General features: G+C 46.5%; 3 pseudogenes; all 3 read left to right on the top strand.

The window, feature by feature from the left end:
* The first annotated feature begins 15424 nt into the window (after positions 1–15424).
* LOC127033504 (rac GTPase-activating protein 1-like) lies at positions 15425–27647 on the top strand (annotated as a pseudogene).
* A 13766-nt stretch (positions 27648–41413) lies between these two features.
* Positions 41414–106660, top strand: LOC127033795 (anomalous homeobox protein-like; annotated as a pseudogene).
* On the top strand, positions 61181–67735 carry LOC127033789 (DNA ligase 4-like; annotated as a pseudogene).
* Positions 106661–144179: the final 37519 nt, after the last annotated feature.

Below are 144179 nucleotides of genomic sequence, written 5' to 3'. Positions count from 1 at the left end.
GTATTCATTTTATCTCATTTTTAAGAACAGAATTATGTTTTATGTTTGCCTCACAAGTTTCAAAAGATTTCAAGTTCTCCCCCACTCAACCACATCCCCCAAACCCAAACATATGCAGCTGCTTTGCAAAAAGTTCTCTTTCTGGGTGTCACATTTCAGGGTGCCTTACACTTATATTGTTATTTTCTTGTTTTTAAAAACCATAAAGGCAGGAAGCATAAGATTGGGTTTTTCCCTGTCTTTGAAACTTCATTTTTGCCCCACTTGAAGATACACAGATAATGAACGGGCGGGGCAGATTGCCACGTTGTAATTTAACGGATGGGATTTTGGAATGACCTCTAAGCCATGGTAGCATTATCAACCGCTGCCCATTCATCCACGATTACTCCATTTAAGAACAAATATTTTGTGAATATAGCCTCAGAAATAAACAGCCATCTTGTTTGGGGCGGGTAGTGTAGAGAAGGAAAATTGGAGATAAAGATATCCCTTTCTTCCTAAATTAAAGAAAAATAATCATAATAATAATTAGGGATCACATGAACTATTTTTACTGGATTTACTGTTTGGTTTTGTAATTATTACTAGGCTGTTCTGTTCTAAAGATAGTTAAGGAATAAGTGATTTTCTTTTAAATATTCTCCACTGTTAAAGTACTACACTCAGGAAGAGGGCAAAAATCAAATGTACAACTATAAAATGGGAAATAATTGGTAAGACAGTAGTACTGCTGAAAAGGATCTAGGGCATACAGTGGATCACAAATTGAATGAGTTAACAACATGAAGCTGCAAAAAAGGCTAAATCTCATTTTAAAGTGCACTAACCACAATACTGTATGTAAGACATGGGAGGCAATTGTTAATTCTACTCAGCATAGGTAAGGCCTCAGCTGGAGTACTGCGTCCAGTTCTGGGCACCACACTTTAGGAAAGATGTGGACAAATTGGATTGTCCAGAGGAGAACAATAACAATTATGAAAAGTTCAGAAAAACCTGGCCTAGGAGAAAAGGTTACAAAACTCGGCACGTTTAGTCTTGAGAAAAGATAACAGAGGGAACCTGATACCAGTCTTTAAATATGTTAAGGACTGTTACAAAGAGGATGATGATCAATTGGTGTCCATGTCCACTGAAGGTAAGATGAGAAGTAACGGGCTTAATCTGCAGCAAGGGAAATTTAAGTTAGATATTAGGAAAAACTTTAACTATAAGGATACTTAGGTTCTGGAATAGGCTTACAAAGGGAAGCTTTAGAATCTCCATCATTGGAGGCTTTTAAAAACCAGTTGGACAAACATTTGTCAGGGATGGCTTAGGTTTACTTGGTCCTGTCTCTGCACAGGGGCCAGACTTGATGATCTCTTGAAGTCCAGTCTGGCCCTACATTTTATGATTCTATATACCTGGGCAGGGGAAAAGAGAGAATATATGGCCCTGAAAGTTTACACTTGTGGAATATTTGGCAGTTAGTGCCACTGTTAAGTCGTAAACAAGTGGTAAAGGTGGGTCTGTAGGACCGTAACATTTTCAATGGAGCAACCTTCAAACTATATTGATTTTTAAAATATATTATATGCACGTAAAATTTGAGAAGGTGCTGTGCTTGGTGGAGATGATTTATTCGGGTGATTAGTTTACCTTATTGGCACTATAGAAGAAAGTGTCCAATTGTGAGCTACATTCCAATCTTCTTTAAATACCAGTGTCAGGGTTCCTTACCCACTCTCAACTCTGGGGTACAGATGTGAGGACACATACGAAAGATCCCCAAGACTGATTTCTACCAGCTTAGGTTAAAACTTCCCTGTGATGATGCAGTTCTGGTGGGACCCAACTGAGAGTTCCAATTCTGGACCAATTGCTCAAACAGGGTAATCACAGCCCAAGGTTCGGGTTTTTCCACCTCTAAGGTAAACCAAACCAGCCAAACAAAAAGGACTTCGGTTTCACCCCTCCGGCTAACCACAAGTCACACAAGCAATTTCCTTAGACACTCCAGTCTCCCAGTATCACCACCAGTCCCACTTGTCCTGGGGATGAATGGTTATGAAAACCAACACCCCAGTAAAAGAAAAAGGCTCTCTCAATCCCAAAGGACCAAGCCCCAGACCCAGGTCAATATACACATCAGATCTTACCCACAAATCACGCTGTTGCCAATCCCTTAGAATCTAAAATCTAAAGGTTTATTCATAAATGGAAAAAGATAGAGATGAGAGCTAGAATTGGTTAAATGGAATCAATTATATACAGTAATGGCAAAGTTCTTAGTTCAGGCTTGTAGCAGTGATGGAGTAAACTGCAGGTTCAAATCAAGTCTCCGGAGAACATCCCCCGCTGGGATGGGTCATCAGTCCCTTGTGTAGATCTTCAGCTTGTAGCCAAGTCCCTCCAGAGGTAGGAAGCAGGACTGAAGACAAGATGGAGATGAGGCATCAGCCTTATATAGGCACTTCCAGGTGTAAGAACACTTCTTTGTTCTTACTGTGGAAAATTACAGCAAAATGGAGTTTGCAGTCACATGGGCCAGTTTCTGCACACCCTGCTGAGTCACAAGGCGCATCTGCCTCCTCTCAATGGGTCAGTTGTGTAGCTGATGGTCCTTAATGGGCCATCAAGCAGGCTAAGCAGAGCTAACACCCACTTGTCTGGGATCTTTCCCAGTAACACAGCACAAGTTTGAAATATAGACGTATCATAAACAGATAAGAAAAGTTAATAGCACAGAAGTACTTTATATCTCTTTGACTATAAAGAGTTAACAAGTTCAGTAAGCCTGGCTGTCACCTGACCAGAGGACCAATCAGGAGACAGGATACTTTCAAATCTTGAGGGAAGGAAGTTTTTGTGCTGTGCTGTTAGTTTTGGTTGTTGTTCACTCTGGGGGCTCAGAGGGAGCAGATGTGCAACCAGGTTTCTCTCCAATCTCCCTGATACAGTTTCTTATAGATCCAGAATAGTGAGTACAAGGTAGATAAAGCGAGTTAGGCTTATGTTTGTTTTCTTTATTTGCAAATGTGTATTTGGTTGGAAGGAGTTCAAATGTGCATTTGACTGAAAGGAGTTCAAATTGGTATTTTGCTGAAAAGATTTTAATTTGTATTTGTATACTTAGGCTGGAGAGTATTCCCAGTGTCTATTGCTGAAAGACCGTGTACCTATTACATTTTAAATTTACAAAGATAATTTTTACTGTTTTTTTCTCTTTAATTAAAAGCTTTTCTTGTTTAAGAACCTGATTGTTTTTTTTTATTCTGGTGAGACCCCAGGGGACTGGGTCTGGATTCACCAGGGATTGGTGGGAGAAAGGAGAGAAGAGGGAGAGAGAGGCTGATTTCTCTCTGTGCCAGGATTACTTTATCTCAGGAAGAGTCTGGGAGGGGGAAAGAGAAGGAAGGAGGAAGGTGAATTGTCCTCTCTGTTTTGTGATTCAAGGAGTTTGAATCACACAGTGCTCTTCCAGGGTAACCCAGGGACGGGAAGCCTGGGAGAGGCAACGGTGGGGAAAGGGTTTACTTTCCTTGTGTTAAGATCCAGAGGATCTGGGTCTTGGGGTTCCCCTGGCAAGGTTTTGGGGGGACCAGAGTGTACCAGGCACTGGAATTCCTGGTTGGTGTCAGCGCTACAGGTTCTAAGCTGGTAGTTGAGCTTAGAGGAATTCATGCTGGTACCCCATCTTTTGGATGCTAAGGTTCAGAGTGGGGAATTATACCATGACATTGGTGGGCAGCATGTGGGATATATAGATAGATAGATAGATAAGATAAGATAGAATCCAAAAGCCAGTGAGGTTTTTATTTCTCTCCCTGCTAGCTATCTGCAGGCAGACTGAGAGATTTGGGTTTAGAAGCAAAAGCCAGTAGGATTTTTTCTTTCTCTTTTCCTGCTAGCTGTGTGTAACACAGGCTAGAGGAGATTGTTTTTAAAAGCAAAGGTCTGCAAGTTTTTTTGGTCTCTCCCTTCTGAGTACTCTGAAGGCATAGGCATTAAATTTAAAAAGGGTCTTTTGTTAAACAAAGGGACTCCAGTTGTGAGTCACCATACACCAGCAAAAACACATTTGAAAATGAATGGTTTTTTTTTTCTTTCTAACTCTGTCGGAATAGCTAGGTAGAAGGAGTTAAAAAAAAAGACTCTGTAGCTAAGCAACCTGAAGAAGGCAACAGAAAAGCAGCATTTCAAGCAGTAAACAGCAGAGGGCACCCCAGCACAAGGAAGCACAGGCCGAAGCATGAGTTCCAAGGAACGGGCAAAACTGGAGGCAGAAGAACAAATCAAAGACACAGACCACAGGCGAGACATGGAAAAAAAACTACAAGAGATGGAGCTGAAAGAAAGAGAAAGAGAGGCAGCCCAAGGAGAGAGTTGGAACTCCTGAGGAGGCCCACCGGCAGGCCCTGGAATTAGAACAGGCTAAGCAGAAGAACGCAGCCGATCTTAGCAACCCTTCGCCAGTTATTGTTCCACATCCCAAGAAATTTCCCACCTACAAGGCAGGTGATGACACTGAAGCCTTCTTAGAGAATTTTGAAAGAGCCTGTCTTGGGTACAACATCCTTGAAGACTAGTACATGATAGAACTGAGGCCACAGCTCAGTGGACCCTTAGCAGAGTGGCGGCTGAAATGCCTAAGGAGAACATGAATGACTATAAACTTTTTCAAACCAAGGCCAGATACAGAATGGGTAACACCTGAACAGGCCGTCGGCGGTTCAGAACCCTAAAATGGAAACCAGATGTGTCATTTCCCCGACACGCCTACCACATTGCAAAGAATTATGAAGCCTGGATATCAGGAGCCAATGTTAAATCTCTGGACGACATGCACCTCCTAATACAACTGGAGCAGTTCTTAGAGGGTGTTCCGGAGGAAATCGAAAGGTACATCCTAGATGGGAAGCCAAAACTGTAACTGAGGCGGGAGATTGGAGCCAAATGGATGGAAGTGGCAGAAAAGAAAAGAGCTACTGTCAAGGATAGCGACTACCCCAGGGGGCACACCAACAATAAACCCTATCACCGAGGGCAACCCAGGACCCCACCTACAACCCAAGGAAAGCCGCCAACGCCCTATTCTCTCACCTCACCAATCTCCAATAACCCACCTCGGCCCAGTGACAAGTCAGCTGGAAGATGCTTCAAGTGTAATGAACTGGGACATATAAAGGCCAACTGCCCCAGGAACCCCAACCGAGTGCAGTTCATTTTATCTCCATCACTCCAAAGATCCCCAGACCCAGATGTCTCTCAAATACCCTCGGAGCGAAGGGAAATTTTGAGAGTGGGCAGAAAGAAGGTTATCGCGTGGAGAGACACAGAGGCACAAGTGTCAGCTATCCACCAATCCTTAGTGGACCCCAAATTCATCAACCCAAAGGCCCATGACAATTTACCACTTCATGTCACAAGCGGTAAACTTGCCTACAGCTAAACTGCCTGTCCAGTACAAAGGCTGGTCAGGAATGTGGACTTTTGCAGTCTATAACAATTATCACATCCCCATGCTACTGAGGGAAGACTTGGCCAACCAGGTAATTGGGCCAAGAGGGTGGGAATGGTTACATGCAGCCAAGCCAGGCAAGCTTCCAGATCCATCCCTGTTCCTGAACCGTCCACAGAGGCCCCGTCTGTGTTGGCAGAGACCCTGACAAAGGTAGTGGACCCGGATTCCCTGCCAATGACTGCAACAGCCACAGTACTTCCAGTCCCAGACCCGGACCTGGAAACGCAGCCAGCACCAGAACTATTGCCAGCACTGACGCCAGCGCTTGCAAACACACCTTCAACCCCAATGCCAGAGGGCGCCAGCGAGCCTGAACTGACAGAAGCAGCAAACAGCCAGACCCATGAGGCTCAGCCAGAGCCTGAAATACCACCTGGTGCACCAGCGGAGATCGGTTCACCAGCCACGAAAACAACCCCATCACCTACATCGCTTCCCGAAGGACCAAGCCGAAGTCCACAGTCTGAGGAGGAACTTGTGTCTCCAACTTCCAGGAAACAGTTCCAGACTGAGCTGGAAGCAGATGACAGCCTTCAGAAAGCTTGGGCAGCAGAACGGAGCACCTCACCGCCTCTCAGTTCTTCTAACAGGTCTCGGTTTGTTATAGAACAAGGACTTTTATATAGAGAGACTCTTTCTGGTGGACACCGGAAGACTGGCATCCACAAAAACAGTTGGTGGTTCCAACTAAGTATCAGGGGAAGCTCTTAAGCTTAGCCCATGATCATCCCAGTGGCCATGCTGGGGTGAACAGAACCAAAGACAGGTTGGGGAAGTCCTTCCACTGGGAGGGGATGGGCAAGGATGTTGCCAAGTATGTCCAGTCTTGTGAGGTGTGCCAAAGAGTGAGAAAGCCCAAGACCAGGTTAAGGCCCCTCTTCAGCACTCCCCATAACAGAGGTCCCATTTCAGCGAGTAGCTGTGGATATTCTGGGTCCTTTCCCAAAAAAGACCCCCAGAGGAAAGCAGTACGTACTGACTTTCGTGGACTTTGCTACCCGATGGCCAGAAGCAGTAGCTCTAGGCAACACTAGGGCTAAAACTGTGTGCCAGGCCTAACAGACATTTTTACCAGGGTAGGTTGGCCCTCCGATATCCTTACGGATTCAGGAACTAATTTCCTGTCAGGGACCATGAAAGAACTGTGGGAAACTGATGGGGTGAATCACTTAGTTGCCACCCGTACTACCATCAAACCAATGGCCTGGTGGAAAGGTTTAATGGAACTTTGGGGGCCATGATACGTAAATTTGTGAATGAAAATTCCAATGACTTGGATCTAGTGTTGCAGCAGTTGCTCTTTGCTTCCAGGGCTGTACCACATCCCAGTTTAGGGTTCTCACCGTTTGAGCTTGTGTATGGCCAGGAGGTTAAGGGGCCATTGCAGTTGGTGAAGCAGCAATGGAGGGGTTTACCCCCTCTCTAGGAACTAACATTTTGGATTTTGTAAGCAACCTACAAAACACACTCCGAAACTCTTTAGCCCTTGCTAAAGAAAACATAAAGGATGCTCAAAAGAGCAAAAGGCCTGGTATGATAGACATACCAGAGAGCGTTCCTTCAAGGTAGGAGACCAGGTTATGGTCTTGAAGGCGCAACAGGCCCATAAAATGGAAGCATCATGGAAAGGGCCATTCACGGTCCAAGAGCGCCTGGGAGCTGTTAACTACCTCATAGCATTTCCCAATTCTCCCCTAAAGCCCAAAGTGTACCACGTTAATTCTCTCAAGCCCTTTTATTACAGAGATTTACAGGTTTGTCCGTTCACAGCCCGGGAGGAGATGACGCTGAGTGGCCTGGAAGTGTCTACGACAAAGGGAAAAGTAACGTTGGCATGGGAGAGGTAACCCTCTCCACAACCTGGAAACGTCTGCAGCAGCAACAGATCAAGAAGTTGATGCACTCTCCCCTGAAAGTTCCCTTACATCAACTGGTTAAAAATTGTCCTTGCAATGTGAAGAATCTTGTAGTTTTACATAATTAGTGGCATATGTAAGGATGCATGTGTTTATTGATCTGTTTATTTTAAAGTTCTAGGAGAAATCACTGCCCGTGTGGTTCCACACTGTCAGCGATTTGGGGGCGTGTCATAAACAGATAAGAAAAGTTAATAGCACAGAAGTACTTTATATCTCTTTGACTATAAAGAGTTAACAAGTTCAGTAAGCCTGGCTGTCACCTGACCAGAGGACCAATCAGGAGACAGGATACTTTCAAATCTTGAGGGAGGGAAGTTTTTGTGCTGTGCTGTTAGTTTTGGTTGTTGTTCACTCTGGGGGCTCAGAGGGAGCAGATGTGCAACCAGGTTTCTCTCCAATCTTCCTGATACAGTTTCTTATAGATCCAGAATAGTGAGTACAAGGTAGATAAAGCGAGTTAGGCTTATGTTTGTTTTCTTTATTTGCAAATGTGTATTTGGTTGGAAGGAGTTCAAATGTGCATTTGACTGAAAGGAGTTCAAATTGGTATTTTGCTGAAAAGATTTTAATTTGTATTTGTATACTTAGGCTGGGAGAGTATTCCAGTGTCTATAGCTGAAAGACCGTGTACCTATTACATTTTAAATTTACAAAGATAATTTTTACTGTTTTTTTCTCTTTAATTAAAAGCTTTTCTTGTTTAAGAACTTGATTGTTTTTTTTTATTCTGGTGAGACCCAGGGGACTGGGTCTGGATTCACCAGGGAATTGGTGGGGAGAAAGGAGAGAAGAGGGAGAGAGAGGCTGATTTCTCTCTGTGCCAGGATTACTTTATCTCAGGAAGAGTCTGGGAGGGGGAAAGAGAAGGAGGGAGGAAGGTGAATTGTCCTCTCTGTTTTGTGATTCAAAGAGTTTGAATCACACAGTGCTCTTCCAGGGTAACCCAGGGACGGGAAGCCTGGGAGAGGCAACGGTGGGGGAAAGGGTTTACTTTCCTTGTGTTAAGATCCAGAGGATCTGGGTCTTGGGGTTCCCCAGGCAAGGCTTTGGGGGGACCAGAGTGTACCAGGCACTGGAATTCCTGATTGGTGTCAGCGCTACAGGTTCTAAGCTGATAATTGAGCTTAGAGAATTCATGCTGGTACCCCATCTTTTGGACGCTAAGGTTCAGAGTGGGGAATTATACCATGACAAGACAGTATACAGCCAATATTCATAACTTCAACTACAAAATGATACAGACATACAGACAGCATAATCATAATCAGTGACCCATACCCTGGTCTTAGACACCTTATATGACCCCCTTTACATAGGATTTGGTGCCACTACAGGACCTTGGTTGCAAACCATGCTCTATATGGTCCCAGTTTATATCAATAATGTCACACCCCCAATGCAAAATTGATGCAGGAAGGGATGACACAGACATCACTGACTGCATCCCAAGAGCTCCCCATCCTGGTTCTGTCTTACTACAGCTTTTCCTGGGTTTGAAGCTATATTAATGTATAACAGAAATGCTTTACCAAACTTACGTTTAATAACACGATTGAATTTCTTTTACAAACTTAAGGTAAAACTGGTTAGAATAATAGTGGATTTGGATTTCCTTTTGCAGCAGGATTCCTGTATGTCTCATGTGATCTTGCCAAGAGCTAAAGAACATAGCTACTTTATTCATACACACTCTGGCAAATGTTTGGAACCCAATTAACATTAAATCAACATAGATATTAATGTTATTTACAGTGTAGGAATCTTGGCATTTAGCCATGAAATCAATATGGTAGTGTGCCTCAGTTTCCCCTTCCTAGTGCACGTCAGGTCTGGAATGTCTTTTCCCCTGTGAAAAGTTTCCAATACTGTTTACAGGCATTAACTGTGAAACATTAGTATAGCAAGGCCTTTTACTATAAAGTGTGTTCTCATGTACTGCTTTCAACACGTTTCAAGGGACTTTCCAAAGGATTGGGCACATGGTACATTCTTACAATTCTGGGTAATAGCAACACATTAGTTACAAAAATCACCATTAGCAATAATAACAAATTCATTGCAAGTGTCCATTTACAATTATGTTTATTATGCCACACCTTTGGCTCAATACCCTTGGAATTTGGGAATTTTAGAGTTAACTTTTGGCTTCTCTTTGCAAAATTCAGTTTTCTTTTTTTCTCCTTGTCCTGCAGGATCAAACCCTGATTCCTCTTGCTTAACCACATTTACTGGCTGTTGGGGTGGGCTCCTCTGTGCTAATAGCTATTAGCAAGTCTTTTTTCTCCCTTCCAGCCAGGTAATTTGCATTAACACAAACACTAGCTTTTAATTTCTTAGCTGCTACCAATTCCAAGGCTGGACTCTGTCTTACAGAGATACTACACAAATTCAAAGGGTCCTAAGAGTGAGAGTTTGCTTGCTCTTCCCTGCATCCTCAAGCCTTTATCGATAAAAACTATTTTGCTTCGAAACAACCAGTAACCCAATCTGTTCTCCAGATCCTGAAGCACAGGTTGCTGGCTTACAGAATTGGCATGGAGATATTCCTGTTCCAACACCATTGTCTTCCCAACAAGCTGGCCAAACCCAGGCACTTGGTCATAGGGCTGTTTTAAATTCCTTAACAACTTTTATTCCATCTGAGACCGTCTCAAGCTATCCACACTGGATTTTTCAAAAGGAAGTCAGTGGATCCATTCACAACAGAAAATTTTTGGCTGTTAGGAACTGAACTTCATTGATTAATCACTTTTACACCCTTCAGTTTGCAGCAAACTGCTTGCACAGATTACCCTGAGAATTTCTTTTCCAGGAGCTTTTCTAAGCAGCAATTTCACCCCTCTCAGAAATTCTGCCCTTATCCTCTTCACCTAGGGCTTGCTCTAAAGGAACACTTTCCCAAGCAACCACAGACTCTTTCTGGTCTCATTTACATTTAGAATCACCTCTGGCCCACCAGGCAGATTTTTACACAACTCCCTTTCAGGCAAACTTACAGACTTTCTAGATAACAGGTTAGAAGCATTTTTCTTCCTTGGCCATGAACAAGTTCAGGAATCTTTTCCTTTTTGCTACAAGTTGTCCAACTGTCAGTAGGTAACACAATTAAATCACCTTTTTGCTCTCCTTGTGTCCTGGCTAGGGTATCACCCTGATTAGACAGAATTGCGACACCCTTTTCCAACCACCACATTAGCAACTGGCAAACTACAAGCACCAGAATTGTCTGATCTCTGGGATGTTTGCTAAGACACTAACTGGGATGCCATTCTTCCCAGCAGACACAAACTTAGGACCATTCCCTTCCTGGGCTTTAGCTGTATTTACAACCAACTCCGAGACAACTGAACTATTCTCAACCGTCACAGGCTGAAAGGCACCTTCTGTCTGCTCCACAGACAAAGAAGAGCCAGAGACACATTCTCCTTTACCAGACACACAGCTTAGGATTTCATTTCCCTTGTCCCCAGCACACAGGGCTGTTCACAGACAACTGCTTGGAGACCGGGGTAGCTTCCTCCATAGGCAAGTCAATACCCCTGACAGACACAGGCACAATTCCTTCACTGTCACATATCTCCGCACAGGAAACAGGTAAGGGATAGGGACACTCATTTTCCACTATCCTTGTCTTTCCACACTGCTGAGCTAGACAAAGCCCTTGGCTCACAAGGCTGCCTAGGCTCCTCCAAACTTTTCCTACCAGGCAACATTGCCATTTCCAACAGGTAAGCTGCTGCTTTTTTCATTATACTGAGCTACTTCCAGCAAATCATAGTTACCCATTTCAGGTTTACTTTTACAAGCTGCACTAGCCGCCAATCCATTACCCATTACAAATCTACCCTTTCCTTCCTCAGTTAGGGCTTCCACCTGACCATTTACTTGAATTTGCTCCTGAGAAACATTTTCCTCCCCAATGAGATCTTTTTGCTCTTGATCCAACTCCAGATTCACTTCAGAGACATTAGACAGACATTCAGAAACTTCATCCCCAGACACACTTCTTTCTTGGACAGACAAACAGCTATTACCCACCAGGTTAGACTCCCCCTCTCCCTGGCCATAGCAAAATTGGTTACACACAGAAAAACTGCCCAGAGTAATACCACATATCAACAGAGTTATAAACTGGATTGTTAAGAGGATACAGTTTCTGCTGTTCTTCCCTTGCTTCTTAGGACTTGGAGCTGAAGTCTGGCAGTTTCTTGTTGCATCTTGTGAGTCTCCTGTTCCATCTTGTGAGTCTCCTGTTGCCTCTGTGGAGCTCTCTCCTCAGCAGCCAGTAATTCCAGACTCCCCTTACGAGCTCTGTCTTCTAATTCAGCTATTTTCTGCCTTTCCAGCAATCGCAGGTCTGCTAGTTTCTGTTCATGCTCGAATTGCAGTTTATTCGCTGCCTCTTTCATTCGAATGCTTCTGCCATTTCTGTAGTATCAGGTAAGGGCTGTCCTCCTGCCTCCTGATCACTGGCCATTAACAGATCTCTCAGTTCTTGATTTGTAGCTTTCTTTCTAACGCTTAGTCCCTTTTCTGAACACAAATCTTCCAGGGCTTTTTTGTCAAGACCCTCATATGCCCTTTGCTCATCCATTGCAACTGCTCTTCAACCAACCAAACTCTCCATCCCAAATTTCAGATTTGGATAGCGTGGGGTTCTGACCCAAAGCTTAATTTGACCTGGTTCTATGGAGTCTAGCACGACTACGCCACTGTGACGATGCGGTTCTGGCGGGACCCAACTGAGAGTGCCAATTCAGGACCAATTGCTCAAACAGGGCAGTTACAGCCCTAGGCTGTGGTTTTTCCACCTCTAAGGCAAACCAAACCAGCCAGACAAAAAGGACTTTGGTTTCACCCCACTGGCTAACCACAAGTCACAACAAGCAATTTCCTTAGACACTCCAGTCTCCCAGTATCACCACCAGTCCCACTCATCCTGGGATGAATGGTTATGAAAACCAAACACCCCAGTAAAAGAAAAAGGTTCTCTCGATCCCAAAGGACCAAGCCCCAGATCCAGGTCAATATACACATCAGATCTTACCCACAAATCACGCCGTTGCCAATCCTTTAGAATCTAAAATCTAAAGGTTTATTCATAAATGGAAAAAGATAGAGATGAGAGCTAGAATTGGTTAAATGGAATCAATTACATATAGTAATGGCACAGTTCTTAGTTCAGGCTTGTTAGCAGTGATGGAGTAAACTGCAGGTTCAAATCAAGTTTCTGGAGAACATCCCCCGCTGGGATGGGTCATCAGTCCCTTGTGTAGAGCTTCAGCTTGTAGCAAAGTCCCTCCAGAGGTAAGAAGCAGGACTGAAGACAAGATGGAGATGAGGCATCAGCCTTATATAGGCACTTCCAGGTGTAAGAAACAGTTCTATGTTCTTACTGTGGAAAATTACAGCAAAATGGAGTTTGCAGTCACATGGGCCAGTTTTCTGCACACCCTGCTGAGTCACAAGGCATATCTGCCTCCTCTCAATGGGTCAATTGTGTAGCTGATGGTCCTTAATGGCCATCAAGCAGGCTAAGCAGAGCTAACACCCACTTGGTCTGGGATCTTTCCCAGTAACACAGCACAAGTTTGAAATATAGACAGTATACAGCCAATATTCATAACTTCAACTACAAAATGATACAGACATACGGACAACATAATCATAATCAGTGACCCATACCCTGGTCTTAGACACCTTATATGACCCCCTTTACATAGGATTTGGTGCCATTACAGGACCTTGGTTGCAAACCATGTTCTATATGGTCCCAGTTTATATCAATAACCGTCACATTCCCCAAGGCGCAAATTCTCCCCTGTATCTTAGATTAGGTAACGATGCCACCAACTAGTGATTCAAACATACATTTAGGAAGGACCACTTGGAGCCCTATCACTCCCCCCTAATATCTCCCCCCCCAACAGCCCTACATCCCCTTTCCCTGGGGAGGTTTGAGAATAAACAAAATGAACAACAGACCAACCACCTTGGGTTTTTAGGACACTAAAAAAAACCCAATCGGATTCTTAAAAAACAGAGCTTTCTTAAAAAGAAAAAAAGTATAACAAGTACCTCATGTCAAATAACTATTATTGGGTTTTACTGTATCACAGAGCATGTTACTCCCAGAGCAGACATTAAGATATTCTCCTCTGGGAAAAAGGGTTTGTAAAAGAGATCCAAGACCAAGTCAGATATCCTAAACAACATATAAACTGCACATATCATCTCATCACTGGGACATCAGTTATCAATTTACTGTCATTCCATTCGGAGTATTTAGATATGAAAAAAAACAGTGGAAAAAAGTGTATGATACCTCATCCCTTCAAGCCAGCTTCCCATGTATTCCAAAATTCTGATCAGCTATAAACTTGAGATTCAAGGACCCTTTAAGACTGTTTCTAATTTCACTATATGTGCTTTCAAGTTTTAGGGGAATCTGTTACCCAAACTATTTAAGCCTATAAAAGCAGCGTGTGCTGTGGAAAGCATATGTTCCCCACCCCCTCCGCAATCACCCCTCTCCTCCACAAAAAAGTAAATGAGACAAGGAGGGTGAGAGAGACCAGCAGAAGTTGGCCCAATAAAAACTCTCTCTCACCTTCTGTCTCTAATATCCTGGGACCGACAGGGCTACAACAACACTGCATTTTTTTTAAAAAAAAGCAATACACATTTCCCATCTCACAGGTCTGACCAGAAGGCAGATTCACAATCACACTCTTTGTTTATGTGTACTAATTTCCCCACCACAAACACAAAAATTTTAAAAAATGCACCACCATCTTTTGAAGGAAGCAATGGACCCCATGACAACTTTTCACCTTCTTTTAGGTTAGCAAAAATAGATGTTAGATCCCTAAAGTCAATACTTCTTCCTCTGAAATGGAAAAACTTTACAATCCCAAGTGAACTGTTGAGAATATTGGTGGGTCTTTTAGTGGTTCAGCGCCAATGAGACTGTAAAAGTTTATAGCTAGCGCTCTTACAGAAATCAAACCACCCTCACGGGGACGAGAAACAACTGACACCAAATGGAAGTAGAAGGGTTAGATCTCCTCTCTAGCCCGCCTTTGCTTAAGGCAGGAGGGGGCAGTTGAGACGGGAAGCCTCCCGAACAGGACAGTCGAAAGCAAACCAGCAATTCTCCCTGTCAACCAGGACACAAGTTCTTCCCCAGAAACCTAAGGCTCACCCGGCTTTCAGGCCCATCCCGAAATGCTGGTTCTGAACGCAAAGATGCTCTCGGAGTTTGCCGTAGCCAGCGTTACACAAGAGACACTTTGCTCTTCCACTCCTGATTCTGATGGCAAACCCGCCCCGGGGTATTTGCAAGGGCTAACGGCGATCGCCAGCCTAAGGGAGCGGAGAGGGGACCCGCCGGCTGGGGTGAGCCCTGGCCGGGTGCAGGCGGAGGGGCCCCGCAAGAGCACCCAGCGGGGAGAAGGGCGAGCGGGCAGCCGGCAGGGGGGAGGTTCGAAGGCAGCTCCCCGAGAGTAGCGGGGCAGGAGGGGTCCGGGAAGGAAGAGGCAGCCCCGAGTTGCCCAGGGCGAGGGCAGGGCTCACCTCGTCACCGTGGTGCTGGCAGTACCTGGCCCGGTCGGGGAAGAAGGCGGGCGAAGTTTCCGTAGGGCTCGGCGGCCGGCGAGGGGTGGGGCGCCCGGCCGAAGCGCTCGATGAAGTGGTCCATGGTGCGGCTGTCGCCCCGAGCTCCGGCCAGTCCAGGCAGCGGGAGCTGGCAGCGTTGCGCCAGTTCCAGGAGTTGCAGGGGGGCTCCCCCTGCCGGCTGTGCGGCCCCCGGAGCAGCAGCGGGGCTGGGGCGGCCGCAGAGGCTGCGGCGGGGGCCGAGCCGCTGCTGGACCGGCGGTGCCGCTGCTGGCACGGGAGGGGAGCGGGGCCCCAGGCGCTGTGGTGCTGCTCCTCCGCGGCGGCCCCCACCGCGTCCTGCAGGCTGCTGAGGAGGAAGCTGGAGGAGGGCAGCGCGTCCATGCCCCAGGGCTCGGAGAGCGTCGCCTTCTGCTCGCAGAGGGAGCAACGCCGATCGGGCGCGGGCAAGGCGGCCGCGGGCAGGGCGCTGCGCCTCCGGGCACTGGCAGCAGACGGCGTGCAGGCAGGGCAGGACCCGCAGGCGGCGAGTCCGGCCGTACAGCTCCTGGCACAGCGGCAGCGCTGAAAGTCTGCCTCGGAGACGAAGCCATTTGCAAGCGGCCTGGCTGCGGGGGCAGGCGGGCGCCTCAGCAGCAGGGACGCGTGCAGAAGCCGGGCTGCGAATCACTTGCCGGCCCCGACGATTAGTCCATGTCTGCGGGGAGCCGGATCCTCGGACCGCCCGGGGGTCGTGTCCAGTTCGCTGCTGCGCAACAGACTCTGCCCGGCCGCCTCTAGTTAGCGCCCCCGCCAGGGAGCGCCCTGGCCATCCTGGAGCCAGTCCCCAGAACGAGGCTGGCTGCCGCAGAGTCTGCGTGTCCCCCCTACCCGGCTTCGACAACGTGGTGGCCACGTGCCTCTTCCAGTGCGCAGGCCGCCGCTCCTGCCCTCCCTCCAGTGTGCACGTAAGGAGTGGGTGCAAGGATTCTAGGATTAGGATTTAAGAGCTCGTTAAGAAGAGAAGTAAATACACCAAACTAACCTTAATGTAATATGAAGATTGCAAAAGACAGAAGAAATAAAGAAATAAAAAGTTTGTTGTTTTAACCAAACTCTCAAAAGGCAGGAAATTCCAAGAGTTAAAGTTACTGTTAGCTCAACTAGATTGCTTGTCCTCTGTAGATATAGTGTGCTTGAGACATGAAAATATACATGATGCTTTACATATAGTAAAGAAAAGAGAAAATACCGCAGATATTTTAAAACATGAAAAGGAGGTAGGGTTAGAGTTAGAAATGAGCTACAAGGCCAGAAAGGGTCCAAATCTATAAATGAAAATGTTAGGAAAGTGCTGAAACTGTCAAAACCTGACCTAAACAGGGTATGAAACAAACAGCTAAAAGGCAAACGCTAATAAAATAAATGAGCAAAATAGGAAAGAGAAAAACAGGGTAAACAGATGGTATGCCGTTCAGCCTCCTCTTTTAGCTCTGTCCTGCAAATATTTATGCACGTTTTCCTTTTGTGCCAAGAAGTAAGCACATGTTTAAGTATTTGGAGAACAGGGGCTTTGCTCTGTATGGTCCTGGGTGCTGCAAAGAGATTTGCAAAGGAGAAGGACCTTCTCTCTTGCACAGTCTCATTGACAAGAGTGGGACTCCCTGAGAACATAGAAGTCCACACATACAGATCAGATAAGAGTGTCCACCAGCTTCCTCAGTGGAACTTGTCAGCTTCTTCATTTGGAAATAATCATCTAATCAGACGGAATTTCCAAGGTGGACTATTTCCATGTACAGCTCACACCCATGCTTTGCACATTGACACTAGTTGGCTTTTTCAGCTAACAAACTTGAACAAAGGAATTTTGCCCCTTCATCCTCCAAGTGCCTCTAACAGGGTCCCGGTGCTACACACACATTCTGTAAACTCCTCAACACTTACAAGGTCCACTGCATTTGTGCTAATCCTTCTAATCCTTACAGCACAGTTTCTTCCTGTTTCAGCAACAGAGCTTGTACATTGCTGTAAACAATTAGCTATCTACAGGGTTTCTTAGGCCACGATCATCATCTACAGAGCTGAACACCTACAATTTATTTTAAATTTAAATTCTATCTCCCCCCAGCCCTTTAAAGATCAGAGCAAGGTGCTTCTTTTGATTAAGCGTGGGTTCTTATTTTGAGTACAAAAATTATTGAAGTAAAGCTAAACTTAGTTTTGCATTTAACTCTAAAAGTGGTGAGATCCACACTCCAGTATTAGCTAACTGATCATTCATATACACCTCATCTATCTTTAACTGCGTGACTGGATTTTTCTGCTGAGCATGCTTGCCCCCACATTTTTGAGTCAGCAACCTTTTGTTACATTAAAAACATTTCTTCCCCCAATGTGTTAAGTCATCTACTATTCACTAAAACCCTCATCTTGCAAAAGTGGATGTAATAGTCTAAAGGTAATGGCTGCAGCTTAAGAACTTCCACTTTCCTGGGTAGAAAGCTGGATTGGAAACATTTTTCTATTAATTTTTTCATAGAAAGATAATTAAAATTTGCTTATGCAAATTGTCCTAATTTTCAGGCCATAATCTCATTTGCTTCTGCTATCATATTATGTTCTCCCCTTACCCTTACCAAGAGCATTTTAATGAAAATTAGATCTCTGAGGAGTCATCTGCTTCTGATGCTGGTTTGGTATCTGAACTCATAATTCAGATCCAGTCCTCACAAAGCCTTACTACTGTAACTAAAGATTACTTACTAATAAGCCTTTGCTGCACCGTACCACTGGTTTGACATCAGACATGGTGAAACTAAGAGAATTAAGCAGGAGAACATATTAACATTTAAAAACTGATGTCCCCCTTTCTCGTAGGTGTCCCTACTAATGAAGAGTGTAGAGTGAAAGAACAAAAAGATAGAAGAGCATTCTTTCAGTAGAATTTTTCTTCTATGAGGCATCAGCAGATTTCTATAAAGTTTGAATTTTCCTTGCTGAATGAGATTAAAGCATGCCCATTCACAGTGCCTTATATGTGAACTGCTTTTACCCTTCTAATTGTGGAGGTGGTGCGTTGTGTAGCTTGGATGCCAGGACATACTACTGTGTAATCATCGGCCTGTACTTGGTATTAACATATTAGCCAGAGTTCCCATAAGCATTCCAGCAGAAACCTGCATTAGAGAAGTAATTTCTGCTCTGCTGAAATAGCAAATTTCTGTATTAATCTCTGCTGTGATGTAATTGGTACTGCCATTGCCAGCATTTTTAAAGATCTTTTCCATAAGAATAGTCATTTAAAAAACAAAGTAAAATCCAGATCTATCCAAAGCTCTCCCAAGAACATCTCTGTTTTATTTTTTATGTCTTTAGCTCTGAAAGTGTATGGATAATGGTGTCCTTTGAAGAGTTATCTTACTCCTAGGCTGGAATTGGAACAAGATTGTATACCCTCAAAATAATAAATTGGCAAGAAATCCCTCATTGTCTTGTTGGGGTATGAGGCCCTACAGTATATTGCAAGTTACCTGAAGCATTGGAGTGTGTGGAGGGAATGTGGATGGGAAATGTAGTGCTTCTGTACAAGCTGTCCTGACCATCTTTAGTTCACAGGGATGCCTGAAGACTTTTTCTTCCAAGAATAAGATGAGAAACATACAGCTCATGAAACTGCATTCTTGAGACACTTTTGTGTTTGGCTGCAAATGTTAAGTCAGAGACTTTTGAGCACAGGTTTGTCTTAGGCTGGCGATGATCCCTGTGTCTGGAGGGTTGGATAGAACTGGATAGATCACTTTAACTCTCTTGATTTCTTGGCAGGAAGATGAAGACTGCAATGCTGAAACATACAGAAGTTGTTTGACCAACTCATGCGTCAGTCAGAATTTCTAAATGAAGGAAATGAATACCGCAACTCATGTCACAGTTAACTCATGTATGTTGTTCAGAGCAAGAATTGACAACTGCTAGCTCATTTCGACTTCAGCCCTGAGTACTAAAGAGCCCACCGATGATTTTGTAGGTAGTGGTCCTTTTCCAGGTGCATAGATTTGGGAGGAAACTTGTTTTATGTGCTCTGACTGGACACAAAGTGACTGTCTGAACTTGTGGGATGAGTGCATCATGCTGTAGCATCCTGATTTTCTTGCACACACAATTTCATAGTTGAAGTTTCTAAGGTGTAGGGGTGTGCGTGCATGCGCGTGTGTGTGCGAAGCTAATTAGTACCAAAGAGGGGTTGAGAACCTTAGCGGGACCCAACAGTTAGCTTTCTTTGACATGGGCCCAAGGACTGGGACTAACCACTTCCATGAATAGCAGGCTGGCTGCAGGCAAAGTTCTGAAATCTTTTGCTGTAACTTTACAGGGTGGATCATGTATAAGTAATATAAGGCCTTGCCATCAATCAAAACCTAACCTCCCCTGTTGACCGCTTAAGCCCCGCCCCTTTATCCCAAGCCATCCCACTGTCACCGGGAGTCTGCCCCATGACGGTATTACTTTTGGGGTCAAGGTGGCCCCATGACCAGAAGCAAGGTGTGTCATGTGACCCTCTAAGAACTCCTCCCACTGCCCTCTACCAAATAGGATTGGTTTTGCCCTGATAGGAAATTTTGACCAATCATGGCAAGTTCTAGGGTGGCGTAACCCAACCGGAAGTGGGCTGTATGATCCCCCTAAGAACTCCTCCCAAGGCCATCTGCCAATCAGAGTGCAGCACCATTGCCCCATAAGTCCCAGCGCTGGACAGAGGAGGCCATCTCTTACCAAGGACATGTGTTTTAGAAATCTTGGAAAGGCTGCTGAGAAGAAACATGGACTCCTTCACCATCCCCATGAGAACTTTGGACTTTGTTTTAGCCCCAAGGGTCTTTGACCATCCGCAGAGAAAGCACTACATCAGCGACAGTTCTGAGGAAGAGGAGGGAGCGACCAAGGGGAGCCCTTTGGCCCAGCCATTGATAGATATGCCGGAACCAGAACCCAAAACCCAACTGCTTGTGAGACACCCCAATGAGCATGGTGCCCTCTCCTTGTTCACCCCCTTAGAGGTGGAATGCAATTGCGGCTCAGGGAAGTCACCAGCGGACAAGATGAATGGAAAAGATGGCGCTCAGGTAAAGGAATGATTAAGAAGCAACGGTCAAGGAGGGAAGAGTAATGGAGCTAGGAATCAGTGCTTGTGTAAATTAAAAAGAAGCCATGGGTTTCTTACACTGTTTCTTTTCTGAAAATCTCTCAACAGCTCGACGATGCCTTTCTAGAGGACCCAGAGGCCCTAGACAGCATTGCATCAAGCAGGGAAGGTGAACTGGGCCCATCTTGTTTTTTTCAATGCCGATACAGATTGTTGAAGAGGACTCTGAGGATGATGGCTATGAGGAGTTTTAGGAGGAGGCTTGGCATAGAACTAACTGAGCCAGTGCCAAGTCGTGAGCGTAAAAAAGTCATGCAGACTATTGTACGTGTTGCTGTTTATGCTGTCCTTAAACACTGCCTTAGGGAAAAGCTTCTTGAAGATTGTGAGGGCTATCAGGTATCAGAGGGGTAGCCGTGTTAGTCTGGATCTGTAAAAGCAGTAAAGAATCCTGTGGCACCATATAGACTAACAGATGTTTTGGAGCATGAGCTTTCGCGGGTGAATACCCACTTCCTCAGATGCATGTAGTGGAAATTTCCAGGGGCAGGTATATATATGCTAGCAAGCAAGCTAGAGATAATGAGGTCAGTTCAATCAGGGAGGATGAGGCCCTGTTCTAGCAGTTGAGGTGTGAAAACCAAGAGAGGAGAAACTGGTTCTGTAGTTGGCAAGCCATTCACAGTCTTTGTTCAATCCTGAGCTGATGGTGTCAAATTTGCAGATGAACTGAAGCTCAGCAGTTTCTCTTTGAAGTCTGGTCCTTAAAGTCTTTTTGCTGCAGGATGGCCACCTTAAGGTCTGCTATAGTGTGGCCATGGAGGTTGAAGTGCTCTCCTACAGGTTTTTGTATATTGCCATTCCTAATGTCTGATTTGTGTCCATTTATCCTTTTTGTAGAGACTGTCCAGTTTGGCCGATGTACATAGCAGAGGGGCATTGCTGGCATATGATGGCGTATATTACATTGGTGGATGTGCAGGTGAATGAACCAGTGATGGTGTGGCTGATCTGGTTAGGTCCTGTGATGGTGTCGCTGGTGTAGATATGTGGGCAGAGTTGGCATCGAGGTTTGTTGCATGGATTGGTTCCTGAGCTAGAGTTATTATGGTGCGGTGTGCAGTTACTGGTGAGAATATGTTTCAGGTTGGCAGGTTGTCTGTGGGCAAGGACTGGCCTGCCACCCAAGGCCTGTGAAAGTGTGGGATCATTGTCCAGGATGGGTTGTAGATCCTTGATGATGCGTTGGAGGGGTTTTAGCTGGGGGGCTGTATGTGATGACCAGTGGAGTCCTGTTGGTTTCTTTCTTGGGTTTGTCTTGCAGTAGGAGGCTTCTGGGTACACATCTGGCTCTGTTGATCTGTTTCCTTATTTCCTCGTGTGGGTATTGTAGTTTTGAGAATGCTTGGTGGAGGTTTTGTAGATGTTGGTCTCTGTCTGAGGGGTTAGAGCAGATGCGGTTGTACCTCAGTGCTTGGCTATAGACAATGGATCGTGTGATGTGTCCGGGATGGAAGCTGGAGGCATGAAGGTAGGCATAGCGGTCGGTAGGTTTTCGATATAGGGTGGTGTTAATGTGACCATCACTTATTTGCACCGTGGTGTCAAGAAAGTGGACCTCCCTTGTAGATTGGTCCAGGCTGAGGTTGGTGGTGGGGTGGAAGCTGTTGAAAATCGTGGTGGAATTTTTCCAGTGTCTCCTTCCCATGGGTCCAGATGATGAAGATGTCATCAATGTAGCTTAGGTAGACAAGGGGCGTGAGTGGACGAGAGCTGAGGAAGCGTTGTTCCAGGTCGGCCATAAAGATATTGGCATATTGTGGGGCCATGTGGGTGCCCATAGCAGTGCCACTGATCTAGAGATATATATTGTCATCAAATTTGAAATAGTTGTGTGTAAGTATAAAGGCACAGAGCTCAGCAGCCAGTTGTGCTGTGGCATCATCAGGGATAGTGTTCCTGACAGCTTGTATTCCATCTGTGTGTGGGATGTTTGTGTAGAGAGCCTCTACGTCCATGGTGGCTAGGATGGTGTTTTCTGGGAGGTGACCAATGCATTGTAGTTTCCTCAGGAAATCAGTGGTGTCACGAAGATAGCTGGGAGTGCTGGTGGCATAGGGTCTGAATAGAGAGTCCATATATCCAGACAGTCCTTCAGTGAGAGTGCCAATGCCCAAGATGATGGGGCGTCCAGGATTTCCGGGTTTGTGATCTTGGGTAGTAGATAGAATAACCCTGGTCGGGGCTCTAGGGGTATGTTGATTTCTTCTGGTGTTAGTGTAGGGAGTGTCCTGAGTAGATGCTGTAGTTTCTTAGTGTATTCCTCAGTGGGATCTGAGGGAAGTGGCCTGTAGAATTTGGTATTGGAGAATTGTCTGGCGGCCTCCTTTTGGTAGTCAGACCTGTTCATGATGACAACAGCACCTCCTTTTCAGCCTCTTTGATGATAATATCAGGGTGGTTTCTGAGGCTGTGGATGGCATTGCGTTCTGCACAACTTAGGTTGTGAGGCAAGCGATGTTGTTGTTCCACGATTACTGCCTGTGCACACCGGCGGAAGCATTCAATGTATAGGTCCAGACTGTCATTTCGACCCTCAGGAGGAGTCCATGTGGAGTTCTTCTTCTTGTGCTGTTGGTGGGAGGGCACCTGTGTATCAGTGCACTGTTCAGTGTTGTCCTGGAAGTATTCTTTGAGTCGGAGACGGCGAAAGTAGGCTTCCAGATCGCCACAGAACTGTATCATGTTGGTGGGGGTGGCAGGGCAGAAAGAGAGTCCCCGAGATAGGACAGACTTTTCTTCTGGGCTGAGTGTGTAGTTGGATAGATTGACGATATTGCTGGGTGGGTTAGGGGTGGGGCTATGTCATAGATGCGCCAGCCCAATGGCCCCATGACTGTGTGACTTGGACTTCTGTGGATATAAACTGCAAGCTCCGAGGTCTGTGTGCTGAGCTGTATTTGGAAAGCTTATTAAACACTGTTATTGCCATAGGTTATGCTATGCAATATCTGTGCCTAACCCAAGAACATGTAGCGCAAGGGGTCACCTTGATAAATGCTGTGCAATTCAGTGGAGAACCTGACTGTGTTTTAAAGAAAATAACCAAACCAGAAGATACTTGCTTACAGCGTTATATTGACCATCTAGTCCGCACAAAAAGTTACAGAACCCTGCTTAAGAAAAAGACTATTTGTAAGAAATCTAAAAGGATTAAGTTAGAAAATGGTGAGGGGACAAACCTGCAATATAAAGCGTGCTAGCTGTAAATTAAAAAAACATAGAAAATCCTATTGAAAAGGACTTTGTGACTATCTGTCTTTCTGTTAGAAGGCCTTTGGCCCTTAAGCAAGCTAGAAGTTTTAATGAAGCATCTTGGTTTGTTTTCAAGGAGCTGAATGCCTTTAAAATAAAAAATAAATAGTTTGTGAGAACCTAGCTCTTGTTGGGGTGTGTGTGTAAAAGAGACCCATTCACAGCAAAAAGCTGAAATGTATGTTGTGGGAGGGGAAAAAAATCCTAAAAAATGAGCTTACAATAAAACAAACAGGGCTTGTTCAGACATGTATTTGAGTAAAATAGAGTTTACTTATCCTGTTGAACTGAATGGTTAACCAAACACCCCACTCACTGGATAGTCAGGGTGACTGCGATTACTTACCATTGTTGCCATAGGGTTAAATTTGATGGGGGTGCACCCATAGTAAGGTAGGGGTGTGTGTGTGTGTGTGTGTGTGTGGTGAGTTCTGATTAATATGAAATGAAATAAAACCTCAGAAATTCACAGATGCTATTGGCCAGTTGAAATATAACCCCTGGAGTTGGCAGAACTGTATTGGACAGTTTAAATATGGCCCTGGAGCTGGTTGAATGCTATGGGTCATTCTTTCTAGAAAACACTCCCACCCCAGACTTTAAGCATGTGTAAGCAGAGTCAGGATGAGCTCTACCCTGACATCCGGCGGTGAATTATGGGGAGTGTGGAAAGAATTTCAGGGAGTGTGAAAAGGAATTTCAGGTATTTGCACTGGCACACCCACCCCACCTAGCATAGCCCACGGAAGCCTGGGATGGTTATTTTGACAGCTCTGGGATCACCAATTTCTTTATTATTGGGGCAGGAGGAATAAAGTGTTGTCACCCTGATTATGTGAATGAGGAACTATGAGACTGCTTTATGACAGAGACGACTCAACCTCAATTAAGTAGTACTTGCTAGACAAGGGACATGGGTTCCAAAAAGCAGTGAATGGAGAGAGGTTGGGGACTGGTGTGTGTACTTGATGCTATGTTCCCTTTTTGAGGGCCTGGAACACCAGTTGCACATCCTCCTCTCTTCACTGTTAAAGAGTAGAGCTAATTTTGATTCCATTAGGAATCCATCTAGAGGCGGCTGAGCTGAATTCACGTTGAATGGTGCACCAACACCGGGGCTCCCCTACTACAAGCTAAAATCACTAAGAGCTGAGCTGAGATCACTGAGTGCTGTGTTAACTAGTGGGGGAGCCTGAAGACCTATCGCTAAGCGGAGCAGTTTGCAGCATGTTGGAGCAGCCCATGGAACAGTGAGCAGAGTGGAACGGTTTGCGGGGACAGCTGGCGTGACTCACGGGTTGGCTGGAGGAAGCGGCACAGCTGGTGTAATGGAGCTGGTTGTGGCGAAGGCTGCAGCAGAATTCCACAGAGAAATGGAGCAGTTGGCCCTGAACCCTTAACACCCTGTGTGGGTCCTCCCCCATTTCCACCCAGGCTGGGGGGGTAAAACTGCAGATAAACTTTTGAACTCTGGAGTGACACTGACCAGAGACTTTCGGGTTGTTGGACTTTGGGGTGATTGGACTTGAGACCCTAAGGGGGAAAGGACATTGCCAAAAGTACTTGGAGGTGGGTTTTTGCTTATGGTTTGTGTTATAATCCTGTTTGTGGTGTTTCTCCAATGTGATGCTGCACTGTTTCCCTCCTTTATTAAAAGGATTTTGCTACACTCAGACTCTGTGCCTTGCGAGAGGGGAAGTATTGCCTCCTAGAGGTTCCCGGGGAGGTGGTATGTAAGTGTCCCAGGTCACTGGGTGGGGGCTCGAGCCGGTTATGCATTGTGTTATTGAAGCGGAACCCCTGGATACTGAACCCGGTCCTTGTTGCTGCCAACTCAGAGGGGCAGAAGGGTTACATGTGAAAGAAACATGTTTAAAAAAAAACAAGCCCCAAACATTAATTGATATCTGCAAAGGGGGCCCCCCACTTGGAAATGGGTACTGTTTAATACTGTAAGAAGGCCCTGCAGAAAAATGTATATTAACTTACAGAAAGAAAAAAAAAAGCCCTGTTGTGCAGACAACTTGGTTCCCCCACCCCAGATCACAAAAGGGTATGCTATGAGGGTCGTGCCTAGAGTCCTTAAGGATCTATTACTTCAGAGCCTGCGGTGATTAAATTAACCTGCTAGCTGCTATGTTGAAACAATGGGCTAAGATGGTATAAAAACCTCAGGTATACTGGAGACTGTCATTTTTAAACAGAAACTTTCTTGAATGGCTGATGCTGGACTGCAAGAGATGGTATATACACTGTTTCTAACTCTGAAAATATATATTATATATTGCCACTCTTTGCCCATGCTGTCTTAGTAAAATAATGGCGCCTATCTTAACTGCAGTGTGATCTGCTTAGCATGGAACCAGTAACTTTAAGCTGCAGTTTTCCACCAGGCCAAGGTAAAAACCATTTTAACTATAGTTGTGATTAATACTGTTTTAAAAAACTTGGACCCCTCACCCTCTCCGGCACCCCAACGCCCTGCCCCAGCCCAGTGAAAGTGAGTGAGGGTGGGGGAGAGGGAGGGGGGATGGAGTGAGTGGGGCAGGGTCTTGGGGAAGGGGCGGGGCCTCAGGGAAAGGGCAGAGTAGGTCCTGGGTTGCTCTTAGATTCAAAAAGTGATCTTGGACGTAAAAAGGTTGGAGACCACTGAGCTAGCATCTAGGCTCTTCTGCAGACTCTTTCTCTTCAGCTGATTTGCCAACAGGTCAGCTGATCTGTTATCTTTACTTGAAGGCAATCATTAATGGAAGGTTTCTTCCTGCATAAGAGGGACAGATGCTGTATTTCTTCTGCTTCTATTCTTCACTGTTGTTAAGACTGAGCATCCTCTTCCCAGAGTTTATCCAGTTGGCGAAGAACTTTGAAGAGTTCCGAAAGAAGTGGCAGAAGGCAGATCATGAGCTGGACAGGTACAAGGATCTTCTGATGAAAGCAGAAACTGAACGTAGTGCACTGGATGTGAAGCTGAAACATGCTCGAAGTCAGGTGGATGTGGAGATCAAGCGAAGACAGCCAGCTGAAGCAGACTGTGAGAAGCTGGTAGGTATCATGCTACCTGTGATGTGACTCCTGTATGGAACAGGCTTTGCTCTAATTCCTTACAGATTGACCTAAATGAGTGTTTCCATGCTATAGATACATCCACTCAGATAAGGATTTGGAAAGTTACAAAAAGGACTTCTATGTACCTAAATGTGTTGGCACAAAAATATTAATTCCTGTAGTATAGTTAATAGCTATACATGTCTCCCACAGTACCATCACCTTCAAATATAACAACATGGAAGACTCCACTGATTTTAATGACACTGGGCAATAGGAAATGGCACATGAGGCACTTTTATCTGATTACAATATTAGGAATGTTCAGTGTGGTTCTATGACTGCTTGAGTTCATGGATTTGCAGAGAACCACGTGACTTCTTGCATCACTCCAACCTTGTGAGACATCCACAAATTCCAGGAAATTCTATTGGAAATCTTTGACTTTCTGTGAGGTCGTTTGCTGCAGTGACTCTCCAGCTCTTTAGGGTTTAGTAACTACAGACATTTATAACCATGCAGGTAGGAATTGAAGCATATTGGCAAGACTAGTATGGAGTTTAATTCACCCTAATGTATTGTTTGGAAGATTCCATATGGGCTTCCTCAGCAGACTGGAATTGTTCGACACTATGCCATCCTTTTGTGCATTTCTCAGCAGTCTAAAAAGAATTTATGGAAGACAATGACTGGCACCTAATAAGACATCAATAAATTGTTTTCTACTGCAAGGGAGTATAGCCTTCATTTGAATAGTGGTTTAATTCAGAAGAATCTCACTGCTGTTACTTTAAATTGAGTTTGTTACCTGTTGGAAGCTGGGACACCAGTTTCTGCTTTATGGGATTTTAATATGCTGCTGGAGTAGCAAACTTCCTCAAAGCCTACCTGCATTAGCTGTATTAAATGTCTTATGGTCTGCCTGTCTCCCATCAATCTGAAGTGAAGCTTTCTTTCCGACTTACTACTGATGTTTTCCGCTTTACAGGAGCGGCAGATCCAACTGATTTGAGAGCTATTGATGTGTGATGCATCTGGCAGTATTCAGCTAAGTGAAGAACAGAAATCTGCCCTGGCCTTCCTTAACAGGCCTCAACTTTCCACGGGGGTTCTGGAAGCATAAGGTAGGGAAGGTAGCATCCTGACCATCAGGGAAACAACTGATTAGCACAAATACTTAAACTCTTGGATATCTAGTCCTTAGATTTACAGTAATCTTAGACTATGGTAGGGGTTTTTGACTTTTCCTTTGCAATACCCCCAATATCCATCCCATACCCACTCCAGGGGTAGTCATGTTTTGGGGAATAACTCAGGACAACAATTTCCCACCTAAATAAGGACAAATCTCTGCAGATAAAAAGGTTGGGGAAATCTGCCACATTGGAGAGATTGTAAAATGAGACTTGAGAAGTATGGAGAGACCAGGGCAAAATCAGAGATTAGAGAGCTGATCATTCGGGGGGAATCTCCCTGGATTTTATAGGCATGTATGATAATGAGAGAAAAGAGGAAAACCATGAGAGACTTTGTATGTGGGAGGAAGTGGCACAAACAGGAAAGGATGCAGTGAACTCACCTTCCCCACAGCCATGGGTGGCAGGTTTGTATAATTTTTGGTGATGCCCAAGTGGATCCATCCCATCCATAGGATAGACCGGGGCAACTGCCCCAGGCCCTGTGCTTTGGGGAGCCCTGTGCTTCAGGGGGACATGGGGTCCAGGGTGGTCTGAGGGATTAGTGGGGTGCCTGGTGCCAACAGCAGTGAGCAACCCTGCTCCGCCCTGCCTCTTCCCACCTGCCCCTACTCCACTTCTTCCCCGAAGCCCCTGCCCCTGAGCAATACCGGGAGCTGGTGAGTGGAGCAGAGTGGGCTAGGGCCAGGTCGCTTGCTGCTGCCAGTGCCAGGCCCCTGCTAACTCCCCAGGCCGCCCTGGACCCTGTGACCCCCTAAAGCACAAGGCAGGGGTAGGCACCACATCATGTGACGAACACTTGACAAAATTACCGGACTTAGTGACGGACAATGGGGGCAGGTGGGTATTACGTCATTCTATCATTCAATCCATAAAATAGCACACATTTTGCCACACTGAAAAAAAACCAAAACAAAACCAGTAACCTAGCTAATAATAATAACAATAAATTCAACTCATGTCACGACAGGATTCTTTGCTGCTTTGTGTGTATACTGTATATGAGATTATATGAGAAATGAAACTGAGCTTGCTTTGGGATTTTACAAGGCACTTATATCATTTAAACACATTTGGTACCTTGAGTAATGATAACACTTCTTGCAAATCACATAACTAGGGAACCCAGGGTCCCCTTCCCTCACCCCATTGCCAAGGCCCAGGGGTTATTGCTGGCTGCCCTAGGGCTGCAGAAAACCCTATGGGCAAAACATATTAAAAGAAGAGGATCAACTTATACAGTGGGCTGAAGGGGACTCCCATAGTGCATTAATTAACACTTAATAAATACATCAAAATTAAATACATTACAGAGATAAGAACCTGTCATCACAGACTTTACTTCATGAGAAGCTCCAGAGAAAGAAGACACAAAGGGAGTAATGGGAGGAGGAATCCTAGGGAGAACAAAGGGGCTGGTAGGGGGAGCAGACAGAGAACAAAGGTAGAGGCAGAGTCACTGCAGGGTTGAACTGGTCTTCTGCCTCTCCCCTGTGGGTGGAAACACTGATCACTATCGCTGTAGGAGGGACAAGTGGAATGGAATGCCCAGAAGAATGAATGACTTGAGGACAGTTTCTGGAGGGACCCATACCCTTGCAGAGCTTTTCTGGCTCTGACATTTACATTTCTACACTGGGTGGTTTGGCGGACAGAACTAAAAATCTGCACATCTTCCATGTGTTTTTGGACCAATGGGAAAAACCAGGTACAATTCAAATGACTTACAATTGCCTATGAAACAGAATTAACAAAATAAATGACCTTATGAACAACCAGAACATATACTTCTCAGGTGAAAAAACTATAAATGGACTTCATGGCAAATGTTTTCTTACAGGAAAAGCCACAAACTGTTTGGAAAGGAAGAGTAGACTGAATTACTCACCTCAGTGAAATTAATTACCCAGAGAATTGCTGGGCCTGCGATGATGATGGTCAGGGCTTGCTCCCCTGTGGCTCCCCCTCCCCATTTTGTGGTAACACTGGCCAGGCAGGTCTGCATCTGCAAGCAGGGACCCTGCCTCAGGTGCAGCTCCCATTGGCCACGCTGGGCCAATAGACTGGGACCTTCCTGGCCAAAGGGCTGGGGGGGAGGCAAAGGGGGAGATTGTAGGGAGCTCTGGAGCAGGGGAGGCAGTGTGGGAGGGGAGTTGTTTGGCACAAGGAAGGAGCTCTCCGGAGGGGGTGACAGGGGCCATTGGGGGTCTCTTGGTGGGGCAGAAGGTTGTGTGGGTCTCTGTGGGGTTGGGGGGAGGGATGGACAGAGCCAGCCGCAGCCTGGTTCTGCTCTGCAGGGGGGGGAGTGTTTCTGTAGCCCCCTCAGGAAGCCCCCTCTGTCCTGTGTATTTTATGCCAGCCCCGGGGTGCCCATCCCTGCTCCTTTCCCCCACCCCTGACTTACCCTGTGACTGTGCCTCCATCTGACAGGGACAGACTCCTGAGTCTCTCTCTGCCTGCGACTCCCTCCCACTCCCTGCTGTGGAGGCGCAGCCAGGCAGCTCTGGCTTCTGCCCCTGCCGTTCCCATTGCCAATGGGCTGGGAGCCAGCTCAGCGCTGAGCTGCCCGGGCTGTTTTCCTAAGTCGCTGTGCAGGGGAAGCAGCAAGTTCCTACCACATGAGTATCATGAGAGGCCCACTTGTCACAGGAGAGATTGGGGCATGATTTCCTGCTGGGAAAGCTGCAATTTTGACCCTAAGGATATGTATACAATGCAATTAAAATGTGTGGCTGGCCCAGGCCAGCTGACCTGGAGTTGCAGGGCTTGTCTGGAATGAGACTGAACAGCTGCAATATTTAAATCAATGGTATTCTTTTATTGTTTAATAGTGTGATTAAAAATGCGATTAATCATCTTTTTTAAATTTCACAATTAAGTGTGTTTAATTTTTTTTCATTGCTTCACAGCCCTAGTTTTTAATATAAGAATAGTGAACTCAAGCTAGCTAGCTCCCTGGAAAATCCTAGTGGAGTCAAGGTCCAGGTAAATTTAACCTCCATGTACCCAGTTGAAGTCACTCCTAGTTCCCCCACCTGCGGCTCATGGACATTCCTATAGGAGGGACACACACTGCCATGACATAGCACAAAGGAGTTGATGAAAAAGAGTGTGAGACTCCTCCCAAACAAAGGTGATCTGCAAAAGGAAAAAGTAGACAACTCAGGTGGAGGAGCTGAGAGACCATGGTGACACAAATGCTGCCTTAAAGTACAGTATGTGGGAATTAGAAAAGGAAAGCAAAAATTTTTTTAGCCCTAGACAAGGTTTTTATGGTCTTTAACGCCCCTTGCAGCTTCTCGGATGACAAATAAGGGCTGAGCTCTGACAGAAGAATTGCCCACACTCTCAACATCCAGAGGGTTTCTCCCCTGATGTGGATGCTCTCATGTCCAAAAAGGTGTGAGTTCCTACTGATGCTTTTCCCACACTCAACACACGTGCTATTTCTCTCTCCCATGGGGATTCTCTGCTGGGCTGTGGTTTCCCTGAGAGGTTTGTGAGTTCCCTGATAATAAACAGATTGACCAACTTTCGGTGTTGGCTGGTTTCCCTGCCACCTCTCTGGAATGTGCTGACTCTCATGGGCTTTTCCCTGATCACAATTCCTGAACACACTCCCTTTGCATCTTTGCAATAATGTGCCATGTGCTTCCACTTCCTCCTCATCTTCCTCCTGAGGATTCTGCTCCATGGTCTCACTCCCTAGCCCAGCACCTGCTGGGACAGAGAAAGAAAAACATCAGGAACAGAAAAGGGGAGAACAAGCTGGAAGGACACCTGGAGATTCCCACTCACATACTCAGGGAGAAGGGAATGCAGAGAGGGAGATACTGCAGCTCGTCAGAACAAAGAGGAAGTAGGGCTGTCAAATAATTGCATTTAAGTCAAGTGATTAATCATGACTTTTTTTCAATCTAGTTAATTTGTTTTGAGTTAATGGCAGTTTTAATCCCATGGTTAAACACTCAAAACCAAAATAATATAAAACCTTAGACCCTACAAGTCCACTCAGTCCTACTTCTTGTTCAGCCAACCACTAAGATAAACAAGTTTGTTTCACTTATAGGAAATGTATTATTTACAGTGTCACCTGACATTGGGAATAGGTATTCACAGGGCAGTTTTGTAACTGGTGTTGCAAGGTGTGTCAGATTGTCGTGCCCAGGGTGCAGACTGGTAGCCATAGGAATTGCTTTGCCCCCGTAACCATTAAGCTGGGCAGGTCTCGCTCACACTGCTCTGCTGGTTATTCAGCCAGACTCTCCAGGCCCTTTCATCACCCAACATGACAGCAGGTGGCGCTACACACATGCCTGAGCTACCTCAAGGCTCCTCTAGAAGTTCACTCTGATGGGTAGAAACCTTTGTCTAATTTCAGCCTAAACGTGTTGATGACCAGTTTCTATGCTTTTGTTCTTGTGCCAGCATTGGCCTCTAGCTTAAATAACTCCTCTCCCTCCCTGGCATGTATCCCTCTAACCATGTATTTATAGAAAGCCATCCTATCCCCCCGACCCTTCATTTGGCTAGGCTAAACAGGAGAGGAGACTCAAAGAGTTTGGCTTAGGTAGGTCTTCCATTCTTCTGACCAGCCTACTAGCCCTTCTCTGCACCTATTCCAGTTTTATTTCATCTTAAATGTGGGAGACGAGAACTGCACACAGTATTCCAGATGAGGTCTCACTAGTGCCTTCTAGAACGGTAATAACATTTCCCTGTCTCTCATGGAAATACCTTGCCTGATGCATAGAGCCTTGCACGGATACAAAAATGTGGATCCGCATCCACCAGAATCAATGTGCAGCCGACCTGCCATCCGCTGGCCTGTCTTATGTAGTATCTGCACCTGCAGCACCAAGCTGTGTCTCCAGGGCAAGGGCTAGCGACAGAGGGGAAGTGGAGATGAGCAAGCAGGGGTTAAAATCAAGTCTAGAACAGCTTCCCCCCAGTACCTTTTTCAATCTTCTGGAATAAAGAGTTGTCTGCAATGTAGTAGACTCCTAGCATGACATCACCCTTGTTTTTTATCCCTTTTAGCATAACCCAGAGACTCTCAACACTTCTGTCTCCTATGTCCATCTCCACCCCAGTCCAAGTGTGTCCATTTTTAGTATATAAGGCAACACCTCCTCCCTTTTTCTCCTGTCTATCCTTCCTGAGCAAGCTGTGTAAATAACCTCCAGAGCCCCGCTGCTGCTACCCCAGGGCTCCGGCAGCAAGGATCTGGTGGCAATTTAAAAGGCTTGGTGCTCCAGCCAATTCTGGGAGCCCAGGCCCTTTAAATTGCCTCCTAAGGAAGCCTGGCCACCCTGGTACCATGCACTGGCTCTTCCCGGTACGCTGTACTGGGGCGCACCAGCTTCCTTTCACCTCTGTCTCTCACATAAAATCAAGAGCATTAGCGCAGTCCCTAGTAAGTTACATGGACAATCTGACACTTCACCCTTTTCAGTGTGAAAACTCTGCTTGGGGGAGAGTGATTGTTTTTTGGAGGGTGTGATGGAGTAGGGGCTGTCTGTGTGGGGAATGGGAGAGCAGGGGAGGACTTTAGGGGATGGACGATACCGGAGCCTGTAACCTGAGCTAGGTAAGGGAGGGGAAAGGTCAGCACCTTGGCCCGGGAAGAAGGACAAAGGAAGGGAGTGGCAGGAGGGAAGCAGTTTTGAGTTTGGCCTTGGGGCTGTGTGGGCGGAATTCAGGGTATCCTAGCTAGGATCCAAGCACCCTGAAAGCCCAGAAGGACTCGATGGAGGGGTCCTGACTGTGCCTGCAAGCTCTGCTGTAACCTGTGTTCCCGTTGTCCAATAAACCTTCTGTTTTACTGGCTGGCTAAAAGTCACTGTGGGTCCCAGGAAGAGGGGTGCAGGACCGGACTCCCCCACACTCCGTGACAGAGGGGTTTTTATAGTTGCTATTAGTTGACTTCATTAATTACTGGTTTGGGGTGTCTGCTTTGAGTGTCATTCCTTTGGAAACAGGTTTCAGAGTGATAGCCACGTTAGTCTGTATCCGCAAAAAGAACAAGGAGTACTTGTGGCACCTGAAAGACTAACACATTTATTTCTTCCGACTGTATGTTCCACTCTATACATCTGATGAAGTGGGTTCTAGCCCATGAAAGCTTATGGCCAGATAAATGTGTTAGTCTCTCAGGTGCCACAAGCAGTAGCATAGCTAGAGGGGAGCAGGGAGAGCAGCCGCTCCTCCTGAGCACATTTTCCAAAAGTGGCACCTTTCAGGGAAGCCACCACCGGGCTCTGGACTCGGAGTCCAGAGACAGGTTTTGAGTGCTGCCACAGGCTGGCTCTGGGTTCCACACCACCTTCCTGCATCCCCAGCTCTGCTTGCTCACTCTGGGGCTGCAGGCCACGTCGGCTGGTTGCCTGGCTCCCTGGGGCTGAGGAGGCTCCCGCCCGCCCACAGCTGCCTGGCTCGTTAAGCCAAGCCCCGCTTGGCACATGCCACCCAGGTTGGGGTGGGCTCTGCTGGGAGGAGAAGAGGTGGCAGCGCAGCCCCCCAGTGCACCGGGGGACTGAGGAGCAGCAGCCCTGTTGGCTCCCGGCAAGCCCATGCAGAGCGAGGCGGCTGCATAGCGGGAAGGCAAACTCCTCTTGAGCTGCCAGTCTCGCTAATATATCACCCCATCTAGCGCTCACTCAGCCTAATCTAGTTGGAAGAACCTCCTGCAAACTCCCCATAGACGTGAGCTGTCGCTAAGGCTCCCTGGAATCCTAGCTGCGCAGTTCTTAAAGCCACAGTGCTCTCCGTCTGCCCCGGGATCCCGGCGGAGGGTCTCTCCACTGTTAGGACCCTCGTTGGCCTCTTGCCCTCTCTGCTCCTCTTGCTGGAGGAAGAAATGTCTTTTTGTACCAGCACTGGCTCTTACCATCACAGTCCTAAACCAATCAGTGCCCTCACCCCCCAAACTTTCCCCCAAACCCAGTGATTTATTCCGTGCACAGTATTAGCTCTTTGACCAGCTACGTGATCCGTTAAGCCCCAAAAATTTAAAAAAACATATTTCAGAGACTAATCTAAATAGATCAAATTCTTTCCGGTCTTCTGCAAAGCAGATCTATGCATCTATTCCCCTCCTCTCCCCAGCGCAGGCGCAGAATAGCATTTTGCACAGGAATGGTTACTTCTGCTGGGTACACTCACTGTACTAGAAACACAAGGAAGACGCTGCGCCTTTCAACTTGCTTATCTATTGGGAGATATAAACGTGTTCCCATTTCACTGAGATCCTACACTTTTAAGCCTGTGGACAAGCAGTTTTAGTGTTGATGTTTCTGAAGCACGTTTTAAGGGGGGAAATCTGCTTCGGGGTGTAGTTCCTAGGAAGTCAAAGAATATTTGGTAACAAAAATGAAACCTTTCTTGTATGCTCCTCTGCCATGCTGCAAGAGGCAGCCCACCTCCCTGGCTCACCATGGCCTGTGTTATCACAAAGGTTTGAGATTGATAGAGGTGGCCTTGATTTGAGTTCATCGGGCAGCAGAGCTCAGAAACAGCAGATAAATATTGGACACCCAGTGACTTTTGTTGTTGTTTTTCCCTCCACGTGTCTGAGTGGAAATAATCAAGGGCTGATTTCTCTTCTGATTTACACACCTGGACTTGGGGCTCGTCAGGTAGAGCAGGCTGCAGCCCAGATCTGTTCCTTACTAGTTGGTGTGGAACAAACACAGCACAAGGTTTCCACACCAAGGTCATTCCCAGCCTCCCGGGTCAGGCTGGGGTGCTGGGAAAGGAGGCGAGGAGTGAATTCTGGAATCCGGGGTGGTGGGGAATTTTCTATGGCCCTGTGGTTTGAAAGCTACAGATATGAAGCGATTCCCTTTGCTTTGGGGTTTATAACATCGACTCGTAGTAGCCTGGCACCCATTTTTGAGCAGTCCTCATTAAAGCGCTGCACGATGCGTTTGGCTGGAAACAGGCAGGTCTCAAGTTCTCTGGCTCTGCCTGTTGGTCCTAATATCTCTGGCAGGAGGGTGTGGTGTCACTTTAGTCACTAAATAACGAGTTGTTTACAGATCTAGTAAACAATCCAATCCTCCTGAACTTCCCCCCTACAGAGGCCTTCTTGTTAGGAGCCTCCGCTAGAGCTAGTAAAACAGCCCCACTCTCTCTGGGTTGGCACAAACCAGTCCCATTGGGGTCTCTCTCTGTCCTTTTCTTGCTGTTTCTTAAAAGAGGAACAACTGATCCCCCCGCCCCATGCTTGGTGGATGAGCCTTCCATCTAAGGCATCTAGAGGGACTCAGTACTCAGTGTTTCAAAAATGTTAGACTGCCAACCCGTGTCGTAGAGATGTCTTTTGTTTAAAACCCCCCATGAAAAAAGCTACTTTAAGGGAAATTACTGCTTCGTCCAACCCCCAAGAGCTATGAGAACTTTGCTCACCAATTTTCATAAAACTCGTATTTGTCATGCGTTTTTGGTGGCTTTAATATTACGATCTATTATAAATAAAGTGCATTTCACTGATTGATTTTAAAATAAAATTAGTAACTGGAAAAAATGGTCAGTATTTTTTTTAAACCTGGGACAATTATGAACTACTGTATTCTGTCATTTACTTTCTAGAATCTCTAAAGTATATCCAAGTATAATCTAAAGTTCTCCTGTGAAATTCAGGCTGTGCAAACCCTTCCATGGCTGGATCATTCTTGTGTTTTTATTTGAAGTACAGATAAATATGTATAACAAATTTAAAAGTAAGTAATTAGTAATTTGATATGTCGGGTGGCACCTTATTTATGTGTTCGTTCCCCCGGATGTTAGAACCTGGCTACGCCACTGGCCACAAGTACTCCTCATTCCCATGGAAGAAATTCTGTATGCTCGGACCCTGGTTGTTTTCTAAGATTGAAATTAGGTTTTATTTGGCACTGGGTGAAGATTGCTTAACTTGCTTAGTTTCCTGTTTGTCCCGCATTGGTCATTTTGTTGCAGTAAACCTTCATGAATTATTAAACATATAGGAAATAATCACAACAAACAATCCTGAAATAGACTCATTTTTATACTTCTATTCTTCAAATAATCGAAGAACTTCCAGGAACCTAAACGGCCTCTGGATTCCTGCTGAAAGTTGCCCCCTCCCCATTGAAATCTGAAAGGGCACTGCTGCTTTAACAATCCTATACAATTATATAACAGGGTTATCATTATTTATTGTATTTGCTAGTATAGTTCAAAAACATGATGGAAAAGTTTCTGATTTCTATTAAATTCTATGACATTGTCACAAGGAGAGAGAATTGCCATGCATAACCATGTAGCTGACCTGGTTTTGGATTTGCCTATCTGAATGTACTGTGCTCAGCATCGGGATAACGGAGTGCCTTACACGTTTTGAAATTTGTATTACCATTTTCCTTCTGTAATCCCACTTGCATGAGCAAAATAGGAATTTTTTTCTTTAAGGTTGGGCAAATCAAGGTGGATTTCCACCATAATTCCAAGAAGCACATATTCAACCTGGGAGTTGTGGTTTTGATGCAATCCAGGATTGGGCCCCAAACTACCCAGGTCCTAGAACCGTTTGAAACAGCTCAGGCTTCGTTATGCTAACAGAAATGTTTCCTCTCCAATTTCACTTTAAAATAAATACAGACAAACACTGGCATTGCGCAGAGGCCAGAGGGGGGAAGTTTCAGGGCTCCTCAATGCAAAGTTGCAAACAACTGAAAAGGGGGATGAGATGGAAACATTGGTTGGATTTGAATTATAGGGGGCACAGCAGGCGCCCCTCAGCTTTGTGACCCACTCTCCCCTGGTGCAAATAGTTTAATCCTCCATCACCCCCTCGGCCCCTCCTTCCCAGCGCAGATGGCTTAACTCTCTCAATTGGCCTAACCCAACCCTCTCCATAGTTTAATCCCACTCCTGACACCTCCCTGGTGCACGTGGGTTAAGCCTCTGCTCACAGTGCAGCTAGGGCCTCGCGTGCTTCCCTTGCAGCACTGGGCAAGGGGGCTGTTGTCTCTCCCCCATGCTGGGCTGTGGGGTGGGAAGAGCGCTCCGGCCCTTGTCCGTGCAGCTTTTACACGTGACAGCCCAGCAGGAAGTCGGGCTGAACCGAGGTGGGTCCTGCGGGCGCCTGGCCGGGGGGGGTGGCGTGTGGCCTGGAGCTCCTCCCCGCGGCAGGTCCTGGCGCCGCTTGGCATCGGTGGACCCAGAGGGACTGGGAGCGGCGCCAAGGCAGCGATGTCCGACCCCGGGAGGTACGGCTTCCCCGGCCGGGATCCCGGACACGTGTGCTGCACACCCCGGCCCGTGCCAGCCTTGCTGTGGGGAGAGGGGGCAGGAGTGGGCAGCGGCACCGGCCATTCCGCTGGCGCTTGAGAAGCGTCTGGACAAGAGGCTGTTCCAGACCCACCCAACTACCTTGGTGGGCTTCTGCCTGCGGGTCCTGGATGCGTCTGAGACCCCTGCCCCCGCTGCCAGCATTAGCTTCCCTGCTGTGCCAGGCCACGGGGGCTGCTTCACACCCTGCCCCTCCGTCCCCGCGGGGTGCGAGGCCTCCACCGCATCACAGGAGAAGCTTCTTGGGCCTAAGTGCGTGGCTGTCACGTGGGAAACTACTGTGCCTCCACCAGACCAGTATGAGCTGTGTGACCCCACTGGTGGGGTGGGGGGTTCCCAGGGCCGGCCTTCCCCGTAGGCAGCTGCTCCAGCCCCTGCTGCAGCTCTTCCCCAGTGCCCCCACTCCTCTGAAGACTGCAGCCAGGCCTGACCCTGCACCCATCGCATGGGCAGTGGAGCGACCCACTCCCCTGGCTCCCAGCCCCGCCACCCACGAGTGCTGGGGGGTTCCCCCTGAGCCGGGAGCAGAGCGGGCTGGGGCCCCAGGCCTCCAGGGGGAATGAGGGCTGGCTAATTCCTGCAGGAAGTGGAGTGACTCGGCCCCAGCCTGCTCTGTTCCCCTGGCTCCCAGCTGTGCCCCCTACGAGTGCTGGGGGAGGTTCCCCCCAAGCTGGGGAGCAGAGAAAGCTGGGGCCCCAGGCCTCTGAGGGGGCTGGGGGCTGGCTAATTCCTGCGGGAAGTGGAGTGACCCGGCCCCAGCCTGCTCCACTCCCCTGGCTCCCAGGCTTGGGGGGAGTGGGGAACCACTCCCCAGGACTTGCCAACCCTCCCCCCCCCGCGCCAAAATAGCTAGGGACGGCCCTGGGTTTCCCTATTGTGCCCTGGAGAACCAGGAAACTGTTCTTGGCCCACAGCATGTGGAACTTCCAACCACTGGACAGGCACCACACCATTCTTTCACAACTTTGAACATAGTCAAAGACACAATTTCAGATGTGCATTCTGTTTTAATCACTGTGGCCGCAAGTAGGATGACTTCTTCCTCCCACCTGGTTTTTTTTTTGGGGGGAGGTTGTTTTGATTTGTAAGTGATCCCTTTATTTGCTTTTAGGTTTATATTTTAGTTTTCACCTTTTGTTTGTAGGCTGGGAAGCTCTTTTTAAGGTGACTTGTTCAAGGACAGCTGGGATCGACAGCATGGTTGTCTGATGATGAAGTGTTTATCCTGATTATTTTTGGAGCCAAAATGAGTTATTAAAATGAATCTGTTGTATGGATATTGCACGTCCTACCTCAAAGGACAAGCTGCTGAGCCAATCAGCACTTACAATTCCTGTGCATGCTGAGGGCCTGGTCCAGTGCCCCTTGAAGTCAGTAGAGAGATTCCTATTGACTTCAGTTGGTGTTGGATTTGTTCCTGTCTGACTTGAGGTTGAAAATGAAAACTGGACGCCCATTTCATAACGTAAATGCAGCCAGGGCTTTGTCTCCACTAGGAAAAGAAAAGTGCATTTTTAACCCATGTTAAGCTAACCTGTGTTTAAAATCTTGGTGAAGACAAGGGTGTTGTAGTTTTAACTCATGTTAGCTAGTCATGGTAAACTTGAATGTCCTAATCTTCAAGCAATAGATTAAAAATAAAATATAAAACTAATGCTAAGCAGCCAAATAAAGGCATCATTTAAATAAAAAGGTGGAGGAGAAAGGGGAGGGAGAAGACTTAAGAATGGGCCAACGATGGTTCAATGCTAGGGTTTACCTTGACCAGCTAATACGTTTAAAACCTACAACTGCCTTGTCTTCCCTAGGATTTTAACACAGATTAGTTAACAGATTTAAAAATACATCCTTTTCCTCATCAAGAAAGGGGATACAGTTTTGTCTTCACTGCAGTAAAAAGTGTGTGCTTAAATCAGTGTAGTTATCTCAGTGTAAAATCCTAATAGAGATCAGGCTCTGAAGTTTTCACCTCAATGAAACCTGAGATCAACCCCAGCTAGCTGCATCGACGTAAAAGTCCCTGTGCCTTATCTCCACTAGGATTATACGGTGAGATGGCCAACTGAATGCAAAAACACACCTTTTTTGCAGTGAAGACAAAGCCTGAGGGTCCACAATGGATGACTTGCCCATGTGGTCTAGTCTACTAAGCTAAACTCTTTCTCTGGTTCTTAGCCAGTTGCATTCTATCCCAGGGGTTCTCAAATGTTATTGCACTGTGACACTCTTCGGACAACAAAAATTACTACATGACCCCAGGAAGGGGGACCGAAGCCTGAGCCCACCCAAGCCCCGCTGCCACAGGTGGCAAGGGCAAAGGCAAAGCCAGAGCCAAAGCCTGGGCCGTGGGGTTCGGGCTTCGGCCCTGGGCTCTAGCAAGTCTAACGCCAGCCCTGGCGATCCCATTAAAATGAGTCCGCAACACACTTTGGGGTCCCAACCCACAGTTTGAGAACCATTGTTCTATCCTATCCTTCAAGAGGCGCATATATGGCTAATTCTGTAGGTACTCCTTCCAAAGTCCAGTGTGCAGGGCAGTTATCACTTGATGGCATTTACAAGAATACAAGCAGCAAAGAGTCCTGTGGCACCTTATAGACTAACAGACGTATTGGAGCATGAGCTTTTGTGGATGAATACCCACTTCGTCGGATGCATCTGACGAAGTGGGTATTCACATCCGACAAAGTGGGTATTCACCCACGAAAGTTCATGCTCCAATACATCTGTTAGTCTATAAGGTGCCACAGGACTCTTTGCTGCTTTCACAGATCCAGACTAACACGGCTACCCCTCTGATACTTGACAAGAATACAAGAGACCAGTGAATCAGCTACAGGCCACGTGTCCCTGTAATTTATTGCACTGTGGAATTTTAGATGCTCCAAGTCAGTGTTTTTCCAGTGGGCAGCCAGTAACTTGATCTCACGTATCCGGACTGAGGTTTTAGTTATCCCATTCTGCTGGATAATTAGATTTTGCACCACCTGGTCGGTGATTATAATTATGTAGCAGACCAAGTGTTTTGGGGGAGGATCATTTTTATAAATAATTATTTGAAAGATCCCACATGTTCAATGTTTGCTCTCTCTAACTTTTACTGATGCTCCTTTGCCCTGTCTTTTAGCAAGAAAGGGCTTTTGTTCTCTAAGTTTGATGATTACAAAGTGTTCCACTGTCTTGTCATTTGGGGCAAGTCACTGCACCTCTCTGTGTCTCCGTTTTCCCACTTGCAAACCTGGAACGCTTCTTGTCTTAACAGGAAGATTGAGAGGCTTAATTACTCTTTGTAATTTGAGACAGTCAGGTAGAAAGTGCTATAGAAGTGCAGTGAAGTATTTTAACATATAGCATAAGGGAGAATTAGAAGCTAGCAATGTGTCTTGATAGGGAGGGGAGTGTTTGTCTGGCAGCTCGCACATCAGATGCTGTTTCATTGTTGCATAAAAGAGGTGTCTGGACGAATGTAAGCATGAAGCGATTCATGGCGCTGCTTAGTAAGAATGAAAACAAGGACCCTCCACAGGCCAAGCTGCTGGATCTAGCAGGACAACTCTGTGGCGATCTTCAGAGCGTGTCTCGCAGCCTGGAGAAGCTGGTCGAGGCAACGATGGGGTGCAAACTTCAGGAATATTTCCTCACCAACATCAATATAGTCAGAGCCTGTGTGCTTGTCCTTATCCACAAGGGACAGCATGACACAGCCTGCAGACTCCTGGAGGTAGGAATGTGCAATCAGTGGTCACTTCAGTGGAACTACAGGGAAGGTGGAGAAGTGATGTTAGACAAGCTCTGATAACATATATATCAGGAGTCAGAACATCCCTGTTGAGGTCCCTGAGGAGTTTGGGGGAGGGGTACACAGTGCTGAGCTCTGTAGGGAAATCATGGACAAAACATATCTTAGCAAAAGAAAGCATTTTTTGGAATGTAAAAGACTCCAGGGACCACACAAGTGCAATTCCCATTGGAATTGAGATTCTTCTTGTGCTTAAAGCTCATCATGTCCTTAAGTGTCTTGCTGGATCAGGTACTGAGTGCTCAACCCCTTGTAGGATGAAGCCCATGGGTGGGATGGTGTGAGGAAGCTTGGGCTGCTAGTGATCGTGCTGTGTGTGTTCTGCAGCGAGAAGAGACTTCAGTTTCCAGAGCTGTTGGCTTTGGACCATTCATGAGGTCTAAATTTGCTGTTTTTTTTTTAAAAAAGCCACAGGTGCATAATGAGCTCTTTTCTTGCATGGAGTGCCCTGTGCAGGGTTGAGAAGTAAGAGTGGTCCATGCAAGAGACTCATACTTTTGGGGAAGGCTACCAACTCAGCTGATCCAGCGTGAATCCCTTTCAGTACTTTCAGGGTACAGAGGGGTTTTATCCCTTCTGTAAAAGACATTGGTTGACTGTCTGGAGAGGGTGTGCTCAGCCCTTGCTATTGTCTTAGTGTTGCAGGGTGAAAGAGAAGAAGGAGCTGGTGCAACTTTGGAATGAGATCCACTACCACGAAGACATGGAGAAAAACCACACAGATTCCCTGACATCGATGCAGAAATTCCGGTGCAGGAAGAGGTACCTTGGCAGGGGGATGATCTGGTGCTCTTCCTTTACTGTAATTTGGGGGTGTGGTGGATGGAAACTAAAAGGCTGTATTCACATCCTAAGATGGACCTTTCTTGGGGAACAGGTTTCACTGTTAACTTGAAACTTTGGCCTACTCCTATTGCAATCAATGGCAAAACTTCCATTGAGTTTAATGGCGCAGTTTTGGGACCTTGGTGATTATACTTTCTTTTCTGCACAGGAATCCTCCATCAGTTTCCCTCTGTCCTGAAGCACAACGAAGCAAAACTATCCAAAAAAAGTGCGCCGAATGCTGCGCAGATTTGCTGCAAATGTGACAATGAATCCAAACATTGATCAGCTGGTATGGATGCTATATGCTACAATGTTACTCGGGCTGTTGATGAATGTTGCCTTGCACAGGAACAGCAGCAGCTACTGTGATCAAGGTGACATAAATGTTTCCGATCTAATTCCTTGTTTCAGTCCGGTTTCGGACTGCAGTTTCTCATCTTTGATCATTGCCCAAAGGGGTGTGTGTTCTAATTTTTTTTAAGCTTAAGCAAAAGAAACTCAGTCGTTCTGTAGAGCAAAGAAGTGGGAGAAAATGTCTTCCCTGTTATAATAGTGTTTTAGCAGCTCTAGTGTTGAAATGACTGGGTGAAATTTGGCAGAGAAATAGCTCTCCCTGAGAAGCACTGTAGGTGTTCTGGTGCTAACTGATTGTGATTTGGCTGAGTTATAACCCATTTAAAAGTGCACTGAGTTTTCTTGCTAGGCTTGTAAAGTTTGCAGCCAAAATAGTCAGCCCTGTGCATGTGTGTATCTAGCTTAGCTGGACAGAGACAAATGTAGTGAAAGTGGCCTCTGAATGAACCAGGACTTGTCAGGAATCCTTGTCTGATTCGAAGAGTCCTGTGGCATGTTATAGACTAACAGATGTATTGGAGCATGAGCTTTCGTGAGCGAATACCCACTTCATCGGATGCGTGCATGCACCCAGAAAAGCTCATGCTCCAATACATCTGTTAGTCTATAAGGTGCCATAGGACTCTTTGCTGCTTTTACAGATTCAGACTAACATGGCTACCCCTCTGATACTTGTCTGATTCCCGGTTTTATAAGGTAAAAACTGCAGCACTCCTAAAATTTTCACTCAAGGGGCTCCCTCCTTCAAGCCCCCTTGGTGTATGGGGAACAGGTTATTCTGGACATGTTTAGCTTAGTTCTGCATTGTGAAATATGTTTTTTAATATATATTTTCATTAAAACAGCAGCAATATGCAAAAATGTTTATTAAGAGAATGCTATGGTTGCTCAGTTAAGCGCTTAGAAGTCAGGAAATGACAGTGGAAAGTAGGACACTAGACCATAACTGTGTCCTGTTGTGTGTGAGCATTATGCTACATGATCTTGTAATTTATCAAGTAGTTTAATGTAATAATTTTTCTACAACCTTAGATATGTGCCTGTGTACTACTTCGAATCTCTTAAAGTTATTTTATGCAATGCACACAGCAAGCCATTCTCACACAGTATGCCACTGATTAAATACGACAACATAGAGTAACAGTGAAATTTGATAGCATGTATAAGGCCCCCAAGTTTGTGACTAAATTTGCTTTGTAGTTAACTTCCTTGAATTATACCCAAGGAAGGTTGCTCTTCTGATTGAAAACAAAATATATAATACATGTATGTTGACTAAATTTTTAAACTACTTACTTGAGAAAGAGGAAAATCTATTATATAAATAGCCAAAATCAATAAAGACATAGTTTCATTGTCACAATGATAGTATAGTAAGTTTAAAAGTAGGAAAATATATTGCAAGATGCTACACATATATCTAACAGAGAAAAATTGTTGTACTGTATTTAAGAAATCTATGATCATTTAACGAAAGATTATAGTAATGAATATATACAAGGGAGAAGAGTAAAGGTTACATGTGAAACCTTAGCTGGCACATCTGGACTTTTGATTGCTTAAATCAAATGTTCTCTTAATGTAGATATTTAATGTAATACACAAGAGATTTTAAAGTCCTGTCATAGATTATTTTTTAAGGCGAGAATAGACCATTATGAGAGTTTAGTCTGCATAAGGCAGGCCATAGAATGTCACCCAGTGATTCCTGCGCTGAGCCCAATAATTTGTGTTCCAATGGTAAATTACCTTCACTTCTAAAAATGTGCTTATTTCCATTAGTTGATTATTTATAGCCGTTAAATTACAAATAAGGCAAAAATCCATTGGGATTCTTCAGGTTCCCTTTCTCTCGTAGGATGTCAAGGGAGAATTAGCTTTTTCTGCTCTCTTCCTCTTCATGAGCTGATCAATCAGTGGGAGCTATGCATGTTCTCCAGGGACCTGCATGAGGGTCTGGAAGCTCATATTGTCTGATTGCTTTTGGAACTGGAGGGACGAGCATGGTTATTTGGATGTGGTTTATTCTTTTTCCCCTGGTTACCTGGATTTGCAGGACACTTTGGCTCAGGATACGAACTTGAAGTCAGATCAGGTCTATTACTGGTTTGCCAATTACCATCGTCGTCAAAGAGCCCAGCTCAGGCGGCTGGAAAAGCTCATCAGTTCAACCTATGAGGAGCCTTCAACTCGCCAAGCAAAACATCAGCCTGATAGTAGATCCTGCATTCCACAAGCTGCAGGTTGGTCTCCTCCCAGTGGTCTTGGGATGTGGTCCAGGCAAATGGAAGCCTGTTTTAGGATCACCTCTTGATAAACAGAGGGGCAGTATTAGCTACCCCTGCTTCCTTGGGATCAGTAACTCAGCATTACTGAATCAAGCAGACATGGCAGGATTATGCTCTGGAACACAGGCCTCCTCTTTGCGCTGTTAGAATCACAGAATATCAGGGTTGGAAGGGACCTCAGGAGGTATCTAGTCCAATCCCCTGCTCAAAGCAGGACCAACACCAACTAAATCATCCCAGCCAGGGCTTTGTCAAGCCGGGCCTTAAAAACCTTGAAGGAAAGAGATTCCACCACCTCCCTCGATAACCCATTCCAGTGCTTCACCACCCTCCTAGTGAAATAGTGTTTCCTAATATCCAACCTAGACCTCCCCCACTGCAACTTGAGATCATTGCTCCTTGTTCACTCATCTGCCACAACTGAGAACAGCCGAGCTCCATCCTCTTTGGAACACCCCCCTTAGCCATCTGTGTGGAAATAAGGAGTTTGTATCAGTCACTCCTCCCTGCAATGAGGGCAGCACTCTATTCCTGTTGGGCATCATTGTTGACACAGTGAGTGTCAAAAGGGTTATAGCAGAGTAGCCCCCTACTGCTGCATCCAACTGTTATCATGGTAGATACCACTCTGGAGAGGGTATAACCGGTGTCATGGCAGTTGACAGTGCTTACTCATTGGTGAAGTTGGCATCTGGTTCCTTCCAACCCCACACCTCCATAGAGGTAAGTAGTATGACCTTGATAGCTTTCATCACCATGCATTTTTGCCAGGTTTCCATGCCTCCTGTGGGGCTTTTGTCCCAGCCTTCCATCCCATTTCTATTGGCTCCGAAATTTGGTGCCATTGGCCACTTTGAAAAAAAATGTTGTGTTTGAATGGGGGAAGTGTTGTGCTTGGATACACTGAGAGAAAAAAAGACTAGAGTGAGAGAAGTTTAAAGTTTGGGGAAGGTTTATTGAAAAAAGGTGGCTCGTAAAGGTATGCTATAAAAGAATAGAAAATTCGATACATTGAAAGTTTAGAGTGAGAGATGTTCAGGTAAGTTTATTGGATGCGAGTGAGTAAGGAGCTTTGTTATTAAAAAATAGAGTGTTCGTATTACTGAACAGAGGCAGAGCGAAACATTTTACCCCACCGTGTGTTTGTGCTTAGATACATTGAGTAAGGCTTGCTGTTGGTAAAGGGCAGGTTATTAACGAATAGAATGCTGGTGTTGCTGAACACAGGGAGAGCAAAACATCCTGCCCCCTTGACTGTTGGTAGTGAAATGATAGCTATTTTGGGCCACGCTCCTGGGAAGCTAGCCCCTTCTTTCGGTGGACCACTCAGAGGCTGTTTTACAATTAGGTCACAGAATGAACTTGTTGAACCAATCCTGTAGTCCCAATGCACTTTACCTTACATTAAAAGCTATAAAAACAGGATTAAAAAGAAAAATTAGTAAGCACATGATAAAGTGAATACCAAAAGCATTAAACAGTATTAAAAACTAAGACAAAACCTATTTAGTAAGCACGTAGTGAAAAACTGACAAAAAACAAAACTAGATTTAAAAAGAAAATTTACTAAGCACAGAGCCAAAAACTGGCTAAAAACATTAAAAGCTAGGTTTAAAAAGGAAATGTACTAAGCACATGACTAAAAAGTAAATAAAAGCTATAAAAACAGGATTAAAAAGGAAATGTAGTAAGCACAGAGCCAAAAAACTGGCTAAAAACATTAAAACTAGGTTTAAAAAGGAAATTTACCAAGCACTTAATAAAAAAGAGAATAAAAAAGTAAATAAAAACATTAAAAGCTAGGAAATTTAGCAAGCACATAATAAAAAAGCATTCAGTATCAGAGTAAGTTAAGAAAAAAGAGGGGCTAAAAGAAAGAACAAAGGAAAGAGAAAAAGCACATGGTTGAATCGGAGAGAGCGAGAGCTTTACCTTGACTGTTTTTCTGTAAAATGAGGCAATGGCACAGCTTAGAAACTTTCAGGCTGTTTATCAAATCGCCCTTGGATTGGGCCAATCAGAGGTGGTTTTACAACCGCGTTATAAAATTTATTTTCTGAACCAATTTTAGTGGCCCAAGATTTTAAACAAGAGCCAACTCCCTTTTCTCCCCCTTCCCCTTCCCTCCACCTTCCTTGTAACTGCCAATCAGACCTACTTTTTTTACAAAGGGATTTCAATAAAAGTTTAGTAACAAACAATTTTAAAGGTTTTTTTCTAGGTTTTAGGCTAGCACTGGTTATTTTTTGTGTTTTGTAAGCCCAATATAAAACAATGGGCTTTTGCAGATGATAGCTGTGATTAAAAAGGAGGCTGATTTTTAACCAACATAAGTTAGTTACATTAAGTTTTGTAATGGAATAAAGCTCTGCTTTATATTGACTTAATGACACAGCCCTTTATTTACAGGGGTGTTTTAATAAAATAGAGCACCCCAGGTTTAAAACCCCACGATTTAGTAACAGTTTATATATTTTTTATTTTGTTAACCACTAAATTAGAGAGAAGAAGCTTGTTTTTTTCCCACTTTTTAACAAAGAGGTGAAAGTTTTGTAAAGGAATAAACACTTATTTATTTAGCCCCACGGTTTAAAAATCTGTTTATAAAAGTTTTTCTTCTAGGTTTTAGGCTAACAGGATTAGTAAGAACAATGTAAAGAAAGAAGCTTTTGTAATTAGAGATAAGAAAGCCTTGTACTAAAAAGAACAGGAACGTTAAGTGTAAATAAGCTTACTATATAAAATGAAAGCGTTTTTACCCTTAACGTTTAAAAAAGCGAAGGTATGGAGCCTACGATTTTTGCCTTTTGTTTTTTTAAGAGGCCACCTGCTTTGCTCTAAACTAAACCAACAAAACCCTGTCACAAATGCTAACTAGCACACACTAGTAAAGGTGCGTTTATTTGTAAAGTAATGGCTAAAATTCCCTCTGTTTTAACTTATTAAATAAACACTTTAGAAGAAAAACCCCACCTAAAGACACTCCTTTACTTACAGGGGTGTTTCAATAAAAAAACACCCCTGGTCTAAACCTGACAAGAAGAAGGTTTTAGTAAGAAGCACTTAAAACAGCCTTCTGAAGGTAGTGATTAGAAAAGAAGACCCCTTTGAAAAATAGGCTGTATGGCCCCTTTAGCATAGATGTTTTAATAAAATGTAAGTCTGCAGAAACAGTTTAAGGTTAAAAAACTGTTTATAAAAGTAAAAAAAGTTTTAGACTAATGTGGTTATTTTTTAGTCAGAACAATTTGAAGGTAGTGGATTAGAGAGAAGATGACCCCTTTGAAAAACAGGCTATCTGAAAACACATTTCTTTATTTATGAGGATATTTCAATAAAAAAAAAGACCATGCAGAAGCATCCCAGGCCTAAACCCACAAACCCTTACTAAGAAAAAGGTTTTAAAAGTTTTTTCCCTATGGGGATTTTAGTGAGAACCACTTGTAACATCCCCGTGAAGACAGTGGATTAGAAAAGAAGAAAACCCCTTTGAAAAGCAGGCTTCATGAAGACACTTTTTTCATTTAGCCATAAGAACATAAGAATGGCCTTACTGGGTCAGACCAAAGGTCCATCTAGCGCAGTATCTGTCTACCGACAGTGGTCAGTGCCAGGTGCCACAGAGGGAGTAAAGCTAGCAGGCAATGATCAAGTGATCTCTCTCCTGCCATCCATCTCCATCCTCTGATGAACAGAGGCTAGGGACACCATTCTTTACCCTTCCTGGCTAATAGCCATTTATGGACTTAGCCACCATGAATTTATCCAGTTCCCTTTTAAACATTGTTATAGTCCCAGCCTTCACAACCTCCTCAGGTAAGGAGTTCCACAAGTTGACTGTGCGCTGTGTTAAGAACTTCCTTTTATTTGTTTTAAACCTGCTACCTATTAATTTCATTTGGTGATCCCTAGTTCTTGTATTATGGGAATAAGTAAATAACTTTTCCTTATCCACTTTCTCCACATCACTCATGATTTTATATACCTCTATCATATCCCCCCTTAGTCTCCTCTTTTCCAAGCTGAAGAGGCCTAGCCTCTTTAATCTTTCCTCATATCGGACCCTCTCCAAACCCCTAATCATTTCAGTTGACCTTTTCTGAACCTTTTCTAGTGCTAGAATATCTTTTTTGAGGTGAGGACACCACATGTGTACACAGTATTCGAGATGTGGGCGTACAATGGATTTATATAAGGGCAATAATATATTCTCCGTCTTATTCTCTATCCCCTTTTTAATGATTCCTAACATCCTGTTTGCTTTTTTGACTGCCTCTGCGACTGCATGGACATCTTCAGAGAACTATCCAGGATGACGCCAAGATCTTTTTCCTGACTCTTTGCAGCTAAATTAGCCCCCAACATATTGTATGTATAGTTGAGGTTATTTTTTCCAATGTGCATTACTTTACATTTATCCATATTAAATTTCATTTGCCATTTTGTTGCCCAATCACTTAGTTTTTGTGAGATCTTTTTGAAGTTCTTCACAATTTGCTTTGGTCTAACTATCTGGAGCAGTTTAGTATCATCTGCAAACTTTGCCACCTCACTGTTTACCCCTTTCTGCAGGTCATTTATGAATAAATTGAATAGGATTGGTCCTAGGACTGACCCTTGGGGAACACCACTAGTTACTCCTCTCCATTCTGAGAATTTACCATTAATTCCTACCCATTGTTCCCTGTCTTTTAACCAGTTCTCAATCCATGAAAGGACCTTCCCTTTTATCCCATAACAGCTTAATTTACGTAAGAGCCTTTGGTGAGGGACCTTGTCAAAGGCTTTCTGGAAATCTAAGTACACTATGTCCACTGGATCCCCCTTGTCAACATGTTTGTTGACCTCTTCAAAGAACTCTAATAGATTAGTAAGACACGATTTCCCTTTACAGAAACTATGTTGACTATTGCTCAACAGTTTATGTTTTTCTATGGGTCTGACAATTTTATTCTTAACTATTGTTTTGACCAATTTGCCCGGTACTGACGTTAGACTTACCGGTCTGTAATTGCCGGGATCACCTCTAGAGCCCTTTTTAAATATTGGTGTTACATTAGCTAACTTCCAGTCATTGGGTACCGAAGCCGATTTAAAGCACAGGTTACAAACCTTAGTTAATAGTTCCGCAACTTCACATTTGAGTTCTTTCAGAACTCTTGGGTGAATGCCATCTGGTTCTGGTGACTTGTTAATATTGAGTTTATCAATTAATTCCAAAATGTCCTCTAGTGACACTTCAATTTGTGACAGTTCCTCACATTTGTCACCTACAAAAACCAGCTCAGGTTTGGGAATCTCCGTAACATCCTCAGCCATGAAGACTGAAGCAAAGAATCCATTTAGTTTCGTCACAATGACTTTATTGTCTTTAAGTGCTCCTTTTGTATTTCGATCGTCAAGGGGCCCCACTGGTTGTTTAGCAGGCTTCCTGCTTCCGATGCACTTAAAAACATTTTGTTATTACCTTTGGAGTTTTTGTCTAGCCGTTCTTCAAACTCCTCTTTGGCTTTTCTTATTACACTCTTGCACTTAAGCTGGCAATGTTTGTGCTCCTTTCTATTTGCCTCACTAGGATTTGACTTCCACTTTTTAAAGGAAGTCTTTTTATCTCTCACTGCTTCTTTTACATGGTTGTTAAGCCACAGTGGCTCTTTTTTAGTTCTTTTACTGTGTTTCTTAATTTGGGGTATACATTGAAGTTGGGCCTCTATTATGGTGTCTTTGAAAAGGGCCCATGCAACTTGCAGGGATTTCACTTTAGTCACTGTACCTTTTAACTTTTGTTTAACTAACCCCCTCATTTTTGTATAGTTCCCTCTTTTGAAATTAAATGCCACAGTGTTGGGCTGTTGAGGTGTTCTTCCCCCCACAGGGATGTTGAATGCTATTGTATTATGGTCACTATTTCCAAGCGGTCCTGCTATAGTTACCTCTTGGACCAGCTCCTGTGCTCCACTCAGGATTAAATCTAGAGTTGCCTCTCCTCTTGTGGGTTCCCGTACCAGCTGCTCCATGAAGCAGTCATTTAAAGTATCGAGAAATTTTATCTCTGCATTTCGTCCTGAAGTGAAATGTTCCCAGTCAATATGGGGATAATTGAAATCCCCCACTATTATTGGGTTCTTAATTTTGATAGCCTCTCTAATTTCCCTTAGCATTTCATCATCACTATTACTGTCCTGGTCAGGTGGTCGATAATAGATCCCTAATGTTATATTTTTATTAGAGCATGACATTTCTATCCATAGCGATTCTATGGAACATGTGGATTCGCTTAAGATTTTTACTTCAGGTGAATCTACATTTTCTTTCACATATAGTGCCACTCCTCCCGCTGCACGACCTGTTCTGTCCTTTTGATATATTTTGTACCCCAGAATGATTGTGTCTCATTGATTGCTCTCAGTCCACCAGGTTTCTGTGTTGCCTATTATATCAATATCCTCCTTTATCACAAGGCACTCTAGTTCACCCATCTTATTATTTAGACTTCTAGCTTTTGTGTACAAGCACTTTAAAAACTTGTCCCTGTTTATTTGTCTGCCCTTTTCTGATGTGCCAGAGTCTTTTTTATGTGACTGTTTATCATCTGATCCAGCCCTTACATTATCCTCTTCCGTCCTCTGTTCCTGACTATAACCTGGAGATTTTCTATCATTAGACTCTCCCCTAAGAGAAGCCTGTGTCCGATTCACATGCTCCTCTGCAGCAGTTGGCTTTCCCCCATCTCCTAGTTTAAAAAATGCTCTACAACCTTTTTAATGTTTAGTGCCATCAGTCTGGTTCCACTTTGGTTTAGGTGGAGCCCATCTCTCCTGTACAGGCTCCCCCCATCCCAAAAGTTTCCCCAGTTTCTAATGAACGTAAACCCCTCCTCTCTACATCATTGTCTCATCCGTGCATTGAGACTCTGAAGCTCTGCCTGCCTACCTGGCCCTGCGCATGGAACTGGGAGCATTTCTGAGAATGCCACCATAGAGGTCTTGGATTTCAGTCTCTTCCTTAGCAGCCTAAATTTGGCTTCCAGGACATCTCTCCTACCCTTCCCTATGTCACTGGTACCTACATGTACCACGACCACCGGCTCCTCCCCAGCACTACACATAAGTCTGTCTAGATGCCTCGAGAGATCCGCAACCTTCACACCAGGCAGGCAAGTCACCATACGGTTCTCCCGGTCATCACAAACCCAGCTATGTTTCTGATGATGAAATCTTCCATTACTAACACCTGCCATTTCTCTCACTCTAGTCTTTTAACCCTTCTCTCAGTGTATCCAAGCACAACACTTCCCCCATTCAAACACACACAAAAATAATAATAATAAAAAAAAATTGAAAATGGCCAACAGTGCTAAAGTTCGGCGCCAACGGAAATGAGGTGGAAGGGCAGGACAAAAGTCCCACACAGGGCATGGAAACCTGTCAAAAAATACATGGTGATGAAAGCAATCAAGGTCATGCTCCTGAGGTAGCATGTCACTTTCCTAATGTCTTGCCCTTCACCAGCCTGGCAAGTGAAAATCCAAAGGTTGCACCTACATCTCTCACGCTACCCAAATGCCTTGTCATGGTTGGACTGGGTGCAAAGCACCAAGCTAGGTTATGAATACTAAGAGTTGCTAGCAACATAATAATAGTTTATAAGTAGAGGAATCTTGCTCCCCAAGCTAATAAGTGGGGTAGCCCAGTGCAGCCATGTGACCCTGAACCCGCAATTCACTTCAGTAAAACTCAATACGAAACCTGAACATTTCCATTGCACCATTCCAGGGTCATAACTGGCATTCAGTCATTAATAATGACGGGGAGAGCTCTGTTGTGTTTGCCCACTAGCACCAACCTTTGTTAGTTTCCTTTCCGAGTCACACCTGTACTGATCCTAGGGCTCCCAGGAGTCTCAGGTCACCTGCCCTGTTCTGTGTCTTGCAGATGCATTTCATGCAGGCGTTGGCTCAGAACAGAAAGAGATTAATACCCTCATGCCCTGTGATCCAGGGTGGGAGCAATCAGCTGTGGGTCTGGACTATTCTGCTGATGGGACCTGTTCAACCTCGCTGGAATCCAGGTGATGTATGAGGCAGTCTCATCATTACAGCAGAAGTGCAGTGACTGTGTGACTTTAGCCTCCCTCACAGGACTGACATTCCCATCAAGCTAGCAGTGCCCAGAGAGGCCACTTTGGAGCCTTGACTCCTTTCACAGATGGGAGTGATCAGTGCCCCAAAGTCAGCTTCAGCCTTTCTGAGCAGCTGGCACAGACTCCCCATCCCCCTGGATTGGTGCTCCGGGGTTCAGCTGGCAGTGATTCCTTTCTAGGAGAGAGGAGTCTTGGGGGCGTGGCTGGTATCGGTACTGAGCAGCTGTCTCTCCCATTAAGAGATGATGATGCTCTTTGTAGAGCAGTAAAGTCAAGCCTCCCATTCACTGCATCACTATAGCTTTCTGCAGAGCAGTGTGTTACAGGAAATGAGCTCAACTAAAACTTCTGTGACCCCTGTCAACATGGAAGAGCCAGCAGCCTTCTGCACTACGGCTGAGAGTAGCATAAGCCTTAGTTCTGCCACCATGGAGACCGGACAGACGTCATATTACACTGCCACTGACCCCTGGCTGGAGAACTTTGTCCTGTACTCCTGTGTCTCGCTTCCCTTCCAAACCAAACATCTGGACACAAGGCAGCCAGCTCCCAATGCAGAAGGAGTCTCCGGCGAGAGCAGCCAGGGTCCCTTGTGGAGCCTAGGAACAGCAGGTTAGTGGAACTGCTCTCTCTTCCGAGCCATTGTTGGTTTGAAAACTCCTTGATTTTTTGTCTTAGACCTTCCTGTTTCCACAGGCAGCCTCCTCTGTCTAGTGACAAGCAGGGGAGCTGGGCTTAACCTGAGCTCTTGGGTCCTGCTCCCAAAAGGTCAGGGAGCAAGGCTGAAAATCTAGACCACTTGACTTGACCAGGGTTATTTTTACCTTGTACCTCTTTGCTCAGGCTGCAGGCCCTCCAGCCACTTACGCTTAATCCTTAGCTGCTCCTCTGGCCAACTCCCTTCAGCTGTTTGATGTTCACCTTACTTGGCTGCTGGCTTTTAAATATTTAACCCCCCCTGGTTCTCAACAGCCAGGTGCTGCTTGCCCTGGCACTGGCTGGGCAATCCCAGAGCAGGCACTCACCTCCTGGCTGTGTGTCACTCCAGGGCACCCAAACCCTCCTGCTAGCAGGGAGTATCAGTCCTTCAGAAACCCGGCCTTTTTCACTTTCTTTTGTCTTTACTTGCTCCTCCTTGTCTTTCACACCTCTCCCTTCCTTTCCCCTGCCTTCTCACTGGCTCCTTCCAGTCCCACCTCAAGTAGTTCACTGATCCCTCGTCTTCTTCCCCTTCTCTGGAATTGGACACATTCATTCATGTCTCCAGAGCTGAGAAGGGAAGTTGGATGGAAGCGGGTGATGAGAGGAGCAGCCAGTTGTGCAGCAGCTAGGTGCTAGCTAATTACTGTGACTGGCCATAATTGCGGGTGTGGGATTGTGGTGCATCTGTCACTCAGCCTCTGATGAGGGGGGCTGGGGTTTGTGGGCTTAGCTTTGTTCTCTGCAGTTCTCTTAACATTGACATTTACTCCAGCAGGTGTCAGAGCGTCTATGAGCAGGGTCCCTGGAGGTGGCTGTATTGAGGACAGTTCAGAAAGCATCAGTCACCAGGCAGATTTAGAGCTTGAAAGTTTTGTGCTTAGAGAAGGACAGCTAGGGTCCCTGGAAGCCATTCTTCCCCACAGGTAACGGGAGTGGAGGACACAAGTGAGAATGGAGTTCTGTGCTCAGTCCTTTCCCTGGTCTCCAGGCTCCCTGCCTTTGAGTATGGCTTAGGGAGCTGTGTGAAGATAATTCCCGCTCCCTGTCTTTGAGTATGGCTTAGGGAGCTGTGTGAAGATACTTCCCACACCAGGGACCTGATTCTCCCAGTGCCCTGGCCTTGTATGGACGTCTTCAGCTGTGCACTTAATGTGTGAAATGCTACATAATTGCACTCACTGTGTGCAGCGTAAGTGGCTCCACATGGTGCAAGGCAAAGGAGAATCAGGCCCCCAGTACGAGAAGGGATGAATTTATCCCACCCTGTCTGAACAGAGTTCAGGGTGCGAACTGCCTACCCAGCTTGTTTCTAACACTGGATGCCACCTGTCCTGAGTGTGATGGACCCGTTCTAAATCCTGACAACTGGGTTTATGGAGCCTGTGAATCATCCTGAAATAACTTTTGATGAAGCACAGCATCAGATCAAGTTTGTTCCATACAGCAGGCTTTCAAGGGTGGCAGCCCCTGAACTCCAGCTGCGCTGTCTGTCTCTTTTCTGTGCTAGGATTTCTGACTGTACCAGATACCTCATGGTTGCAGGTTTTCCGTGGTAGGTTTTGCAGCTCATGGGATGCAAAAAATGCCCTGGTACCAGTATGATGTTACATAGCAGTAGATGTCACAGAGGAAATACCATGAAGTTGCTTTTGTTTACTGACCTGCAGGACAAAATAGAAGCAGCAACCTCCTAGCCCAGTCCTTCCCCTCCATTCCTACCATTTGTGTAATAATGACATTATCAAATACTATGTAATTAATTCTCACAGAAGTCCTAGTAGGTAGGTAAGCATTATTATCCCCATTTTATGGATGAGGGTACTGAGGCATGGTGAGGTTGTGATGTGCCAAGGGCACAGAGGGAGTCAGTGTGAGGGTTGGGAATAGAACTCAAACCTTCTCATTCCCAGTCCCCTGCTGAAACCTCTTGACACTTTTCCTGTCTTCCCCAGTTGGCCTGGTGCCTGCAGCTTATGCCAGGACTAGCATTTCAAATATCCCATGCTGGGTGGGGTTTGGGATTGCCCAGGCCTGGGGATTGTAATAGACACAATGGGGCAGGACTGCAGGCTGAGTTCTGGGATTCACATGGTCTTAAATAGCAACTAAAGGTCAAGAAGGCTCACAGAGGAGCCGCTGGTGACGTTATGGCTGTGTGGAAGAGCAGACTCACCCCTGTGGCGCCTCTTGCTGGTGACTTCTGGGAATTAGCTCATTACCTCCCAGGGCTGTTTTTAACCCTTCAGGGCAGGAGCTGGGGTCCACCCTGCTAAAGGCTGGATTTAAATCCATATGTTCTGTTTCTAGACTGGATCATATTTATTTTTAAAATATGTTCTGCAGTTGGGGGAAATATACGGTAAATGTCTCCTTGTTGCGATATGTGACTTGGGAACATAACCGATGTCAAGAAGCTGCATGCCATCCCTCCTTATCATACTCCTGGCTGTGGTAACTCTTGCTGATTGCAAGGACACCTAGACATGAGGACAGGGCTAGTTTCCACTTCTCCTATCCCTGCTGCTACTGCTGCACATTGACTTATTACCCGCCTCAGTTTCTCCCAGGAGGATCCTGATATTGGCACAAGATGTAGACTTTTCAAAAGCGACGCAGGCATTTGGGGACCTGAGTCTCATTAAAAGCCAGGGGGACTTGGGGCTCCTTCATCACTTAGGTGTTACCCATGGAGACTGGAAGCCACAGAAGATTCTCCTTAATTGTTATGGGCTAGACCTCTATTCAGTGGACATCTGGCCCAATGGTAAGAGGGGAATATCTTTGTGCTTGGTGGGCCACTGTAACCCCAGCTAATCTTTGCCTCAGAGGAAAAGCTCCAGTTCCTTCCATCTACTTGTCATAGCATTCCCTCTCAGATCTAAACCTTAGAGTTCAGAAAATGAGATACTAGCACCTGAATCCTCTAAGCTTAATTACCAGCTTAGATCTGATAGCACTGCCACCACCCAAAAATATAGTGTTTTGGGGCACTCTGACCTCCCCAACCTTCCCTGGGGACCCCAAGAACCCAGATCCCTTGGGTTCTTAAAACAAGGAGAAATAAACCATTCCCCCACCTTTCCACCTCCCCAAATTTCCCTCCCTGGGCTATCCTGAGAGATACTGATCCAACCTCTTAAATCACCATACAGAAAAGCATCTCCCTTCCCTTCCACAAAGAGGCAAACAGATTCAAGGAAAACAGAGAGAGATTCTATCTCTCCCCCCTCCCATCTCCCCCACCCATCCTGGTAAGTTATCCCAATCCCCTGGAATAAAACAAGGGAAACAAGAAAAAAAAATCAATCAGGTTCTCTAAAAAGAAATCTTTTAATAAAAGAAAGGAAAAAGTAAAGAATTATCTCTGTAACTTCAAGATGTAAATATTACAGAGTCCTATAGCTCACAGACATCAGAAAGAGACTTTCCCCCCAGTACCAATACAAATCAAAATATTCCCAGCAACTACACATATAAAAGTTAACCAGCCAGATCCACAATTGCAAATAGAGTAAAACAATCAAAAAGCCTAAACTGCCTGTTTTTACTTACTATTTGAACAGAAACTTAGACAGCCTGTAGTAATGTCTGGTCCCTCTCAGATCCTCTGAGAGAAGAACACCACAACGGACAAAGAACACACACAAAAGCTTCCCTCCACCCAAATTTAAAAGTATCTTGTCTTCTGATTGGTCTTCTGGTCAGGTGTCCAGTTCCTTGCTTGTAACCCTTTACAGGTAGAAGGGACATTAACCCTTAACAATCTGTTTATGACACTACTAATAACAACAGTAATTAATAATAATATCGCACTAAACTCCTTCCATCCGAGGATCTCAGGTATTAATGAAAGGAGCCTCTCAAACACCCTGTAAGGCAGGTCAATGGCATTGTCCCCACTTTACAGATGAGAAAAATGAGGCCAAGAAAGGGACATGACTTACCCAAGGTCACATGCAGTCAGTGCCTGGAAGGCACTTCAAACCACATGCTCTCACTACCAGATCACCCTCTGTCCCTTATTGGTTGGTGACAATTGCAGGGGCAGATCTACAGGTCGACCGAGGGAGCCTCAGTCTGTTTCTGGTGCTCACCCTGACTGGACTTGGCCTGAAAGCTCATTAGAACAACTCCAGTAGATTTCCTGCATCTTTTTATAGTCTGTCTTAAACCCCTGGCTGTATCCAAATCCGGCTTTGTGATTTTCAGGGCCCAGGGCTGCGAGGAAGGAGTGTGGGGGAGGAATTGGACTATCTGGTCATGCTGCTGGGTGGGAAGAGTTGTGTCCAGCAAGTAAACTGTGGCTCCGTTGGGGCCCCAAGCCATTGCTTGTTCAGACCAACCTTGCTGTGTCCTCCTTGCTCCTCTGGTTGGAGTGGATGAAATTTGGCGCATGATTCCTGCAGAGCAAAACTCCCTAGTGATGGGCATTTGAAAGAGAAAAGCCCACTCACCTTCATGGAGCAAGAAAACCTGGGTTTTCCAGACAGCATATTGGTTTGGGATGTACAAATGCTTCGATGCTCATTGCAAATTGTGGGGACCCTGGCTCAGGCTGCTGGGAATGCTTCTAGCAATGGGTCCTCTGCTCTGCATCTGCTGTAAGCCAAGTGACAGTGAGGAGTGTTGCTGGGAGCAGCATGGACAGCGCTGCTAACCCAGCAGGCAGTATCTGCAGGTACCTCTGAGACTTTGAGATGGTTATTGAGAGAAAGAGACGCCCTCGCGCCTCCCTGCGTGTCTGTCACTCACTCAGACGCGCCGCGCTGCCGGGACCTCTCCCAGGCTGAAATCAGGCTCAGCGGGGCCCCCGCGCCTCATTCTCCTGTGCAGCCGGAGCTTGGGACAAATGATACATAAACTTAATACAATAGGTTCCTCTAAAGATACTCCATGTGGTTGAAAGGGCTGGTCTACACTACGGGGGAAATCGATATCAGATACGCAACTTCAGCTACATGAATAATGTAGCTGAAGTCGAATAGCTAAGATCGGATTAGTCACCCGTCCTCACCACGCGGGATCGATGTCTGCGGCTCCCCCTGTCCATTCCGCAACTCCGTTGGGGTTGGTGGAGTTCCAGAATAGATATAAGTGCGCTAGATGAGACGCGATATATCGATCCCCGAGCAACTGATTTTAATCCGCCGATATGGCGGGTAGTCTAGACGTAGCCCAAGTGTCCACCAGGCTTCTGATCAGGTGAGTTACTTTGATAATTGAGACATCAAGGTGCTGATGGGAATGTGGGAGAATCTAATGTGACTGAAACAACAAAAAGTGACAGACACACCCTATTACTGCTCAAACTAATGTACTAACTGAAAACTGAGATAGATGCTCCTCAGCCAAACTATCGTTGAAATAAATTTGGTTTTTGCAGTGCAAAATTTAAAGGATACACTTACATTAAACAGTTTCAGGTTGCGTGCTCAGTAGGAAACCTTCATAGATAAAAGTCAGAATATTTTCAAAATAAAATCAGGACTTTTTCAGCTCACAAAATAATTCGAAAGACAAAAAAGCAGACTGAAAGCGTCCTGCCACTGTTGCCAGCTCTTACTCAAGAGCACCACATGCTCTTTCCTTGAGCACAGGAGTGTCCCAGTCATTTAATATCCTGAATGAGTCTGACACACTCAACAAGGATTGTTAACCGTCATTCCATGCAAATCAGGAGCTTTGAGAGGACCCACTTCCGGGAACGAAACCACCGTCGCAGCCACTTCCGCTTCCGGGGTCAAAGGCATCCTTGTGGCGCCTCCCCCGAGCTGATGCAAGGACGACGAATTATTGCGTAGGACGGGGGGAGGGAGGTAGAACGGGATGAACCAACCCACGGCCAGGACTGAGCCACTGCGCGCGGGGAGGGGCCGCGACCTCCCCCTCCCCCCACCTCTCCCCCGAATGGGCGAGTCCGAGGAATGAGCTTCCGGGGCGTGCCCCCCCCAGTGATGTGTGGCGATGTGTGGCGGGGCGGGGGTTGGTTTCGTTGCTGGTGGTGGGTGAGTTGGTGGAAGGGGGGAGCGGCGGCAGGTCAGGGGGCGCTGGGACCGTTGTGACGCGGCCGCTGGTGTGTAGGTTGGAGCCCCCCTTCCCCCCGAATGGGCGGGTCCGAGGAATGAGCTTCCAGGGCGGGGCGTGCCCCCCAGTGCTGGTCGCGACGCGACGTGTGGGGGGGCGGGGGTTGGTTTCGTGTCGGTGGTGCGTGAGTTGGGCTAAAGGGGAGGTGGCGGCGGGTCAGGGGGTGCTGGGACCGTTGTGATGCGGCCGGGTTACCCGTAGCGGCCGCTGGGTGTGTAGGTTGCAGCCCTCCCGTGTCGCGCCGCCCTCCCATCCCCCGCCATGGCAGGGATTCCCCGTGGCCCCCCTCAGTCCGAGTCCCCCTCTACCGAGAACCCTACAGCTGCGGGGGGGGGGTGTCCCCATGACCCCGCCACCCCCGTGCGAGGTCCGCCGTCACGCTCCTCCCCCTGGGCTGGAGCTGTGTGTGCACCCACCTCTCCCCTTCCCCCGCTCTTGCCCCCCTTGTATTATTATCTGTAAATAACTCCGGGTGTCTGTCTTGGGAGCACAGGCCCGGCGATTGTTATGCTGGGAAGTGTTCATGAGGCCATCATCTGGTGGTTTGCTGGCCAGACCACTTTCGAAGGTGATTGAAGCCCTGGCTGTGCTAAAAACAAGAGAGCGGCGGGTGCTGTGTGTCCCTGATTTCTTCCCCAAATCAAGAGGCGTCTGCTCGCTTATGCCGACAACATTCTTAGGTGTTTTGAAATTGATCGGATGCAGCATTACCTCACCCACTCAGCTTGATGGCATTTCGGCCTGTCTGTGTGTAATATCTTTATGGTTCCAACTTCTGTTGGTGAGAGAGAGGGCGGTTTACTTACAGCTCTTCTTGAAGTCTGTGTAAGTTCTAACGCTTGTCTCTTACCAACAGAAGCTGGTCCAGTAAATGATGATCTCCCACCCACTTTGTCTCTACCAATAGAGCTGTAACAACACTGTGTACATCAAGCAGAATGTAAGACTTTGCAAGCTTGGCTAATTATTATTAATTTGTGTTGCAGTGGATTGGGTCCCAAAGTGCCAAGTGCTGGACACACAACGCAGAAGGTCGTTCTTACCCTGAGAATCTTTGGACATGTCCACACAACAGAGTAAGCCTGGGTCTGAGCCTGAGTTCAAGAAAAACCTGTGTGTCCACACTGCAGTTGTGCTAAACTAGAGCTCAGGCCCAGGACGCTGCAGGGTAGGAGGGTCTGAGCCCATGTTAAGCCAGGACCTAGGGTCCCTACTGGTTTCCTATGTACATGTGGCCCTGGCTTGGCTCACATCTCGGGAGTCCTCCAGATGTATCTCGTGGTTCCTGGCAGCAGAGTGGCTGTGCTATGCAGCAGGCCAGAATCACCATTAATGCCTGGCCAAGTCCACTGTCCCTTCGTGCTCTTCCCACCATCTCCTGTTCGCTGCTGTGTGGAACTTTCCCAGACCAGGGAGCAAAGTTTCAAAGTGGGAGTCAGCTTCCAGGATGCTGGGGCTCATCCCTCCCTGGGCCAGGCTGAGCCAGGAGTTCTACTGCTTTCCTTCCCTTGCAGGGCAGTGGTTAGTCCCTGCTCTACTCTCTGGCCCTTGCTCCAGTGCTCCCCCAGCCTTCTCTGGGGCTGGCGGGTGGTGTGTGTGCCCAGGTTGTGTGCACTTTCAGGACTGTGAGTGGGTGCCAGCCCCAAAATTTGCCTGCAGCAGTGCCAGCAGCTCTGGATCCTCGCTGAAGCATGGAACTTGCCTGAAGCAAGGAGCAAAATTTGACAAAGGAGAGGTAGCTCTTAGCTGCTGGAATGTTGGGGGTCATCCTATTCTGAGCTGCACTGAGCCAGGAGGTTTACCACTCCCTGTCCCTGCAGGGCAGCATTTGATCCCCGTTCTTCTGCTTTTTGGCCCTTGCGCCCGGGCTTCCCTTGCCCTCCCTGGGGCTGTGTGTGCAGTAGGGTGACCAGATGTCCCGATTTTATAGGGACAGACCCAATTTTTGGGTCTTTTTCTTATATAGGCTCCTATTATCCTACCCCCCCACACACACACTCTCTCTCTCTCTCTCCCCCGGTTTTTCACATTTTCTGACTGATCACCCTAGTGTGCAGGGACACTTATTTTATGTCAGACTTCAAAACAAACAGGAATGAATGAACAAATAAACACATCTTCATTGAACATCCAGTTTTAAAAATTAGAATTGCAAATTTTAAGTTTAATAGTTAACAGGCCTGGAGACTGATGTTGTAATTATACTCCAAACAGGTGCTCGTGGGGATTTTCATGCCACTATGACTCAGCCTAGAGCTATACAGCCCAATTCTCAGATTAGATGATAGTTCAGTATAAAGCCTTCTCAAACTGCGGTCGGTCTACTGACACAGCCACCAAAGGAGCTAATTATGTGGTTTGTGTACTCATGCTCCTTGTGGCCATGAGTCCCATCAATAGCACCATCACAGTTAGAAAACAGAATGGGCAATAGAGGTTTCCCGCAATGCACATGTTCCTAGGGCTAGAGTGTCGATACTGGGGAGTAGGGGTCTGGATACTATGACTTGGGACTGCGCACTGCAGTGTGGATGCCAGAGCCCTAGGTTGGAGCATGAGTCAGAAAATTCTTAATCTGCAGTTAAAATGCAATGTAGATGCTCAAGCCCCAGGTTCCATGACACAGGTCAGCTGACTCAAGTGCCATTAGCACTAGGCTTACATTCTGTGTAGATGTAGCCACAGTGTAAGACCGGAGATAATAGGCATATACGTGCAACAGTCTGGGATGTGTGTGTATGTGTGTAGTTGTAATAATGCATGACTGTAGTGCTCGAACTCCCTAACCACTTGTCCACTAGAAGAAGTAAAGAGTAAAATTTGAATCCTACTGGTTTTTGTGCTGGAGTCAAAATTACACTCCCCAAATAAAGAGCATCATTAACCGCTATTAGTGTCCCCAAAAATAACAGAACCCAGCACATTTTGACACTGGAAAAATACAGAGCAGGGAGTGGACATGCAGATTTCTGTGTCTCCTTCTCCAAAGTTGGGTTTTAGGTGATGGAATTAGGGGGCTTTGGTGCCAAATTTGGCAGGATGCATCATTTTCTGTTGGGCTGTGGCTTTTAGTCATGCCTCAACGTGCTCAGTAGTAACTACCTAAGAACCATCTAATCATGTACTACTAACCTGCACTATATTTAAATCTGTCACAGAGATGGAAGACTGTAATTCATTACTGTCCCTTGAACCATCTGATACCTCAGTTTAATTGAAAATAAGAAATGATTAAATATCCTAGACAGTCCTGTTATATGATGCAGTATTTCCTCTCAAGTGTGGGAGTCTGGATAGAAGAGAGAGAGGATGGTTTGAGGCTAACGCTGGGTGGCAGGAGATGTTGGATCAATCTGAAGATCTGCCACAGACTTTTGTGTGTCCTTGGGTTAATGGGATTTATGTTCCTAAGTGCCTCAGGATATGTCTACACTACAAGTGCAATGACGGCACAACTGTAAATGCTGCAGTTATGCCGCTGTAGTGTTGACACTCACTTTAGTGACAGAAGAGGTTTTTCTATTGCTGTAGGAAATTCTTCCTCTCAAGAGGTGGTAGGTTATCCTATGTTGAACAGATTATGAAATTTTTCATAGGCCTGAGCGATGTAGCTATATTGACCTATGTTTTAGGTATAGACCAAGCCTTAGTAACTTTTGATAGTGGCCCTTATGCTCCTAAAACACTTAGGCACTTCCAAACATTTTACCTGTAATCTCATGGTGTCTCCGTTCCCCATCAGTAAAAATTGGATAATATTTCCTTTTTCCATTATTTTAACTGTCTTGTCAATGTAAAATGTATTCTTTTTAGGGATTTACTGCATTTTTTTTCTAGAGCCTAGCACAGGAGGGCCCTGATTTCAGTTGCGGTTGTGGGGTGTGTGGCAAGGCACCTCCTCAGTCTCCCTAGTCTCTGCTGCTTTCAGCCCTGGTGAGACAGGCTCAGGTAATGCGGTCCCCCTTGGGACACAAGGGAAATTTGCTCCCTGTATCTCCACTAGTCCTGGTTAGTGAATTCTTACCCCCCTTTTGGGAGAAAGTACGGCCTCTCCTCCTGGAGGGTCTCGCTGTTTTTCTGCTCCTGCACTCCTGGCAGCAGGGCTTCTTCTCTCTCCACTCTCCTCCCTTTCCTTCCACAGGGAAGGGTTTAAAAAAAGGTCTCAGGCAGCCCCAAGTTGGAATCAGCTGGTCCCAATTAACCTCAGGTAGCTCCCCCCTCAGCTGATTCTAATTTACTACCTTGGTAACTTTTCCCAGCTGAACTTGATTGACCTGTGGTTGCCTCTCAGTTGATAAGGAGGAGGGCCTTTTAACCTTCTGTTACTGATTCCTACCCCTCGCTTGCAGCTATCTGTCCTGAGTTTATCACAGGTGGTATAGTAATATAGGTGATGATAATAATGGTAGTTAAACTAAGTGTAGCAATAGCTACAGATTGTTCTATGCAAAAGTAATTTTTAAAAACCTACCTAATTCTTTTGAGAAATAGGGCAATTTGGTGGTATGTTTTCTTTCACTTGAAATATTTTTGGTTTTTATTATAGTGAAAAAGTGAATCTTGATGTCTTCCTCACCTACTTCACCATCTTCCCCTAAACAAACTGTGGCCTCAGTAGTTCCTTTTGCAGATCTGTGTTCAATTTTAGAACGAATACAGAAATGTAAATTCCGGCCAGAGAAAATCAAGAATTTCAAGGAATTTTTAGATTCATGGAGGAAATTTCATGATGCTCTTCATAAAAAAGAGGAAGATGTCACAGACTCTTTTTATCCAGCAATGCGACTTATTCTTCCACAATTGGAAAGAGAGAGAATGGCTTATGGAATTAAAGAAATCGTGCTTGCGAAGCTGTATATTGAACTGCTCAATTTACCCAAAGAAGGAAAAGATGCCCTAAAACTTTTAAATTATAGAACACCCACTGGCTCCCATGGAGATGCTGGAGACTTTGCAATGATTGCCTATTTTGTATTGAAACCGAGGTGCCCAAAACAAGGCAGACTGACCATACAACAGGTGAATGAGTTCCTGGATTCAGTTGCTCGTAATAATGCTGCCAAAAGGAAGGACCTAGTAAAGAAAAGTCTTCTTCAGTTAATAACTCAGAGCTCAGCACTTGAACAAAAGTGGCTGATCTGGATGATTATAAAGGATCTAAAACTTGGTGTTAGTCAGCAAACCATATTTTCCCTTTTCCATCCTGATGCTGCTGAGTTATACAGTGTCACAACTGACCTGGAGAAAGTTTGTAGACAACTGCATGACCCTTCTGTATCACTCAGTGATGTTTCCATCATGTTGTTTTCTGCCTTTAAACCTATGCTTGCTGCTATTGCTAATGTCCAGCAAATTGAGAAACAAATGAACCACCAAAGTTTTTACATAGAAACTAAACTAGATGGTGAACGTATGCAGATGCACAAAGATGGAGATGTATACAAGTATTTCTCTCGTAATGGGTTTGAGTATACTCAGCAGTTTGGTGCTTCTCCCTTGAAGGTTCATTAACTCCATTTATTCATAATGTGTTTAAAAATAGTATACAAAACTGCATTCTTGATGGTGAAATGATGGCCTACAATCCCAATACACAAACTTTTATGCAGAAGGGAAACAAATTTGACATAAAAAGAATGGTAGATGATCCTGATCTGCAGACATGCTTTTGTGTGTTTGATGTATTAATGGTTAATGATCAGAAGTTGGGTCATGAGATACTAAGCAAAAGAGGTGAGATTCTAAATGAGCTGTTTACACCAATAATAGGCAGAATACACCTAGTGCATAAAACACAGGCTAGCACCAGGAAAGAAGTAGTTGATGCTCTAAATGAAGCAATAGATAACAGAGAAGAAGGAATCATGATAAAAGATCCTGTGTCCATTTACAAGCCAGACAAACGTGGGGAAGGGTGGTTAAAAATCAAACCTGAGTATGTCAATGGGCTCATGGATGAACTAGACCTATTAATTATTGGCGGTTACTGGGGGAAAGGTTTGCGTGGTAGCATGATGTCTCATTTTTTGTGTGCTGTTGCTGAGAGTTCCCCTCCTGGTGAAAAACCATCTGTCTTTTATTCTATTTATCGTGTTGGTTCTGGTTACACTATGAAGGAGCTATACGATCTTGGTTTGAAATTGGCCAAACACTGGAAGCCTTACCGTAAAAGAGATCCTCCTTGTAATATTTTATGTGGAACTGAGAAGCCTGAAGGCTACATAGAGCCTTGTAACTCAGTCATAGTTCAGATTAAGGCAGCAGAGATTGTTACTAGTAATATGTACAAAACTGATTGCACTTTGCGATTCCCTCGAATTGAGGAAATAAGAGAGGACAAAGAGTGGCATGAATGTATGACTTTGGATTTCTTAGAACAGCTCAGAGGTAAAGCATCAGGGAAGTTAGCATCTAAGCACCTTGACATGGGTGATGATGAACCACAAGAAAAGAAACGGAAAACTGTATCAAAGATTACGAAAATAATTGGAATCATGGATCATTTTAAAGCCCCTGATCTTTCCAATGTAAATAAGATTTCTAATATATTTGAAGATGTTGAGTTTTGTGTTATGACTGGAACAGAAAACCATTCAAAATCTGAACTGGAAAGTAAAGTAGCAGAAAGTGGTGGTTATGTGGTACAAAACCCTGGACCAGACACTTACTGTGTTGTTGCAGGAATTAAGAATGTCACAGTAAAAAATATTATATCTTCCAACAAGCACGATGTTGTGAGAGCAGAGTGGCTTTTACAGTGTTTTGAAATGAAAATGTTCGTACCATGGCAGCCTGCCTTCATGATTCACATGTCTCCAGATACAAAACAACATTTCGCATGTGAGTACGATCATTATGGTGACAGCTACACAGCAAATACAGATGTGACCCAACTAAAGGAAGTATTCTCAAGAATTAGTAATAAAAATGATGAGAAGATGCCTCTGGACATGATTGTTGACTTAGAAGAACGTTATTTGTGGAATAGCTCTCCACTCTGTATGTTCAGGCAAAATACCATTTATCTGGACCTTTATGCTGTTGTTAATGACCACAGTACCAAGACCCATGGAACAATGCTATCAATTAGAGCTTTGGAGCTCCGTTTTCATGGAGCAAAAATAGTCTCGCAGCTAAAGGAGGGTGTGTCCCATGTAACTATGGGAGAAGATCATTCCCATGTGAAAGAGATGAAAGCACTTAGGAGAACATTTGAGAAAAAATTTAAAACCCTATCTGAGCTGTGGGTAACAGATTCAATAAAGGAGGGAAAGTTACAGAATGAAAATCCATACCTAATTTAAAGCACGTTTTAACTAGAAGTAAAGGCATTGTAATTAACTTGGTGGACTCAAGATTTGGTGAGGTCTTCCTGCATGTTTCCAGGTGTATACCTAACCTATGGTTAAAGAGTAGCTCTAATTTTTATATATTGGAAAAGGAAAGGTAGCATCTCCTGTGCTTGGGAATGAGGGAAAGACTTCAGGCTACATTACACTGTGGGAGGAAATGTCCAGTGCTAAAGAAATAATTGCATGCTTTGTGTTTTACAAAGATCTCCCATAGGAAATTGTTTTACTTAGCTATGAAGATAATCTTATACCACTGACAAAACTTTGCCTTTATTTAAATACTGGCTATTTTATACCATTTGATCTTTCTGAGGTGTGAGATTAAACTTTTAAATCAATAATATTTAAAGAGAATATGCTGTTCAATAAAGAAATTACAAAGAGCCTCTTAAACCAAAGCATTAACACAGTTAAATGTTTTATACAGTTCTACATTAATCATTAAATAGTGATAGTACTATATAAATTTTAACATTCTGAAGTAGATATTTAACATGTTTGAAAACTTTCGGAAACTATGCTGTGTGTAAATTTAGAGAAAGTGAGTTTCATGCATTTTAAGGATATTTTTTTCAATTGTTTAAAACAGATCTGTAGAACTTTCATTAAGTGTTAAACATAACATCAATCATAATTGTATAGTCATAACTACAATTTTTTTTTAAAAAATTGTATATACTCTAAAAGCTGTGAAATTTGTCATCCCTTCATTGTATTGCAACTGTAATTGTTTTTGTACAATTACAAATAGGGGTTGCAAACTGGGTCCTTTAAGTAACACTTCATTTTCAATAAGACTCCTTGTATGAGTGCTACTGTGTGAGTAGACGTAGACCTGGATCCAAAGATTTAGTTGAAGGGTGAATAAAATATCAAAGTAACTTGTATATTGAAAATGTACACATATTTAAAAACGTGGGTGACATCCTGGCCCCATAGAAGTCTAAGGCAAATTGCCTATTGACCTCAATGAAGTTAGGATTTCTTCCCTGGTTTCAGCTTACCTTTCTATAAGTGATGATATGAGTTACTTTAAGGTATTCAGTAATGTATAGCGTTTTATTTCCAAATACACTTTAGTTTTAATCAAGACTTTGTATTGAATTATTGAAATAAAGATCGATTTTTTTTTTATTCCAGTCTGAAATGTTATTGTAATGGGAAAATATTTCTCTAGTGGAGGGAAAAAATATGTGAACCTTTAGTGGCTGATCCTGCCCTATTAACGTAAATAAGACTTTAGCCATTAACTTCGATGGAATCATGATCAGGTGCCACATAACAGTATTTGACCATATGGATTTTTCAAGAACAGTTACATAAATAATTAGGAACATTATATCAAAAACCAAAGAGGAAGAAAGTAAGTTTCTCATTTTTTGCTTCCTTTTTATTAGTATAAACATGAAGGGCTAACTTTACAAATTATTCTTTAGTTAATTTAGTTTTTTAAATAAACATTATAAGAAAAAATGTGTGTTTATAATGTAGTTTACCAGATGAATCATTAAAGTGTAGAATACATGAATCCATTGGTTTTTGTGCACTAAAAATACTAAGACAATGGATTTATTAAAATGGAAAAGTTGTATACCAGCAGAAAATAGATATTCGTTCATAAGCCAAATACTTTTGGTAAAAAAGTGAGGCATCAAAGAGCAGGGGTCCGCTTATAAACAGGTCCACACTAAAATTTGATGATTTTAAACTCTGTGGAATCATTGAATATCTAATACATTGTCATTTTGTTTACCTGGAGCATCTGCAGGCATGGAGCCCCTCAGCTCCCTGTGGCCGGGAATGGGTTGGGAATGTCGAACCACGGCCACAGGGAGCTGAGGAGCTCCATGCCTGCAGAAGCGCCAAGTAAACAAAATGTCCCAGCTCACCAGTGGCTTACCCTAACGGGCTGGGAGCCAAAATTTTCCAACTCCTGAAACATAGGGTCACCTTATGAAAGGATCATACAGATTTTTGTTATTTTTACCTAGCCATTTTGGGGGGTCAGCTTATAAACGAACGGGCTAATGGAGTTTATACGGTACATAACACTCGTAACACACAATCATCTTAAAAAGTCCCTTACAATGCAATACGATTTACTTTATTAGCTCATGATTAATGGTAATGTATAATAGAAAGCATCATAGCAGATTTAATACATGAGAATTTCCAACATCAAAATGTTTGTTCTCATTTTTTTAAAATCTGAATGTATTTAAATTTTTTTGCTCCACCTTCTCTATTATTAAGCTATTTTTAACTTGTCTTTCAAGAAAAATATTTTACCTTAATCCCAAGTATGATATACTACAAACAAAAAAGGGAGGAGTGTGGTCTTGAAGGTCAAAAATAAAACTTGGAACAATCTGCTGGCATCTCTTCCATGGAGTTGCTACTGGAAACATCATAATGCATAAAGATATTCCAGACTGAATCACTGTTTGTAGGTTTTTTGACCCCATTAAGGGTTTATCTCTATATTCATTTCACACTCGTACAATGAAATACAAAGTGCAATACAATCAGTTTAATCCTAATTGTAGTTCACTTTCACCCAAGCTGCCTTCCACTTTCAAATTCTCAACCAGTTCCTCCCTATTTGTCAAAATCAAATCTAGAACCGCTTCTTCCCCAGTAGCTTTCTCCACCTTCTGAACTAAATATATATGAGGGCCATCAAGCCCCCAGGAATGGTTTATCACTCATTGCAAGTAGTACTTTCAGAGGAAGACCTGGTAGAGAGGATTTTGTTGCTGCTTAGGTTCAAGTATGGTACAAGAGCAAATCCTGGGTGTTTTAACAGGAGTGTTGTGATGTTTGGGGGTCACCCAGATCAGTAAGACATTTGGTCACTTCTAGCCTGATTTTGGGTATGCTTATGCTATGCTACTATAGCTGAGAGCTCTGATAATAGTAGCAAGCTTTTACGCAAAAAAATCTAACACGCTTCCACCTGCCTAGTTACTCCTTGCAGAGTGACTCCAACAGCCCTTCTGGTCCTGAGTCTCCCCAGATTAATCCCCCAAATTCTTAACTACCTTGCATTCCCTTCTGCTTTGTCACCCCCTATGATGTAAAACCTGTTCCCAGCTATCTGTCCACTTGGGGCCACCCACCCAGATTGTACAACAGAAACCTGCTTAGGATAAAAATAACAAAAGGTTTATTTAATAGAAAAACCATGGTTTTAAAAATGAAATAATAAGGAAAAGCAAACACATACAAGGTACACAGAAAATAATAATAAAGATGCAACCTATATTAGCTAAATTCCCTTCTCTAACAAGTTACCTATTGCCTTTGAACAGTTTTCAAGTGTGCTGTTTATCAGAGAGGATGTGGTACTAGCAGCTAACTGAGCTCAGGTTAAGATCTCAAGGCAGTGTTAAGTGTCCCAATTCACTTGTCTGTTAAATGTTAACATTATTGCCTACCATTGTCTGTAACCAGCTGAATGCTATTTACATTGTTTATGTATCCTGTATGATGTATATTAATGCAACTAAATTAACCTGTTGTTGTGATGTCCTTTTTCATGTCCGTATCCTGTGCTTAATTAAATTTAAATCAAAGGATGTATTAGCATTTAGATGATTTAATTAATGTACGAAAACTAGTGAAATGCTAATGTTGTCTTTATTTACCTGAAACTTGTTGATTTACCTGTAGACTATTTTACTTTTCATAGTCTGAATGGCCTTTACAAAATACATTATCTTTGAATGGCTGTTGATTATTAAACAATGATGATCACAAACTATCTGCATTTGCTATTCATCGAAGCCCATGCAGAGAAGATGCCTGTCAGCTTGCTAGCTTATTTCAATCATAAAGGGGTAGCCTTGGGAGCAATCCTTACCTCTGATCCATCTGAATGCTGACAGGGAGGCTCCAAGTGTCAGATTGATATGACCCAGTAAGGCCATTCTTATGTTCTAAGGTCCATCTAGCCCAGTATCCTGTCTTCCAACAATGGCCAGTGCCAGGTGCCCCAGTGGGAATGAACAGAACAGATAATCATGAAATGATCCAACCTCTGTTGCCCATTCCCAGCTTCTGGCAAACAGAGGCTAGAGACGCCATCCCTACCCATCCTGACTAATAGCCATTGATGGACCTATCCTCCATGAATTTACCTAGTTCTTTTTTGAACCCTGTTATAGTCTTGGCCTTCACAACATCCTCTGGCAAGGAGTTCCACAGGTTGACTTTGCATTATGTGAAAAAATAATTCCTTTTGTTAATTTCATTGGTGACCCCTAGTTCTTGTGTTACGAGTAGTAAATAATACTTCCTTATGTACTTTCTCCACACCAGTCATGATTGTATAGACCTTTATCATATCCCCCTTTAGTCGTCTTTTATCCAAGCTAAACTCCCAGTCTTATTAGTCTCTCCTCATATGGCAAACGCTCATACCCCTAATAATTTTTGTTGCCCTTTTCTGAACCTTTTCCAGTTCCAATATATCTGTTTTGAGATGTGATGACCATGTCTGCATGCAGTATTCAAGATGTGGGTGTACCATGGATTTATATAGAGGCAATGTGATATTTTCTGTCTTCTTATCTATCTCTTTTTTAATGATTCCCAACATTCTATTCACTTTTTTGATGGCCACTGCACATTGAGTGGATGTTTTCAGAGAACTCTTTCATGAGTGCTAACAGCTAATTTAAACCATATCACAGGGGTCAGCAACCTCTGGCACATGGCTCACCAGGGTAAGCACCCTGGCAGGCCAGACAAGTTTGTTTACCTGCCACCTTTGCAGGTTCGGCCAATTGCAGCTCCCACTGGCCATGATTAACCACTCCGGGCCAATGGGGGCTACGGGAAGTCACGGCCAACACATCCATTGGTCTGCACCACTTCCTGCCACCCCCATTGGCCCGGAGTGGCGATCAGCTGAACGTGCTGACGCAGCAGGTAAACAAACTGGCCCAGGCCACTAGGGTGCTTACCTTGGCGAGCCGCATGCCAGAGGTTGCCGACCCCTGCCATACCATTTTATATGTATAGTTGGGATTATATTTTCCAGTGTGCATTACTTTGCATTTATCCACATTGAATTTCATCTGCCATTTTGTTGCCCAGTCACCCAGTTTTGAGAAGTCCTTTTGTAGCTCTTCGCAGTCTGCCTGGGACTTAACTATCTTGAATAGTTTTGTGCCATCTTCAAATTTTGCCACCTCACTGTTAATCCTTTTTCCAGATCATTTATGAATAGGACTGGGCCCAGTACAGACCCCTGGGGGAAACCACTATTTATTGCTCTCCATTCTGAAAACTGGCCATTAATTCCTACTCTTTGTTTTCTATCTTTTAACCACTTACTGATCCATGAAAGGGCCTTCCTCCTTATCTCATGACTGCTTACTTTGCTTAAGAGCCTTTAATGAGGGACCTTGTCAAAGGCTTTCTGAAAATCTAAATACATTATATCCACTGAATCCCCCTTGTCCACATGCTTGCTGACCCCTTCAAAGAATTCCAGTAGATTGGTGATGAATGATTTCCCTTTACAAAAACCACATTGACCCTTCCCCCACAAATTATGTTCTCCTACGTGTCTGACAATTTTGTTCTTTATTATAGTTTCAACCAGTTTGCTGGGAACTGAAGTCAGGTTTACTGGCCTGTAATTGCTGGGGTCATCTCTGGATCCCTTTTTAAAAATTGGCTTCACATTAGCTATCCTCCAGCCATTTGGTACAGAAGTTGATTTAAATGATAAGTTACAGACTACAGTTAGTAGTCCTGCAATTTCACACTTGAGTTCCTTCAGAGCTCTTGGGTGAATACCATCTGGTTCTGGTGACTTATTACTGTAGTTTATCTATTTGTTCCAAAACCTCCCATAATGACACCTCAATCTAGGACAGTTCCTCAGATTTGTCACTTAAAAAGAAGTCAGATAGGGGTCCAAAAAAGTCATTTTGGGGAAGCTCTGAGAGAATTTTTGAAGAGACTCTGAGTCTGGCAGATTGCTACATCTCTGCTTTTATTTTGAACCTACAAATGCTAATTTACCTGTAATGTATTTTATTTGCTTTAACCTTGCTATAACTCTCATTATTTTTTCTAATTAATAAATCTTTAGTTTTAGTTTACTATAGGATTGGCTACAGTGTTGTCTTTAATGAAACTAGGGTAACTGACTGGCCCTTTGGGGTTGGAAGTAAATTAATTTTGGTTTTAATAACCTTTCATCATAAATTCCAGTTTGTGTGGGTGGTAAAGAGAAGTTACAGACCATAAAAGGACTGTCTGTGGCTCCATGGTAAAATCAATATTGTGATCCAAGAAAACATCGGTTCCTGGCTTGGTGAAATCTAATGATAGACTATATCACCTGTCTGAGGTGTCTACCCTGTTTTCTGAAAATCTGACCAGAGTTTGGCACCATTGCGGAGGGAATCTAGTATTTCATGGACCACACCCAGTTTAGATGCATGCCTTCCATTTTTTGATAGCCTTAGCTTCAAAATCCTTCCCTGTTAAGAGAGCTTTCTTTTCTTTCATGGTTAGAGTTAATCCTTCCTTAGTTTTCCAAGATTTGGGTTTTCTTTTCAGTTACAGTGTCCTTCCATTAACTTTAATCGTCCACCAATGCCTTTCTATGGGTCTTCCTGTGCTGGGTGCTTGGAATTAATTTTGTGCAAATAACTAGCCTGGGAAGTGCCCCTCCCTGTCTGATTGCTGTGAGGTAATGTAGTTGCACCCTTGTAACAATTATAGTGTTCTACACAGCTATACGTGCATAAATTCAAAACCATAATCTGCATATGTATCTCCTAATGACCATCAAGTTCATTACACTACACACTTTAATAAAAGATCTTACTTGACATATTTATACACAATAACATTGTATATAACACATTGATTCAATTACTTATTCTTTGGGGTTCAGACCCCCATTCTGTCCTTAGGAAGTTTGGACCCTGATTGAGACACGGGAAGTAACTGTCCCACTCTCCTCAGCACTGGTGAGGCCATTTTTGGGTGCCACATTTTAAGAAAGATGTGGGCAAACTGGAGAGGGTCCACAGAAAGGCAACAAAAATGATGATAGGGCTTAGAAAATTGATTTATGAGAAAGGGCTTAAAAAACCTGGATATGTTAAGGCTTAAGAAAAGACTGATAAGTCTTCAGCTTCATTAACGGCTGTTGTAAAAAGGATGGTGACTAACTGTTCTCCATATCCACTGAAGGTAGGACAATACGTAATGGGCTTAAGCTGTAGCAAGGGAGATTTAGGCTAGACTTAAGGAAAATCTTTCTAGCTATAAGAATATTGGGATAAGCTATCAAAGAAGATTGTGGAATCCCTGTCACTGGAGGTTTTTAAAAACAGGCAATCACCTGTCAAGTATGGTCTAGGTATACATGGTCCTGCCTCAGCATGGTGAGGATGGACTGGATGACCTGTTGAGGTCCTTTCCAACTATATTTCTATGATTCCATAGCTCAGACCATGGAGTTTCACCCAGTAATTCCTACATCAAACCCATAACTTTTAATTGTGATAACGCGTATCTTTTAGAAAAGCACCTAGTCTTGATTTAGACTCCAAATGTCAGGGAATCCACGACTTGTGAGGCAGGCCAGATTCTCTGGCCTGACTGGTAAGACCGACATTGACATTCAACTTTTGTAAGGTGGTTGTTAAAGCTTGATTTAACCTTTAATGCAAACTTTTATTAATATGCTTTTATTTTTAAGATCTAGCTACCACTGCTACAAATCTTTCAATGGAAGTTTCTAAGAAGCACTGTATTAAAAGAAATGTCTATTTCTTTTTGTGTTGTAGTATAACTGGACTGTAGTTAGCCTCCTACTGTGGGTGGTGTTAAGGAGATTAATTGTTTATAAAAATTAACCAAATTTTGCTGAACATTTTTCATGTTTATGTGGAACTGACAAAATTCTTACATTTTCTGGTGTTCAATATTGAGAAGTGAGGAACTGCAGAACTCCAAAACAAAAAAATCCAAAGGGCAAAGTATTTTTATAATCTACAAGCAAGGCCTAGAAATTGTGAATATCATTCAACCCACTGAAAAAACTATTGCCACATCCAGACAGAAAAGTAATAAGTCAAGTTGATTAAAAAACAAAGTAAAGTGTAATTGTGACAGAATGCACCCAGGTTTACAAGCTATACACTATTACAACAATCTTTGTACAAAGTATGCCTTTTCAAGGTATCATTTAAAAACTCATAATTTAGTCATGAGTATCATCCTGATAAACTATGTGTGGCAACATTGTATGTGAAGTTAGATTCTACTGTATGGCATTATTAACACCTTACAAACAGAAGTTGGCAAACAAGTGTGTCTCAAACAAAGGGATGCTCTGCTTAATTTGCATTTAAGCAGTAAACAGAATCATCAAGGAAGAAGGGAAACAAAAGAAGCTCAAACACATGAGGAAAAAGCAGCAGGGAACATCCATCCTCATAGACTTTTGGTCTCCTGGTGCCCAGCTAGAAATTTTTTTCAAGAGCGGGATTGAAACTATAAAGAGAAGGAACAAATAGCTCAAGCCACCCGCACCGCCCGCCCTCTGCCCCATACCACCACCCATTGATTCACTGCACCTGAAGTGACAAAGTAAGTAGCCGTTGGACTGGGGATGGGGTTCTGACCTAAGAAGTTTGGTCAGTAAGACTGCTGAAAGTCTGTGGTAATGAATTGAACATAATTTGTTATGTTATGTGCCAATTGCATTTTAGCTTTATTTTTTCTTGTAATCACTTCTGACTTCTATGCCTCATTACTTGTACTCACTTAAAATCTATCTCTTTGTAGGTAATAAACTTGTTTTGTTGTTTTATCTAATCCAATGTGTTTAAATTGAAGTGTCTGGGAAACTCCATTTACGGTGGTAAGTTGTGCTCATATTATTCCTATTAAAGAAATAACAGACTCCATATAAACTTGTACTGTCCCAGAGACATACATTTCTGGGAGAAAATGTAAGACTGGTGGTGTGTTGGGGTCACCCTGTGGTATAACCAAGGCTGGTGAGAGCCAGAGTGTAACCCAAGTGTGGCTGGCAGGCTGCAGTTACACACAAACTCAGGGTGTGGCTTGCATGCTCAAAGGCTGTTTATGAGCCACGTGGGAGCTACTTCAGCAAGGCATTGTAAGGCTCCCAAGGTGTCATGGTATAATTCCCCACTCTGAACCTTAGCGTCCAAAAGATGGGGTACCAGCATGAATTCCTCTAAGCTCAATTACCAGCTTAGAACCTGTAGCGCTGCCACCAACCAGGAATTCCAGTGCCTGGTACACTCCGGTCCCCACAAAACCCTGCCCAGGGACCCCCAAGACCCAGACCCTCTGGATCTTAACACAAGGAAAGTAAACCCTTTCCCTCACATTTGCCTCTCCCAGGCTTCCCCTCCCTGGGTTACCCTGGAAGATCACTGTGTGATTCAAACTCCTTGAACCACAAAACAGAGAGGACAATTCACCTTCCTCTCTCCTTCTCTTTCCCCCTCCCAGACTCTTCCTGAGAGAAAGTAATCCTGGCACAGAGAGAAATCAGCCTCTCTCTCCCTCTTCCCTCCTTTCTCCCCACCAATTCCCTGGTGAATCCAGACCCAGGCCCCTGGGGTCTCACCAGTATAAAAAAAAAATCAGGTTCTTAAACAAGAAAAGCTTTTAATTAAAGAAAGAAAAACAGTAAAAATTATCTTTGTAAATTTAAGATGGAATAAGTACAGGGTCTTTCAGCTATAGACACTGGGAACACCCTCCCAGCTTAAGTATACAAGTACAAATTTAAAATCTTTTCAGCAAAATATCAATTTGAACTCCTTTCAGCCAATGGACATTTGAACTCCTTCCAACCAAATACACATTTGCAAATAAAGCAAACAACCATAAGCCTAACTCGCTTTATCTACCTAGTACTCACTAGTCTGAACTTATAAGAGCCTGTATTGGAGAGATTGGAGAGAAACCAGGTTGCACATCTGCTCCCTCTGAGCCCTCAGAGTGAACAACAACCAAAACTAACAGCACAACACAAAAACTTCCCTCCCTCAAGATTTGAAAGTATCCTGTCCTCTGATTGGTCCTCTGGTCAGGTGACAGCCAGGCTCACTGTTCTTGTTAACTCTTTCCAGACAAAGAGATATGAAGCACTTCTGTTCTATTAACTCTTACTTATCTGTTTATGACACAAGGTTACAGAGCAAGGGTGGCACAACTGCTCCTTAGTCTAAATTGTACCCTGCTATGTCACAGTAATCATATAAAGGGTCTTGCTTTATTTCAGAAATAAATTTCAGAAATAGCTAGCAGCAGTCTGGTGTTTCAGTGTTAAAGTATTAATCTGATGTTTCAATATCAAAAGATCCTACTTTAGTACTGAAACATCAGCCTATCTGCTGCTGTTGTGCTTCTTGTCAAAATAAGTAAAGCCAGGTTTTTGTTACATTTTAACTTGTATCTGGATTGTCTTTTGGGTATAGAGGAAATTTGTAGGAGGAGATTACCTTTAGTTTTATTTCCTTAGACTTTTTATATTTGGCATAAATTTTATATCCATGTTTTCAACAAATATTGTGCTTGCAAGGAAACCTCCTAAGAGATCGCTGTAATGCAATGGTTTTATGTTTATTTTAAGATGATTTTAATGCTGTGATATCTGGCCATGCTGTTTCTTATGGAAAGAGGAAAAAAGAAGGAAAAATACATAATGAAAGATGCTGTTGGGGAAACTTTTTCCTGTTCACTGGCTTGTGACAAGCATTTTCCAGATAGGCCGTCAGTGGAGAAAAAGAAAGCGGAACAGTGCAGCTTGCAGGATTTGTTGTAACGGAACACCTGACATACAGATGGACTAAAGCAATTTAATGTAAAATCTATGGTGGTGTAGTTTCTTGGTCAGCTACAAGGGCAGTTCTGTTGCACAAATAACTAACTGCACAAAGTATCAGGTATCTTTTAAGTTGCTTTTGATAAGAGAATATTTAGAACAATTTAATAAAGAAAACCACACCAAAACAGCTCCTTCTCCACTCCACGCACACACACACCCTCCTAATAGGCTCAGATCCAGCTTTTTTCCTTTCCCAGGATCATACAATCCAAAAGGCAACTGATCCAGTGAAGGCCTACTGAGCAAGGAGAATATGCGGTGTGAACCCATGCAAGGGGTACAGATGTCCTTATGTGCTTTGGAGAAGTATTTTATGGAAGTTTTATCAGTTCTATTCCTTTCAGGGAGTTAGAAACAGCAGCCACTGCACAACATGAAATCAATTAAATCAGAGTTGTGCATACACATCTAACACTGTTCTGTCAGAAATCAACAGTAGACCTTGCTATTTAGCTATTGGTCAAGCATCTTGAAATATGTGTAAATGTTTAGATCTCGGATATTTATAAAATGAAAGGGTATGATTTTTTCACTGTCCTGTGATTAGTGTATTCATGTATACACGTGCAAGTGGGCGTCAAAATTATTTTACGCCTACTCTGCACTCATTTAAATGACTACACAAGTAGTAGGGCAGCAGATAATCAGGTGTAATGTCACTTGTCATCTGTAACAACTGGAAGCATTTGACTAAGGATGGTGGGAAAGGTAAAATTCTGTGACTAGTGATTTGTTTTCAAATAAATAACATTTCTACTTTTTTAGCTCTATCCTCCAAAGTATTGGCAACCCCCCAGCTTTGTGTCATCTGCAAACTTGATCACTATACTCACTATACCTACAGCCAAGTTGTTAATAAAAACCAGACCTAGAACAGATCCCTGTGGAATCCTACTTGAGATCTCCCTCTAATCTGACATCATTCCATTAATAGTTACTCTTTTTTTGCAGTTGTTTAACCAATTATATATCCACTTAATGGTAGTTCTGTCAAGCCCACATTTCTCCAGCTTACTTATCAGAATGTCATGTGTAACTGGGTCAAAAGCCTTGCTGAAGTCCAGGTATATTTTGTGCATTGCATTCTCCCTATCCAGCAGATCAGTCACCCTATCAAAGAAGGAAATCCAGCTGGTTTGGCATGATTGTCCTTAGTAAATCCATGCTGGCTCCTAGTGATTACCCCTTCATCTTCCAGGTATTCACAAATTGAATGTTTCATTCCTTGCTCTAGTGACTTCCCAGGTATGCAAGTCATGCTGGCTGGTCTGTAGTTTCCTGGCTCTTTTTTTCCCCTATTGAAGGATGGACATTATGTTAGCCCTTCTCCAGTCTTCTGGGACTTCTCCTGTCATCCATGAGTTTGTAAATATTATTGCTAGTGGCTCTGAGATTTCTTTAGCTAATTCCTTCAGTACCCTCAGGTTAATAGCATCTGGCCTCACTGATTTAAATTCATTCACATTGATTAGTATCAGAGGGTAGCCGTGTTAGTCTGGATCTGTAAAAGCAGCAAAGAATCCTGTGGCACCTTATAGACTAACAGACGTTTTGGAACATGAGCTTTCATGGGTGAATACCCACTTCCTCAGATGCATGCATTCCTCAGACATGCATCTGAGGAAGTGGGTATTCACCCACGAAAGATCATGCTCCAAAACGTCTGTTAGTCTATAAGGTGCCACAGGATTCTTTGCTGCTTTCACATTGATTAGAAGATCTCTGTCATGTTCTTTACTTAACCCAATCTGCATCCCTTCCCCTTCATTGTCTATGGTAACTTTGCTAGTCATTCGGTAAAATGTTCTTATTTTTGCGAGAAGACGGAAACAAAGTAGGCATTGAGCAGCTTTGCTTTCCTATCATCTTCTGATACCAGCTCACCTTCTCCATTGAGCAGTGGACCCACACCATCCTTGATCTTTCTTGTTTGTCTGACATATCTGTAGAATGCCTAACTGTTGTCTCTAACATTCCTTGCCACCTGTAACTCATTCTTTGCCTTTCTTTCCTGATTTCCCCCCTATGCGCTTGTGCTGTTTCCATATTTACTTTCTTTGTGACATGCCCTTCCTTCCATTTCCTGTATGTATCTCTTTTGGGTTTTAGGTAGCTAAAAAGCTTCTTGTGCAGCCACATTGGCCTCCTGTAGTTCTTCTTCTTTTCCCTCTGCATCAGAATAGCTTGATACTGAGCCTCTAGTATTACATCTTTTAAGAACTGCCAGCTCCCTTCAACTACTTTTCTTCCTAATTGGTCTTCCCATGGGACTTTGCCTACTATTTCTCTGAGGCAGCTGAAATCTGTCTTCCTGAAGTCCTTATTTTGCTGTTCTATGTCCTCCTTTCCTTAAGATCTTGAATTCTATCAGGTTGTGATGACTTCTTCCCAAGTTCCTGACCACCTTCACTTTCACAACTAATTCAGCCCTGTTGGTCAAAATGGACTACTTGTTTCCTCAACTTTCTGAATCAATAAGCTGTCCCCTGTACATGTTAAGAATTTGCAGAACCTATGATGTTTTGCTGCAGTCGTCTTCCAACAGATATCAATCAAGGAAGTTAAAATCCCCCATTAATACTAGCTCCTGTGTATTAGCTAATCTTGTTACTTCCTTGCAGAATGACCCATCTGTTTCCTATTTCTGATTTGGTGGTCTATAACAGACCCACACCCTAGCATCGCTACTGTTCTTTTCCCTTCTTATTGTCACCCAGAGACTCTCAGTAGGTCTGTTGCTCACTTCTCTTTGGCCCTCGCAGCAAGTGTACACATTCTTGATGTACAGTGCAAGACCTCCTCTTTTTTTCCCCATAGAACAAGCTATATCCCTCAATGCTGGTACTCCAATCATGGGAATTGTTTTATCAGCTCTCTGTGATGCCAATTAAGTCATAATTTTCTTCATATACCATGACTTCCAGTTCATCCTGCTTGTTCCCTATACTCCTTACATTTGTATACAGGTATCAAAGATATTTTGCAGACTGCCCTGTTGTTTTTCTTTTTGCCTTTTTAATACAGCTGTGATTCCTAGAACCTTCTCCAGAAATTAGCCCCTTCCCCTTGTCTTCACTACTAGAGCCTTCATTAGGTCAATTTGCAGCCATTGTAGTAATTACTGCACTGATGCATGTCCACACTACCCTCCTTGGGTCAGTGGTGCGCATCTTCACCAGGAGTGCCCTCACCGACCTGAGAGGGGCAGTGTGGGGAGCTGAAAGCCCAGTCTCTCAGCTCAGCTGGCAGCTTCCTGCTGGGAGCCCAGCTACACAAAAGGCTCCCAGCAGGAATCCCCGCTTCCCATTCCCTGTTCCCCATGGGGAGCTAGGAGGAAGTTGTGTTGTCTGGGGCTTCTCACCCTGGGGGGCAGGGTCCACCTGCCTCTGCATTTTGGTTCCATCCCTCTTTCTCCTCCCCACTGGAAGCTGGGCAGCCTTGTCAATTTCTTGGCTCAGAGCCAGGAAATTGACAAGACAGGCCCCAGCTCCCACCTGGGAGTGGGGGAAAGGTGGGGAAGCAGCCTGGGCTTCTTGCCCCGGCTCCCTATGTGTAGACACTGCGTCACCCTAACTACACTGATGTACGTCCTATGCCTCTCATGGAGGTGGAGTTATTATGTCGCTGTAGTAGTGCTCTTACATCGGCCGGAGCAAGACTGTAGTAAAGTCACTCACATAATTAGGTCAACGTAAGCTGCCTTACATCAACCGAACTGTGTAGTGTAGACCAGCCCTCTGAGTATGACTATGAAAATACAGTGGGTTGCAGCCTGGTGTGCATATACATGTTACATGCATTTGTGTAATGTTGGACAAATTCAACCTCATTGATAAATTGCTATGTGCTGGTCTCTGTTGTATTTAGTGACAACAACATACTTTATCAATGGCATTTTAGTCGCTTTTAATGTGTTTCTATAACTGTAATTTAATGTCAGTGTAGTGATAATAAAAGAACCTTCCTGTTTTCAACCCAACCCTTTAGAAAGATATATTTGCAGAAAAAAAAAAGAAGAGGCAGGAAGAAACAGTGAGTCAACACAGGATACCATCTGTTTTCTCACATAGTGTTCTGTATCCATGTTACATGAAAAATGATCAACTATTTAAATAAAAATATTAATCAGACAGGTGGATTGAACTGTCCTTTTGCATAGGGTCAATAGGGGGGATATGCTTGCTTTTTATAGGGGGGATATGCTTGCTCTTTATAAATATATCAGAGGGATTAATATTAGGGAGGGAGAGGAATTATTTAAGCTTAGTACCAATGTAGACACAAGAACAAATGGGTATAAACTGGACACTAGGAAGTTTAGACTTGAAATTAGACGAAGGTTTCTAACCATTAGAGGAGTGAAGTTCTGGAACAGCCTTCCAAGGGGAGTAGTGGGGGCAAAAGACATATCTGGCTTTAAGACTAAGCTTGATAAGTTTATGGAAGGGATGGTATGATGGGATAGCTTAATTTTGGCAATTGATCTTTGATTATCAGCAGATAAGTATGCCCAGTGGTTGGTGATGGGATGTTGGATGGGATGGGATCTGAGTTACTGCAGAGAATTCTTTTCTGAGTGCTGGCTGGTGAGTCTTGCCCACATGCTCAGGGTTTAGCTGATCACCATATTTGGGGTCAGGAGGGAATTTTCCTCTGGGGCGGATTGGCAGAGGCCCTGGAGGTTTTTCGCCTTCCTCTGCAGCATGGGGCATGGGTCACTTGCTGGTGGATTCTCTGCAGCTTGTGGTCTTCAAACCACAATTTGAAGACTTCAGTAACTCGGACATAGGTTAGGGGTTTGTTATAGACATGGATGGGTAGGGTTCTGTGGCCTGCTTTGTGCTGGGGGTTGGACTAGATGATCACGTTGGTCCCTTCTGACCCTGGAGTCTATGAGTTAATGATTTAATTAATGATATTAGTAAAATTCCATTCCATTTTAGTTACTGAACTAGCTTTTTTAAGGTTTTTTTTGCTTTGATCAAGTCTACCCAACAAAAAAGTTTCATGTATATATGCTGATTAGAAAAATGATATACTTGCTGGATTTGTTTTAATCCTTTGAAAATATCATGGGATGGTGAACTAACTGAAAAGAACACCTATAACACGGATGAGGCTAAGCTATTTCCTTTGCTAGAACAATTCTGAGGAGAATCAAGTTCCAGGAGCCCAAAGTGCATGCACAATCATATTTTGAACTCCTGTACAGAGGCGCTGACTTCTTCTGGTGCCGGTGGGTGCTCAAACCCTCCTCTGCCCCTTGTCCCTCCCAGATTCCATCCCTGCCCACCCCTCCTGCCCCTCTTCCAACACCTTCCTCAAAGTCCCCCCCAACTCCACCTCTTCCCTGCCTCCTCCCTGAGCGCACCACATTCCTGCTCCTCCCCCTCCCTCCCAGACCTTGCTACAGTTGTTTGAAGGCAGCAAGTACTGGGAGGGAGGAAGAAACAGAGACAAAACATGCTCAGGGGAGGAGGAGGAGGTGAGGAGGTGGGGCGGGAGGGGGAGCTTGGCTGCAGGTGGGTGCAGAGTACCCACAATTTTTTCCCTTTGGGTGCTCCAGCCCCGGAGCACCCCTGGTGTCGGTGCCTATGCTCCTGTATAATCTCTAGTGAGTGGTGACTCATGTGGATGAAGTTTATTTTGTGGTCAGAGCTTGGAAGTGTTCTACCATGGGTTTTTTCCTAACCTGGGCCCTATTGTGCATATGTAACCCACACACCTTCTCGGTGTGTGTTCTGTCCCATCTAGTGGCACTGAGACATCTTAGAGAGAAAGATAAAAATGAGTGTGCTCTGCAATCTTAGCTAATAGTCAGTTGGCTTTTAGCTCATGTGGTAGAGGCTCAGGCACTAAGCTCCAAAAATCCCAGGTTCAATCCCACTTGAAGACAACTGGTGTCTGTTGGTGTTACACATGCACGCACCCATATGTATGAATCAACTTTCAGGATTGGGGCCCCAGTTTCAACCACTGTGAACACTTGGTAAGTTTGCACCATAACAGATTTATTAATCACATGCCTAAATACCTTTAGATCCTTGTCAAATCTTCAGTTATGTGCACAAAGAATCAGAACGTATTTTATACACATTGGTTCTTTGAGAATTAATTTTGTGACATGGAATTAAAGAGCCGAAGGAAAATAAATTAATGGGAGAAAAAGAAACAAAAGTTTGATTTCTGTCAATGCTCAAAAAAATTGGATAATTTGTATTGTTATTTTCATGGAACGCCAGTATAATAATCAAATTGCAGATCTTGAAGAGCTTTTCAGTTCCAGTGTTAATGCAGTTGACACGCTATCCATTGGGATGTTCAACCTCAATCTAGATAAGAACTATGTGATTATCTTACAAATCTTGTGTGTAACTTCAGTATGAATGCTTTCAAAAGAAGAACTTAAAGGTCAGTTGAAAACTGCACTGTGTAGAAACAAGTATGTTCACTAGAAGGTAATCAATAAAGTCACTTTAGAGACATTCTGTTGGATCAACCAAGCACAAAACATCTGCGCTGGAGGTAACAGCTGTTGTACTACCATTGAACAAAACCATAAAATGTCACTCTCATTTGGCTTTGCTAATGAGTGAAAATGGCTGCACTAAAGGGGCAGTCTATAATGATCAGTTATCACAGAAGCCTGATAGGAGAGGTGGAGTTTGTGTGCATAATTAAAATTACTCTCAAATTTGAAAATAATATAAAAATGAAAAGACATGTACAGCTGAAAGTGTTTTCTTTTAGATACAATTTATTTTGCAGCTAAGCTGAGAAACTGTTATGAAGTGTAACTTTCCATCTGTCCCTTTTATATAATTTCATTTTGTAATATAAGGTGGAAAGACTAAGTGGGAGGGCACTTTCAATTTTAAGTTTGAATTGCAACTAGTTTCTACTTCCTTAAAATGTGCTTTTGGCCGTATAGTTTTTAAAAAAGATACTAATCTCTTTTGCGCTAATTTCAAAAGTTTTTCATATAAAGAATGACAAAAAGAATGATGATTCAGCATGTTAACTTAGTATAGAATTATTCTTTGAAAAAATGGTTCAGCTGACCAGTGCCTATGCATATCCACAGCTATAATGGTTTTAGTGACAAAATAAATTTTACTCCTTCTCACTCCGGTTAACACTACTGTGATTTTTATTACTAATTTGTATTAACATGGTGCCTAGGAGTCCTAGTCATGGACCAGTACCCTACTGTGTTAGGCACTGTACAAACACAGAACAAAGATTCGATTTTGACAAATAGGGAGGAACTGGTTGAGAATTTGAAAGTGGAAGGCAGCTTAGGTGAAAGTGATCATGAAAGGACTGATTCTAAGGAATGGTAAGAGGGAAAACAGCATAATAAAAAATGGATTTCAAGAAGGCAGACTTTAGCAAATTCAGGGAGTTGGTAGGTAAGATTTCCATGGAAAGCAAGTCTAAAAGGAAAAACTGTTCAAGAGAGTTGGCAGTTTTTCAAAAAGACTTTATTAAGAGCACAAGAGAAAACTATCCCACTGTGCAGAAAATATAGGAAGAATGGCAAAAGGCGACTCTGGCTTACCAAAAGATCTTCAGTTATCTGAAACTCAGAAAAGACTCCAACAAAAAGTGGAAACTAGGTCAAATTACAAAAGATTAACATAAAGAAACAGCACACACATGTAGAGACAAAATTAGAAAGGCCAAGGTACAAAACAAGGTTAAACTAGCTAGAGACATAAAGGGTATAAATATTCTAAAAATACATTAGAAGAAAGAAGAAACTAAGGACAGGGTAGGCCTATTGCTCAATGAGGATGGAAAAACAATAATAGAACATGTGGAAATGACAGAAGTGCTAAATGACTTTTTAGTTTCAGTTTTCACCAAAAAAATTCATAGCAATTGGACAGCCAACTTAATGAATGCCAGTGAAAATGATGTAGGATCAGAGGCTAAAATAGGGAAAGAAAAAGTTAAAAATTACTTAGACAAGTTAGAGACAATGGATTTCAGGAAGGCGGATTTTGGTAAGCTCAGAGAGCTGATAGGTAAGGTCCCATGGGAATCAAGACCGAGGGGAAAAACAACTGAGGAGTGTTGGCAGTTTTTCAAAGGGACACTATTAAGGGCCCAAAAGCAAGCTATTCCGATGGTTAGGAAAGATAGAAAATGTGGCAAAAGACCACCTTGGCTTAACCACGAGATCTTGCGTGACCTACAAAATAAAAAGGCATCATATAAAAAATGGAAACTAGGTCAGATTACAAAGGACGAATATAGGCAAATAACATAGGAATGCAGAGGCAAGATTAGAAAGGCAAAGGCACAAAATGAGCTCAAACTAGCTATGGGAATAAAGGGAAACAAGAAGACTTTTTATCAATACATTAGAAGCAAGAGGAAGACCAAGGACAGGGTAGGCCCACTGCTCAGTGAGGAGGGGGAAACAGTAAAGGGAGACTTGAAAATGGCAGAGATGCTTAATGACTTCTTTGTTTCGGTCTTCACTGAGAAGTCTGAAGGAATGTCTAATATAGTGAATGCTTACGGGAAGAGGGTAGGTTTAGAAGATAAAATAAAAAAAGAGCAAGTAAAAAATCACTTAGAAAAGTTAGACGCCTGCAAGTCACCAGGGCCTGATGAAATGCATCCTAGAATACTCAAGGAGTTAATAGAGGAGGTATCTGAGCCTCTAGCTATTATCTTTGGGAAATCATGGGAGACGGGGGAGATTCCAGAAGACTGGAAGGGGGCAAATATAGTGCCCATCTATAAAAAGGGAAATAAAAACAACCCAGGAAACTGCAGACCAGTTAGTTTAACTTCTGTGCCAGGGAAGATAATGGAGCAAGTAATTAAAGAAATCATCTGCAAACACTTGGAAGGTGGTAAGGTGATAGGGAATAGCCAGCATGGATTTGTAAAGAACAAATCATGTCAAACTAATCTGATAGCATTCTTTGATAGGATAACGAGCCTTGTGGATAAAGGAGAAGCGGTGGATGTGATATACCTAGACTTTAGTAAGGCATTTGATACGGTCTCGCATGATATTCTTATAGATAAACTAGGAAAGTACAATTTAGATGGGGCTACTATAAGGTGGGTGAATAACTGGCTGGATAACCATACTCAGAGAGTAGTTATTAATGGCTCCCAATCCTGCTGGAAATATATAACCAGTGGGGTTCCGCAGGGGTCTGTTTTGGGACCGGCTCTGTTCAATACCTTCATCAACGATTTAGAAGTTGGCATAGAAAGTACGCTTATTAAGTTTGCGGACAATACCAAACTGGGAGGGATTGCAACTGCTTTGGAGGACAGGGTCAAAATTCAAAACGATCTGGACAAATTGGAGAAATGGTCTGAGGTAAATAGGATGAAGTTCAATAAAGATAAATGCAAAGTGCTCCACTTAGGAAGGAACAATCAGTTTCACACATACAGAACAGGAAGAGACTGTCTAGGAAGGAGTATGGCAGAAAGAGATCTAGGGGTCATAGTAGACCACAGGCTTAATATGAGTCAACAGTGTGATACTGTTGCAAAAAAAGCAAACGTGATTCTGGGATGCATTAACAGGTGTGTTGTAAACAAGACACGAGAAGTCATTCTTCCGCTTTACTCTGCGCTGGTTAGGCCTCAACTGGAGTATTGTGTCCAGTTCTGGGCACCACATTTCAAGAAAGATGTGGAGAAATTGGAGAGGGTCCAGAGAAGAGCAACAAGAATGATTAAAGGTCTTGAGAACATGACCTATGAAGGAAGGCTGAAGGAATTGGGTTTGTTTAGTTTGGAAAAGAGAAGACTGAGAGGGGACATGATAGCAGTTTTCAGGTGTCTAAAAGGGTGTCATCAGGAGGCAGGAGAAAACTTGTTCACCTTAGCCTCCAATGATAGAACAAGAAGCAATGGGCTTAAACTGCAGCAAGGGAGATTTAGGCTGGACATTAGGAAAAAGTTCGTAACCGTCAGGGTAGTTAAACACTGGAATAGATTGCCTAGGGAAGTTGTGGAATCTCCATCTCTGGAGATATTTAAGAGTAGGTTAGATAAATGTCTATTAGGGATGGTCTAGACAGTATTTGGTCCTGCCATGAGGGCAGGGGACTGGACTCGATGACCTCTCGAGGTCCCTTCCAGTCCTAGAGTCTATGAGAGTCTATGAGATGTCTTCAAGTCACCAGGGCCTAATAAAATACATCCTAGAATAATCAAGATGCTGAGGAGATATCTGAGCCACTTGTGATTATCTTCAAAAAGTCATGGAAGAGGGGAGAGATTCCAGAGGACTGGAAAAAGGCAAATATAGTGGAAATCTATAAAAAGGGGAATAAGGACAACCCAGGGAATTACAGACAATCAGCTTAACTTCCGTATCTGTAAAGATAATAGAGCAAATAATTAAGCAATTAATTTGTAAACAGCTAAAAGATAACAAGGTGATAAGTAAAAGTCAGCATGGATTTGTCAAGAACAAAGTATGTCAAACAACCTGTGACATTCTGTACCTCAGGGGAACACCCAGCACCCTGATGTTCATCCTTATAAAATGATTGTGTGATATCTAATGCAAAGTTTGTCATGTTGGGTGTCTTCGGAAGGCTCTTGATGCACTGAGTATTGTTGTTATAGTGATGTTATAGTAATTGTTGTTACAGTAACGTTATAGGTTGTAGTTTCATGTATATAGTTCTGAGGCTGAAAATGTGTCCTCATGGCTTAAAACAGGTCCAGGCAAAATTCTTCAAGAGCAGAGGGGCAGTTCACACCTCATCAGGGCATGTATGGGACAAACCCAGCCCAGTCTCACAGGAACAAAGGACACTGTCCGAGGCAGCAACAAAGGATCTGTTGGACTCTCGAGTGAGTCATCTCCCCTTCCTTTGGTCAGTTTGGAACTATGATGAGGTAATGCTCACCTGACTTTGGGGGGGGGGGCAAAGCTAAGAGGGAAGAAAGGACACGATAAAAGGGAGAGATGTTTGCTATGCTTTTCCTTTCTTTTCCACCTCCATCTACAGATATCATCACCAAGTGACTGAAGCACTGAACAAAGAGGAGAGCCTGGCTGAAGGGCAACCAGCCAGCCTGTGACGAGAATCGTCTAAGTTTGTATGTGCATTGAAAGTGTTAAGATCATCTTAGAATGGGTTTTGATTTTACTTAATTTGGCCAAATCTGACTTGTTGTGCTTTGACTTAGAATCGCTTAAAATCTGTCTTTGTAGTGAATAAATTGGTTTGTCTATTGTACATGAAGCAGTGCATTTGGTCTGAAGTGTGTCAGAGAATCCCCTTGGAATAACAAGCCTGGTGCATATCAATTTCTTCGTTAAATTGAGGAACTTATATAAGCTTGCAGCGTCCAGCAGGCATAACTGGACACGGCAAGATGGAGGTTCCTAGGGTTGTGTCTGGGACTGGAGATATTGGCTAGTGTCATTCGATTGCATAATCCAAGAAGCAGCTTACATGCCAGAGGCTGTGCGTGACCAGCCCAGGAGTGGGGGTTCTCACAGCAGAGCTGGGTCCGTCTGGCTCCCAGAGTCAAGGATTGGAGTGACCTAGCAGATCACCAGTCCAGATAACACCAGGGGAACGTAAAACCAACCTAATAGCTTTCTTTCACAGGGTAAGAAGCCTTACAGATAGAGGGGAAGTGGCAGATGTGGTATATCTTGACTTTAGTAAGGCTTTTGATACAGTCTCACATGACTTTCTCATAAACAAACTAGGGAAATAGGACCTAGATGGAGCTATTATAAGATGGGTGCATAACTGGTTGGAAAAGTGTTCCCAGGGAGTAGTTAACAGTGGTTCCCAGTCATGCTGGAAGGGCATATAATGTGGGGTTCCTCAGGGATCAATTCTTTTTCTGTTCAATATCTTCATCAATAACTTGGCATAGAGAGTACACTTATAAAGTTTGCGGACAATACCAAGCTGAGAGGGGTTGCAAGTGCTTTGGAGGCTAGGGTTAAAATTTGAAATGGTCTGAAATAATGAAGGATGAAATTCAATAAGGACAAATGCAAAATACTCCACTTAGGAAGGAACGATCAGTTGGACACATACAAAATGGGCAATGACTGCCTAGGAAGGAGCACTGCAAAAAGGGATCTAGGGATCATAGTAGATCACAAGCTCAGTATGAATCAATTGTCTAACACTGCTGCAAAAAAAGCAAATATTATTCTGGGAGGCATTAGCAGGAGTGTTGCAAGCAAGACATCAGCAGTAATTCTTCCACTCTACTATGTGCTGATTAGTCCTCAAATGGAGTATTGTGTCCAGTTCTGGGTGCCATGTTTCAGGAAAGATGAGGACTAATTGGAGAAAGTCCAGAGGAGAGCAACAAAAATGATTAAAGGTCTAGAAAACATGACCCATAAGGGAAGACTGAGAAAATTGGGTTTGTTTAGTCTAGACAAGAGAAGACTGAGGGGGGCATGATAATAGCTTATAAGTACATAAAAGGAATGAGGAGAGAGAAAAATTATTTTCCTTAAAGTGGGAGGACAGGGCAAGAAGCAATGGGCTTAAATTGCAGCCAGGACAGTTTAGGTTGGACATTAGGAAAAACTTCTTAACTGTCAGGAGAGGTAAGCACTGGAATAAGTTGCTTAGAGAGGTTGTAGAACCTCCATCATTGGAAATTTTTAAAAGCAGGTTAGACAAACATCTGTCAGAGTGGTCTAGATCAGGGGTTCCCAAACTTGGTTTGGGGCCTGTTCAGGGTAAGCCCCAGGTAAGCTATGAGACATTTTGTTTACCTGAGCATCCACAGGTATGGCCACTCACAGCTCCCAGTGACCGTGGTTCACCATTCCTGGCCACTAGGAGCTGCAGGAAGTGGTGGTCCGGCCCATGTCACTTCTCGCAGCTCCCATTGGCCAGGAATGGTGAACCAGTCAACTGGTCTAGATAATACTTAGTCCTGCCATGAGTGCAGGGAACTGGACTAGAAGACTTCTCAAAGTCCCTTCCAGTCCTATGATTCTATGAAAAAGATGGTACCTGCCCCAAAGGGGCGTATAATTTAAGAGACAACAGGTGATACAGACTGATATGATAGTACAGGAAGAGTGAGACAATACTGATCAGCATGATAGGCAGTGGTCTCTGTACTTCTGCAACTTAAATGTTCTCAAGTTATTGCAGGCATCATGAAAAATGATCATTTTAAGGAGGAATTTGAAAGTGATTGTCACTAATTAGAGCAAATGCACATGTGTTTCCCCTCACTGGTTCAGTGAGGGCACCTATGGCAATTTAAAACCCATGCTTTAATCCAAAAATCTTCTTGGTTGTCTCTGGAGAATCCAGTGTGAATGAGTACATGCACATCTCCTCATGGAAGATGGAAGTTGCTTCAAAGCTTAACTGAGTAATTTCATTAGCATCACTCCCTCTCTACTTGAAATAGTGTATACAACATACACTGTAGCAAGGCCTGGCTGGGAGGAGCCCATGCTATTAAGCTTTCCAGGGACTGATGGCCCCGATCAGGTAGGACCAGAGGGGGAGATAGGAAGTAGCCCGGGGGCAGCTGCCCCAGTCAGACTGCAAGTATGCCGGAACCAATGTCAGTGTGTTTCGGTCAGGATTCCCCACTGACCTTTGACAGCGTTAACCACTGCTAGGGTCCCAGGCTGGAACACAGTGGAGTAGGTGGGCCTGCGTTCCCCCTGCCCACCGTACCCGGGTGGCAGAATCCCTCTCTCCCCAGCCTAAGGAGGCCACCAATGCCTGAACTGATAACTGCTTGGCCCTAACTCACAAGGGTCTGAGCTAGTGTACCTGTGGGTTTGGTCCCCCGCCCGAACCAAGGGCTGGGCCCCCTTTGACTGTGCCACTGCTCGGTCCTGTCTACAGGGCCCGAGCTGCCTGAACTGATAACTGCTTGGCCCTGAGTCACAAGGGTCTGGGCTAGTGTACCTGTGAGTTTGGTGCCCCACCTGAACCAAGGGCTGGGCCCTCTTTGACTATGCCGATGTTCAGTCCTGCCTACAGGGTCCGAGCTACCCGAACTGTTGACCGTTCAACCTCGAGGGCAGAGGCCCTCAGACGACGTGTAGCGAGGCGGTGTGGCTCCCCTCCTCCCCAGGGAGGGTAGAGCCCCGGCTGCGCACCATTACAACACACAATTACCTTTTTAATACGTTGCTTCTAAACACTGTAGTCCCTAATTCAGTAAGGATTAATTTAACTCAGTAAAGCTGGTCTTAATTCCAAAAGGCTTGTACAGGATATTGTCAGTCTGTCACAGTGATAATCAGGTAGCTTTATGGATATTTACAGGGAGAGCCTTCTAAGCGTATGGGGCAGCATGGGAGAAAACATGAAGATGTTTGTTTGCAAATTTAACCAGTGGTCAGTGGAGGCTGGCGAAATCTCTCTCTCTCTTTTTCTCTCAAATGGAAACTATTCCACTGTATATAAATAAATAATCATTGGAGCAGGGGGATTGGGTAATGGTTTTCCTACTTCCCTGGTGGGGACCCTAACCAACAGGCTATAAAGTCATTCTCACTTACTCTCTCTGTCCCAATGACTATTTAAATACTTATACAAAGTGAACAGCTTCAACAGAAGAGATTGAGGGAGACCCACATCTGAACCCCCCATAGCTCAGTGGCATGGCCATTCTTCTCAAGAGTGGGAGACTCCCTGTTTCAATCCCTTCTAAGCTGAGACGGGCATTGAATTTGAGTTTCCCATATCCCAAGTGAGTGTTCTATTCTATGTATGGTTCTACACCACGCTCATCACCATAGCCTCTGAGCATAGATTTATCCTGAGCAAGGACGTGAAACACTGAACAAAACATGAATTCACAGAGCCTTGTAAATATGCAAAATATGTAGCTATTAGAGAAAAGAAAGTAGGGAAGTTAGCAACATGCGACAGACAGCGTGTATGTGGTGTTTGAATAGCTCATGGTCTGTATGGAGACCAGTTCCCAGAAAATAATGAACCAGTCATAGGGTTCATGACCAAGAATAAAGGGCACATGTGGCAGGTTGTTTTAGAATGTGTATATAACCTAATTAATGATATTGTACTTGGAGTGTGGTATGCCCTTGGCTTTAGTCTAATCAACTCAGCATAGCTTTGCTGGATGCCGAATAAAGGAATCTGAGTGATGAGATGAGAGTTAAACTAAATTCTTGGGGAACCAAGTGGAAAAGGTCTCGGGGAACCCCAGCACTGGGTGCCTTGCAGCAGTGCATTAAGCAATGTAACTAAACATCTGTCATGTGTTTCTTCTCTCAACTTCTCCCCAGAGGGAGAAGCATGTGTAGTGGAGTTTCTTGTCTTGGTAGTTTTTTTTTTATTTGTTAAACATGTTGCTATGTGTTTCTATTGGAGAAAACAAGATCAAAGAAATGTGCTTTGCCCTTGGAGCAGAAAGTGGTGAGGTTTGTGATGGCCCTTAGTTCCTGGGGGACTTCATTCCACAGTCTTGGATCAGTACCCAGAGAAAGTGTTGTCACATGCACAAAGGACCCTACTCTTATTGCTGAGCATTCCACTGTGCCAGAGGAGGGAAGTTGTCAACAACAGTCTTTGTCCTAGAGTTTTAGATAGTCTTTTAGGTAACAGGGCTCAGGCCATGGAATACATTGAAGATAAGATCAAAATCTTGAACTTTATTTGATATTCTTTGGGGAGCCAGTGTGGAGTGTAGAGGACAGGCATGATGTGTGCACGGTAGCCTGTGTTGCTGAGAAGATGTGCTGAAGTGTTTTGTAGTAGCTGGAATGTCATAAGCATTGAAGGTTTCATGCCCAGCTATTCTGTACTGTTGTAGAGTTGATGAAGGCATGAATGACTGAGGCCAGGTCTTTGTCCACCAGGATGCGATGGAGGCTCCTAGCCTACTGGAGAAGATAGAAAACCTGTTACTTACAGCCACTGCAAGGTGAAAGCTCAGCATTAGTGAGGACTCCAGGAGTATTCTTAGGCTATGGACTGAACTGACCAAGTGTGGATGTGGATTTTCAATCAAAGGAGGCTGCAAACTCCTTAGAATCCTTTTCTCTGCCCACTGGTGTCATCTCTGTTTTTCTTAGGTTCAGCTTCAGGCAGCTGTTATTTAGCTACTGGGCTAAACTTTATAAGGGAAGCACGACCACCATTACCACGTCTGGCTGGATTTTGAATGGGGCCCAATCCAGTAGGGACACTCAGAGCATGCCCTGCAGTAAGATAGGTGCTCCTCTGCCTATCTTCCCCCTGGTTTGTAGATCACACTGATAGATAGGTGTCTGGCTGTCTAGAGTGAGGGAGTAATGTGCATGCCCAGGGGCAGAAACTTAGGTGCCTAGGGAATTTTTTTTAGCAGAAATATAGGCGCAGAATGAATTTAGCCATGTACCACGTTAGGTGGGAGCCGAGTGGGGGTTTTGCGGATTGGAATGATGTTTAGGGCTGGGGTTTAGATGCCCAAGCACCTTTGTGGATGTAGGTCCTGGAGCCTACCCAGATGAACTTAAAAGCTCATGGATCCCGTGTGTGGGACAAAATACAGAATTCTGGTGAATGCCTAGCAGGGAGAGATTGACCAGAACTGTAGTGTGTGTGAACACATGTGTATTAATAACCTTTTACCCTCTGATTAAATGCCAGCATAAATGATTTGTGTGAAAGATATGTTAGGACTCTTAATTTCTCTCCTCAAGATCATGATGCCAAAAATTATTGTTTATGTTACATCCAGTGATGGGCACTTCTGAAAATTATGCCCATACTCTATATGCATGACCAGGAATAGTCTCAATCCCATTTTCAAAAGTGATTCAAGCATTAGGAGCCATTGACTTTCACTGAAACCAAGGCTCATGTGTGCCTAAGTCATTTTTGAAAATGGAAATTAGTTTTGCTCATGGAATAATAATATTGGCACTTATCATTGATGTCAGTTGTGCATGCATATTGCAGGAAAAATATGGTCCTTATGCAGGCAACAACATATCATCAGCCTAAGCACTTTGCAGTAGGAATTAGGCATCATGTAGGAGGGGCCTGTACTGAGCTGCCTTATCACTACATATCAGTTATTTCGTTTCACATTTTAGTTCCTTTAGAATTCTTTTGTTCTGGAGATTTAATACGCTCATTTTTCTCAAGATGCTTTCTGGTCTCTTCCTTAGAGACTTCAGAGCCAGATCCTCATATATGCTCTGGCCCTATTGTGCCACTGTAGGAATTATTATTATTGACCCACAAGAAGTACCACCCATACTCATTTTATTTCAGTGGTGGGTATGGAGCTCTTATGTAATCTAAGAATACTGATCTATAAAGGTTTTGTGAATACTATATGGGATCTGGTCAGTGAGCTAGACTTTCCTGGATGACTGTATTCTTCTTTGGTATGGATTGGTAGGTAGCAACAATTACAAATTTATATTTAAGTTTGATAGCCAGCACATTGCTGCAGCAATGAGACAGTGAATGTCCTTCAGACCCCCGGCAAAAGAACAAAGGGGACATTCAGATATGCTGGTCTCCATGGTTTGTGCCTGGTGACCACAGTCGCATACAGGTGTTTGCCTCATTTTCCATTTAAAGAGGGTTTGTCCACATCTCCCATGAGATGTCCCGATGTGATTCAATCTGCACCAGTCTTTCCTACATAAATCAAAACCAGTGGTTCCTCAACAGGATCAACAACGAGCTGTTTGTTCTGTGTGATCAAAGTGCTCCATGTGACTCTCCATTGAGCCTCAGCATCAAAGTTGTGTGTAAGGATATTGATACAGTTCCATAGAGAGTTGCAGGATTTTAATCTTGTCTTTGGCGGGTTCTACAGGTCATGATGTAGTGGGATCCTCATATTTCCACTGACATGATTAAGAAAATGAGATGTTGAGCAGCTCTTCTAATCTGTGGAGGCTGGATGTGCAATAGGACTGAAAGTCAGTCAACTGGAGTAGATTTGCGTGTCCCCGACACTACGCCCATAGCATTATTGAGTTGAGTGTCAAGGAGTTTAGTTTCAGAGTGATAGCCGTGTTAGTCTGTATCAGCAAAAAAAACTGGGAGTACTTGTGGCACCTTAGAGGCTAACAAATTTATCTGAGCATAAACTTTCGTGGGCTAAAACCCACTTCATCGGATGCATGCAGTGGAAAGTATAGTAGAAAGATATATATACATACAGAGAACATGAAAAAATGGGTGTTGCCATACCAACTGTAACAAGAGTAATTAATTAAGGTGAACTATTACATGAGCTATTATCAGCAGGAGAAAAAAGACTTTTCTAGTGATAATCAGGATGTCCCATTTCCAACAATTGACAAGACGATGTGAGTAACAATAGGGGGGGGAAATTAGTATGGGGAAACATCATAGAACCTAATCACATCAATCACACTATCAGAAGCTCTTTCACCTGCACATCTACCAATGTGATATATGCCATCATGAGCCAGCAATGCCCCTCTGCCATGTACATTGGCCAAATCAGACAGTCTCTATGCAAAAACAAAATGGACACAAATCAGACGTCAAGAATTATAACATTCAAAAACCAGTTAGAGAACACTTCAGCCTCCCTGGTCACTCAATTACAGATCTCAATGATGCAATACTCTAACAAAAATACTTCAAAAACAGACTCCAATGAGAAACTGCAGAATTGCAATTAATTTGCAAACTAGACACCATTACGTTAGGCTTGAATAAAGACTAGGAGCGGGTGGGTCATTATACAAAGTAAAAACTGTTTCCCCATGCTAATTTTTCCCCTATTGTTACTCACACCTTCTTGTCAACTGTTGGAAATGAGACATCCTGATTATCACTACAATTTTTTTTCTCCTGCTGATAATAGCTTACCTAATAGCTCACCTTAATTAATTACTCTTGTTACAATTGGTATGGCAACACCCATTTTTTCATGTTCTCTGTGTATATATATCTTCCTACTAAATTTTCCACTGCATGCATCTGATGAAGTGGGTTTTAGCCCATGAAAGCTTATGCTCAAATAAATTTGTTAGTCTCAAAGGAGTTTAGTGTGATTGTTGTGACACCACACTCATGCACAATATTCAGCTTCAGAATACACCAAGGAAATTGTTGCGGTTCATAAAGTCCATGAACTGGAGCCTCATGATGTTCCAGACAATTTTCTGATAAGCACAACTCAAGACCTGACCTATCATGAGGTGTTGTGGAAAGGTCAAACTCCAGTCCAGTGTAATGCCAAGATACTTTGGATTAGCCTCATGACTGATGCTCTCACCTCAGAACTGCACATCAAGTTTGGTATTAACCATTTTATTCTTCATATGGAGAGCAGTAACCATAGTTTTTTGGGGGAGGGGGCAGTTAGGCCTAAGTTTTCAGTATTGGAAATAATCAGCCATTGTGCTAAGATCTCAGGTTAGGGTGCAGCTGATGGTATGGAGGATTGTATGCTGAACAGCTAGGGCAATATCATCCACATACATTAATTTCCTTGACTCTGTTGCTGGTATATCCCTGGTGTATAGATTAAAAGGTACTGGGATCAGGACAGAGCCCTGCGATATGCCCAAGTTAAGAGTTCTTGGTCTACTGATCTTGTCATTAAGGTGTACCTTAAAGCAATGGTCCCCAGTCATTGCCACCAGGAAGCGGATCGTTCACTGGCAGTGAATGACTAGGAGACCTTGAAGAGGAGGCCCTGACTCCAGACAGTGTCATATGCTGAGGACAGATCAACAAGGGAAATTCCTGCCTTCAACTTATGTTGGAATCCTGCCTCAGTGTGGCCAGTAAGTGAAGCTACTTGGTCACAGCAGTTCTTCTTCAGGCAAAATCCTGCCTGCTCCACTAGGAGGATGTCTTTGATGATATCAGAGAGTCAAAGGAGCAGCACCCATTCCATGGGCTTGCTGGTGGTTGAGAGAAGAGAGATGGGGCAGTAGCTGGCTGATTCCTCTGGGAGTTTTCCAGGCTTCAGTAGGGCAACCACTGTTGCTTGTGGCCAGCTTGTTGGCATTTCTCCAGGTCTATGCATGGCAGTAAAAAGTGCCACCAGTCATTCCTGTGCCCGGCTCCCCAGTTTCTTGAGAAACTTTAGAGGAATGCCATTAATCTCTGCAGCTTTCTGGCTTTTTGTTTCCAACAGCGCAACATTGATCTCCTCAACAGAATATGGAGAGAAGAGTGGGGATTCCTTCGGGCATTGTTGAAAGTTTCTGCGGAATTCTCACTGGACCTCCTGAGGTGTAATCTTGTCCGTTGGCATCTTGTTGTTAGAAAGAAAGGCACCAGCATTTGATGTCATTTTGCTGAGCATTGTGTTACTGACTGGGATCCTCAATGTTGCTGCAAAAGAGCCCATGACTTATGGCTCAAAATCAGGGCTTTCAACAATCTCTTTCCTCTTTCCAGGTGCACCAAATTCAAGGACCCAAGCAGCACAGTGGCATTATTTGGGTAGCTGCTCTTTTCATATTCCCTCAAGAGAGACTTCTTAGCAGTTGATTTTAGGATGTTTGTAAAATGACCAAAGTTTCTAGGTATCGGTTCAAACCGTAGGATTCGAGATTCTGTTTCTGAAGTGTAGGCAGACCAGTCAGCCTTGTGGAAATGCCAGTGCAGGCTAATCTGGAGGATGATTGGCCGATGTTGGCTATGCGGAAAGTGACTCAGGATGGTTCTTGTTATGGCTAATGGGACATGGGCACTATTATGGGTCACAAAACACATGTCAGGGTTGTGATCCATTGTCCACCTTGTAGACCGAAAAGATCCAGATTGGTTCAAATCATAGAGCAGGTGAAAGTCTTTGAGGGGGGCATTCTGTGATCTGCTCCCTGGCTGTGTCATTTGAGCAATATCCCCAGTCTTCATGATGGCTGTTAAAGTCGTCTATGTAGATGGCCGGATGACAAAGGGAAGGTAAGATGGGATCAGGCTCCATGATGCTGGATGTCTTGTGTGTATTTACTATAGTAATGCCCCTAATTCTAGCTATGTTGATCTCTCTTCCACTGGTCAATGATTCTTCCAAAACTTCCACATCCTCTAATCCATTTCACATGTACACTGCTAACTCGTGTTTTGGATGGTTGACAGCAATGATTTTGATATAGCCATAGATTTTATGTCTGGCAGCTTTATCTTCTTCTTTCACTTGTGTTTCTTGAAGGGCACAATGTCAATGTGATAGTTGTTAAGGCAGGGTCCTCGAGAGGTAATCCGCTTTTTCCCTTGGCATCCCTTCTGCATTAAGTTGGTATATTCACAGGACTGGCCCAACTGTTCTTTTTTGGTCCTGAAAGGTTGGTTTCAGGAAGTATAATTGTTGCTATGTTCACTGGGAGGTCATTAAAATGACAGCCAGTGGCCAATTGATGACATTGGTATGTGGTGGATTTGCACAAAACACAGAGCACAAAAAAACACCAGCACTTAACAGAAGCACCATGTGAAGGTTGCTGCCTTGCTCCCGATGACAATATTCATGTAACTTAATAGGGAGCTGCTGGATAAACAAGCAGGAAAGGAACATAATGATTCATAAATAGGAACATTGCAGCATACACTTGAAAGTGCTGGGAGTTAACAGATGAAAGGGTTGCAAATAGTTAAAGGGACTTGTTCTCTGAGAATAGAGATGATAAAAAAAACAACTGAGTAGCTCCTGAATGAGATAGAGTGAACTGGTTTGTGAGTTAGGGGAAAAGACTCTTACCCAGATCCTAGAGGTTTGGAGTGCCTGTAGGAAGCTCCTCATGTGAAACATAATAATACATCTGGCAAGCTAGACATGCATAGTTATAGGCTTTTAAGTTGTCTCTTCTCTGAAATGTTTTTATTCAAAGAAATACTTTACTTTTGGAAAGACTGGTCACTGGGTATCACTGATCACATCTCAAAGAAGGAAAAGAACTTCAGGTGTTGAACATATATCAGGCCTGCTGAGATAATCATGATTAGTGCCCAGGGACTGCAGCCCAAGGCTTGGTCTGAGTGAGGGAGAATCATATGATTCCATCCCAAAGGAGGTGATGGCATGAGACCTGATGGGAGGTGCACTCACAATGACCAGTAGGGATTAGAGGTGCAGTTCACATGGGAACTATGACAATAACTGTCTCTTAAATTACTGCTTTTTAAAAACAATTATTTGAATTGCTCCGAAGTGCACAAGACTAAACAAATGACAAAAATAATCATATTGCTGTAATCTTTGTCTTTCTGTTCCTCAGGTCTGCTTTACTATTTGCTGCCATCGCTATTGTGCCATTGTCATAAACAGATAGCTAAGGGTTAATGTTCTTACACCTGGAAAGAAGTTCCTGAAACATCTGGGTGGAGGGAAGTTTTGGGTGTGAGTCCTTTGTCTTGAATCTATCTCTCTTGGCTATGGGAGGATTTCTGTTTCCTGCTTTCTAATCTTCTGTTTCCAAGTTGTGAGTACAAATATAGTAAGACAGTAAGGTTTCTATTGTTTTCTTTGTATTTACATGGATATAGTGGCTGGAGTGCTTTGAATTGTATTCTTTTTGAATAAGGCTGTTTATTCATATTTCTTTTAAGCAATTGACCCTGTATTTGTCACCTTAATACAGAGAAACCATTTGTATGTATTTTTCTTTCTTTTTTATATAAAGCTTTCTTTTAAGACCTGTTGGAGTTTTTCTTTAGTGAGGGACTCCAGGGAATTGAGTCTGCAGCTCACCAGGGAATTGGTGGGAGGAAGAAGTCAGGGGGAGATCTGTGTGTGTTAGATTTACTAGCCTGACTTTGCATTCCCTCTGGGTGAAGAGGGAAGTGCTTTTGTTTCCAGGACTGGAATTAAAGAGGGTGGACTCCTTCTGCTTAGATTCACGGAGGTTGCTTCTGTGTATCTCTCCAGGAGCACCTGGAGGGGGGAAGGGAAAAGATTTATTTCCCTTTGTTGTGAGACTCAAGGGATTTGGGTCTTGGGGACCCCAGGGAAGGTTTTTGGGGGGACCAGAGTGCCCCAAAACACTCTAATGTTTTGGGTGGTGGCAGCAGTACCAGGTCCAAGCTGGTAACTAAGCTTGGAGGTTTTCATGCTAACCCCCATATTTTGGACGCTAAGGTCCAAATCTGGGACTAGGTTATTGACAGCCATGTCTAACATATAGATGCTAATACACTCTTCAGTGTATTGACCTGAAATTTGGTCAGCCCTGTTGCTGAGAGCATGTGGTAAAAATTTTATCTTGAACTAAGTCTAAGTTAAGTTTTAACACTAGAAAGCATTTTCTCTTTAATGCCTGGTACTTGTAATCACTTAAAATCTCTCTTTTGTAGTTAAATAAACGTGTTTTATTCTTTAATCAAAACTAATCCAGTGTTTGTGGTTCAATTGGACTGCGTGATCATAGAATCATAGAATATCAGGGCTGGAAGGGACCTCAGGAGGTATCTAGTCCTATCCCCTGCTCAAAGCAGGATCAATCCCCAACTAACTCATCCCAGCCAGGCCTTTGTCAAGCCTGACCTTAAAAACCTCTAAGGAAGGAGATTCCACCACCTGCTTAGGTGATAACTCCATTAACAGTAGCAAACTGTTGGAATATCATTCCCTTAGAGGGCAACAGACCTAAAATATCTGAACTGACCAGGAGAAGGCTGGACACAGGTTTTAAGGAAGATTCAGAATAGGTAGGGTTGGGGTCACTCTGCAGGTAGTAACCAAGGCTGCTGAGGTCAGTCTTGCTGGCAGGCAGCTGCTATACACAGAAACTCGGGTGTGACTTGCATGCTGTTTGTGATGAGTCCAGGTTAGGAGCTTTAGCAACAAAGCATTCTGAGGAATCCCAAGTTGCAGGACTGGTAATGAAACAGCACCTCACTAGTCTAGATTGCATCCCAGAATATCATACATGTAGATAGTTGTTTTAAAATTCTTTTTCTCCAAGAATTTTGTTCCTGTTGCTAAAATATTTTGTTATAATAAGGCTGTCTGATCATTGCAGCCCACTGGTCAGATCTCCTGAAGAAATGAATGGCAGGTGGATGAACTCAGCTGGACCTACTGGGTCAGTATGGTGGATACAGAGGGTACTTTAGCCCAAGACCTGGTGGTAGAAATCATGGGAATGTACTGTAAGAAAGGTAGAGGCATAAGGCCTAGCATCTGTGGGGAGGCGGGGGGCGGAGAGTTGCAGGGTACACTCAGAGACCAGAAAGAGGACAGAGGTGGAGCTAGTCCTGTAACCATGAGTAGTCCACTTAAATTTGTAAGTTGGACCAATCATCAACTATTTTGCAGATAATTGTCTCAGTGCCCGTACTTGTACTTCAAGGCCACTGTGACATGATTTGGCAATGGTTAACTATCTATGGGTAGAGAGTGATACTACGGAAAAGGATGTGAGGTTTATAGAGGATCAGAAATTCAATAACGGTGCTGTTATAGAAAAAGCACAGGTAATTGTGGCATGCATTAAGAGTCTCATATGTAAGATGTGGAAGTAACTGTTCCGCTCTGCTCGGCACAGATGAGGCCTCAGTTGGATTTGGTGTCCAGCTTTGGGCACCACACTTTAAGAAAGATGTGAACAAATTAGGGAGCGGGTCCAGAGGAAGATAACAAAAATGATAAAAGTTTCAGAAAACATGACCTATGTGGAAAGGTTGGACCTGTTTCTTCAAGAGAAGAGAAGGCTTTAAATATGTAAAAAGTTGTCATGACAAGGACAGTGATCAATTGTTCATGTCCACTGAGGGTAGGACAAGAAATAATCAGCTTAGTTGGCAGCATGGGAGATTTAGGTTAGATATTAAGAAAACTTTCTAATTATAAGGATAATTAAGAACTAGAACAAGTTACCATGGGAGATTGTGCAATCCATGTGCTTGGAGGCTTATAAGAGGTTAGAGATTATGGTTTAGCAATAAAATGCATATAGAGAATAATGAAAGAGCTCTCCAAAGTCGGGGCCTAAGAGACCATAAGGATAGTGGAGATGTAAATGGAGAGAAAAGGGAGGTGTGAGAGAAAGAAGAATGAGAAGAGTTTACATTTTGGGAAGGCCTAGTTTGAAATGACAGCTGGATTACTGCTTGAGATGTGAGATGGGATGCAGGGGAAAGAAGATAGGAGAAAAGAGGTGGATTTTGGCCATCATCAGCATGGCATAGGTAGCTGAAACCATAGACAGATGAAGTTGCAGGGGGAAAGAGAATGTAATGGGATAGATAGATGGCTTTGGGGAAAAATAGAAGGGGAGAGAAGCTATTATAAGGAATACTTAGAAATTGCATAGAGTCTGATTGTTCCTGACTTTAGAACAGGGGTCGGCAACCTCTGGCATGTGGCTCACCAGGGTAAGCACTCTGGCGGACTGGACCAGTTTGTTTACCTGCTGTGTCAGCAAGTTCGGCAGATTGCGACACCCACTGGCCGCGGTTCACCATCCCAGGCCAATGTTCTCTGAACCATCACAGGACAGCTTCTTGCTGACAGTGGTTGTTGGTCATGTGTCACTCTCCTAGTGTAGAAAGAGCCAAAGAGATAGCAAATCCCACGTCAGCGGCAAAGCTGGACATATTTTCAACAGGTACATAGAGATTGTGTTATACTATTAGTAAGGTGTACTTGTTTCTAGATGTGAGCTGAACAAGATAGGTGAGAAAGAAGCAATTCCTTACACTTACTAGAGCTCAATCATTTTCTCTCACTTCTTTTGCATCCATATTTCCTAACTTATGTTTTCAGTTCTCTCATACACACACACACACAACCCCTCCCCCTCCTTCTTATCCCCACAACCCTTTCTCTGACTTAAGCAGACTGAAGGAGCATATTCTCAGCTGGTGTAAAACACGCTAGTTGCAGTGATTCCATTGGAGGTAGGCCGATGTATGCCAGCTGAGGAGCTAGTTGTGAAGGTGTGTACCAACCACACACTAGGCCAGACGGGGTTAATGAGAGCATGTGGGCTTAAACAGCCTCCTCTCCACTACACCTGGAGAGAGGAATTTAAAAAGCACAGTCCAGTTCAGGTGGGGACTGACCAGGAAGGGGAGCAGATTGATGACTCCCACTCAATGAGAGAAGCCTGGCTTGAGTCAGGATGCTGAGTGGGACTGCTGGCAGACAGTGCTTCCTGAAGGAAAGCAGGCCTGCAATGCGGAGCCCAAGGCAGTTGGGAAGGAGAGTGGGAGGAAGTCAGTCTGCTAAAGGTTTTCCATGCTGCTGAAAGGGCCTGCAGGTAGCAGAACTTATGACTCCTGCTAAGTCAGGGACTGCCCTACCAGGCAAATAGAGAACCCTCTTCTTCAGCAGAGCCAGCTGCGTTGCAAAAAGTGCTAAGAAGCTCTGCAGTGACCCTGGGAAAGAGGCTGAAAGAGCAGCTGGTATGCTATGAGCCTGGGAAGAGGTTATGGCAAAGGTCCATGATAGTGCCAGGTAGGAAGTGGACTAGGGAAGCAGCAAAGGGTCTGTGGGAGTCAGGCTTGTTAAAAGGCCCCAAACCAGAACCCAAGTGGAGAAGGACAGCCTGGATTCCTCTGCCAGCCCACTGAGGAAGTAGAGCCAACCTCCCCATGAGAGAGTAAAGATTCTTGAAACTCCCTGGTCCAGGGGTAAAGACTACTGAGTCAATTGTCAGACCAAAGGCCTAATGTGATGCTGATGAGTGATTGTTTGTATTATTGATTCCATCTGGAAGGGTGGGGACTATGTGTGACCTGGTTGGATGGCCAAGCTGTATGAAGAAGCAAACTGTGACAGGGCCAAAGCAACTGTTAGCAGGTGCGAAAGAACGTAAGCCTTCTACACCAGACCCAGCCACAAGGTGGGAAGCCAGCTAGTGAGTCACATGCTTGTATTGATCAAAGACTTTCTTTGTTGATATCTATTGTATTTCATAGTTAGGCACAAAAATATACAAGAGTGAAAAAAGAAGAGCTTTCAGTTAAACTAGACACAGCTATGGAACATTTTCTAGGCCACCATGGTATGTTTACAGGGGAAAAGCAAGCAATAAGTAGTGAAGTGATATCTAGATTTCCTGAACAAAAGCAGACTAATTCTCCTATGAAGTGACTGGGTATTTTTTTATGTTAACAGCTAAATATTTACATAGCAAATACCCTGAAACTGTTACTGGGAGGGCCTGGCTTGTTAAAAATAGCAAGTCATTTTAAAGCAAATCTTATTTATTTATCTGGATTTTTCTATATTTAGTAATGGCTAGCACATGTTTAAACCAATGCCTAGTCAATTTCATTTGTAAAAGGAAGTTAGTTTCTGAACTAGAATTTTAATCCAATAAACAGACAGTGGATGATGTGTACAGATGACCAATAGAGCCTAAACAAAAAAAAAATCGCATGGCTGAATATATTAAATTGAATTCATGACATCTATCCTTGACATTATCAGTATTTTAAATGTCAAAGATTTGATGGCCGTACTGTGGCAGGCCTAAAGGTCAAAATTTGTGAAAAAAATATTTGCTGCTTACAGTAGGTGGCAGCATTGAGACATTAACATTCATCCCATCTGCCAAGTCTCTCCCACCTCCTTCCTTGGCCTAGCACCAGTGGCTCTAAGCATAGCCAGCATTTCTGTTGTCCCAAGGTGGGAGTTTTGGGAAAGCCCAGATGTGAAGTCTGGATGAGGGGCAAGCTGCAGACTGAGATCTGAGAATCTCCAGCTGGATGCCTTGAAAGACTGTAAAGGCGTCACTAAAGATGTTTTAGGGTAGTTCCAAAAGCTGTGTATTTTGACTCTAAAATCCTTGTTTTCATCATATTCTCCAGGATAGACATAATCCTTGGTAGATGTCTCCTTGCTGTAGAGTGTGTTCTGGGTACATAAGCAAAATCAGAAATCTATATGCCAGCCCTCTTTAGCGCTCCTGGCAGTTACAATGCTCTCAGTGCAGGATCTGTTTAACCATTCTAATAAGGGTGGGGAGGTGGCATGGGTTTACGTAGAGCTCACCAGTATGTGCACAGAACCTTCTCCTGCAAATGTCCCTCCAGACCTGCTGCTGGGAGGCTAAAGTAAACAGAGGATGGTGCATGATTGCAAAAGGAACACCCAGGAGGTCCCAGATTCTCACGTGCGTTAACTTGCTCTCATGGTTTTTCCAGTTCCCCTCAGGCTGTGCTTGGCAAATCCTAGTGCCCACCTGTTTCCACATCCTATCTGGAGGAAATTGAGGCCTTCGGACACAGCCAGGTAAGAGAATGCACTCAACCTACAAAGGAGAAAACATCTGGAGTGTAATCCTCTCCGGATGGAGATGGGAGATGTGAAGTGGAAAGTAGGGGGCTTCTTTAAGGATCATCATGATGGGACAGATAACAACAGCATATCCCATTGCTGACGTTATTAGGATGTGCTGAAAAGATGCACACGCGTGTTTTATTTCAAGGCTCACCAGAGGTAGGTCCCCGTCCCCGACCAACATTTTCAAATGTGGCTGCCTAAAATTAGTCCCAACATTGGTATAAGCACATAACTTCTGTTAGGTGCTGAGCACTCCTAATTCCCATTCATTTCAGAAGAGCTCAGAAACGTGCAGTGCATGTTGGGTGCTCGGCTCTTTTGAGGGCAGGTGCTGAACTCTGTACAGGAGCTGAGCTCTTCAGAAAATCCAGCCTTCCTTGTGAGGGAGCCACCTAGCTATTCCAGCCACAGCCTTTTACGAGGTGGCATTTTCTTTAGGAGATTGAGCATTGAATATCTACGGTTTAATTTCCACTGGCTTTCTTCCTCAGTACAGGTGGGATTTATCTCTTCTGAAAGAAATGTTTTAGCTCCTTCCTCAGCCATGACATCATGTCCCGTCTTATAAAAGAAAGTGAAGATATAGGTACATTTTGGACTGTTTCTTTTTGAGAGCTGTGAGGCAGGTTTGACTAGTGTTCCCCTTTCTCCATTACTATTATCTTGATTCCTGTGTCCCTTAAAGGTCTTGGATCCTACGTAAGGCAGGCTAGCCTGGCTCTGACATTCATGCACGTTGACTTGGATATTTGGGGCCACTGCCTGTAATCTCAGGATATTTACAGTGCGATAAGATTTCTTCCTAAGTAGAATATAGACTCTGTCAGTGCTGTCCTTTGCTTATTGGCTTTTGCATGCTCAGAGGCAAATCTTTGAAATGGGAATTGCTGGTAAGCGATTTTGGTCTCTGACTGAGAAGCCTGGTATGGGGAATCCCAGCTGTCTGTTGCTCAGTCCCATTATTTGGTCATAGAGGCCAGTAGGCATTCAGGAAGGATTAGCTCCTGGTGACATATTAAAGATGTTGATTCACGTCTTAGCAATTCTTCTCCTTTTAATGCTCAGAGACACCCCTCTGCCCCAAGGTCTCCAAACCCAAAGTTGTCAGAGGCCAATTCCCTGGGCAGTGTCCACCAAGTACTAGAGAGGGACTTTCTTTCACATAAATTGCTTCTCCAAAATTAAACGTGTCACTGTAGCTGCTGATCCTGCAGCCCGTATTCTTATAACACATAGTTTAACTCACTGTTTATGCACACTGTAGGCGGTCTGCACAGAACTGTGCATGGCTAACCACCCTAGATTGTGCATGCTTAAACTGTATCACCTTCTAACGGCAGCTGTATTGTTTGAATTAGGGATGTAAACTATGGAATGGTTAGACAGTTAACCTATAAGTATTCGTCTCACTGTTCATATAGTGCAGTTAATGCTGGGGTGAGGGGTGTCACATGATGGGATGGGGCTGCAGAAGCGGAACTATCCCAGCCTCTGAGTTCGAATGTTACTATGACAACTCGGTTGTCACCGGCCAGGAAGGGAAGGGAGGGGATGCATGAGGCTCCACCCAAGCTGTTGGTGGGACCTGATGTGTGAGCGTGAGAGTTTGCCAACCCCCTCCCCTGCAGGGAGAATCCCTATGACGGGGAACAGGGAGGAGCCTCCTTCCTGAGGCAACGATTGGCCAGGGAGAAGGGGCACCTGCTGCAGGGGGTCTGCTTCATGGTGCCACAGCCTGTCCCTGCCCCCCAACCACACAGTTCAGATGGCTGCAGCCCATACCCCTCAGGAACCTCTGTGTGCTCAGCACGAGTGTGTCTGGGCACCCAGCCTCACCGTCCCCTTGGCCTCCCATGGCTGCCATACAGGCTGGGGATCACTACCTCTATTTGCATGCCGCCTCCTCCTGGCCTGTTAGCTGTGTGTCTGCAGAGGCTTTCAAAGGACCCAGTCAGATCAAAAATACTATATATTGAAAGCACAGATCTTCACTTGGGTGCCAGTACTAGGCCAGTGTGGCCTCTGAAAAGTGACAAAGATCATATATATGAGAGGTAGATTGTGAACTTGTTAACGATTAAATGGTTAACCTATATAATTTTAATAGTTTAAATAGGTACTTTTAAAAATGATATTTACATCCCTAGTTTGAATCTATTCTCCCAGCGTCATTAGCATTTTTGATATGACATTCATTACAAAATGTTTCTTACTGTCCCTGAAAAGGGATTTCCCCCCATAACAGCTATCTTATAGAAGCAGAAAGTAATGCTGCAACAGGAAATAGTAAACAAAATCCAGTGTGCTGAGAGTTGTGGTGACACATTTCTGAATTGGATGATGATAAACAACACAACCTCAGACATTTCCATCTGACATCCATCTTGAACTACCTGTCACGTTTATTTCTTGGCCTCAGATTTACTGGCGTAGAGGGCACTTAGCGTCACTTTCTAGTTTTCTTATACTGATATAATGTGCTGGAACAAATGTTTTGAAAAGGTATTTTAAAATGCCTGTTAACCCTGCTGTGGGAGGCAGCTGCAGCTCTGAAGACAGTAACAAAAACACCCTTTGACCCTCTAAGAGCGGCCCGATAAAGATCTTTATCTTGGAAAATGACCTTTTTACAGTCATAACATGAACCAGATTAGTAGGAAAGCTTTGGACATTGATGATGAATGAGCCTTTTCTAAGATTTCCAGAGCTCGCAGTCTCTCTGTTACTAGAGCTTTTACATTTCTTCTATCTGCAATGGAGCCACGTTGTGGGTAAACAGTTTTTCCCTTTCACACTCTCACTCTGTGTGATGAATTTCCCTGTCAGTACTCAGGAAGTGGAACAAGAATTCCTCTTGCTTTCAGCCTCCTCTGAACGTATACCCCATTGCCACCCTGGTACTCCCCCACATATGTGCTCTCCTATCTCTGCTCAAGAAGGAAAACAGGAGCTCCTCTGCAGATGGTAATTGCATCCTTATAGGAAGTGTACAATGAAGCTTGTGATTCTTTATTTTATCTTTCAGGTGCCGGAGAATCCACTAATCGATCCCATGACCAATGACACATTGTGGGCAGAATGGCTACTCTTTCAATTCTCAGCCAGTGGTCGAATGTAACTCGCATAGCGAGACTTTGTATGGTGATCTGCAGTTCTCCGCTGATTGCCTCTTTCTGGCCAAAAGAGGCAGTGAGATAACACAGTGTAGTTAACTGAGAAAGGAGACCTTTTCTAATTGTTACCAAGTTCATTTTGGCTACAGTTTTATTAAGAGTTTTAATAGTAATAAACAAAAGCAATGCTCCCTGAGGTTCTTGCAGCTCACAGGCTTTAACTGGGATAATGTAAACCTGTGTAACCTGTTGCAAGTATTTAGTGACTGGGTCTATGGAAGTAAAATTGTTCGGGTCACCCCATATTCATAACTGGGGTATATCTGGATGAGATAGTTCTGGGTCCATCTGTTGTTGTTGTTTAATGAAGTTGTGTAAAAAGCCCATTATTTCAAAGGGAGTAAAACCTCAGAAATGTCATCTGCAGTGTGGATGCCCTGTGGGTTTCTTAGGGCTGGAGAATTTGGGACCCAGCTGAGTCTCAGTACAAAGCTGCCTCCTGCTGCCTCTGCAGTTCACCTCTGCTGGGAATTCTGGGGCACTCCAAATCCCATAGTGCCACAGATCACACAGTTTGGAGCACTATAGAATTCATAGCACCCAACAAAACTTTATTAGAGAGGATGAGATGGGGAAAACCAGATTGTCAGGGCCGAGTAGCAGGTGGACTTTGAATTTCGCATGAAGGTCAGAGGAATGGAGAGGGTGGGGACATCTGAACCCTTTCAATTCACACTGAGAATTCCCAAGTCCAGCTGGACAGGAGCTCTGCAACTGGTCTTAATGGTTGCCTTTCCCACAGTCTGCAGAAGACTGAAACCAAAGGCCTGATTCTCTACTGTCTTGCTCTTACACCTGTACAAAGTGAATGTAGAACGCTGCCATTTTCATTGGGTAGCATATTACATTGACTTTGCATTTATTTTGTAGGTGCAAATGACTGCTTGAGGTGCAGGCAGTGGAGAAGCAGGCCCTGTATGTCCCCAAGTATCTTGCAAAGCAGCTTTTGGGTTGTGCAGCCCCAGATTCTGTCTGACTGCAGAAGTATGTGGTCTCTAATAGAAATTGGTAACTGTATTCAGCTGAAGTTTAATACCTGAATTTTGAGCAAATATCGGAGGCTCCTCACAGCTCTGATCGGGGGAGTACACTGCTAACAGTTCCTCTATCCAGATAATTTATCCCAAACCAGCCTCCAAGCCGTCTGCTTCTGCTCCCTCTCCATTGTGTTCTTTTGTTATATCACAGCTCAGGAGCCCTACACTTTTCCTTTTATCTCACCCTGGGGCTAGAAAATGGAAATTGTGAGAGAAAAGGGGTGCGGGAGGGATGTTTAATTTGCACCCAGGCTTAAAAACACTGAGGGGTAAATCATTGCTTAGCTTTTTAAGTATTTACCACAATTGTGTATTTTTTTAAAAAAGATTCTGGCTCACAAAAGAGGATCCTCCCTGCCCAGAGTCCAGGCCTGGGGTTCACTGGTGGATGTGTTGTAATGAAGGAAGTTTGCAAATAAAGGTTATGAATGACATCTCTCTCCATGGTTCATTTTCCACAGAGTAGAATATTATGTGGTTATAAAAAGACTTCTAAAAAGCATAATTCCACCAGGCGTCATGCACATTTGTGGTGTGAACCTGCTACTGCGGGATATGCAGGGAGCTCTCTCAGGAGTCCATCTCTGTGGTCCTTACCTAAGTCTCAGTACCTGCTCTGGCATTTGATCACTTTTCCTAAGGTGGTTTCCAGACCTTTTGCATCTGAGAGACTTGTGTTTGGAGATTGTTGTTTTGTAACGAGAGGGATTTAGATTAATTGGAATGTATATGTGGTCAGGAGGGGAGCAGTCATTTGATGTAGTGGAGGCAGAGGGCCTCTTTCAAGTCATTTTGAAACGTGTTCTTCCTATCATACCAGACTGGTTTTGTGCTGTCATTTTCTATACTGACTGGCTAGTTAACCCATCCCTTCCATGTGTAGAACAGTCTTGCAGCATGGAAGGGCTGCCACAGGACACTTGTCATTTGTAAAAACTACACAAATAATAAAATGCAGTGAAGAAAATGCTGGTCCCTTTAGAGAGCTGATGTTTCAAAGCAAGTCTCAGTCCTGCGTCCTTCTGCCTCCTGATTGGGTGTGGCTCCTGGTCTGCCTTTAGCAACAGAGACAGATATATCCATCTCCTTTGCAATTGACTGTAGCATGCTGTTGGGAGGTGCAGGGCTCCAGGTAACTGGCAATATGGCGTGGGGTCGGAAGTTTACATTCTCAGGCCTACGACTGCCTTTCGAGCTAAACAATATGTTCATTTAAAGTTAGCATGAGTACATGTAATCATTTACCATTTTCTTGTGTTCTTTTGTTTATGGTACAAGATGTAATTGATCAAATGCGGGGGGTCAGTAGTATGGGTTAAGGATATAGTTAATTAAAAGATCTGGTAGTTAATGAATTGTAAATGATGAATTGTAGCACCTGTGAACATCTTTGTAAACAAGTAAGGTATATAAGACATGGCAACGGATAGTGATTCGTGCATGATCGGAGATTTTACATCTCCTTGCACCTTATTTGACTCAAATAAAGATACTTGCTTCTCCACTCCGGTGTGGTCATTGGGGATACGCACACCGGGCAAACGAACCCCAACTGTTGCCCCCTGCAACAATGCTGTCGAGCCATAGCAACAGTGGAAGATGGCTCTGTCTGACAGATATACTGCACTGTGCTCAGTCACACTGGTGTCAAATCCAGAGTTGAAATGGACTTCTGTTTCCATTCATGAGGGATCCTGGTAAATGTAGAGCTAGGACACCAGAGAAGGTATTTTATCACTTACCCTAAGAGAATAAGCTTCCAATGTCATTCTCTATGATACAGTCATTCTGTGGTATCTGATGTATATACATGGAACCATGGAGGGTTCCATGTCATTGTTACTGAAAAAGCAGCAAAGAATCCTGTGGCACCTTATAGACTAACACACATTTTGGAGCACGAGCTTTCGTGGGTGAATACCCACTTCATCAGATGCAACTAGTGGAAATTTCCAGGGGCAGGTATATATATGCAAGCAAGCTACAGATAATGAGGTTAGTTCAATCAGGGAGGATGAGGCCCTGTTCTAGGGGTTGAGGTGTGAAAACCAAGGGAGGAGAAACTGGTTTTGTAATTGGCAAGCCATTCACAGTCTCTGTTTAATCCTGAGCTGAAGGTGTCAAATTTGCAGATGAACTGAAGCTCAGCAGTTTCTCTTTGAAGTCTGGTCCTGAAGCTTTTTTGCTTCAGGATGGCCACCTTAAGGTCTGCTATAGTGTGGCCATGGAGGTTGAAGTGTTCTCCTACAGGTTTTTGTATATTTCCATTCCAAATATCTGATTTGTGTCCATTTATCCTTTTCCGCAGAGACTGTCCAGTTTGGCCGAAGTACATAGCAGAGGGGCATTGCAGGCATATGATGGCATATATTACATCAGTGGATGTGCAAGTGAATGAACTGGTGATGGTGTGGCTGATCCGGTTAGGTCCTGTGATGGTGTCGCTGGTGTAGATATGTGGGCAGAGTTGGCATCGAGGTTTGTTGCATGGATTGGTTCCTGAGCTAGAGTTACTATGGTGCGGTGTGAGCCAGGGACACATGGGGGAGCACAGGAGCGATAGGCCCGGAGTGGGGGGCTGGTGTAAAGGGGAGACTCCATGTTAGCCCCTGGGATCCTGACACCCCCTTGTCCGCCGCCCAGGCCTGGATGGGGCCATGCTTTGGCCCTCCAGGCTCTGTTACACTGCTGTGGGCGTGGCTAACGCAGTGGGCGGAGCCCTTGGGAACCAGACCCCTGGCAGACAGCTTGGGGCAGGCTGCAGGCAGCTGTATCTGGAATCAGTTCTGGGACAGAGGTAAGGGCAGCTGGCTGGGCGCCTCTGGGAGGGGCCTGGTCTGAAATGCAGGGCTGGTGCAGCCTGCTCCCCAGCTGGTTTAAAAGCTCCCCTGGAGGAAGCAGCCTTGGTAGGGGTCTCTGGTTCTGGCTCCACACAGGGGGCTGAACCCATGACAGCTCCAGCCCCCCATGGCCTGAGTCTTGTCTTGGGGGGCGCTGGACACTGTGTAACACTGGCAGGGCTGGAGCCAGGCGGCTGTGGGAGATGCCAGCAGGACGGGCTGGGTGCTGGGGGAAGATCAGCCTGGATTACCTGTCCCCAGCTGGGCCTTTGGTCCCAGTCTGGATGGGCTGGGGTGATTCTCCTGAGGGACCAGCTGGCTTCTGCTCTCCCAGCACCACCTGGTGAGGGGCAGGGGGTTGGAGCGAGCGAGTTAGGGGCCTCGGGCTCATGGGCTGTGCTTGTGTAGGCCTCGCCCTGGCTTGTTGGTGTAGCTGGCCGCTGGGCTGCAATTCAGTCAATGCTGAAATGTCAGGGAATGTTCCAGGCACCCCCGGCTGCTCTGGGAGCACATGGAGCCCTGCCCCTGCCATCTCTTTAGCCCACCAGAGCTCCAGCTGCCTGGGCAGTTGCCTAGAGCTCAGACTGGCTGATTGCACCCATTAGCCCCTCACAGGATAACAGTAGCTGGCCCATCCTCCCGCACACTGAATGCTTATCTCCCCAGGGTGGGGAAATGGGGGCGTGGCCTGGGCACACCCTACTCTGGCTGGGGGAGGCTGGTGTGGAGGGAAGCGGCCTGGGGGACCCAGAAATCTGAGAATGGGGGTGCACACAGACACCTGGGTCTGGGAAGGGGGGGTGCAGACAGCTGCTGGCATGAGCCTGGTATGGGAGGGAGCACGCAGCCCGCTGTCAGGGGGAGTAGTGGGGAGTCCCTGAAATAATAGGGGGCAGGGAGAGGGGCTCCTGGAAGGAACGAGGAGATGCATGGCACCCCGGTTATGCATTGAACTCTGCGGCATGTGGCCCCCTGGCACTTTTCTGAGGGCATTAGCACCAGCACCTGTAGGCCTCTGAGCAGCCAGCCCCTGTGTGGGGATGAGAGTTGTGGGAGGCAGAGATACCTACGTCCAGGTTGGACGGCTCCCAGGAGGGCTTAGGGGGTTTATGGGGTGCACAGATACCTAAGTCCAGGCTGTAGGGGTCCCGGGGGGGATTAGGGGGTTTGTGAGTGTCTCAAATACTTAGGTCCGGCCTGTACGGTTCCCGGGCGGATTAGGGGGTTCCTCTGGGGCACAGATATATACGTCCAGGCTGCAGGGGTTGCGGGGTGCTCTTGGGGGTTTGTGAGGGGCACAAACATTGACGTGGAGACTGGAGGTGTCCCTGGGGAGCTTAGAGGGTTCGTGTGGGGCACAGAAACCTACGTCCAGGCTGTAGGGGTTCCTGTGGGGTTAGGTGGTTTCTGAGGGGCACAGAACCTATCTCCAGGTTGTAGTGGTCCCTCGGTTGCTTAGGGAGTTTATGGGGTGTCCAAATACCTATGTCCAGGCTGAAGGGGTCCCTGGGGGTCTTAGGGGGTCTTCAGATACACAGATACCAATGTCCATGGTGTTGAGGGCCCAGGGGTAATAGGGGGTTCAGGGGGGCATAGATACCTTTCTCCAGGTTGTAGGGGTCCCTGGGGGGCTTAGGGGGTTGTGGTGGACCCAGATATCTACGACCAGTCTGGAGAGATCCCTGGGTGGCTTATGTGGTTTGTGGGTTGTACAGATACCTACTTCCAGACTGGAGGGGTCCTGTGATACTTATGGGATATGTTGGGGGGCAGAGATAGCTACATCCAGGCCGTAGCAGTCCCAGGGGGGCTTAAGGGGTCTTATGAGACAAAGATACCCACGTCCAGGCTGTAGTGGTCCCAGGGAGCTTAGAGGAGTTTGGGGGGCACAGATACATACGTCCAGGCTGTAGTGGTGCCAGCGGGGATAAGGGGTTTTCTGAGGAAGGGGTTTTCTGAGGGGCAAAGATATCTTTGTCTAGCCTGCAGGGTTCCCTGGGGGGCTTAGGCGATTATTGGGGGGCACACATACATAGGTCCAGTCTGGAGGGGTCCCGGGGGGGCTTAGAGGGTTGTGGGGGATAAAGATACGTTTGTTCCGGCTGGAGGGGTTCTTGAGGGGGCTTAGGGGAGTTCGTGGAGGGCACAGATGCGTACATCCTGGCTGTAGGGGTGCAAGGGGGCTTAGGGGAGTTCGTGGAGGGCACAGATACCGACATCCTGGCTGTAGGGGTGCAAGGGAGCTTCAGGGGGAGGGATAGCTCAGTGGTTTGAGCATTGGCTTGCTAAACTTAGGGTTGTGAGTTCAATCCTTGAGGGGGCCACTTAGGGATCTGGAGCAAAAATCAGTGCTTGGTCCTGCTAGTGAAGGCAGGGGGCAGGACTTGATGACCTTTTGAGGTCCCTTCCAGTTCTAGGAGATAGGTATATCTCCAATTATTATATTATATATTATAGGCTTAGGATTCCTATGGGAAGGGCACTTGGAGCTAGGGTAAGAATTCCTATGGTTAGGGCTTTCCACCTGAGTGTAAGGGTTCCTAAGGGTAGGACACTTGGAGCTAGGGTTAGGGTTCCTATGGGTAGAGCACTTGGAGCTAGGGTTAGATTTCCTATGGTTAGGGTTCCCATCCTCGGGTTAGAGTATCTAAGAGTAGGGCACTTGGAACTAGGGTTAGGGTTCCTATATGTAGGGCAATTGGAGCTAGGGTTACAGTTTCTAAGGGTAGGGAACTTGCAGGTAGGGTGAGGGTTCATAAGGGTAGGACATTTGGAGTAAGGGTTAGGGTTTCCACAGCTAGGGCACCCCACCCTAGGGTTAGGGTTCCTATGGGTAGAGTTTCCTGCCCTAGGGTTAGGGTTCCAAAGGGTAGGGTACTTAGAGCTAGGGTTAGAGTTCCAATGGGTAGGGCTTCCCACCCTAGGATTAGGGTTCGAAAGGGTAGGGTACTTGGAGCTAGGGTTAGGGTTCCGGAGGGTAGGGCACTTGGAGCTAGGATTAGAATGCCTATGGGTAGGACTACCGGCCCTAGGCTTCTGGTTCCTATGGATATGGCACTTGGAGGTAGGGTTAGAGTTTCTAAGGGTAGGGCTTCCTACCCTAGGGTTAGGGTTCCTAAGGGTAGGGTACTTGGAGCTAGGGTTAGGGTTCCTGTCGTTAGGACACTTCGAGGTAGGGTTAAAGTCCCTATGGATAGGGCACTTGGAGCTAGAGTTAGGGTTCTTATGGGTTAGGCTGCCCACCCTAGGGTTAGGTTTCCTATATGTAGGGTACTTGGAGCTAGGGTTAGAGTTCCTATGCCTAGGGCATTTGGAGCTAGGGTTAGGGTTCCTATAGGTAGGGCACTTGGAACTACGGGTAGGGTTCCTAATGGGTAGGTCTTCCTGCACTAGGGTCAGGATTTCTATGGGTAGGGCACTTGGAGCTAGGGTTAGGGTTCCCATGCGTAGGGCATTTGGAGCTTGGGTTATTGTTCCTACGGGTAGGGCACTTGGAGATAGGGTTAGGGTTCTTACAGTTAGGGCTTCCCGTCCTAAGGGTAGGATTTCTATGGGTAGGGCACTTGGAGCAAGGATTAGGGTTCTATGGGTAGGGCATTTGGTGCTAGGTTAATAGTTCTAACGGGTAGTGCACCCTGACCTAGCGATTGGGTTCCTAAGCGTAGGGTACTTGGAGCTAGTGTTAGGGTTCCTATGTTTAGGGCTTTCCTTCCTAGGGTTAGTGTTCCAAAGGGTAGGGCACTTGGAGCTGGGTTAGCGTTCCTATCGTTAGGACACTTCAAGTTAGAGTTAGAGTTCCTATGGATAGGGCACTTGGAGCGAGGGTGAGGCTTCCTATGGGTAGGGCACTTGGAGCTAGGGTTATGTTTCCTATGGGTAGGGCTTCACTCCCTAGGGTTAGGGTTCCTATGGGTAGGGCACTTGGAGCTAGGGTTAGGTTTCCTATGGGTAGGGCTTCACTTCCTAGGGTTAGGGTTCCTATGCGTAGGGCACTTGGAGCTAGGGTTAGGTTTCCTATGGGTAGGGCTTCACTCCCTAGGTTTAAGGTTCCTATAGGTAGGGCACCTGGAGCTAGGGTAAGGGTTTCTATGGGAAGTGCGCCCCGCACTAGGGTTATGGTTCCTAAGGATATGGTACTTGGAGCTAGGCTTAAGGTTCCTTTGTCTAGGGCACTTGGAGCTAGGGTTAGGGTTCCTGTGCAAAGGATGACTCGCCCTAGGGGTTTGTTTCCTAAGAGTAGGGTACTTGGAGCTAGGGTTTGGGTTCCTATGGGTAGGACTTCCTGCCCAAGGGTTAGGTTTCCTATGGGTAGGGCACTTGGAGCTAAGGTTAGGGTTCCTAGGGGTAGGGCACTTGGACTAGCGTTAGGGTTCCTATGAGTAGGGCACTTGGAGCTAGTGTTAGGGTTCCTATGCATAGGGCTTCCTGCCCTAAGGTTAAGATTCCTACGGATAAGGCACTTGGAGCTCGGGTTAGGGTTCCTATGGGTAGGTGACTTGGAGATAGGGTTAGGCTTCCTAGGGGTAGGACACTTGGAGGTAGAGTGAGGGTTTCTATGCGTGGGGCTTCCCACCCTAGGGTTAGGTTTCCGAAGAATAGAGCACTTGGAACTAGGCTTATGGTTCCTATGAATAGTGCACTTGGAGCTAGGATAAGGGTTCCTATGGGTAGGTTACTAGGAGCTAGGGATAGTGTTCCTATGGGTAGGGCACTTGGAGCTAGGGTTAGTGTTCCTATGGGTAGGGCTTCCCACCCTAGGGTTATTTTTCCTATAGGTAGGGCAGTTGGAGCTATGGTTAGGATTCCCATGGGTAGGGCATTTGGAGCTAGGGTTAGGTTTCCCATGGGTAGGGCATTTGGAGCTAGGGTTAAGTTTCCTACGGGTAGGGCTTCCTGCCCTAGGGTTAGGGTTCCTATGGGTAGGGCACTTGGAGCTATGGTTAGGATTCCCATGGATAGGGCATTTGAAGCTAGGGCTAATGTTCCTATGGGTAGGGCTTCCCACCCTAGGGTTAGTTTTTCTATAGGTTGGGCAGTTGGAGCTATGGTTAGGATTCCCATGGGTAGAGCATTTGGAGCTAGGGTTAGGTTTCCTACAGGTAGGGCTTCCCACCCTAGGGTTAGGGTTTCTAAGGGTAGGGCACTTGGAGCTAGGGTTAGGATTCCTATGGGTAGGACTTCCTGCCCTAAGGTTAGGGTACCTAAGGGTAGGGCTGTTGGAACTAGGGTTAGGGTTTCTATGGGTGGGTGATTTGGAGCTAGGGTTATGGTTCCTATGGGTGGGTCACTTGGAGCTAGGGTTAGAGTTCCTATGGATAGGGCTTACAGCCCTAGGGTTAAGTTTCCTTTGGGTAGGACACTTGGAGTTAGGGTTAGGGTTCCGATGGGTAGGGCACCCCGCCCTAGGGTTAGGGTTCCGATGGGTAGGGCCCTTGGAGCTAAGGTTAGTGTTCCTATGGGTAGGGCACTTGGAGCTAGGGTTAGGGTTCCTGTCGGCAGGGATTCCCGCCCTAGGGTTATGGTTCCTAAGGGTAGGGCATTTGTTGCTAAGGTTAGCGTTCCTATGTGTAGGGCTTCCCACCCTAATGTTAGGGTTCCTATAGGTAGGATACTTTGAGCTACGGTTAGAGTTCCTATGGGTAGGGCATCCCAACATAAGGTTAGAGTACTTAAGGGTAGGGCACTTGGATCTAGGGTTAAGGTTCCTATAGGTAGGGCTCTTGGAGCTAGATTAGGGTTCCTATGGGTAGGGCACTTGGAGTTAGGGTTAGAGTTCCTATAGGGAGGGCTTCCTGTTGTAGGGTTAGGGTTCCTGTGGGTAGAGAGCCCTGCCCTAGGTTTAGGCTTCCTTTGGGTAGGGCACATGGAGCTAGAGTTAGGGTTCCTGTGCGTAGGGCTTCCCGCCCTAGGGTTAGGGTTTCTAAGGATAGGGCACTTGGAGCTAGGATTAGGGTTGCTATGAGAAGGGCACGTGGAGGTAAGATTAGGGTTCCTATGGGTAGGGCTTCCCGCCCTAGGGTGAGGGTTCCAATGAGTAGGCTACTTGGAGCTAGGGTTGGGTTTCCTATGTGAAGGGTGCCCTGACCTGGGGTTACGGTTCCTAAGGGTAGAGTACTTTGAGCTAGGGTGAGGGTTCCTATGGGTAGGACACTTGGAGCTAGGGTTAGGGTTGCAATGCATAGTGCACTTGTGCTAGGGTTAGGGTTTCTAACGGAAGAGCATTTGCAATTAGGGTGAGGGTTCATAAGGGTAGGGCACTTGGAGTTAGGGATAGGGTTCCTACGGGCAGGTCGCCTGGCTGGAGTGTTAGGGTTCCTATGGGTAGGTCACTTGGAGCTAGCATTAGAGTTCCTATGGGTAGGGCTTCCCACCCTAGGGTTAGGGTCCCCAAGGGTAGGGCATTTGGAACTAGGGTTAGGATTCCCTATTGGTAGGACACTTGGAGCTAGGTTTAGGGTTACTATGAGTAGGGCACTTGGAGCTAGGGTGAGGGTTCCTAAAGCCAGCCCTTACTCTCCCATCCCCCACACAGAGAGTCCCTACTGTATCACAGTAAAGCAGAAAGCAATTCCCGCATGGAACAACAGTGTCACCATGTGGCCAAGCGGGGTAATGCACAGAGGTTTTCCCTCACACAGAAACAGTGTCACCGTGTGGCCACGTGTGGTAATGCACAGAGCATTTCCCACATTGAGCAACAGTGACACTGGGTGGTCACATGTGGTAATGCACAGAGCATTTCTCTCACGGAGCAACAGAGACACCACATGGCCACTACAGATAATGCACCAACGCATTCCCTCACAGAGCAACAGTGACAGTGTGTGACCATGCAAGGAAGTGCACAGAGCATTTCTCTTATAGAGCAACAGTGACACCATGTGGCCACGCCAGGTAATACACAGAGCATTTCTCTCCTAGAGGAACAGTGACCCTATGTGGCCATACCTAGTAATGCACAGAGCACTTCCTGCAGGGTGCAACAGTGATACCTTGTGGTCACGCAGGGTAATGTATGGAGCATTTCCCTCACGGAGCTACAGTGACATTGTGTGGCCACTCAGGGTAATGCACAGAGCATTTCGTGCATGGAACAACAGTGACACTGTGTGGTCATGGATGGTAATGCACAGAGCATTTTGTGCATGGAACAACAGTGACACTGTGTGGCCACGCTGAGTAATGCACAGAGCATCACACCTACGTAGAGACTGTAGAGATCCCTGGGGTACTTAGGGGGCGTGGGGGGCACAGGTAGATAAGTCCAGGCTGGAGGCATTCCGGGGGAGCTTAGGGCTTTCATAGGGTCACAGATACCTACGTCTAGGCTGGTCGGGACCCTGGGGGAGTTAGGGAGGTTTGGGGGGCCATAGGTATCTATGTCCGGACTGTAGAGGTCCCGGTGGGGATTAAGGGCTTCGTAGGTGTCCCGGGGGGGTGTTAAGGGTTCGGGGGAGCACAGATATCTACATCCAGGCTGTAGGGGTACCTCGGGGGCTTAGGGGGGTTGTGGGGACCACATATTCCTACATTCAGGCTGTAGGGGTCCCAGAGGGGCTTAGTGGGTTCGTGGAGGGCACAGATACCTACGTACAGGCTGTAGGAGTCCCTGTGGGGCTTGGGAGGTTCATGGGGGTCACAGATACCTACATCCCGATTGGAGGGGTCCTGGGAAGGACTAAGGAGTTTCTGGGGGCCACAGATACCTAGGTCCAGGTTGTAGAGGTCCCTGGGTGGGTTTTGGCTTCGTGGGAGGCACAGATACCTATCTTCAGTCTGTAGTTGTTCCTGGGGGGTTTATGGGGTTTTGGGGGGGGACCAGATACCTACGTCCAGGATGGAGGGATCCCTTGCGGGCTTAGTGGGTTTGTGGGGAGCACAGATACCTACGTCCAGGCTGTACGGGTCTCGAGGGGGATTAGGGGTCGTGGAGGGCACTTGTACCTACATCCAGGCTGGAGGGCTCCCAGGGGGTGATTACAGGGTTCGTGGGGGGCACAGATACCTATGTCCAGTTTATACAGGTCCCAGGGGGGCTTCGGGGGTCGTGGGTTTCAGAGATACCTACGTCCAGGCTGTAGGGATCCCTGGGGAATTAGGGGGATTGTGGAAGGCACAGATATGTACGTACAGACTGGAGGAGTCCCGGGGGCCTTAGGAGGATTATGGTGGTTACAGATACCAGCATCCAGGCTGTAGAGGCCCCTGGGGGGCTTACAGGGTTTTTTGGGGGCATAGATACCAATTTATAGGCTGTAGGGGACTGTGGGGGGCTTAGAGGGTTCGTGGGGGCCACAGATACCTATCTCCATGCTGCTGGGGTTCCTGGGGGCTTACGGGGTTTGTGGGAGGCATAGATACCTACCTCCAGGCTGGAGGGGTCTCGGGGGGGCTTAGGTGTTCGGGTATGAACCACTGTTGCTTGCCTCGGGCAGCCTCTGTGCCTGCAACAGTTTTTGGCATCCCTGGGTGGGCATCGAGGCTAAAATCAGCCTTGCCCGGACCTCTCTCAGCAGCTGACGGATCACAATGACGACCGACACCCAGCGCGCACCGGTGACTTCATCAGGGGCCTCGGCCAAGATGCGGTTTGATCGACCCTGGAGGGCACAACGGTGCAACGCGCTTGGACAGTGGAGAAGCAGCTGCGGGCGACGGTGCAGAACCGGTCCCTCGGATAAGGTAGGAAAAGTCCAGTTATCTGGATTTTTTTGCCTGTTAGGACCTGGGGATGCCCAGTGTCACCCTAGGATATGGGGCAGGGACAGAGTACAGGCAGGGCATGGTGTACACCCTTGGAATGCATTCTGGCCAATTGGGAACTGTTTAGATCAGATCCACTAACTAAAAGCAAATTAAAAAGATTCCGTACAGTAGACTGGCCTCAATATCAACTAGAAGGTCAGGAAAGGTGGCCACCGGAGGGATCACTTAATTACAACACGATCCTTCAGTTACTTCTGTTTTGTCAGCGTACGGGGAAATGGAATGAACATATGTATGCACAGCTGTTTAGGTTGTTAAGAGAAAGGTCAGATCTTTTGCAAAAGTGTAATCTGACTCCGGCAGCTCCAGTAGTCACTACTGGTATTCCCCAGAACGCCCCTCCAATTGTAATGGCAGATTCGGTGTCCCCTTCAGCTGTAACACCCCCACCATATAACGAGAAGGTGCCTAGAGCCACAGGGACTGCCCCCCCGGTGGGATTCTATCCATTAGTTACAAATGCCAGGATAGCCCCCTTACCAGCGGGAGAGGAACCGGCCACTGTCCTGCAAGTTTACAATCATGTTCCTTTTAACCCCGTGGAACTGGCAGCCTTTAAAGCACAGGCTGGGGAATTTTCAATGAACCCAAGCCGGTTTATCTCAGTTTTTGAGGGGTGCCTAGCTAGTCACAAGCCTGACTGGAATGACTGTCAAATCCTTCTAAGAACCCTGTTGTCCGAGATGGAGCGGAATCAGGTTATATCTAAGGCAAGGGAGGAGGCACAGCGGAGACATGAGCGGGACCAAAATACCCCTCATCCCGATGTGGCGGTCCCCCGGCCTGATCCCGAGTGGAACCCTAATGATGCCCCGCAATTCACCCTCCTCACTTCCTATAAGGATTTGATTTTATATGGTGTCTGGCACTCAGTAGTTAGACACAATAACTGGGCCAAGCCCTATAAAATCGTGCAGGAGCCAAAGGAGAGTCCGATTGCTTTTTTGCAGCGTATTTGGGATACCATCTGGCAACATACTAATGCAGATCCCGATGACCAGGCAACTGAGGCAATTGTCAAGGGCATCTTTACTAGCCATGCAGCCCCTGATATTAAAAGGAAATTACAGAAAAAGGAGGACTTAATGGGCATGACTATGGCACAAATTCTGGAAACGGCCAATAAGGCTTATAGCCTCAGAGAAGCAGAAAAGGAAAAGAGACAATTGAAAATGATGGTTGCAGCAGTACAGGCCGGTGGCAAGAGAAGGTTTCAGGAAGGTGGTAGGGGCCGGGGAATGAGAGGCCGTGGGCGTGGGTGCCCTGGTTCACAGGAAAGGCATCTGGGTCGTAACCAGTGTGCTATATGCCGGAAGGAGGGACACTGGAAAAATGAGTGCCCCGAGAGGGAAGGTACCCCCATGATGGCAGCAGAAAATCAAGACTAGGGGTGTCAGGGGAGACGGACCATCCTGCCCCCAGAACACCGAGTAAAAATGCGGGTGGGAAATTCGGAATTAGACTTTCTAATAGACTCTGGAGCAGCACGAACTGCTGTAAACCAACCCCTTCAGCTGCCAGTGGCAGATTCTCTCACTGTAGTGGGTGCTACAGGAAAAGGAGCTGAGTGTCCAGTGTATGCCCCAGCGGAATGTCCGTTGGGAAACAGAACTATATCTCACAAGCTGGTCTACCTCCCTGATTGCCCAACACCCCTGCTAGGACGGGATCTGCTTTGTCGCTTAGGAGCCACCCTGCATTTTACCCAAGACAAAATAACCTCACCTTACCCCCTGAGAATGCTTGGATAATGGCCCTTGCAATTAAGCCTTCAGCTATGCAAGCCCCAGAGTGGAGCCAGTGGAAGGACCAGGTGTACCCCCTGGTATGGGCAACAGGGGTCCCAGGAAAGGCTACCCATCAAACCCCTATTAATATTCAGCTCCTGCCAGGGAAAGGTCCGGTGCGAATCAAGCAGTATCCAATCAAGAGGGAAGCCAGAGAGGGTCTGCAGGGAACTATAGACCGATTTCTACAGTGTGGTGTGCTTCGAGAATGTCAGTCAGCTTGGACACCCCCATCTTGCCTGTGCAGAAACCCGATGGCACGGGTACCGGCTAGTGCAGGACCTGAGGGCGGTTAATGAATGAGTTAAGACTCTGTACCCCCTGGTCCCGAACCCCTATACACTGTTAGCCTCTGTAGGGGGACAGTATACCCATTTTTCAGTTCTTGATTTGAAAGACACTTTCTTCACGATTCCTGTCTATACTGCATCTCAGGAGATTTTCTCCTTCGAGTGGGAGGACAGAAAAAGCGTTAAAAAGCAGCTTTTCTGGACAGTGCTAGCCCAGGGGTTTAAGAATTCCCCCACCCTTTTCAGTCAAGCCCCGGCTAGAGACTTGGAGGAGTGGAACAATGAGGACGAAATTCTCCTCCTGCAGTATGTAGATGACCTGTTAATTGCTGCTGTGGGTCTCACCCTGTGCCTTAAAGCAACTGTGAGCCTTTTGAACTTTGTTGGACTCCAGGGATATCGGGTAGCACAAAGCAAGGCTCAAATTGCTCTCATAGAAGTGCAGTACTTAGGATTTCACCTAAGGAAGGGGGAGCGTCAGCTTTCAAACGAAAGGAAGGAAGCTATCTGTCAAGTGCCTGTCCCAAACAATTGTAAGCGGCTCAGGGCGTTTCTGGGAATGGCAGGCTTCTGCAGAATATGGATCCCTGAATTCGAACTGTGGGCAAAACCACTGTACGGGTGTCTTAAGGAAGCGGATCACAACCCCTTTCACTGGTTCCCAAAAGCTGACAGGGCATTTAAAATTCTAAAAAGAAAACTGATGGAAGCCCCCAGCCCTGGGTCTGCCGGATCTCTCTAAATCATTTCAGCTGTATGTGCATGAAAGGAAAGGGGTGGCTCTGGAAGTGCTTACTCGGTTGTTGGGCACTGTCATAAACAGATAGCTAAGGGTTAATGTTCTTTTACCTGTAAAGGGTTAACACAGGGAACCGAACACCTGACCAGAGGACCAATCAGGAAACAAGACTTTTTCAAATCTGGGTGGAGGGAAGTTTTGGGTGTGAGTTCTTTGTCTTGGTTCGGTGACCCTCTCGGCTCTGAGAGTGATTTTTCTATCTCCAGGCTTTCTAATCTTCTGTTTCCAAGTTGTAAGTACAAGGATAGTAAGACAATAGGTTTATATTGTTTTTTTGTATTTACATGTGTGTAGTTGCTGGAATGTGTTAAATTGTATTCTTTTTGGATAAGGCTGTTTACTCATTTTTTTCCTTTAAGCAATTGACCCTGTATATTGTCATCTTAATACAGAGACTATTTTTAATGTCTTTTTCTTTCTTTTGATATAAAGCTTTCTTTTTAAGACCTGTTGGAGTTTTTCTTTAGTGGGGACTCCAGGGAATTGAGTCTGCAGCTCACCAGGGAATTGGTGGGAAGAAGAAGTCAGGGGGAAAATCTCTTTGTGTTAGATTTACTAAGCTTGACTTTGCATACCCTCTGGGTGAGAGGGAAGAGATATTAGATCTCTCGGTACTTGTGTTTCAAGGACTGGAAGCAGGGAATCTCCTAGGGTCATCCAGGGAGGGGAGCCTGGGAGGAAGTAACAAGGAAACAAGGGGAGGGGGTTATTTCCCTTTGTTGTAAGACTCAAGGCATCTGAGTCTTGGGGTCCTTTGGGAAGGTTTTGGGGAGACCACAGTGAGCTAGGCACTGTATAATTCCTGGCTGGTGGCAGGAATTACCAGGTCCAAGCTGGTAACTAAGCTTGGAAGTTTTCATGCTAACACCCATATTTTGGATGCTAAGGTCCAGATCTGGGAAGAAATGTTATGACAGGCACCTGGAAACTTCCCGTGGCTTACTTCTCCAAACAACTGAATCAGGTTGCCAAGGGGTGGCCGGTGAGTCTACAGGCGGTCGCTGCAACTACCCTAGTACTTGAGGAAGCTGAAAAGCTAACTTTGGAAGGGAGTGTGCAGGTGTATACTCCCCACATGGTTCAGGCCCTGCTGGATGCCAAGGGTGGTCTCTGGCTCACACAGGCTCGGGTGGCTCGGTATCAGGCTAAACTTTTGAAAACTCCCGAAGTCACCCTGCAGGCTTGCCCGTCCCTTAACCCAGCCACTCTGTTGCCAGAGACAGCAAAGCAGGAACATGACTGTTTAAATGTCATAGATGCCCAATACTCTAGCCGCTCGGACTTAAAAGATCAACCACTCCCAAATGCAGATTATGAGTGGTACACCGACAGCAGCAGTACTGTTACAAACGGACAGAGGAGTGCGGGCTATGCTGTTGTAACTCTCCACGAGACAGTGGAAGCAGAGAGTTTGCCTGCCAGGACATCAGCCCAGCTGGCTGAACTAGTAGCCTTAACCCGCGAGCTTGAAATGTCAAAAGGAAAAAGACTTAACATTTTTACTGATTCCAGATATGCCTTTGGAGTGCTGCACGCTCATGCAGGTCTGTGGAAGCAGAGGGGAATGCTGACCGCCCAGGGCTCTCCGGTCAAGCATGGGCCCCAGATTCTCTGGCTTCTAGAAGAAGTACAGCTCCCCTCAGTGGTAGCAGTGATACACTGCAAGGCTCGTCAAAAAGAAGATCATGATGTAAACAGGGGCAACACCAGAGCGGATAGGGAAGCCAAGCGAGCTGCTACCCTGGAACCACTGGAAACTGAGGATGCCCAGATGCATGCCCTCATCCCATCGGTAGGGGAGCTTCCAGCCCCTCAGTACTCTCACGAGGAAAGAAACCTGGCAGACACACTCGGGCTCCAGGAAAAGGAGGGATGGCTTCACTCCACGGAAGGAAAAATCCTCCGACCAAAGAACGTAATGCGGCCAGTGCTACAGAGACTACATCAAACCACTCACGCTGGCAGAGTGTCTCTAACCCAGCTGGTGAATAAATATTTCCTGACCTCTGGACTAAGACCTCTGGTCTCCCAGGTACAAGCCGAATGCTTAATCTGCCAAAAGAACAATCCCAGACCAGGACTTTCAGTGCCACCTGCTACTCTGGAAGCCACCCCGGGTCCAGGACTGGTTTGGCAAATAGATTTCGCTGAGTTCCCTCGAACTCAAGGGTACAGATACCTCCTCGTCTTAGTGGACCGATTCAGCGGATGGCCCGAAGCTTTCCCATGCCGAAATAATACTGCCAGAACAGTGGCTTTAAAGTTTGTCAAGGAGATCATTCCTCGATTCGAACTTCCTCAGTGGTTGGAATCTGACAATGGACCACACTTCACATCAAAGATCATTCAGACTATCTTGGATGTCCTACAGCTCACCTGAAAGCTCCACACTCCATGGCAACCGCAGGCCAGTGGAGTAGTGGAACGCACCAATCAGACACTCAAGCGACTTCTCTCAGAGGTCTGCCAGGAGGCTTCTCTTCGATGGCCAGATGCTCTGCCCCTTGTCTTACTCCGTGTCCGTGCTCTCCCAAAGGGTAGATTAGGGTTTAGTCCCTTCGAGATTATGTTCGGAAGGGCATGGCCTATGAATGGTACACCGGTTCTGTTAGGGCAGTGGGAAGTGGGGTGTGGTTTCTTGTCTCAGTACGTGCTCTCTCTCTGCTGTTCTCTGTTCTCTTCACAGGTACACCAAAGATTTGCATCCTCTCCCGCTAGATGAACCTATCCACTCCCTGCAGCCAGGTGACTCCGTCCTCATTCGTACCTGGAAGGACGAGCCTCTGCAAGAGAAGTGGAAGGGACCCCACACCGTCCTGCTGACCTCCCACAGGGCGGCCAAGGTTGAGGGACATAAGAACTGGATCCACCACTCTAGACTGAAAAGAGTGCCAGCTCCTGAGCAGCGGACCGTCCAGCCAGCACCAGAGACTGCCAGCAACGATCTGGGACTTAAACTGTTGTTTAAACGACATAAGGGCCAAGCCTCACCCTCTCCAATCACCTAGGCCCTTATATGGGTGGAAGCCCTTTAGTGTGGTCTCACATCCCTCCTATTTGTCAACCACACTATTACTCTCTTCACCAGCGGTGGGCGGTGCACGTAGTGGTACACACAGTACACAGGGGCCCCAGCCAAAGGGTTCATGTGTTTTTATCACCCTGCTTGCCTCCTGTGGGTCCCACCTGGGTACAGGTCCATGGGCAACCCCGCTATTATTTCCACCCTACCGGTATGGAATAATAGATGCAGTGTTTCCCCTTTGGGCGCCCTGATTTCCTACCCTGGGAAAACCCTGAAACCTGGTTATGTTTGTTTTCAGAGGGCCGGCCTAACCTGTTGGCCTGGTCCCTCCTGTTCTTAATTTGCCTGCTATTAGTGATTGTTATTTTGTGGGTATTTGGGGAATTGTAGTTGTTAGGCCTAAGGTCACCTGCTTGGTATGGGTCCAGGTCCAAAGTTTGCTATAATATTACTTTTTGCCATGGGGGCACTTCTCTTGTTAGTCCCCGCTTCCCTCCCAGCCCATGCGGGGTGGAGAGGGAGTCTCACTAATCTGGAGACAAACACCTATGAAGCCTTAAAGATCTCCTTTGCCCAAGAGTTTAACCTTTCTAACTGCTGGATATGCTCCCAGATCCCGCACCACGCGGCAGGATTGCCATGGAGAGCGGTTCCCCACAATTGGTCTGATATTTGCCAGGTATGGCAGAGCACTAATGGCTTCCAGCATCCCCCACCCATCCCAAGAATCGCCCCTGTATGGCCTACTCTAGCTGCAAACTATTCCAAGGAAGCCCAGTTTAGCCTCACCAATTATCCTTGAAAGCCCATCTGGAACAGCGCTGTTATTCCTCAGCCCATCAGGCTTTGTGCCGTTCCCCCTGGCCTCTTCTGTCACACACAAAATAGGACGGCCAACCACACATGATTTGTTAGTAACAGCACCTGTCAATATTATTTGACCCCAACCGCTAACGTGTCCATTCTGGTTTATAACAGCTCCGGACAGAACTCTGGGAAAGGGTTTGCATATTGGACCCCTGCAAAGGCTGCACAAATGGCTCGGGGATATAATGGTTTGTTGGGAAATGGCCTGCTCTATCACATATGTGGCCAGAATGCCGATAAGTGGCTCCCTCATGGGTGGTATGAAAGCTGTTACAAGGGGTTTCTTGCCCCTCCGCTACGGGTCCTGGCCCAAGCCCTGTATGGCCGCCCCAGACAGCGCAGGTCTCTACACCACCCCAGAGCCCATTGGCAAGGGAAACAGGCTTGGTATAATCCTCCTTCCATCATATGGGGTGGAACGAATGGCCCAACTCTACTGGAGACTTTCTGTGCTCCTCACCAAGTTTGCCAATAACACCCTGGCTATAAAAAAAAAAGCATCAGCTCTGAGCTTTATCAGCTCCGACTGCTGGCCCTGCAAAACCACCAGGCCCTAAATTATGTTCTGGCTTCACAGGGCGAGGTGTGTGCCCTTATTGGAAATAAATGCTGTACTTATGTCCCAAAAAATGCACAGGACATTAACAAACACATCCTGTCTGCCGAGCAAGCTTTAAAGCAGTGAAAGGCCCAAGAAAGGGAACCTACCACTTTTGATTCCCTTTGAAGCTGGTTGCCCAACCTGGGAGAAATAGGAGGGGGCCTCATGCGGCTGCTCCTCACAATGGTGATGCTGTGCCTGGTCACCCTCATCCTGATTGCTTGTTTTAAGATGCTCCTCCGTAAGCTTTGTGCCCCCCGTTCCCCAGAACTCCCGATGTACCCTCTTATTGATAACCCCAGCTCTATGGCATTTGTCTGCAGAGTATGAGAAAACTCAGCCAAAAGCTTGTTGAGTATTCTCAAAAGAGGGAATTGTTGGTGTCACTAAGCATAACCCTAAGTAACTTGGAAAGGTGTAAGGCAATAAGGATATGGAGTCTCCCTGTTTTAGTCCTCAGGCAAGCAAAAGTCCCTCCATGTTTGAACTCTAATCGACCTAACAGGCCAGTAGATAGGAAAGGCCAGGTGCAACATCTGTTATCAGTTGCAATACAGCTCAAACCGGTATAAGGCAGGACTAATGAGGCCTGCATGCTTCTGGCCAAGAGAAGGAGATAACGGTTCACGAGAAGAAAGGACAAGATCGTAATTCAAAGGAATGGGCTTAACGAGCTAGACTTGTAGTCGCCAACTTTGATTAACTGTTTAGTGTAACTGCTTGATGTAACTGCTACAAGGGGGAAAAGGGGGAGGGAGGGAAGAAGGGACGGGCTTAGCTAAAAGTAAAGTATAAAAAAGGTAAAGTGCTTGTATTAGGTGTGCTGGATCAGAGGCGTGCCAAGTCTCCCAGCACCGCTTTGAGATCTCAAATAAACTTTGCTTGCTTCTCCACCCTGGTGTGTTTATTGGCGCTAAGCACTCCGGGCACGAATTACAGTTGCTTGCCTCGGACAGCCTCTGTGCCTGCAACAGTTGTGAAGAAAAGCTTGAAAAACAGCCCAAGCATGGCCAACATAGCCCCCATCTGCCTGAGTCTGCAGAGAGCCTGAGCCTACCACTGTGAGGGTGGAGCTGCCCCAAGTGACTGACGCAGCAATGCTGCCCGACTCTTTGGACAGCCCAAACAGGAAGGAGTGCCCAGTGAATCTCAATGGAGTGATGTAGCAAGCCCGATTGCTCTGGAGGTACCTAACCCACCCCAGCAGTGATAGCCTAGCTCCTGGGGGAAAGAACTGGGGGCCCCTGCTGCTCCTAGCAGGAGGGGGACTCAGCTACCCATCCTGGGGGGAAGAAGGAACCCCGTGCAGCTGTCCCTGCCTCTCCAAGATGTTTAACTGAAATCGATTAGGAACAGGTTGGAACTGGTCTGTCCCGAGCCCCTTTGAAACCCAAATCAGAGCATCCACATGGGCTTTTCTCTGGTTTCAATTTGCCCCATTGGTCAAACTGGTGCCAATTTCCATGCAGAGAAGGCCTGAGAGTAAAGGCTTGAAACCCCAGGGAGCCCCTGGCTCAGTGAGGGGACTGGCTGTTCTCAGAGTGCCTGACAACCACACCCCCAAGAGTCCCGATGTCCCTCTGCTCTGCCCATGGGGACGTACAACTCTGAATCCTGCTGAGCATGGGGTGAGCCGGGTGGACCAGGGACACATGGGGGAGCACAGGAGCGACAGGCCCGGAGTGGGGGGCTGGTGTAAAGGGGAGATTCTATGTTAGCCCCTGGGATCCTGACACGCACTCACCTGCCGCCCAGGCCTGGATGGGGCCATGCTTTGGCCCTCCAGGCTCTGCTACACTGCTGGGAGCATGGCTAATGCAGTGGGCGGAGGCCTTGGGAGCCAGACCCCTGGCAGGCAGCTTGGGGCAGGCTGCAGGCAGCTGTGTCTAGAGTCAGTTCTGGGACAGAGGTAAGGGCAGCTGGGAGGGGCCTGGTCTGAAATGCAGGGCTGGTGCTGCCCGCTCCCCAGCTGGTTTAAAAGCTCCCCTGGAGGAAGCAGCCTTGGTAGGGGTCTCTGGTTCTGGCTCCACACAGGGGGCTGAACCCATGATGGCTCCAGCCCCACATGGCCTGAGTCGGTCTTGGGGGGTGCTGGACACTGTGTAACACTGGCAGGGCTGGAGCCAGGCGGCTGTGGGAGATGCCAGCCGGATGGGCTGGGTGCTGGGGGGAGATCAGCCTGGATTCCCTGTCCCCAGCTGGGCCTTTGGCCCCAGTCTGGATGGGCTGGGGTGATTCTCCTGAGGGGCCAGCTGGCTTCTGCTCTCCCAGCACCCCCTGGTGAGGGGCAGGGGGTTGGAGCGAGCGAGTTAGGGGTCTGGGGCTCATGGGCTGTGCTTGTATAGGCCTCGCCCTGGCTTGTTGGTGTAGCTGGCTGCTGGGCTGCAATTCAGTCAATGCTGAAATGTCAGGGAATGTTCCAGGCACCCCCGGCTGCTCTGGGGGCACATGGAGCCCTGCCCCTGCCATCTCTTTAGCCCACCAGAGCTCCAGCTACCTGGGCAGTTGCCTAGAGCTCAGACTGGCTGATTGCATGCATTAGCCCCTCGCAGGATAACAGTAGCTGGCCCGTCCTCCCGCACACTGAATGCTTATCTCCCCAGGGTGGGGGAATGAGAGCGTGGCCTGGGCACACCCTACTCTTTCTGGGGGAGGCTGGTGTGGAGGGAAGGGGCCTGGGGGACCCAGAAAGGTGAGAATGGGGGTGCACACAGACACCGGGGTCTGGGAAGGAGGGTACAGACAGCTCCTGGCATGAGCCTGGTATGGGAGGGAGCATGCAGCCCCCTGTCAGGGGGAGTAGTGGGGAGTCCCTGAAATAATAGGGGGCAGGGAGGGGGGCTCCTGGAAGGAACGGGGAGATGCATGGCACCCCAGTTACACAATGAGCTTTGCGGCATGTGGCCCCCTGGCACTTTTCTGAGGGCATTAGCACCAGCACCAGCAGGCCTCTGAGCAGCCAGCCCCTGTGTGGGGACAGGCCAGCCCCCGCCGCATGGCTGCCCTGCCCGTGTAATCCAGGGCGTGCCCCTCCTTGAGTCCCAGGGTCTCCGCTGGTGGCTTGCCCTGCAAGCTCCCTGGGTGCACACACCCCCTGATGCTTTCCTGCCTCCCCCACAACAGCAGCTGCTGCACCGTGGCCCCATGAGCCAGACTCAGCTCCAGATCCTGGTGCTCGGCCCTGAGGCCTCTGGGAAATCCACCATGATCAGACGCCTGCTCTGCGAAGGGGGTGACAGCTGGAAGAGTCTGGAGACACCCCAGAAAGAGGTAACCACGGCCGGGGGTGTCCGCAGGCAGACAAGTGTCCTTTAGCCCCATCTCCCATCTCTCACTCCCAGAACCTGGGCTGGACGGCGTGGGCGGGAGCTCTGCCATGAGACAGTCCATGAGGTCCCTCGGCCTAATGCCCGTTCTATGGTGGACCCACAAACAGCGGTGCTGGGGTTAGGCCCCTCGCCACTGCCTGGACAGGCAAAGTGAGCCTCAGCCTCCACATCAAAGGGAAGTGTTTCCACAGCGCCCCCCTTGCTGGCAGAGTGACCCGGGGTCTCCCTTCTCTGGGCAGCTGGAGGACACAGTCCTGCCGAGTGAGGATTTCTCAGCCCTCACGCCAAGGGGAAGGGGAGTGGGAGCCTGACAGAGCTCTTGTCTAACACAATTGCAACCCTTCCAATGTGGCAGGCAGCTAGTCTCAGCCCGAGAATACTGTCAGTGCAACTGTACCGACAGCTATTCTCTGAGGGGGCGAGTAACTGGGGTCGTGCCCAGGGGCGGCTCTAGCCATATCGCCGTCCCAAGCACGGCGACACGCCGTGGGAGGTGCTCTGCTGGTCGCCGGTCCCGCGGCTCCAGTGGACATCCCGCAGACGTGCCTGCGGAGGGTCCGCTGGTCCTGTGTCTCCGGTGTATCTCCCACAAACATGCCTGCGGATGCTCGACCGAAGCCGCGGGACCAGCAGACCCTCCACAGGGATGCTTGTGGGAGGCCCCCGCCCTCCCGGCGACCGGTAGAGTGCCCCCCGTGGCATTCCGCCCCAAGCATGCGCTTGGCGTGCTGGGGTCTGGAGCCAGCCCTGATTGTGCCAGTGTAACTGTTACGGTCAAAATCACCCCTCGCTGGCAGCAATGCCCCAGGACGAGGGTTGTGCCTAGAGCAGGCTAGTGAAACAGACGGGCCAAACAAAAGTGGGTTAGGAGCTGTGAAATCGACTCCCCTCCCGGCCTGAGCTGAGGGTCGCTTCTTTGGCCTTGGAGTTCCAGGAGCTCCCCAGTCGCCCAGAGGGATTCCCAGGGAAATGAGGCTTCCCTTTCTAGTGTAACAAAACTGAACACATGGTGCTGGAACACCCTGCCCAGCCTCCGTCCAGCACAGCAGCGAGTAGCCACAGGAGCCCGGTGATTCCCCTTCTATGGAGCTTTGCAGCCCCAGCCCCTGACTGGGTGAGGAAGGTCCGTCTGCTCTCTGTAGCGCATGGGGAGGGGCAGATCAGTAGTTCTGGGGGCCGCAGAGCTGGCTGAACTCCTGGGGGCGTGACTCCAAGGTCCGCACTTGAGAATTGAGCCCAGGCATGTCTCAAATTGCATGCCCCGAACCAGTGCCCACCTCTGGGAATTCAGCCCCAAGACCAGTGCTTCATTTGGGCCAGGGCTGAGCCCTGACATCTCTTCGTTTGCTGCATCAGTTATGAATGTAAAGCAACTGCTTAAGCCCCAGCACCTCTTTCCTTACAAATTAAGCACTGCCCAAGGCCAGCAGCTGGTGGCAGAAGCAGGAGTAGAACCACCAACTCCCAGGCCCACTTGTGTTCCTCAGCCAAGCTGCCCCAGCGTGAGGTCATTGTCCCATAGTGAGAGAACCTCCCAGTTGTGCCGGGTGCATCAGACAAAGGGCAACTGTCCTGAGGAGATCGGTCTCTGGGACACCCATAAGGTCCCCATTCCCAGAGACGCCTGGTACGGAGACACCATGGGTGGCATGTCTGCTGCATGCAGGAGGAGGGGGGTAATGCACAGGGGAGCGAAAGGAGGCTGAGGTTTGCTGTGGCTGGTTGCTCTGTGAGCACATCATCTAAGACAGGTGGCTCTCATTGGCTTCTACGAGAACTGTAACCAGCTTCCTCCCCATGCAGACAGGGAAGAGCTCCCCCATGCCTGCCCGGATGCTGGACAGGCCGAGAGTAGAGCAGCGGCAGGGCACAGCCCCTAGTCACCTCCTGCAGCCCTTCAAGACCCCAAAGTACGAGGTCATTGTTGTCAATTCCCTGGAGCCCGGGGGGCTGCCCGGTAACCCGTTCCCAGGCAGCGCTCCAGTAAGTGCCAGGCCGGAAGGTGCATTACCAGAATGGCTGGGGCTGGCTGGTTGGTGGGGAGCTCACTGACAAACTCAGGATCTGCTGGCTGGGCGCTGACGCAGGATAGAAACTCACCCAGGGCTGTGGGGGCGAGGGGCGTGGTTTTCCAGTATTTGGAGGCTGTGTGAATGCTGGGTCTCCGGCAGGAGGCAGGATGGGAAGATTTAACCATCTCTTCCGGCCTCAAAACTTTAGATCTTGCTTTAAAGACTTCCCGCCGCTAACCTGCTTTAACCCGTGTCTGTGTGCTGGTTATCGGAACGCTGACCAAGGCTCGGTCAGATGCTGGGCCGTAGCCACTCGGGTACCTCGCACAGCTGAAAAGGGGGCTCGGCTGTGGTGCCTTTTGTCTGACTAGCCATCTCTTGGCTGACGGTAATTCTGCTGCTGACCTTTAATACCCCCCCAGGAGGTTGCGGGGCACGTCGCCCTAGCAGTAACTAAATGTTCAGGGCTGATGTGCAGGGTGCATTGTCAGGCCATGGCTGGTGGCCCTTGGCTTCTCTACTGCTCCCTCCCCGCCACACACCTCATTCCTGTCTCCTTCCTCCCTTTCCTCTTCTCTGGGGGAAGAAGAAGTTTGCCCCCCTAGTCACTGTGCCCCTCACCTAGCACCTCCAGCCCACCCCAAAGAGGGTATCTGCATCCTGGCCTGCAGCAGAATCCCTACACCTGCCTCCCTGCCCCGTGGCTGTGCCCAGCACCAGATCAAGCACCCAGCCCCAGTGGGTGTGGGCCACGCACCCACCACAAGGCCCCAATGGGCGTGGGCTGCTCTGTGCTCTGGATGGGCAGCTGTTACGTAGCTGGTGCGTTACCCCAGCGCTCACATCTGAGGTTCCCTGGCTTCATGTGCATCGCGTCTCTAACACTCGGGTTGCTCTGGGCATTAACCAATTCTTGTCTCCCCTAGGCCAGCGCTGCCGTGCTGCTGGTCCCTGCGGCTGGGGGACAGCATGAGGCCAGCTGCGTTGTCACCTGCCAGCAGATCCTCTTGGCCCGCAATCTGCCGGCCAAGCAGCTCGTCATCTGTGTGAACAAGATGGATGCCACGGAGCCTCCCTACAGCCGCCAGCGCTACCAGGAGATCACCCAGGCAGTGTGCGCCTGCCTCCGCCAGCTGGGCAAGAACCCAGCAACTGTGGCTTTTCTCCCAATCTTGGGCTTGCATGGGGACAACCTGCTGGAACCCAGCTCCAGGGTAAGTCTGGGGCCTAGCCACCCTGGGAAGGGCTGCAAGGCATTGGGCCAGACGGTCCCCCTTGTGGGAATGGCTTAGCCAGGCCGCTGGCTTGTCCATCCTAGCAGCTGTCTATGACCAGCATTTGTGATGCCACGTCTCTTTGCCTGCAGGCCCGGTGCCTTGCGGAAAGCAGGGGCTGGTACCATGGTTCCCAGGCCAGCTGCATGCAGAGGAGGTGGTGCCGTAGGCCCAGACTCACTGAGGCATTTGGGCGCTTAGCACTCACCAAAATCAATGGGTGCCAAGCAGCAGGGTACCTCTGGCAGCAGGACCGTAATGCCCAGGCTGTCTCCTATCCCTGGTCCTCCAGGCCTCAGCATTAAACTGGCCCTGCTGTGCCGGCCGGCCCACCAGCCAGGGCCCAGTCTCTCCTGTCCCAAACACAGGAGGCCTGTGGCTCTGAGGGGAAAGCAGATTCCTTAGCCTGGCTCTCGGCTGGCCACCCTTCTCCCTGGTCACCCTCCACAATGTGTCAGCAGAGCTTCCTGGGGAAGGAACTGTGTGGGCTGTGTCTGTGATGGGCCTTGGTCCACCGCTGGGGCTTCTAGACGTGCCAGGGAGTCAGTAGTATTGTCTCCTCTCCCTCGCCACACAGAGGCCATTAAACCCCAGGAGAGGTCAGGGGCATAACGCATGGCGGGAAGGAGCTCAATACTATGGTGATGGGCACAGGATGGAAACCTCCGTGGGTTAATAGATGCCTAGATTCCAAGGCCAGAAGGGACCACTGTGACCTGTGACCTCAAGAGACCTGCCCTGAAATAATTCCTACAGCAGATCATAAGATCGGCCAGACTGGGTCAGACCAAAGGTCCATCGAGCCCAGTGTCCTGTCTGCCGACAGTGGCCAGTGCCAGGTGCCCCAGAGGGAGTGAACAGAACAGGGCAACTTATGAAGTAATCCATCCACTGTCGCCCATTCCCAGCTTCTGGCAGTGAGAATTTTAGGGACACCCAGAGCATGGGGCTGTGCCACTGACCATTGATGGATCTGTCCTCCAGGAACTGATCTAGGTCTTTTTTGAACCCTGTTATAGTCTTGGCCTTCACAACATCCTCTGGCAAGGAGTTTCCTTTTGTTTATTTTTAAACCTGCTGCCAATTAATTTCACTGGTGTCCCTGGTTCTTGTGTTTATGAGAAGAAAAGCATCCAATCTGGATTTGAAACTGGTCAGTGATGGAGAATCCATCACGACCCTTGGTTCCGATGGTTAACAACCCTCACAGTCAAAAATATACACCTTGTTCTAATCTGAATGTGTCTAGCTTCGACCTGCAGCCATTGAGACATTCCAGCAGGCGGAGGAGATGAGATCATTGACTGGGCAAGGTTCCCCTCAAGCTGGGGAATCTGCCCTCGTTACCCAGACCGTAACCTTGAAATCCTGCCCTTTGCAGATGCCCTGGTTCCGAGGCTGGGCAGGCACTCAGAAGCGAGGTGGTACCATGGCCACCAGCCTGCGGCAGGTCCTGGATTCTCTTGTCCCTGGGTGGCCCTAGCGGGACTCCAACTACACATGTGGAGGTGGGTGGTAATTTGCCTTGTTAGGCTGGCGGGAGGGGGTTGGGGATCTCCTGCATAGTACTGGGGACTGGCCTGAGTCGCACACGCTCACAGGAAACTCTGCTTGTGCTGCAGTGACTGACGTGGCCACCTGCGGGCCTAGAGGTGCTATATCACCAGTTAGCTTCATTCACTTCCAAAGCTAAACTTGGACTAAATCACTCAATTCAGAATAAGAGCTTTCACCTGGAAGCTAATCCAGAATAACTATTCTGCTTTAAATTTGCACCCACCCTTAATCTGAATTAACTTCTCAGTGGAGACAAGCCCTTTATGACCTGGCAATAATATGGGGAGGGACAGATGGCTGGCACGGCGGGGGTGGCTGCCTGCTGTTCTCCTCAGAAGTCTCTGGCCATGCACGTACCAAGCCCAGACAGTCCCACGAGCACTGACTGACACCAGGCTCCCAGAGAAGTGCCAGCCCCAGGCAAAGATCTGAGCAAGTGGGCCCTGCAGCTGGGGCCCCTGTGGAGTAGCAAGGGAACCCAGGCCTGGCCCAGGGCCTTGCTCTGAGGCAATTCTTGTGACTGTCTGCTCATGTGCCCCATCTAATCTCACCTGCGAGGCTGGGCGCTCCAAGGGGCAGGACACCCCAGCAAAATCAGCCTGGGGAACTGCACCTGGAAACCCCGCCCCCAGCCTGGGCCTGGCTTTTAATGGCGCACTGGCCAAAGCTGCCAGCTGGGAAGGAAGCCCCTGACTTAACTAGGCCTTTGTCAGGTGGCTGTAGGAAGGCAGGGGGCCTTGTCCCAGCAAGGGACAGGACACAGCAGGCTGAGCTCCTGCTCCTGCCTCCAGAGGCGGCTCCAGGCACCAGCATCCCAAGCGCGTGCCTGGGACATCAAGCCACAAGGGGCGCTCTGCCGGTAGCCACGAGAGCAGCAGGCAGGTTGCCTTTGGCGGCATGCCTGCGGCGGGTCCACTGATCCCGCGGCTTCAGCGGACCTCCCGCAGGCGCGCCGCTGAATCCGCGGACCAGGGACATCCTGCAGGCATGCCGCCGAAGGCAGCCTGCCTGCCGTGCTTGGGGCAGCAATATACCTTGAGCTGCCCCTGCCTGCCTCTGCCTGTGACTGACAGGCAACTCAGGCCAGTGCCATCCGAAAAAGGCCACTGGCTTCGGCTGCCTTGTAAGCCCAGCTCGAGACCCCAGGGGCCTGATTTCTCAGGTGTCCAAAAGCAGATGCACCCGAGTGCCAGGGCTGTAAACCCAGTGGGACGGGCTGTGTTCCCAGGTGGCTCAGTTGGGCCTGAGCCTGCCTGGGGCCTGCAGGCATTGTCGTAACACAGCCAGCCTGTGTCCGCGCACGATCGCTAGCTCCTGCTCTGGATCCTCACCCCGGTCTCTGCTTCTCCGCAGGACTGGAGGGTGACCCTGTGAGAATGAGCAGCACCCCCGTGTCCTGCTTAGAGGAGCCCCTGATCCTCCCATCCTCCCTCGATGGTACCACGTCAGCCGGCCTGAAGAGGAAGGACTCGGAGAGCCCCGTCCTGCAGCTACCGAAGAAGCTGCGAGGGGAATCCTTTCACACTGGCATGCAGCCGTTGGCACCATCCCAGGTGAGTGACCTTGACACAGCACTAAACTGGCAAAAACAGATCCTGGAGACCCATTGCCCCTTCGCTTCCACCCCACTCACACAGCCCTCCCACTGGCCGCAGGACCCACCTCTCCAGCTCCCATCCTCCCCCACCCACTGGCCGCAGGACCCACCTCTCCAGCTCACCTCCTCCACCACCCGCTGGCCGCAGGACCCACCTCTCCAGCTCCCATCCTCCCCCACCCACTGGCCGCAGGACCCACCTCTCCAGCTCCCATCCTCCCCCACCCGCTGGCCGCAGGACCCACCTCTCCAGCTCACCTCCTCCCTCACCCACTGGCCGCAGGCCCCTCCACTCCAGCTCCCATCCTCCCCCACCCGCTGGCCACAGGCCCCACACCTCCAGCTCCAATCCTCCCCCACCCGCTGGCCACAGGACCCACCTCTCCAGCTCCCATCCTCCCCCACACACTTGCCTCATGCCCCTCCTCTCCAGCTCCCATCCTCCCGCACCCGCTGGCCTTAGGCCCCACCCCTCCAGCCCCCATCCTCCCCCACCCGCTGGCCACAGGCCCCTCCTCTCCAGCTCCCATCCTCCCCCACTCGCTGGCCACAGGATCCACCCCTCCAGCTCCCATCTTCCCCCATGTGCTGGCCGCAGGCCCCACCCTTCCAGCTCCCATCCTCCCTCACCCGCAGGCCGCAGGTCCCACCCCTCCAGCTCCCATTCTCCCCCACCCGCTGGCCACAGGCCCCTCCCCTCCAGCTCCCATCCTCCCCCACCCGCTGGCCGCAGGCCCGTCCCCTCCAGCTCCCATCCTCCCCCACCCACTGGCCGCAGGCCCCTCCTCTCCAGCTCCCATCCTCCTCCACCCACTGGCCGCAGGACCCACCTCTCCAGCTCCCATCCTCCCCCACCCACTGGCCACAGGACCCTCCCCTCCAGCTCCCATCCTCCCCCACCCACTGGCCGCAGGCCCCTCCTCTCCAGCTCCCATCCTCCCCCACCCGCTGGCCGCAGGCCCCATCTCTCCAGCTCACCTCCTCCCCCACCCACTGGCTGCAGGACCCACCTCTCCAGCTCCCATCCTCCCCCACCCGCTGGCCGCAGGACCCTCCTCTCCAGTTCCCATCCTCCCCCACCCGCTGGCCACAGACCCCACCCCTCCAGCTCCCATCCTCCCCCATGTGCTGGCCGCAAGCCCCACCCCTCCAGCTCCCATCCTCCCCTACCCGCTGGCCTTAGGCCCCACCCCTCCAGCCCCCATCCTCCCCCACCCGCTGGCCACAGGCCCATCCTCTTCGGCTCCCATCCTCCCCCACCCGCTGGCCGCAGGCTCCACCTCTCCAGCTCCCATCCTCTCCCACCCGCTGGCCTTAGGCCCCACCCCTCCAGCCCCCATCCTTCCCCACCCGCTGGCCACAGGCCCCACCCCTCCAGCTCCCATCCTCCCCCATGTGCTGGCCGCAGGCCCCACCCTTCCAGCTCCCTTCCTCCCTCACCCGCAGGCCGCAGGTCCCACCCCTCCAGCTCCCATCCTCCCCCACCCACTGGCCACAGGCCCCACCCCTCCAGGTCCCATCCTCCCCCACCCGCTGGCCACAAGCCCCACCTGTCCAGCTCCCATCCTCCCCCACCCGCTGGCCACAGGACCCACCCCTCCAGCTCCCATCCTTCCCCACCCGCTGGCCGCAGGCCCCTCCTCTCCAGCTCCCATCCTCCCCCACCCGCTGGCCGCAGACCCCTCCTCTCCAGCTCCCATCCTCCCCCACCCGCTGGCCTCAGGCGCCACCTCTCCAGCTCCCATCCTCCCCCCACCCGCTGGCCGCAGGCCCCTCCTCTCCACCTCCCATCCTCCCTCACCCGCTGGCCGCAGGCCCCTCCCCTCCAGCTCCCATCCTCCGCTACCCGCTGGCCACAGAACCCACCCCTCCAGCTCCCATCCTCCCCCACCCGCTGGCCGCAGGCCCCTCCTCTCCAGCTCCCATCCTCCCCCACCCGCTGGCCGCAGGCCCCATCTCTCCAGCTCCCATCCCTGCACCTTCAGCCCTGGCACACCCCTCCGCTGCAGCCCCATCTCTCTGGCTTCCATCCTCTGTAGACTGGACTTTGCCTACGTCTTGACCAAGATATTTGGACCTTGATAAAAAGTAATTAACTACCCTTGAGCTATAGTAAAGAACACAATTGTCAGACACACAGTTTCAGTCAGTTTGCCTGATTGTGATGTTAGGCTTACCAACCTGTAATTTCCAGCATTGCCTTGAAGCCTTTTATTTTTTTTTAAATCGGTATTGTTAGCTACTTGCCAGACATCTAGTGCAGAGGCTAATTTAAACAATAGGTTACATACCACAGTTGTTACCCTGCAGTTTCATGCCCTGTCACAATTTGCTGCTTCTGCCTTTCCCCACCCTACAGCTCCAGGGCAGTAAGCTGTGATGGATGGAGACATTCCCAGCACAGTTTGGTACCTCTCACCTTTCCCCACTTTCTGCTCCAAGGGTAACAGACTGTGATGGATGGGGTTCATCTAGCATCGTTTTCCCACCTTGGCCTCTCTCCATCCTTTGGTCCAGGGCTGGTAAATTCTGATGGCTGGGTACATTCCCAACACAATGACCTTTCCCCGTTCTCTACCATCCCCTATTTTCTAGACCTGGGGTAGAGAGTTGTGATCGATTGGGGATATTGAAGCCTATAGGGCTAGCTTGCTTACTTGCCTATATATCTTTTCTTATGAGTTTGATTATTTGTTTTATTATAATAGGTTATAATATGTTTAGAGATGTATATTAGAGTGTTTTGGCTGCAATGCAAAGGACCTACAGGCCACATCCTGTATGTTGTTCTAAGGCAAAGTTAATGTACATGTGTTTAGGGCTTTCCACCTCGAGAGGTGGTGATGAGTAAAAGCATAAGGTCCATACATGGTTGCAGCCTTTAACAGAGCTAGATAAAGGATGTGTCGAAGCAGGGTGGTCTGGGGGGCTACCTGAGTGCATACCCTCTTTCAACTGACCAGGTTCGCCTCAACTTGGAGAGGAACCGAAATGACCAGGTAGGGCAGAAATCGGAGAATGAGCTAAGGCCATTAATATGTGGGTATATGTTATCAGTACGTACAGACACACCAGCCCATGGAGTGAGGGCACCCCAGCATTTCTGTGGGAGAGGAAATGAAGTTTGGACACAGAAGGAGGGTTCAGGTGTTCATGTTCTGTGGCAAGGGGGACCCATCATGCCTAAGAGACTTCTTAGTTCTTTGTTTATCGCCCTTTGCTTGGTTAGTCCGTTAGTTCTGAGTTGTAAGTTTTAAGTCAGTCAGTTCTGTAAAACTCTGAGTTTATCTTGTTCAGTCTTCTCCAGCTCTTGCATCTCCTAAGCTCTGTCCTTCCCACTCGAGAGCTGAGGGATCTGGACTCTCTTGGCGTGCCAGAGGCGAGGCTGGTGCTTGGTCTCTGACCTCCAGGTTATAACCAGGGCTGCTGGGGGTCGCGTAAAGGGGGGCAAGTGCCCAGGGGCCCAGGTGACTTAAAAGGACCCAGTGCTGTCAGGGTAGCAGCAGCTGGGGGCTCCCTGTTGCTTTTAAAGAACAATAGCGGTGCCCCTGGCAGCCCGGTGCTCCTGGACGCTTTTAAATCGCTGGCCAGGCCAGCAGCTGTATGGGGCACCCAGAGCTGCTGATGGGTGGAGGGGGGAAAAGGGAGGCTACCAGCTAGCCCCTACAGTTTCACCCCTTCCAGGGGCACAAAGCCCTCCCCTCCTTTTCCCAGGGGCCCGGCAATTCTGTCAGTAGCCCTGGTTATAATGCAGGACTGTGAGTATATTAATCAAAAGCTGGATAGTGCATCATATCACTTACATCTCTAGACCAACATTGTTGCCTTGGTAATTCATCATTTTACCACTTGATTGCTGTTTGGTTACTATTCCATTGATCTCTGGAAAAGTCTTTAAAGCTACATTTGTCTCCGTGTGTGTGTCCTTGTCATACATCCCAGGGGTCCTCGCAAACTCTGTCTAGTCTGATTCTGGGACAAGAATCTTCTTATCCTCTGATCTGATCAACTGGCAAACCTATAACCCTTATTATCTAACTCATAATATTAACCTCCTAAAATCAGGCAACAGTGTCCTGTCATAATTTGCAACAGTGTCCTGCCCATCAATGTAGTGTTGCCAATTTGAGGAGACCAAAAATCGTGAGTCAAACCTCCAAAAATCATGCGATTGGCCCAGAAATCATGAGATTTTAATAAAAGTTTATACTGAGTTTGTAGGTCAGTCTTGTTTGAACTCCCCTCCCCTGCCCATCAGAGCTCAGGGTGTGTGATGTGAGATTTAGTGTCGCCCACTCACTCACATACTGGATAAGGTGATTTTGGTCCCTGCTACAGGAGCTCTCGGCCCCACAAGTGCATGTCTCCTGCCCAGCAATTAATCCTTAGCCCCAACCCCCCGTCAGTTCTGTCCCCACCCAACCCCTCAATTCTGCCTCCCCCAGTCGCCAACATCCCCACCCCATTACTCCAGTCGCCCCACCCCACTGACCCCCACCGCACTCAGTGAACCCTCCC

The sequence above is a fragment of the Gopherus flavomarginatus genome, chromosome 13, assembly GCF_025201925.1.
Source record: "Gopherus flavomarginatus isolate rGopFla2 chromosome 13, rGopFla2.mat.asm, whole genome shotgun sequence".
In the NCBI taxonomy this organism is placed as follows: Eukaryota; Metazoa; Chordata; order Testudines; family Testudinidae; genus Gopherus; species Gopherus flavomarginatus.
This window is presented reverse-complemented; position numbering and strand designations above follow the sequence as displayed.